The 113,308-nt window shown below is 41.9% G+C and overlaps 8 protein-coding genes across 14 annotated transcripts; 5 read left to right on the forward strand and 3 right to left on the reverse strand.

Moving 5' to 3' along the window:
- Positions 1-2,014: 2,014 nt before the first annotated feature.
- Positions 2,015-11,234, reverse strand: CISD1 (CDGSH iron sulfur domain 1). The gene is made up of 3 exons (XM_048944959.1): positions 11,101-11,234; positions 9,122-9,327; positions 2,015-4,521 (listed from the first exon to the last, which is right to left on the reverse strand). Exons 1-3 carry the CDS (start codon positions 11,129-11,131, stop codon positions 4,432-4,434), a joined length of 327 nt encoding a protein of 108 aa, XP_048800916.1. The 5' UTR covers positions 11,132-11,234; the 3' UTR covers positions 2,015-4,431.
- Positions 11,235-11,359: 125 nt separating this feature from the next.
- Positions 11,360-24,794, forward strand: UBE2D1 (ubiquitin conjugating enzyme E2 D1). Of its 3 annotated transcripts, none has more exons than XM_048944956.1 (7): positions 11,360-11,523; positions 18,071-18,134; positions 18,229-18,260; positions 20,949-21,026; positions 21,324-21,429; positions 22,722-22,815; positions 23,909-24,794. In XM_048944956.1, exons 1-7 carry the CDS (start codon positions 11,500-11,502, stop codon positions 23,952-23,954), a joined length of 444 nt encoding a protein of 147 aa, XP_048800913.1. In that variant the 5' UTR covers positions 11,360-11,499; the 3' UTR covers positions 23,955-24,794. The 3 variants fall into 3 exon arrangements, with proteins under 3 accessions (XP_048800913.1, XP_048800915.1, XP_048800914.1); XM_048944958.1 differs by lacking the exon at positions 11,360-11,523 and adding an exon at positions 20,358-20,475; XM_048944957.1 differs by lacking the exons at positions 11,360-11,523; positions 18,071-18,134; positions 18,229-18,260 and adding an exon at positions 18,267-20,475.
- Positions 24,795-25,782: 988 nt separating this feature from the next.
- On the forward strand, positions 25,783-30,562 carry TFAM (transcription factor A, mitochondrial). The gene is made up of 7 exons (XM_048946615.1): positions 25,783-25,869; positions 25,951-26,087; positions 26,208-26,278; positions 27,094-27,243; positions 27,691-27,786; positions 28,729-28,785; positions 29,825-30,562. Exons 1-7 carry the CDS (start codon positions 25,802-25,804, stop codon positions 30,032-30,034), a joined length of 789 nt encoding a protein of 262 aa, XP_048802572.1. The 5' UTR covers positions 25,783-25,801; the 3' UTR covers positions 30,035-30,562.
- A 407-nt stretch (positions 30,563-30,969) lies between these two features.
- On the forward strand, positions 30,970-33,551 carry DNAJC9 (DnaJ heat shock protein family (Hsp40) member C9). The gene is made up of 5 exons (XM_048944695.1): positions 30,970-31,192; positions 31,283-31,423; positions 31,545-31,799; positions 32,543-32,629; positions 33,430-33,551. The coding sequence occupies exons 1-5, from the start codon at positions 31,013-31,015 to the stop codon at positions 33,547-33,549; spliced, it is 783 nt and encodes a 260-aa protein (XP_048800652.1). The 5' UTR covers positions 30,970-31,012; the 3' UTR covers positions 33,550-33,551.
- Positions 33,552-34,706: 1,155 nt separating this feature from the next.
- On the reverse strand, positions 34,707-49,713 carry FAM149B1 (family with sequence similarity 149 member B1). 3 transcript variants are annotated; one of them, XM_048944673.1, is made up of 15 exons: positions 49,547-49,713; positions 48,948-49,040; positions 48,456-48,588; positions 47,383-47,525; positions 45,392-45,511; positions 44,747-44,914; positions 43,082-43,269; positions 42,706-42,836; positions 42,082-42,135; positions 41,506-41,612; positions 40,387-40,596; positions 38,511-38,637; positions 38,060-38,185; positions 37,558-37,639; positions 34,707-36,756 (listed from the first exon to the last, which is right to left on the reverse strand). In XM_048944673.1, exons 1-15 carry the CDS (start codon positions 49,594-49,596, stop codon positions 36,683-36,685), a joined length of 1,806 nt encoding a protein of 601 aa, XP_048800630.1. In that variant the 5' UTR covers positions 49,597-49,713; the 3' UTR covers positions 34,707-36,682. The 3 variants fall into 3 exon arrangements, with proteins under 3 accessions (XP_048800630.1, XP_048800628.1, XP_048800629.1); XM_048944671.1 differs by lacking the exon at positions 49,547-49,713 and having other exon boundaries at positions 48,948-49,516; XM_048944672.1 differs by lacking the exons at positions 42,082-42,135; positions 49,547-49,713 and having other exon boundaries at positions 48,948-49,515.
- On the forward strand, positions 49,601-58,616 carry ECD (ecdysoneless cell cycle regulator). The gene is made up of 13 exons (XM_048944670.1): positions 49,601-49,886; positions 50,747-50,864; positions 50,967-51,054; positions 51,815-51,996; positions 52,350-52,542; positions 53,022-53,150; positions 53,969-54,094; positions 54,411-54,496; positions 55,530-55,636; positions 56,309-56,486; positions 56,821-56,888; positions 57,011-57,231; positions 57,781-58,616. Exons 1-13 carry the CDS (start codon positions 49,697-49,699, stop codon positions 58,009-58,011), a joined length of 1,917 nt encoding a protein of 638 aa, XP_048800627.1. The 5' UTR covers positions 49,601-49,696; the 3' UTR covers positions 58,012-58,616.
- A 2,361-nt stretch (positions 58,617-60,977) lies between these two features.
- On the forward strand, positions 60,978-92,934 carry ANXA11 (annexin A11). Of its 3 annotated transcripts, XM_048944682.1 has the most exons (18): positions 60,978-61,067; positions 65,487-65,633; positions 67,502-67,561; positions 68,044-68,154; positions 80,639-80,702; positions 80,924-81,036; positions 82,100-82,423; positions 82,819-82,906; positions 83,329-83,423; positions 84,597-84,710; positions 85,465-85,555; positions 85,647-85,726; positions 85,831-85,887; positions 86,664-86,757; positions 87,421-87,516; positions 89,846-89,904; positions 90,418-90,540; positions 92,221-92,934. In XM_048944682.1, the coding sequence occupies exons 4-18, from the start codon at positions 68,089-68,091 to the stop codon at positions 92,278-92,280; spliced, it is 1,524 nt and encodes a 507-aa protein (XP_048800639.1). In that variant the 5' UTR covers positions 60,978-61,067; positions 65,487-65,633; positions 67,502-67,561; positions 68,044-68,088; the 3' UTR covers positions 92,281-92,934. The 3 variants fall into 3 exon arrangements, with proteins under 3 accessions (XP_048800639.1, XP_048800638.1, XP_048800640.1); XM_048944681.1 differs by lacking the exon at positions 65,487-65,633 and having other exon boundaries at positions 61,012-61,067; XM_048944683.1 differs by lacking the exons at positions 60,978-61,067; positions 65,487-65,633; positions 67,502-67,561; positions 68,044-68,154 and adding an exon at positions 73,358-73,451.
- A 959-nt stretch (positions 92,935-93,893) lies between these two features.
- Positions 93,894-104,160, reverse strand: PLAC9 (placenta associated 9). Its single transcript, XM_048944709.1, has 4 exons — positions 103,987-104,160; positions 95,588-95,682; positions 95,178-95,298; positions 93,894-94,087 (listed from the first exon to the last, which is right to left on the reverse strand). The coding sequence occupies exons 1-4, from the start codon at positions 104,102-104,104 to the stop codon at positions 94,077-94,079; spliced, it is 345 nt and encodes a 114-aa protein (XP_048800666.1). The 5' UTR covers positions 104,105-104,160; the 3' UTR covers positions 93,894-94,076.
- Between the last annotated feature and the right edge of the window lie 9,148 nt (positions 104,161-113,308).

Genomic DNA, 113,308 nt, shown 5'->3' on the forward strand with positions numbered 1-113,308 from the left:
TTTGGCTGCTTTGTATCGCCTTGGCGTGCCAAGTACCAAGTCCAGCTTGTGCACTTGGTCTCTCACAGGAAATGGGAACACACCCTTGATTAATCAGTGCAGATGTTAGAATTAAACCATGATTTGTGATGAGCCTGAATTGGTGAAACATGTTTTTGCTGCCTCCAACCCCATAAAACAGCAATGAAAGAGATGTAACATAGACATCCTGGGGCAACAAGTTCCACTTCCTTCTGAAATAGTGGCATTAACTCATGTCTTTAGCACTATCTCCTGATCTCATGGATTACAGGTAGCTAAAGATTACCCCTTTTGCCTTTCTAAACAAATACTTCACAAGTACAGCCTTGTATCTCTATCAGGCTCTTGCTCAGGTTTTACAAATGCATGATGGCATTTTACCAGTCGCATCCTCATGCTTTAGGATAACCTCAGTACTGGATTTAAGATGACTAACATGCCAAGAAGTTTAATTCAAGTGCATCTATGTCTTTCCCTAGAGGCTAGTTACATTGCTTCCATCTGCAGTAAAACTGAACACATCTTTATTGACTACACCCACTGCCAACCTGCATTTAAAAAAAAAACAAAAAAACCCTCTTCTATTAAACAGTATTTTGCTCCTTTGGTTTGTCAACAGATTTCAACCCTTACAAAGTCATTTAACCTGCACAAACGCTGGAGCCAAGAAGGGATTGAAAGATCATGACCACGCTGTTGGAAAAGAGCAACCAGAGATTTAATCATTACTGAAGTGTAAGCCTGCTCTGGCCATTGTCTAGAGCAGGAGCGCCAGCTGCAATCACAGTGTTTTATCTATGTATGGTTACACTTGCCAGCTATAGAAAACTATTTGAGAAAAGTTAAGATTTCACAAACAGTTCAAGAGGAGAAAACACAGTAACTAACAGATGTCTGCTTAAGACATGTAACTCCTTGAGCTCCAAGAGCAAGTTCTTGGCTAACAAAACCACTCCGTCACCAAAGCTAAAAAAGAGGCACTTCTGTAGTTTATGTTTCACTCTAATAAGAAGCATAGTGAAATGCAATACACTGCTTTCATTTTAATTTATTGTCTGTTGCTCCAGGAGTTGAAAGAAAAGCCAAATAAGTTAAGAGATGTGTGTGTTCAGAATGGGAAAAGCCAACTGACACAGTTACTTTGCAATGCCAGTGTTTAGTTTCACATCTATCCTGTTATCCTTCCCGCTGTTATAAAATGTTCCGTTTTTGGAGCAAGTGGTGATGCAGCACTGATGGACATTTCAACGCCTTCACCAGCTGTATTACACTTAAGGAAAATCCCAGTGCAACTGCTACATAACTGAGTGAAAATCAATCTCACAGACCCCTATTTCTGCTGCTGGCTGCCCCATCACCACCAGAAAGAGGTCCGAATCACTAAGGTAGCTCCCAGGTTTTCACCTGCAGAGCAGCATTGCCAACGCCAAGCCCCACCAATTGCACAGCGTTCGGCTCCTCCTAGCGGAGCAGAGTGTCATTGCAATGCTGGCCTCTGAAATCCACCGAGCTTCATGGTGCTCGAATTACAATGTGCAGGAAGTACCTCATAACCTGTAGCTGCCTTCTCTTCAAGAATTCTGATTCTAAAAACACTTCAGTATTCGGCCATCACACTATTTTGATAAGTCAGAATTAACGGCTACAAAAATCAATTCTTGGATTTGTTTACCTTTCTAATAAACATATTGGAAAATAATGATGTGGAGTAGAAATACGCTTTTACTCTTAGACGAGTTCTTTGCTATTTCTAACTGTGAAAGACTGTGACCATATTTTCAAATAAGAGTTGCCATGTGATGTGAAGATGCACATTTGCAGAGCAATTGCTTGATGGTTTAATCTTGGTGAAGGCGTAACCAACAATATTCTCAAGTTTTGTTAAGGAAAGCACTGATTTCAGAGAACACTGGATCAGCCAAGCACTCAGTCTATCATGAGATTATAACCTACTCTGCTAGGAAGGCAAAAAAAAAAAAGTAGTACTTTCTGGTGCTCTTCAAGACTACTGGCAATTTTATTTACTCAAATTCAGGCTTCTCTTTTCATTATTGTGTTCTAACAGCTCACATATACAAGTAGCACAACTTTCAGGTACAGTACAGAAAACTGTATGTGCATCAAAATAAACCATAAACATTTGATGTCAACATTTTTCAATGTGACGCTTCTCCAAAACAAACTCACCAGGATGTAAATCAACAAAGATTCTGCTTCTGCATCTTCTCCTTGCAGGAAAAAGAGCTTCTCACGGAGCCCACTTTCCTGATGCTCAAGCACCACAAAGTGTTTTCCTGTCCAACAGCAGGAAACAGTCTTATGAATCAGAAGATCCATGAGAGATTTCAGGACTTTGTATCTTAAAACACAAATGCAGTTTTCGGTGAACTTTCATTCCTTCCAAAGAAGCCAGGCTTTACTGCTAACAGGAAGTCTCAGAAGGAAAACCCAACCCAGACACAGGTTTATGATTACAGCAGCACTGGATTACAGCACTACTTACAGCACAAATCTTCCTCGGAACAAACAGCACACCTATGAGAACTCAAACATTACCTTGAGATCAAGATGAGCTCAAATGTGTGTATATGAAAAAAATACAGAAATATCCAGTGCCACATTCTAGTAATACAGAGAGAACTTGGTTTTGGATAAACCAAATATATTTGATAATTTGAGATTAAAACAATTTTCCATATGTATCAGTACTTGGGCAAGTTAAAAAAAAAAAAACAACAAAACAGGTACCTTTACAATTCAGGGAGAGAAAGATGAGACTAAATATATTTGACTGCAATTTCTTACAAGAGCAGGTCTCTCAGACAGTAGTTGACTCCACTCAAGTATACATGCAAACCCTCCTTCCTTTAGGTCTGTGCTGCCTACCTACTCTGCTTTCTCTGCCTTCTGCCAAAGTTCAAAGTGCTCAGCTAAGACCTCAGCCTCAGAAATTCTCACACTGAGGATAAGGAAATGATTTTATTTCTTTTTGTCTTAACCAGTTGTAGCAAACATGACCTTAACAAAAATACAATTCCTATAGCCCCAATTATCTGGAAGAATCTTTACGGTTAAGATTTCAACTTCTTGAGAAGACATTTTCTCTAGTTTTGAGGTAGCCTTTCTCTCTGTTTTAAGAGCTCAATCTTACACAAGCTGCAATTATGCTTGCAGACCAGGTTTAATACAGAACTGCCCTCCGCCATCACACTCTTTGGGTTTTGCTTTGTAGCCATTTGTATGTTGATAAATCTAAAGCTAATTAAGGAGATGTGGCCATTAATGCAACTGTTAAATAAGGCAGAGAAATGCCATACAAAAGGAGGACGTGATCCTCCTTCTCATCCTTCCTTTTCTCCATGTTTCTACCTGTCACCAAAGCCTGTCCAAGTTTGTTCCTTTGGGTAAAAATAGCTGATCCACAAGAGCAGTGAGCCCAGGAAGGCAGGAGCCATTTAAGACACGTAGAGCCTAAGGCCACTTAATAAGGAAAGGTGTGCCTGCTCTCTGTGCAACAGCAGGAAGCATCATCTGGAACCAGCCAGAGCAATGAAGAAGTGGGTGGGGTTTTACTTATTCTTTCAGCTTCTGGAATAAATCAGCATAGCCTCCCCGTCCTGTGGCCTGGGGAAGTGAGCTCCACTGTCAGAGACTGCAAAGGAAACTAAGGCTTTCTAGCAGTAAAAACAACCCTGCAACCCCTCACCCATCACTCTGAGCACTTCATATCCTTCCACTTGTTTATTGAGAAAGCTCTCACAGAGATGATCTTCCTAATCCTGCTCTCAATACAGGTCTGCAGTTCTGGTAATACATTCATGATACCACATGGTAATAGGGTCAAGTTTCAACACTGCTGTAAAATCAAAGGCAAAGTTGTCCCTCAGCCCCATCGTGCTATAAGTATTTTACAATGTCTGTTCCTAATTAGCAATTTTAAATGTGTTCTTTTACAGAGCCCACACAAAACTGTAGTGTAATAGGCCAAATGTGGCATCTGCAGAAAATGCAGCATAATTACAAGTTAAGCTGCATTTTGGCACCACGATTTCTTGCTACTGCGGAACTCTATCCAGCCATATAACTTGCAAAGCTCTCAGAAACAAGATCTACCTTCTGAATATGACTTCTGCTGAATGGCCTCATACATTCTGTGCGTCAGTTTAGCTTCATATTCAATGAGAGGGTACACACACATTACAGGACAAAAAATCCCAACTATGACTATTCAGTAAATTATGCACTGTAGTGATTAAAACAAGACAAGCCCCAGAAATAATAAACATGCCTGATGTATAAACTACATGGGAAATTCTTCAGTGACACGACAAAGAATTTGTGGTTTCTCCCCCAATTACAAGCAAGCAGAGGATTTGTCAGACATTCATTTTGCAACTTCTACTGTCCAGCCTACGCCTCCTTCCTCTTGATGATCAGAGGCCCAACGTTGTCGCCAGTTTCGTCGTTGTGCTGTGTGTGAGAGCCATCACACAGCGGGAACTGGAAGAGAAAGAAGAGACACACATTAAGTGCATATAAAGTACAGTCAGAATTAGGAACCTACACTGAAAGTTCAATGGAACGTCTTCTCATTAAATCTGCTGCGATTGTAGACTTGAACTTTCGCACTGGCATTTCAGGTGACCCTGAATTTTGGCTGTACACTTAGTTCTGCCCATGTGAGCTCAGAGTGGACAAGAAGCTTGTCAAAAAACAAAGCAACTCGACTCCACTGCATTTGGTATTCCAGCCTCAGGTCAGCAAAGTGAAAATGCAGGTTACAGTTGAAGGTTAACTCAGACTACGTGAAGTTACTTGCTCCCAACATTGCCCGACACTCTATTTTCCTGAGCCACAGCCAGAACTGAGTGCAGTTACAGAAGTTAAGTGGGGAGAGGAAAAGAAAAAGAACTAGATCCTAAGCTTTTTTCCCCACTCAATTTTCTCAAGTAAAAGGACAGCTTCCCACCTCATCTCTTACTTAAGGGAGACAATGACAGATTAGTCCTGCCACCAGACTAGCTAGAGTGGCAGGCCTTCTTTGCTTCATCTGACGTAGCCAGCTTCTCTCACCAGCACAAATGTCCATTTGCAAGAGCTGGATTCTACATCAGGATTTTGACCTGACAATGGAAATAAAACACACTTCCTGCTGACATGGTTACTCATCAGGGGCTTATGAGGGTAATACTGAGGAAGTAATTCAAAGAAATGTTTGTTCCATCAACAAAACTGGAACTGCCTGGTCAGACCAAGACCCAGAGGGACTCCTTTAACCAGCTGTAACTGCCCAGGTCCTGGACTGCTTAAAACAACTCTGCTCCTGGACAGCTCTTTTCATATGCAAGAGCCAAAGGATATTCTGTGAAGGAAAGAGAGTTAGATCAGACCCCACCACTTCTCAAGGATATGTCTTCAGGGCTGTGCCCTTTCTGCAGAGGAAGTTCTAGATACAATCACATACATCACACCCGTATTTGTATTCAGTTTCTATCGTGTTTGCTTTGGAATAATTGGAATCCAAGTTGGGCATTATTAAGCTCTTGCCCTTAGAACACCAATATTCCCTCACACTAACCACCAAACCAACTCTGACATTCTGGTGATCCCAATATTCATTGCCCAGTCAAAGTCCTTGATTAAAATTGATGCCAAATCACCCATGCTTAAGAGCCTTCCAAGTATCGCATAAAAGCAATATCCCTAAGACAACATACTAGTGAGAAAGAAACATTCTCAGTACTAAAAATAAAGGCCTGCAGGATAGGGTGGAAGCAGAGGGAGTGGTGAAAGTTTTGTTTTACCACAGTTACAAAATGTCAAAAGCCATGCTATAAATGGCAGGTGAATTTTCTAAATTAAGAACCCCCAGATTTTGGAGATCACATAGGCCAATTCACACAGGAACTTCATTGTCAAATCAGTTATTAGTGACTCATTGAGTAGGTACTGACAGACACTTGGCAGAAATTATACCCTAATTCATAGGATATTCATCAGCTTCTCACCCAAATGTTCCTGGGCCAGCTGTTTCTCCATACAGCACCACAGTCTATCTGCCTTTGCAGAAGCACCTACTCAGCTTACAGAACACACATCTCACACGCCCCAAAAAGACAGGCCCACGGTCCAGCTGCAGCAATGTCACTTGAAATCTGCAGGTGACAAAGATGGTAGAATTCATAGTCGTTAGCTAGCATCAAAGTGTCTTCAACAGCTACCAACTTTGACAGCTTTGCATCCTCTGTGCCAGCTGATCTCCAAGCCACTAGCTCCCAGAGGATGGAACACCAGGCACAAAAAAGCAAGCTGCATACAACACAGAGAACACTGCATATTTTTTTTTAGGGCATCTACTTGGTCATCTTCAAGACTGAAGCTGGGCCTAACGCAGCATGTTTATCCTTGTTTAAGATACAGCAGGCTAGCAACAGCGATCAGAGCTCAAGCCCTGAGGGAATTGTGCAGTGGTCTGGACAGCTCAGTTTATTTCCCTTGACACCAAACAAGTTTGTTTCTTCCGACGCTCTGCAGCAGCTCTCAGCCTGCAGCCTGCGGACTAACAGTGCTCTGGAAGACACACAGATTGCAGATAATTACCAAGTACCAATTACAATTACCAATTAAGATGCCCATCCCCCTCTCCTCAATTAAAAAAAGCAGAAGAAAACAGATGTTCTAACTGTAGATGAATTGCTGTCTGGTTTTAAGACAAAACTCTTGCCTCTATACCAATACTTTTTAACAGAGGACTTTTGCATAAAAGTCCAAAAGCAATGCTATGAAGCCCCTGCAAAGCACAATGCCGAATAAGAAAGGGCCATTTAAAAAAAGCCACCTACCACCCACTTTGATAGGCTACTAGAACCCAAAGCAGACTTATCTGAAGGTACCATGTTTCCAATAAATAAATGCTCCCCACAAAGGATCAAGTAAGAAAACCCACACAACTGAGGATTAACTTCCTTTTTTTAAGCTTCCCAAAAACACTCTCCTCATGCAGTCCAACTGTTTCTTCCCAGTACAAAGCCAGCTGGAGTGCACACACACCATCAGCAACTGAAATAACCTGTGGTGCATAATGCTACAGGTTCCATTAACAGACTCGTGCCTCAGATCAGGCTTAGTCTGCTGAGACAAGCTTACACAGTCAAATAATGCATATTCTAAGAACAGACTCGTTATATCATATCCCTCATTTACTTCCTTTTAGCATGAGATTACAGCAGCCTCTGCAGGGCAGTATGTTCCTGAGCTACAACACCCTTCAATGCATGGCAAAATACACTCAATCAGATTCTGATTTCACACAAAAAAAGACAGTATCAGACAATAGCTAGAATAACGGCAAGAGCTGCAACACAAACCCTACATCCAGACATCCCTTCTATTTTCTAGAGGAGGAGACAGTTAAGTATAAATACCATGCATCAAGTTACAATTTCTTTTATCACAATGTATGGGAACTGCTGAGTCACGGCCTGAACCTCTGATTGATCACCTGAGGCGAGCCATGAGCCAGCCAGAGGAGCACAGGTGAAGGCAATTCAGCTGTGCTGCCAGAAGGGGTGGAGCTAGGCTCCTAGGCCTATTTAAGAGCTGGCTACCAGTGGGGAAGGATCTTGTCTGGAGATCCCTCCTTCTGGTGTTTTGCGGTGAGCCCAGGATAAGGGTAAGCCTTCCATTTATTCTCTTTTGTTATCATAGTCCACTTCACCTAACTCTCTTGTTTATATTGTGATTGTAACATCTTGATATCCATTGATTATACACACAAGTACTGAACTCCAGTTCAGATACTACCAATTGCAAATAGTTAGCACAGCTTTTTTTCTCCACCTTTCTCTTTTCTGAAGCTGTAGCATTCAGAGCAGCTTCTACTTCTGGCTCTCAGTTGAGATTTAACCCACACATTAGCACCTCGACTTCAAAACAGCTTTTAAATGCGTGCTAGTTGTAAACAGACTACTCACTCCACTTTCTCTCATTACAGAACCCAGAACTAGCACTATCCATGTATTAAGTCGATCTCAATAGCATCAAAGGTCTCTCATCTAACTCAGATTTAAAGCTGATCTCAACAGCATTTCTGAAAGGTTAGGTATCATGCTTAACACTGATGTTAAGCAACTGAGGCATCTTCATATGCAACCAAATTGGACAAACCCAAATCTAGGTCAGACACTTAATTTTCTAAGTGTGCTAGCATGGTTTCCCTGGCTATTCTGTAAGATTAACCACAAAACTATGGGTTGCAAAGACAAATGCTTTAAGTCCATCCGTTTAGATTCCTCAAAAACTTCTGGATTTGCTTTTGGATTACCTCCACCACCACTGGAAACAAACCTGCTGCTGTACTCATTAATGTGGCAAAAGGCATTGCACACAGCAATAAATGCAGGACAGCACCATGTGCACAAGCAAGGCTCTTTCCAAACCAATTCTGTATTCTCCCCATCCATGTGATTTAGTGGTGAGCTCAAGCATGTCAAGCAACCATTTGACACCAGCTCTGGTATACTAAGAGACTTCTTAATGCCTTGCTTTTCCCTATGCAAACTAGTAGCAAGACATCTTCTGACTGACAAAGTAAGCTTCCAGCTTCACAGAATCACACAGAATGGCCAGGGTTGGAAGGGACCTCAAGGATCATTAACCTCCAACCCCGTCACCACATGCAGGGCCACCAACAGCCCCATTTAATATTAGACCAGGCTGCCCAGGGCCCCATCCAACCTGGCCCTCAGGCTATGGTTCCTGGGTTCTCCTTCATCTACCGAAAGACCAAGAATTTTGGATAAACTTCAGTGGCAAAATAATATCTGATATTTATGATTCATTAGTCTGAAGAGTAGCTGTACTCTTCAGTGAAACTGCTTCTTCACAGCCACGGAAACACTGTTTTCACTATTAGTGCTGATCTGAAGGTTTTGCTCTCCATAAATCTACACAGCTTCAAGGACTGAATTATTTCTACATCTCACTGCAGAATGTGAGCCAATGTGAAAAGAAGCTAGTTTCTGCTAAATGAAGCAGTAAAATGGTTTTACTGAAAAATGAATAAGTTTCCCAATGCTATTGATGTGCATGTTTCTCTTACCTTCTTAGATCTCCAGCAACGACAGTACACAGCCTTGTCTCCCAGATCTTCCATATCAAATGCATGAACTACCTTGGGGTTATCCTTCTGGATATGGAGATTCACCATTGCCTTACAGCATTTGTCTTTAGAGATAAATTTTTTGTAAGCTAGATACCCAACAGCAGCTGCTCCAGCAGCTAAAGAGACTGCAGCAATCCATTCAACTAGAACAAAAAGAAGAAAAAAGACTCAGTTTGCTGACCACAATATTCTATTAAAACTCCTCCCAACAGCGAATGTCTCCATGCTCAAGACAACACCTCTAACATTCAAAGAGATCTTTCTGTTCTCCAGGCAAAACACAGCATTTTTTATTTTGACACACATTGAGTTAATCTGCTCTTTTCCACTGACCAGAGCGTTCTCTCACCTCAGTCCCTTCTGTATAACAGCGAGGATTAAAGTGGGTGGATTGTTTGTTTGGTTTTTGGTTGGTTGGTTTTTAACTTTTTCTTCATCAACCCTTGATATCAACACTAGAAAGTACAGTGTTTCCAAGCTCAACACACTAAACTATAAGCCAAAAAAACCTGTTTATTGTTTCAGTTCTAAGAAGGTCAATAAAGACAAACACATGGCATCAGCAACCCAAACAGACCCCTCCAGAGTACAGGTACTGCGTAAATTTTTTATATAATGCATGCTGCAACCAAAAGAGCTTAATAGGTGTTTGGCAATGGGGAAATTATTTAATTTACTAGCACTCCACAAGGGTAAGAAAAAAATGAGCTTAGATTAAAAGTCTGCTGTGGTGGTATGGAAAAGAACATGGATCCAGAAGAATTATATTTAATGGCACAAATTTAACCATGTTAGGTCCTGGCTCTATGAAAGACAATCGCCATTAAAACCACCACTACCTCCCACCTGCACTTTTTTCCCCTCTTGGAATCTCTGATAACTCTGAGGTTTTGCTCAATTGTTATTGTTTCCTTTTCTACAAGGACCTTCCCTACTTTTTGTGGCCTCATGCCAGCATCCTGGACTTTGGCCTAACAGTTCTGGCTACCCTAACAGCATCTGCTTTTTTTTTTTTTCTCCTCCTTTTTATCCACCATTTCTGTGCGCATGTGTGTTCCTGACATGTATAAAAAGAGTCCAGTTGACTCCATAGACAAAAACATGAGACAGGAATTTAAGTTTTAGCACATTTACACAGCTTAAGAAAACTAGAACAGTCTTCCGCTGGGAATTTCTCTTTTACCCCCCAAAGCCCATACTGCATTCGACAGATACCAAGCCAGAAGGTCTCACCGGAGCAAGAGACACTACTGCATTGGATCTAGGATAAGGAATCAAAAGCATCTGTCAGCTCTCGCTGCTTTCCAAGGGCAGCTCACCATACTGAAGCACAAGGGTCTGGATGTAACACCTAAACGCAACCAGTCAAACGCCTGTATTATGAAAGCAGCCCTGTAAGACTTGGGAAAGGGGACAGGCAACTTTGCTAAGCGTCTCACTAGGACAGAACGAGATACAGAAATCTTCTAAAGTTCATTCTCTTCGTAAGCAGAGCTTAGTAGCAGAGCTGTGCCACGCAGGACAGGAGGCACCCGGCGGCACTACTCCCCACACGCACCGCTAACCGCCCGCCGCCCCGCGCCGTTAGGCGGCAGCCCGCGCCTCAGCCACCAGGCGGAGCCCCGCCCGCCGCTCCCAGCACATCCCGCAGCGCAGAGCAGGCCGCTGCTCCTTCACCGACGCACAGAAGCCACACGAATTGATACCCACGAACCCTCAGAGCCACACCCTGCTCCCACAAACACGACGGTCGTTCACGGAGCCCCCGCGCCACCCCTCGGACCCGCGGACCCCTCTCCTTACAGTCAAACCCCCAGGGGACCCCGCCGCCATTTTGTCGGCTGAGCTCTAACGGGCGGGGCGCCACCCCCTTCTCTCCCGCGCAGCCCCTCAGCCCCGCGCGCACCCGTACCCACCCCGCACGGCGCCATTCTGCCCCAGCCCCATCGCTCCCGCTCCGCAGAGGACGCACGCAGTTCCGCAGCGCGCATGCGCCGCGCCCCGCCCCTTTTGAATGCTTTACGCCCTGAAAGGCGCGAGGGGAGGAGCGATGAGGGCTCGCGGAATCCGCAGGCGTCAAGGCTGATGAGCGGGCAGCGGAGGCGAACACCTCCAGGCCGCAAGGGGGCAGCGGTCGCCGTGCAGTCGTTCTGTTCACCGCCCACGCTACCCAGCGTGCCCCGCGAAAAGCGGACACAAAGAGCCCGGCGCCCCTCCCCGCGCTGTTATTTCCCGTTCCGTCGGTGCGTGCGGATGCCGTTAGCTGCCCGCCCCGCCCCCCGCCGCGTTCCTCGCTGCTGTCGCCTTGCGCTCCCATGGCGCTGAAACGGATACAGAAAGTGAGCGGGGCTGAGGGAGGCTGCCGAGCTGTGCTGCTGCTGGAAGGGCGATTATGTGGTTGTCTCTGGGTGGAGGGGTGGGCTGGGTTTGTCGGAGCGCCGCGGCCCCTCTTCGTGCTCTGAGGGGAGTGGGCGGAGGGGGGAGGGATATTGCGGCCACAGGGCTCCTACCGATATGCCGTTGTATCGCGACAGATGGCAGCAGAGGGGCGGCCTTACGACATGGGGGTCAGTCAGGGGAAGGCTTGTGAGGCGAAGGTGTGTCTCTGAGTTTTTCCATGCGGATAAAATGGCACCCGTTGGCGTTCAGCGATGCTTGCTGAACTTTTATTGAGCCCAGCGGCGTGAGAGCACGGTGCGGCTGTGCGGGTGTACAGGAGCACAGCACGCAGCCTGCTGGTCATCGCTGCTTGAGGTACAAAGCTGGTGGGTGAGCGTGTGGAAAAAAACAGTGTTTCGTAGCTGAGAACGTGCTCTATCAAATAGCGTCTTTGTGCTTCTTGTGTCTGTAGTAGTTTCTGTGGAATTAATAGGAGGTGTTACTTTCGGAGCAACGAAGGTGTCAATGACTGGTTTTTTTTTCCTAGCAGTAAGCTCTGTTGTGCCCCTGTGTGACTTGGGAATGCTTGGCGTTTTCTCAGCTTTTTATTTTCTCACTTTTTCTTCAAGAACTTCTCTAGTTATGTCTTTAGAAAGGGGGATTGTTCTGAATACCTGCTTATTTTTGTTCTGTCAGGATGAGCAGACAAAGCAAATCTTCCAAATGAGACCTTCATACCGTGGGGTTATTTGCTGTATTTTTCTTACACTTTGCCTGTGTAGATTTTCTGTCTGCTTTAATCACCTCCATTTGTACTGGAAAGCCACAACTTTCTTTAGTGTGATGTTTACAAGCTCTGTATTCAACAGCTGTAAAATTTATCCTTGGGAGAGAGCGTTTCATGTACTTTTAGTCTTTCTGCATTGCTTTTCTGTTCTTTGAAAGTGAAGAAGTGCTGACTTCAAGGTTGTGTAAGATTTCCTGGTTATGCAATTGCTTTCATCTGAAATGTGGAGTGGTACTGGAGAAGGAGCTACTGAAAGAGTTGAGCTTAGATCCAAACCTAGCTGCTTCTTGCTTCTAGTTTGCTGCAGGAACGACTACTTCTGGGTTACTTCTCAATGACTCTTCATCCCAGTCTGCTATTATTCCAGGAAAAATAAAAGCCAGTGCTGAACTAATTTGCCAGCAGCCTGACTCCAGAGCAGTTTTGTAAGAAGTCACTTGCTGTGGAAAAGTAAAGTGGCAAAGAAATAGGATTGTTTCCAATGGAAAGTTGTAGTGAGGAGAAAAAAGATAGAAAAGATCAAGTATCTTCATGTCACTGCTGCACATAGAGCAGTCCTAAAAATGGTGGAACTGGGAAAAACTCATACTAGATTAAATGTATTTGTATGACAGTTTGCTGGTTCCTGCTGGTTCATGGGGGAACTCTGTTGAGTACTAAGTGCTGTCAGCACAGTGATACTGCTTGGGAACTTTTTAGTCCAGACATATAATCTCCTTAACCAAGGTTGGGTAGTTTGAGGGTGGTTCATAACTGTGCTTTAACACAGCTGAGAGGCTTTGGGTGCAAGCCTGAGTGTTGGCAGTGTGGTAGTTTGCCTTGTCAGAATGATAGTGCCTATGGAGGAAGCACAACTGCAGGGCACAAGTATCTGTCCTTGCTTTGCACACCGGGGACTGACTGGGATTTGGGACTGATATTTAAACAGTACTGCTGCTGTGGCCTGTGTTGTTTTGTGCCTTCTTTCACTGGTCTGCTTTGAGGGACTCCGTAAAGGACCCCTGTGGACTTGAGGGCTGTACAGCGATAATGGAAGGCTGTGAAAGAACAACCCGCTGCTTGGTGGATGTTAGCAATTATGTAAAAGAAAACCAACACTGTAGGTTTTAGTTGGGAGGGATATTTTTCAAATGAGTCCTTATGGTTACTGCCTCTGCAAAATGGATACAATGCCATTTTTGTGCCAAGGAGGAGATCATTCAGACTGCTGGGTTATGTAAGTTGTATAGGTCAGCTCTGTTATTGGACCTGTATGGAAGCATTTCTCATGATTCCTGCTCTGAGTTCTCTCTTTACTTACCTAGTTGTGAGTTTGTTATCCTGTCAGTTCTGTGTTACAGCTGGTGGGATGGTTTTCATCCTATGTCCTGTAACTCTGGATGCCCCTCTGCTATTAATGAAAAGCTGATTTTTTTTTTTCCCTGTGCTTAATCAAATTGTGAACTGCTTACAAAACCTGTATTCACTTGCTCTTGTTACCAGCATTAAAAAAATTGGGCTTCTTCAGTTAGAGATTTTGAAAGCAGCAACATCTCCTCTGACACATTTGAAGACTGGTTTGAAAATAGCTGTTGTTTTTCATCTTGTCAGCATAGTGCTTGATTGTTTTTCTCCTGCCACTCAGTAAGAATGGAGGCGTTCCAATGTTCAGATATGCTGTTTAACTGAAAGTCTGTTTGTTTCAGTATGTGTTTCGTATGCATAGATGGACAGGACATGCCAGCTTACATCTTTATGTTGAAACTAACTTGGGTTCTGCCCACGAACTGTTGAGCTGCGTGCTTTCTTTGGGTGGTAATAAACACACTAAGAAAACTTTTGAATCCTTAATATGAAATGTTTCTATTTGCTTCCAAAACATCACTTGTGACATCAGAGAATAGATTTTGCCTTACACAGTGTGTAAAAATAGGTTAACTCCTTTGTTACTGGAACGAAGCTTGAAGGATGTTGTGATTAAATATTTGTTTTGTGTTCACTGAACTTAGAAAGAAAAGAGACTCCTTTAACTTGTGTACAATCTGGGCTTTAGTTGCTTTTCTTCAGATAATTCCAATCACTATTAATACAGGAGCAGAGGTGGATGTATGCTCTTAGTAGGAAGTACAGTGCATTTTATGCAAGAGATGAGGAACATAGTTGAGAAACTGAAAAACCTCTGTTTTAAATAATGGTGTGGGAAAAGGCTCTGGATGTGGTTTCATGTAGCTTAAAGAATTAAAATAGCTTTTGGTGATGCTGCTCACAGTCTATTTCTGTCTCCTGATAGCCTGCAGGCTTGTTTAGCAGTAAAAATGAGGCATATTTTTAGGACTCTCTTATTAGTACCCCTGCTTCCTGAGTATCCATAAGTACTGTGCTTAATATGTCCATCTCCCTGTTGTCAAAGTATCTTTTCCAATCTCATTCCAGTGGGTTTGGAGGAGTCAATATCTAACTGTATTTAATGAGGCACACAACTGCTTGAGCAGCTGCTGTCTTCACCAGCTTTACAATTCTGAAGTGCATTCTGTAATACACTTCAGCAGTGAGCCCTTGTCTGTACATTCAGATGTACTTCCACCTTTTACAATTTAATGTAGTTTTACGTCAGTTCAACTTGACTTACAATTTTTTGTCTCACCTTGTCCGCAGATCTACTACAGTGTGTGTGGTGTGATGAATAAAAGATGTTCATTTGGAGGCTTTGCTGCGTCCCTCTTCAGTAGCTGATGGTTAACATCTCTATCATTGTGCTGCTGTTCCCTCATTAGCAGCCCCGGTGCTGGATCCTGCTTACTTTCAGGTTCTATAGTTTGGAACAGGAGAAATAGTTTGTTGCACTTGCTAATTGCAGCCAGTTTGTGGCATAGAATTAGCGATATTTTATTCTGCTTGGTAATTTTTTCAGTGCTTGAGAGGATTAGAAGACTTATTGCCAGCAGTGTTCTCAGCTTAGTTGTCTTCTCTATCCAAGTTGATTATGGCTCTACTGGGATAAAGCACGGTGTGCTGGTTTTAATGGACACTCACTGCTGAAATTGTGTTGCTTTTGTGTACTCACACAGAAGATGTTGCTGTGTTGTGTGCTGTAATTCATGGTGTTGAGTTTGCCTTATAAAAGTGGGATCTGTAAAGCTATGAGTTACAGCTCCTGTTTTTAGCATGCATACATCCAAGTCTTGAACCAGAGTTTATGTAAATCATGAAGCATCTCATGATTCTATGGAGCCATCACAGCTGTTCTGGAGTTCAGCTCTGGACACTGGTGAATTGCTCTGACTTGCAAGGAGGCAGTCAGAATTTCTCTCCCCAGCATTTCAGAAAGTGTATGAAAGCTTGAAGCCTACCCAAGTTGTACAGCTCTCCAGATGATTTGATTGGAATGCAAAGCTTCAGCAGCATAATTAACAGTACAGCACAGAATAGTTCTTTGACTCTCATCTCTACTTGATCTGAGCTGCTTTATGCAAAGTCTCAAACTGCTATGCTGTCAAGTTTAATTTAGTAAGTTTGATCACATTTGTATTCCTAAAGCACATTAGTGTCAGTTTGTCATTTCTCGAATGGAGAATGTGGCGTGAGTTTGGACTGGCTGTTTGGTTGGTTTTTTTTTTGTTGTTGTTGTTTTTTTAAGGTATAAAATCTTTCTTCGTGTCTGAACATGGCTTGTGCTTAACATGTTAGGTTGAAGAGAGATTTTCTTCCTCCCAGTTGGGAAGTAACAGGATTGCATTGACCTAGGTCTCGTCAAGCTGTAATTAAAAACATGTTTTTATTGTGGACAACTATCAGTGTCTTCAGCCTGAAGAAGCTGGAAGCATACACCTTTCTAGTTCCTAGCAGTTTGGAAGTACGAGTGTTGATGTGAATGAAGGAACTAGTGTGATTTTTGGGATGTGTGAAGGTCTTAATGAAAGCATCCAACAAATAGAAGTGGTGTTGTAGACTTGTGGCTCCAAGATGAGGTGCCTGCCTGGCAGCTGTGGTGGTGGGGCACACGCACGAGGAAATGTGTGCATGTATTTTAGAGATGTTGAATTGAACCCTTTTTCCCCATTGTTGCCTTAAGCAGTCAGATATAATTGCTTTAAGATGCGATTTTTAGCTTTTCTCTTGTCCCTTTTGGCCACTTGTCTTGTGCAGATAACTTCCTTGTTCTCGCTTTTTGCATATTAACTCAGTCTTCTCTTGTTGGACCTTGTGTTGCAAGCTGGAGCAGTGGCAGGAGCTGTTCATGGAGTCTCGTGATGCCTGGAAATTTGAGACTGGTTGACTTCTTGTGCAGGCAGTGACTTGGTTACTTTTCTGTGTACTGCTCCTTCATGACATTTGAATCCGCAGATAAAAAGGCAGCTGCACTTGGACAGGATTCTGCTCTCGTCTCTTAGGCTGAGCCTAGGCTGGGTGCTGCTTTGGGTACAGCTTAGGGTTTCCACCCTAGCAATGAAGCTGGGAGCTGGCAGTTCACCCTAGCTAGCCTGAGCTGTGTCACTGCAGCAAAGAACTCTGTTTTCAATCATGTAGTTGAAGGAGTGACTTAGCAAAGCTGTAACTTCGTGCTGGCACTGAAGAGGCTCAGTACACTGCATGTCTGTCTATGTGGGGCCAGAAGTTAGCTGTCAGAAGTGTGCCCGAGTTGTGGCGCTGGGCGCCTTGTCCTTGGTGTTTGAGCTGTCTGGAGAAGGGCACTGTGAGTCATTCACTGGATGTTGTAAAATTATAAATATATCCCAGCAGTTGCAGTCCAGTTTTGACCCTTCACCTTGTGCAGGAGATCTGAGCATAGTGCATACACTGGTTTTACTTGATGTCACCTTGGTGCCTCTTTAAGCCTTGATTTTCATTTTGCAATAGTGTTCTTGAATGATTTTTTGGGAGATGGAAATGCTTCCTGTTATTCCTTCAAATAAACTTGAGGGGGGCATTTTCAGACTTGCTCATGTTTGTTACTGGTTTAAATATGTATGGTCTTGGTTATTGGTTGGGTGACTTAAGAACAGTAATTTAGCGTTCATCTTTTTAGCTTATTGCAATGCAAGTATTTAAATAGGACTGTTAAACTTGCAGCAGAGCAGTTCCTAGCAGCTTGGAGTTGGAGTGTGTAGCTTGTTCTTAGTGTAGTAAAACTTCAGATATCAAAAGTAATATATTGAGTTAAACGAGGAGAATGAGCTGTATTAATGCCTGACCTATTTTACATTTGGTAAAGGTGACTTAGATGAAAAATTGAGCTGCTTCTGTATGATTAAATAAAAATTCTAAATTACATAAGGCAGTGTGAGCTTGTGTAGAAATGAAAGTCAGCTGATGTAGCAAAGCTGCTCTGAGCACTTCTGAAATTCCAGCTTCCTTCAGGATTTTATGTTAGCCACTTGGAAATGAAGCACGTAGGTAATTGCATCAAGGTACATTAAGGTGTATAGCTCCTATTTCTGTTGTTTCTCTAGTTCACTTAGCATCCTTTCATACTTGATAGGCACTCTGCAGTCACTTTATGAGCTGGTTTTACTCAGTGAATGTGCACGGATGAGGTGAATACATGACTATTTTGTCAGATCAAAAGCTAAAGGAACAGTTGGATTTCTATATTGAGCACTGATTTTACAGAGAAATCCATTTCTTTCTTTCCATCAATGCTTCTGTAGATCCACACCTATTATGAGCTTGGTTGCAACGCTTTAATGCTTTAAGGTATTAAATATACCTTATATATCTTGTATATCTTGTGTTTCTTACAGGAACTGAGTGACCTGCAGCGAGACCCCCCAGCCCACTGTTCTGCTGGACCTGTTGGAGATGACTGTAAGCTCCTCCTGGGACATTGCCATGGCTCACCTTATTTCACTTAAGAAAAAGCTTAGAAAAGCTCTCATTATTTTATCTTTTTGACTTGCAGTGTTTCATTGGCAAGCCACTATTATGGGACCTGTAAGTATAATAACTCATTCCCCCTTAAAAAGCAGACTTGTTTTCATTTACATGGTGGAAGTTTTCATTTGGGTTTCTGTTAATGTGGCAGTCAAATTCAGCTGTACTGTGTGCTGGCTGACGATTTGGGGTTTACTTTGTTGGTTTTGGTAGTCTGGTACTACTCTTCTTTTAACTGGTCAAAAAAGTCTATCTTCTGCCTGAAATTAGGGATGCTTAATCAGTCAACTGCAATGCTTGAGTTAGTTGAAAGATCTTTTCAAAGATCATTTCAATTGTGAAAGATATAGACATAGAAACATTATAGAAATAGAAAGATATTCTCTGAAAGGAGAAATAGTTAACATAATCCAAACTCTTAAGTTGATAACTGTAAACAAGATTGGTGTTGTTGATCTGGGGACTTTTAGAATCTAGGCAGTGTGATGTGGCTCTGGCAAAACAGGGTGGTTTTTGGGAACCCGAGGCCAGAGACTGTGAGTACTTCTGGTGTTTGTGTGAGAAAGATGTCGCTCAACCCAAAGGAAACCTCTGAATGATGTGATTTACGATTAATGACCCAAGAAAGGGTAACATAGCTTAAGAACAGAAGTTCTAAAGAAAAATGAGCAAGGCTGTGAGCAAGAAGAATGAATGAAAACATGACCTGAGAGGGTGTTTACAAATACAATGGCAAGAAGCTGGTATTCCTGGTATTTTTCTTATGGATGCAGTAATTTTGGAGGAAAAAGCTTCTGGTTCTGATTGAGAGCTGGGAAATTGAGACAGGACTTAAACCAGTGAGATGCAGTGGTGGAGAAAAGTGAAATTGTGACTCATTTGGGGCTATTTCTGCATTTTCATCACAGTTGTTCTGAAGCAGTGGAAGATCAGTGGGTGTTTTGTCAGTGGCAGGCTGGAATCTGTTGTGATGACACAGCAGGAGCTCTGGTGATCATGAAAAGCTTTTCTATAGATAGTAATGCTTTTGCCATTGTTCTTTTACAACCACACTCCTTCACATACCCAGTCATTCTGCTCTTGACCTACTTGCACTACTGAAAGGTGAATGGCAGAGCAGCAAACAATATCCAAGAACATAGGGTTAAAAAAAAAGCTTTGTCGCCAGTATTTGTATATCTGTCCTGAATGACCCCATTAAGGGAAATACTAGTGTTTAAATTCCAACTAAAATTATTATTCTTTCTATAGTTTTTAGATCACAATTTACTTTTCATGTCCTGTAGTGGAAAATATTGTCTTGGTTTCAAGTTCCTCACATTTCTGTAGCTTAGAATAAGAATGAGCAGCCTTTCTCAGCCACATTTATCAGCATGTTATCCTTTGTCTCAATAATGTAAGGAAAGAGGGGTGCGCATCTGTCCTGCATGTCTTCTGAGGGGCTGAGAGAAGCACAGGACCAAAACTTATTTGAGAACTCACATATGATGTGTGTGACTTCTTCTGTCTATTGGCATCATCCATTTTATATACCTTACCTACTAAGAGTGTGAATCTTGTCTGATATTAGCTTAATTTAACTTTGACAAATGAACTTAGTATGCATGCAAGCAGCCACTTCAAACCTAATTTTAGGTACAGTGACAGTCTCTTCTGATGTTACTTCATGCTGGCTTCTTAACAGTACTATATATAGGTTGCCTTCCATTATGACACTCTGCATTTTGAATGCATAAGGAGACTTTCATAGCGACCATTGTTGTTTTTACATCTTCTATTCATCTCTAGAACTGCAATTTCTGTTGACTTCTAAGGTGTGAACATGATATTCAAAAAAAAAAAAAAAAGCCTGCATTTGTTCCCATAAGACAAACCACAAACTTCTCCCTCAGCTTTGCTGAGGCTGGATTCCTCTCTTGCCGTTTTGAACTTCTCAAGCAATAAGAGATTTTCAGGTATTCTTCTTCCCTTAATTTGAACTTGAAGCACAGCTCTTTGTCATTTAGCAGTGAGACTTCTTTTCCCAACTTTTCTAGAAAATAAGAATGAAAAGTCTCTTCAACAGATGACTGCAACAAAGTTATTTCTATCTATTAACTGTGTGCAGCCTGGCCTTAAACCTGTGCACATGTTCTCTAACAAAATGCATGTTCACAGATTTGTGCAGGTCACAAAGATGTTGTGTGTTTTAAAACTCCCTGATGTCATCATGATCAACTGAATTATGTTGGAAAATCCTACTCTTTGCATCTGCAAAGAGAAACCACTTCTCGAGGTGAGTATATTTGTAGCTTAATGATGGAGGAAGATCCTGAGTATAGCAGAGCGGCTGTGGCGTTGCACGGAGGCGGGATGTAGAAGACCTGCTGTGATCTTTGTGTTCCCCTCAGTGTCGTGGAGCTGAGCTCCAGCAGCGCCTTGCAGCCCAGGCAGTGAGGAGAGAGCTGGTTTGGAGCTGATGGACCGGCGGTTTTGTAGCTCCAGCGGTCGAACGCTGCTCCCTCCTTTAGCCTCCGTGAAAAGGGCAGCACTCAGTAGCGGCATTGGGCTACTGCAGTAGTAGCCATGGCTGACTCTGCTGTAGCTTTGCTTTCCAATGGGAACGTTCAGCATCCTCAGTATGGACTGTGTACTGGGGATAAAAAAGTTGACTGCGATATTCATTGCTTTGGGAGGTTCTCTGCCATCTGAAGAGAAGCTCCAAAATAGCTGAAATGTATTAATGGCTTTTCTTTTGTTTTTTTCCAGCCTGATAGCGCGTATCAAGGGGGAGTGTTCTTCCTCACAGTGCACTTTCCAACAGACTATCCTTTCAAACCCCCAAAGGTAAGTGCTTTCTCTGCAAACTGAAGCAGTTCTTAGGTCAGAGCTTTGTATCTATGTCCTTGCCGTTTGGGGCTCACTTCTCTAAGTAAAAACCAGAAAGATAAGGGGAGAGTACATGTACAATGGATGAACAGATAGGACTGAATCCTAAAACTGAATGATAAAGTGCACGACTTCACAACAGGTTGTGTTGCATATGGAAGATCTAAGATGTCTGGAACTGAAGAGAGTGTCAAGGATTCCAAATGTAATAAACATTTTGATGTTAGCTTCAAATTTTACTTTGTTTAATTTCAGATTGCTTTTACAACAAAAATATACCATCCAAACATAAACAGTAATGGGAGTATTTGTCTTGATATCCTGAGGTCACAATGGTCACCAGCTCTGACTGTATCTAAAGGTAAGCTCACAGATGTGCTAATGGATTTATGTCATTGCACACACTAGTGTTTTTTTCCCTGTGTTGCTGCGCTGTCCTGGGGGCCGATGGGAGCTCATCTATCCTGCCTGTTACAGAAGGGGCTAAGTCTATTGGAATCCTTGTTATGAACCAGTATCTGTTTGGAGTGTCAGATGGTATCACGCATTATGTACATAACAAGGAAATGTTCTGAAGCAAGTTGAGTGAGATCAAGTGCAATTAGCCTGAAGTGCAGCTTCTCTTTTACAGCATGTAAACTGACTGAGCATGCAGAAGGAAGGAGAAATCTGTGAACAGAGCTGTAAAACCAAACAAATTTGAATGTAAATGGGCATGACTAGATACTGCTATGTGGAGGAGCCTCTTTGATTGCTTATTGAGTTTTCAAGGTGGCTTTTGGTTGCTCGAATGTACTTGTGTAGGCAGAGATCTTAATCACAGCGTATTTTAACAGGCACTAAATTGGTCTGATTTGCATTTCTCTAAGATGAATTTTAAGATGTAGCTGTTCTCTCAGTCATCGGTCAGAGCTATATTCTATCTTGTTGTTGAATTTCCTCAAGCTGATACTCTGGATTTTTTTTGGAACGTTGAGGCTATAGCCTTTTTTGTAGGCTTTTTGTGTCACATCAAAAGCTTCTTCAAGTGTGGCTGCTATCACTGTTTTTCTCAGCCACCTCCAAAATTCTTAGCCGTGCTCTTAATAATTTTACACAGAGTGCTAAAAAGAAATGACCTGATGTTCTTGTGTGGAAAGTATTAGAAAAATCAAGTGTCTCTGGTGCAGTAGCAGGAATTGAAATGGAACCATGAGTGAGTAATAGAGTATTTCCCCAAATGAAAGTCGGGCATGTATCAAATAAGTGAAATGTTCATTGAAGGAAAACAATGGTCAGCACAGAAGTGGAGAAGGATTTGCATGATAGCCTAATATTAATGATAATGTTAATTGCAGCTAGAAGGGCTTTCTTGGAAAAACATTTTGTTTCTCAGTCATCTGTAGTATGTTCTGTGTTGATAGGCTATAAAACATGGGGAAAAAATGACTACAAAAAGTACAGGTGTGTAGATTGTGAGTTCTCTGGGCTGTTATCAGATAGTGTGTTAGACCTAGAGAAATGATGCTGTGTAAATATTCCTGAGCAGAACTGCTGTCAGAAATCTTGATATTCGTGCATTTGCTTTCCAATCTTCCTTTCTTCACTTTGTGTACTGGAATATATAAAGGATTATAGAAACCAAGTGAACTAACTTTTGTCTCTTCTATTTAGTTTTATTGTCCATATGCTCCTTGCTTTGTGATCCTAATCCAGATGATCCTTTAGTACCGGATATTGCACAGATCTACAAGTCAGACAAGGAAAAGTGAGTATAACACAGACATATTTGTGTGGTACTTACAGATGGTAGCTTGGATTTTGGCTATGCAACCTGTCCAACTTCCTTGAGAAATCTCTATATAGATATCTATAGTAGAGTATTGGATATTGAAATATTGAAAAAAATCTATTAGTAAAATGACAAGCAGGAACCTGTAGGCATATGCAACTATTAGATATTATTTTGTTCCTATTTGCATAAAACCATCATAATGTTAGGGTCATTTATTTTTTATCACATGAAAAGATTAGTTTTCCATCTAGGAAGTACTTGTTACTGCAGTCTTATAGGTATGAATCCTATGCATGTAGTATGATGTCCAGGTATGAACAGTGAACTTATGTTTTGGACACAGTTTTATAAATGTGGGACAGAATAGTGCTTTGCTTTACTTTGTGATAAGGATTGTTGTCATATTCTACAACACCTTGTGGAGAGAAAGAACCTCTCCTTACTTTCTGGAACACTGTAGAACATAAAGGAAGTTTCTGATCTCGGGAGGGTAACATGGGCAGCAGGTAACTGAAGTGCTACATGCTTGTGGACCACAACTGACTTAGAATTGGGATGTTATGAATCAGTGTAAGCTTTTGCTCTGGGGTCTTCAAGTGCTGAACAGATGAAAGTACAGAATGGAGAATAATGGTAATAATCATGGTGCCTTCCATCCCCACCCTTTCCATTAATTATTCCATTAATTATATTGAATTCTACCCAAATGTGTGAACTTTGTCAGTCTGCTAATGGCATACACATTTGGGATTCCACTTAACGTACAAGTAAGGGAACCAGTTGTGAAATACAAGTTGAGTATGCACAAAGATGGGTTTTTCAGTGCAAACCTGTGAGATTAGTTTTGAGTTTGAGTCTAAGCTACTTAGACTTAGCTTTGATAGCTAGCCTTGAAAACCAAACATAGCCTTTGTGTGCTGCTTTGCTCTTAGAAATGTTAACATCAAGTGAATGTTAAGTGAAAAGTTCAGTGGTATCTGCATGAAGTAAAATGGCCCTTGAGACTTTGTCCATGTCTCACTAACAGCTCTTCACTCACTGTCATGCCTTCTTTCTGCACATACAGATACAACAGACACGCAAGGGAATGGACTCAGAAATATGCAATGTAAACTTGTGAAGACTTTTTCATATACCACAGAGTACTGTAAATTCTAGTTTTTTCAAACTTAGAAGGAAATGGAGCACAGTTTACTGTTTCAACCTACCATTGTGCCCCTTGAATATTTTATTTTTCCACCCATGTAAGTGTGTTTCTGGAGCAGGGGAAAAGTTCCAAAAATAACCTTTGGACTGTGACGAGAATATTTATCCTCTTTGTATGCTTTGCAGAAGACATTTATTATGGTTTTTAAGAGTTGGACATCTGCATCTTCAGACTACAAGATCCTTATTGCAGTTGTAAAGCAGCCAAATTATTTTTGCTGGAGAAAAGTAGCTGTTTTTAAGTGATGAATACTGTATGTGTGTCTTTAAGATATATTGTCTGTTTCATAAGTGTGTTTGGATTTCATTTTGCTAGTTCACTTATATAATTTGTTTTTAATTGTATAGACTAAATATATTTTATTTACGGTGTAAGTCATTTCATTTTAGACTGACTCTCGTGCACAGTATTGACAAGATACAACTGCTAGTAATGAAAGTAATTGGGATATCCTGCCCACTGGGATGCTCTAAAGACTGACTGCAGATTTCTTAAAACCTAAAATGATCTTTGCACTGTAATTCTTTGTATGCTGATTATGGAGAAACACTTGGGTTTGATTCTGTTGCATACTTGACTTAATTTTATTGCAATGTGAACTAATTGCACTGCTAGGTAGAGAAATATGTAACCTTTTTGTTGCGTTTCACGACTGATTTTTGACATGTGGGCAACATAACACTCAGACCTTTTACAGATCTAAATGTAGCCTTTTCCATATAAATAAAATGAATTTTCTACTATCTCTGCTGGCTGTTGTTTGTCTTTTTCAATGCCTGTCCTCAAAATCTTTTCTCATGTTAGAACACGAGAATTTGAAGTGTGTTTACTGTCAACAGAAAAAATCAAACCCTCTGTCAGAAATTCCTTAGACCTGTGTTGCAATTAACTTCCATGCAGGTTCAGCCTAATTTGCTTAGTGTGGTGTACCTGCTCCTTTCTGTAGGATACTAAGAAGTTGACTTGTTTTACATGCATCCTTATGGAGCAAATACCACAATATTTGAAATTCAGTGTGCCAGTTAACAGGGTATATTTGCAATGTCCAAATGTTACAGTGCTCATCTCACAGTTGAAGCTTGCTTATCCATTGATTATTGCTTGAATTGCCACAGATTGTATAAAGCCAGTGGTGTTGGAGAGGGATGTCTGGTTAAATAGATGAAAGAACAACTCCTTTCCTATTGTAGATTGCTCACAAACATCAGCTGTAGAAACAGGCTTAGTTTTCTTCTGTACCTTGCAGCTGAAACTAGAAGTGACTCGAGGCAGCTGACAAAATAAACAAGCTCAGATGATGGAAGCGTATTTCACAGTGATGAATGCTGGGTGGCAGCTTTCACGTGGGAGCTGTGGTTCTGCCGGCAGAGTCCTGCCTGCGCGCGTGTAGGCTTTCAGCTGTGTCCGCATAAGCAGCTGTCGTGCTGGTGTTACATCTGCGCTGTATCAACCAACTCTGAAACGAGCTCTGAAAATAGCGCTGTTCACTTCGGATTGCAAACGGATGGAATGTTTCGCGTTGCTATGAAAGGAGCGCTCCGAGCTCTCCGTGCGGGCAGAAGCCAACTGGCGTCACTTTCTTAGAGCTCGTTCCTTCCGCGAGGCGGAGCGCCGCTCCGAGCGCAGAGCAGCTCCCGCCCCGCGGGGTCACCTTGGCGCGGCGCGAGGCGGCCCCTCCCCTCGCGTAGACACTGCTGGGCGGTGCGGCCGCCGCCATCCCGTGGTGCCCCGCGGCGGCGGGCGGGCTGCGGCATGGCGGCGGCGCTGGCGCTGCTGGGCCGGGCTGTGGGCCTCGCTGACGGAGCGCGGCGGCTGCTCAGGTGCGGGGGGATGGGGCTGGGGACGGAGGGGCGGGCTGGATCGGGTCTCCCCTCGGTGCTGACTGTTGGTGTTGCGCGCAGGGGCTGCGGCGTTGGACGCGCGGCGGAGGCGGGCCGGTGTCGGGCCATGAGCTCGGCCGAGCGCCCGAAGCGGCCCCTCAGCGCCTATTTCCGCTTCCTGAGGGACAACCAGCCCGCCTTCCGCCAGCAGAACCCAGGTAAGGCGGCGAGCGACGGGCGTACGGAAATTGTGCGGGAGAAAGGTGCTGGTGGCAGCTTTTCCTCGAGGCAAGCTAGCTGAAAATACAGCGGTTTCCTTTCTGCTCTCTGACGCGCAGATCTGAACACCTTGGAGCTGGTAAAGAAGCTGGCCGGTGTATGGAGGGAGCTGCCGGCCTCGCAGAAGCAGGTCAGTGCTCATCGGTGTGCGACCCAGCCTTTGGCTGCTTACGTGTTATCGCAGACCTGGCTTCTTGACGCAACTGCCTTTCGGTCTTCTCTGCTTACCTTATTTCTTGTTAGAGGTCGTTAAGTTGCACTGAGAGTTTCAAATAATGATGTGAAACGTCTCCACAAACTCAGCTGCTGTTCGCTGCTGTAAGTGCCAATTATAGCAACTTAGTGTTTTGCCGTGATTCCTGTTAGCAGTGAGTTCCTTTGTCGTGAGCAGCTGAGTGCTGACATCCTTTCTGAACTTGTGGCTATTACTACAAGGTTTGTCTTCTCCTTTGTGTGTCAGAAATGGAGAGAGAGATGGTGCTGGTCCAGAGCTTGGTGCTCTGATAACAAGGCCATGATTTTATGATGCTGCTGTGCTCAGTGCTGGTGGCAGTGAGAGTGCATTTGGGGACCAAAGCACTTGTGTGTTGCCATGGGTGAAAAGGCATTACTTCAACTGAGCTTCAGCTTTCCCTCCATCTGTGGGAGATTACTATTTCATTGAGCTGCATCTGATTTGCCTGATGTCAGATGCTGTGTCATCAGATTAACTAAGGTAATTAATGGGGTGCATCCAGCTTTTAAATCCATTCTTTTGAATTTGTTCTGCTACTCAGACCTAAATGTGATACGGCAGTCTGCAAACTTATGTCGTGCAGTAGTCTGAACTAAACTAGTAGGTTAGAAGTGTTGGCTTTTGATGTTCAAGTGCATGGATTTGAGGATGCAAGGCACTGTGCTTAGCTGAATGAAAGTATGTTGTTAAGGCTGGTAGTTGTACTGTAGGTTTACGAGGAAGCAAGGAAGACAGACTGGCAAAAATACGAAGAGCAGTTGGCTGCATACAAAGCACAGCTAACTCCAGCCCAGGTTGCAGCTTTGAAAGAAGAAAGGAGAAAACGGCTGGCAAAAAGAAGATCCTTCAGGATGAAGAGAGTAAGTGTTTTCAGGTAACCTACAGAACCTTGGGCTGCCATGAGAACATGTTAAGGCTGGAGGAAAAAAAAACAGCAGTAAGTGCTTTGTCTTTGACTTCCCTGTATACAAAGGATTCTCATTGCAGAAATTACCTTTTTTTTTCCCTGGGGATTTGCTCATTCTGTTCAGTCCTGCCTCCCACAAAGTTACCCACCTGCTCTTTTCTCTGCAAGCATACAGTATTTCGCACCATAAACAAAACTGTATGAAAACAATTAAAAAAAAAACCTTACTATCATTACTTTCTTGCAGAGTAGAATTTAATAACAGTCTTGGGTTTCCAGAACCAGACTTAGCTGAAGAATCAGTCTGTATATACCTTTTGGTTGAAATATGAACACTGATGGGAAGTTTTGTGGAAAAAGGTTTTTTGGATGGATTGAATAGCTTTTATTGTTTTTGAAGGAATTGACTGTGCTTGGAAAACCTAAAAGACCTCGAAGTGGCTTCAACATTTTTGTATCAGAAAACTTTCAGCAGAGCAAAGGACTTTCACCTACGGTAAGTAAGCTAAGAAGGGTTTATTTGAATAGTACTTAGGTATAGTAGCGATAGCTGTCATAAAAAAATATGGTGAGTGCAATAACTATGCAGTGTGTCTTGGATTCTGTTGCTTTCGAAGTAGTGCTCTGAACTAACATGGGTATTTTGTGGGTTTTGTTGGAGGTTTTTTTTTTATTATTTTATTTTAATATACCACTGTGGTGATCTGGCACATCCTGTATAAACTCCTGTGTGGAGGTAGAGGTTTAAAATTCTTCCTGTACTTTACACATCAGAGCCAAACATTTCATGCATGCAGTTCTACTTTGCTTTGACCTAGAAATACATGACATGAGTTAATCAGATGGTTACAGTGGTCTGCTACCAGTTTTACCGTGGAAAGATGGAGTTTGTTTGCAGAAACACTTTTCTGTGTTAATTAATGCCAGTTTAATGAGGATGTTGATATCTTTCACAGCAGTTAAATCCGGATGGTAGAAATAATTGTGTTGCTCAGCTTTCTGTTTACAAGACAGGTATCTCCAGTCAGCTGAGGTCCAGTTTGACAAGCATGTAGCTCAGTACTTCTGAAGTGATGCAGAATTTCCTTGGATGTGATTAATTCTTGTGTGGCTTTGTTTGAAATTAAGCCAATAGGAAGGATCAGAAGTAGCCGTGTTAACTAAAGTTACTTAATCTGTTAGGTATGCCTGCTTTTGCTGCACCCTTACTAACTTCAACTATGTATGCCGGTATCATTGTAGAAGTGTCTAAAATGACGCCCAGCAAGCTGTCAAACCACGTCTTCAATTATTTACCTATATCAGAAGTGTGGGGTAATAAGCCTTCATGACTTGACTTGCTTTTTTACACTGTTTTACACCTGGCTTTCAGCTGTAACCCTCTATGATGTCTGGCATTAAAATAATGTTCATGTATTGTGTGTTCAATGTCCCGCAGGCAAAGCTGAAGCAGTTATTTGAAACATGGAAAAATCTATCCAGTTCTCAAAAGCAGGTATGTCTGTGGCCTTTATTTATGCACAGTAAAAGCAATTTTGCACATAATTTTTTAATTTTATCTTGGATACTTTTCTGCCAGCTTTTGAAAGTGTATTTAAGTACGAATTTGCAGATCATTATTTGGAAAGGGAGGAATGCTATTCTGATATTAAATCTTCATATTTTTTCAAGTTTTCATAGAATTACTAAAGTTGGAAAAGACTCCAAAGACCATCTAGTTCAGTTGTCAGCCCACCATGCCCACTATCCTGTGTTCCTCATGGCCACTTCTATCCTTTTCTTCAAAACTTCCAGGGACAGTGATTCCCCCATCTCCCCGAGCAGCCTGTTCTAATACCTCACCACTCTTCTTAATACCCAACCAGAACTTCCCCTGACACAACTTGAGGCTGTAACCTCTTGTCCTATTGCTGGTATTTGGGAGCAGACCCCCACCTCATCACCACCTCCTTTCAGGCAGTTGTAGAGAGCGATAAGGCTTCCCCTGTGCCTCCTGTTCTCCAGCCTGAACCACCCCAGCTCCCTCAGCTGCTCCCTATAAGAAATGTGCTCCAGACCCTTCACAGTTACATTGCCCTTGTCTAAACACGTTCCAGGGCCACTATGTCTTTCTTGTGAGGACCTTTCTGTCCTTTCTCTTGAATGCCTTTTTTCCAGAGTGTTTTGAATGTGTACTGAGAATATGTGTGAAGTTCATATTCCTTCTGTAGAAATAACCAACTTGTGCAGAAATACCTATTTGTGTTCTTTACAGAAGCCTGCTGTCTCAGACCAGCACACAAATAAGATGCCTTAGTTGTTAGTAACAATACTGAATTAGCTTCTTCTTTGGGAGTGATTATTGTTCATTGTTAGCATTTTGTGGTTTTGTTCAAGTTGGAAGTTTTTTCAGTTTGCTGGAGGTTAAAAATGGACACCTGGGATGAGTACTGCACAGGTTTTGTAGTTCCCTTTCTGTCAAAGGGGAGGATGTGGCATGGCACTTACCCAGATACAGCCCCTTAGATGACTGTAGAAATGTGCTTTTCTTTCAGCCATACCTGCAGCTTGCTCAAGATGATAAGGTTCGGTATCAAAATGAAATGAAATCATGGGAAGCAAAAATGCTTGAACTTGGACGTGAAGATTTGATACGTTCCAGAGAACAGCGGCCAAAAAAGAAGACTGACACTGCCCAGGAAGGCTCCAAAGCTTCGCTGCGTGAAAGTCTGGCAAAACTGAAGTTGAAAAAATCTGAAGAATAAAACGGTTATGTATGTAATGTCTCTATCCTGCTGTGCTAATGCTGCAGTCAGGGCTAGGGCTGAAGTTTGGCAAACTCACTGGGGGCCGCTGGAGAGATTGGAAAGGGAAGTGATGGGGAAAGAGAATTTGGTGTCTCTTGGAACTGACTTAATCATGGCAGGTGTAACCTGAGCTGTGCAGCGAGAATCAGTTAATCAGGCTGTGAATGGTGGACTCACTGACATCAGCAGAGCTCTCCTACAATGGTAGATACCAGCTAGCTTTTGTAAGAGATTTTTTTTTTTTTTATGAAAGCAAGAATATTCTACTATGTTACCATTTGAATTCTGTAACTAGGAGCTGAAACCTGCGATACGCTGCTGTGTTTTATTCCCTCCGTGGTAGTGATAGAGAAGGCAAACATTTCAAGGCGCAGGGAATGCCACATGCTAACTTCTGGTTTGTCTTTTTGTATGTATCGGTCTGTGTATACCACTTACCTTGTGTTTCATTAAAGACCATATGAATTTTGTACGAATGTATCTCCATTGGAGTGCTTTTCTCTGCTGGAACACCGACCCTTCTGCTTTCACGTTGGTGTGAAGTCACCTTCAGGGAGAAAGGGAACGTGTGCACGTTGGCTTTATATGCTACGAACACCAATACTGTGAAGGGCTGCTGCTTTATTTATTTTTTCTAGGACCTCTTGCTGCTTTAGTGGAGAATTGTGGAGAATCCGTATATTTTAGCAGGGAGGCAATTTCGAGGGATTGGTTTGGGGGGTTTCACGTCGGGAGCTAATTACGAGTCGCCGCGCGTATTTTGTATACGCAGAGCCGCTCCAGGTTTCCCTGAGGAAGAGGCGGGTACCGCTCCGAGTTACTCGGCGGAGCAGCCGCTTGAGCAGCGCCTCGGTGAGGGTGGGGAGGCGGTGCTTCCCGCGTGCCCCACCTCGCGCATGCGCCGTGCCGCGGGGCGGTTGGCGGGCTGCGGGCGGGATGGGGCTGCTTCAGGACTGCCAGGCCGCCTTCGGTGCCGCCGACCTGTACGGCGCGCTGGGCGTCCGCCGGGAGGCCTCGCCTGAGGAGATCCGCCGCGCCTATCACCGCGCCTCGCTCCGCGTCCACCCCGACCGGGCCGAGCCCGAAGCCAAGGAGGAGGCGACGCGGCGCTTCCAGGTGAGTGCGAGCGGGCGGGCGGCTGACTGACCGACAGAGAGACAGGCAGACAGACTGACGGACCGACTAACTGACCGACCGGCCCCACAGATCCTGGGCAAAGCCTACGCTGTGCTGAGCGATGCGGAACAGCGCGCCGTGTACGACGAGCAGGGCACGGTGGACGAGGAGGGCGAGGCGCTGCGGGCCGAGCGGGACTGGCAGGAATACTGGAGGCTGCTCTTCAAGAAGGTGAGCGCCGCTGTGCTGCGGGCTGGCACGCTGCCTGCTTTTTGCTGCCCGCTTTTTGCTGCCCTCCCTTCGTCTTGAGAACGAACGGCCTAACTCGTGTGGTGTGCTCTCTTGGCTTCAGATCACCGTCAAAGATATTCAAGACTTTGAGAAGAACTACAAAGATTCAGAGCAAGAGCTAGCGGATATTAAATCGGCTTACATGGATTTTGAGGGTGACATGGACAGAATAATGGAGTCAGTGCTGTGTGTAGACTACACGGATGAGCCAAGAGTGAGGAAGATCATAAAAAGAGCCATTGATGCTGGAGAACTCCCATCCTACAAAGCTTTTGTGAAAGAGTCCAAGCAGAAAATGATGGCAAGAAAGAGGCGGGTAGGTACCAACCAGAGACCAAAAGAAAGCTGTGTGTGCACAATGAGCTTCTCATCTCCGTTGGTGGAAGCTTAGGATGTATATTTGCCACAGGGTTGCAGACTTGCTTGGTACCTTCCTCTTCCACACTTCATCGCCTTTATTTTCCACCTCCCTCCTCTCTCCATAACTATTGCTTACACCAATTCCAGTCAAATGGTTGCGAGGGTTCAAGTAGTAACAGGCTGCTGCTGCTTGTACCTTCTTTCTTCTATTTCAGTATTATCCACAGTAACTTATTACAGCTCAGAATGTCCCTTCATTCAGTTACAAAGCTACAGTACGTGGGGGAAATATATAATTTACATGCTTATTGACGACTGTAAAATAACAGCCTGGGCTAAATTCTTTCCAACTTGTGTTTTGTTCTGTTTTTGTTTGATTTTGACGCTTTGTGCCCTGCACGTAACAGTCACCTTTAACTCAAAGAAAATAGAATGGCTGCTAGGACAAAAAAAAAAAAGCGTGGGTACAGGGAACAAGGATGGGAATGGACATCAGGTGATGTTCAGCACTGCCAAACTGCAAGGAGCTACCCCACTCTACCAAACTGTCTCTCTGTGATTATTCATTGGTGGCCAGACTTGGAAACTGCATTTCATTGTGGCTCTTAGTGTATCAATGCAAAAGTTAAGTGTTTAGTAACTATTTTAAGATGTGGATGCATGCAAAATACTTTTCTAAAGGCTAATTTGCTACTTCAGGCTGAAAAAGAAGCTAAGGAGGCAGAAGAGAGCAGAAAAGAACTGGGCCTCGGTGATGGAGAAGATGACTTGAAAGCACTGATTCAAGTAAGGCCTTAAGCATCCATTGAAGATAATTGTTCCTCACTTCAAATTGTGTTATCCCTGAGCATCTTTACATGTAGGATCTTTGCAGCTCTTCTTCCGTAAAAGCATCCTGATGGTAGGGAATCACAGAATCACAGAGTCGTAGGGGTTGGAAGGGACCTCTAGAGGTCGTCGAGACCAACTCCCCTGCCAAAGCAGCTTCTCTACTTAGTTAACATTCAGAGTATAGATTTTATTACCTGTATCTTTTTTAAATGAGTTGTTATAATATGTTCATTTTTACTTCATACACATTTCAACTCTTTAACTTTTCTAGTTTTAGGTGGTTGGACAGGAAGTGTTAATGCTTATTTCTTTCTGAGAGATTCCACAAGAATGTAAAACTTGATCTGTCTTAGTATTCTGCTTTTGTGTTTTGGGCAGTGAGGGAGAAAATAGCCTATCTAGGTTCTGTTTATCAATCTTGCCTTTCTTAATGTCCGGTGGGCTTAAAATGGGATGTTGAAATTAAATGATTCCTCAGATTGTATTAGAGTTTTGGGTCTAAACAATAAATTGGTTGTTTTCATAGCTGTATGTTGTGAATTTTCAATGCCCCTCTTCACCTCTGTCTCAATTCTTCACAGAAGTATGGAGTCTAGGAGTAGAAGGTAGGCTTTGACTTTTCAGAACTCTACCTTCTGTAGCTTGTATTCCCTACTGAATATATTCCAGAGTTAGAATCAGCTACCTAACTTCACTAGAATGTTCCATATTGAGCAGTAAGAAAAGTTGGTTTTGTTTTGTTTTTCCTCCTCCAGAGCAGAAATAAAGACCGAAAAAAGCAGATGGATGACTTTTTGGCCCAAATGGAAGCAAAATACGGGAGTAACGCTAAAAAGGGAGGAAAGAAGACTGCAGCCAAGAAAGGAAAGAAATAAAGGACTGTGTATGCTGAAGTGTCAGGTATCTTTTCAGTTGGGAACACATGGATTGAGGAGTTTGAGAGCGTGTGTGCATCGACTTGATGTGACTGAGGAGCATGGCGCATTGCAAACAAGAAAGACAAAGCATTCTAGTGCTACTGTTTAAAATCTTTTGGGTGGTTTTTAGTTAAGGTCAAACGAATTCTAGTTTAGTAGTTTTGTTATGGTAAGGAAGTGCTGAGACGCCTGGGATTGTGTCAAGTAAGGAGCCTGGGATGGCTGCCCGTTTATTCAACCTGTGCTGATTCACGCTCAGGACTATCAGTACTACTGATGGTGAAAGAATGTGGTCCTGCACCTGAGTCTTTGCCACTTGTTCCTGTGGCTTTTGAGTTAGAAACCTTATCCTTATGTTGTTCACTTTTCTAACCAATCTCGTGCAGTTTTTAGAGATCTCTGCACCACGGGTATTTTTCAGAGATTCCATGGGTTTTATAAAAACTTACGAGAACAGAAGATTTAATAAATGATTTTGCAGAACTTTGTGGTATCTTTCTTCCCCACGTCCTCTATGTTATCTAATCATTCAAAACACACTGATCATGTTGGTACTTATTTTTATTGAAGTAAATACTGCATACTTTTTTAGCAGCTGAGAAGACATTTGCACTGGTAAATGTGCTGGTGTTATGGAGTTACACAAAAGGACCACTTATTATTTATAAACTGATCTTTCACAGTGGCGTGTAAGCAGTTGCCCTAAGAAAATGAGACTGCAGCAAGTAGGTGAGTGACTTGGCAGTAAATCTCCTAACACCTTCTAACGTGCTGATGTGATGCAATAAACTAATAAACCAACAGAACACTGACTCTGTGTGTGTCTAGGATTGGTGATGTCCCATGACGAGGACTTTCAAAGCCTAGCAACACACTTATTTTAGTGGCATCACACTCCTGCTATAGGATGATAGGGATTACTTCTGACTCCTGCTTTAGTGTGCTCCGTGTTTGTCAACAGCTCTGTTATTTCAGAATTGCTCTTCTAATATGTGTAAGTATACATAACTTGGTTTTTTTTTTTTTTATTTCTTCTCTTTTAAAACTGCTTTATGTAGTGTATATTCAGGGTATGAATTTGAAGGGTAACTTGCTGTAGCTGAAAGAAATGAGGCTGGCTTTATTTATGGCTCATTCTTCAAAGGCCACATGACTAACACCTACTTGTGAGTTGAAGGTCCCTACCACTTCCGTGATAGAATTCAGCAACTATTCACTAGAGCTTCCTAAGGGGAAGCCAGAGGTAGAATGGGAAATGAGTTCCCTTTTAGCTGCTTTGAACAGTTATCCTGATTCAGAAAGAGTTCAGTAGGTCACTGTGTTGGTTAACACACGGGACTTGAACATAACTCTTGCTATACAAAACAGGTATCAAACAGTATAGACAAATCTCTCAACCATTTGTATAGAAATCAAAAGTTACCTTATGACCAGATGGCTTTCATTTTTTTTAATGCCTTGTTTCCTCCCCTCGGCTACAAAATACTGCGTTATGGTTCTAGAAAAGCCTGTTCAAGTTTGTGTAGTTTTGTACTCGTAAGTACTGTGTTGGTCCCTGAGGAATGGCACTGGTTTAAAGAGGATGCTTATCTCCAGGCTGCTTGAGATAACTAAATGATACACTGCACGGCGTTCTGCTAGTCTTAACCATTAGAGAAACTGTGTTTTTAAACAGTTTAGTGATCACTGGCTGCTTTTAGGCATCCACTTATCTCTATTCTACCTTAAAGAGATGTTGATTGAGTCCAAAGCTGCTTTTTCCTCTGGAAATGCAAAGGAAGGAGTTAACCTTCCATTTGTACATTTCTGCTTTGCTTTGTTTTCCATTCTTTTTGATCAGAGCATGCTTGAATCAACTGCATGCTTTGATCAGCAGAACTTCAGTCTAGTTCAAAAATCATTAGTTGTTGTGTAGGTACTGCTAACACTTAGTAGATTGCATAGCTTACAGTGGAAAGTACAGGAGCCACTTCATTAAAAAATCCTGACAAGTTGTTTCCATTCTGAATTGTAACTTGGAAAATACTAAGAGTAAGGAAACTTATAAAAAATGTTTTTAAATGGAATTATAAAGGATCAACTGTTTTCTTGCAGGAAAATGCAGGAATGTTGTTATCTTCAGCTTGTCTTTACACTTGCTAGTCATCTGTTGCTTACTGCTTGGGAGCAAGACCTTCAACTAATCATTTATGTTGAAAAGTCTGTATTCTGTGTTTTCATTTCACTGGGAGCCACAAGAGCAGCTAAGCTGGTCCCTCCACCACGTCTCCCACACGATGTGTGTGGGGACCTTCAGGATGGAGTGTAGAAATACCTACAGAATTGCAGTGCGAGTTTCTTGTGCCATTGTTTGGTTTTTGTTTTTGGGAAATGAGACTGACCTGTTCTGTGAAACTACATAAAACATCTTGCCAGGAAGACAACATACTTCCTTGGAATATTCTCTGGAACTGCTTGTAGTAAGAGTCCTTTTTGTCCCTTAAACTTTCTTCAGACACAGAAGGAGGTTTATATGTAAGCATATAACACAGGAGGGTTCAGTGGTATGCTACCCTTAAAGCTGTCAGTTCCCTTCATCTGTTTTGCTACCTTATTTTTACACAACTGTGTTAACATCTGCTGCAACTACTACAGAAACTTCTACAGAGTTGTAGAAGCAGTATCATATACAAAGCTTCCTTTTGATAGTATAATATTGCTTTAAGTGTATAAATAGAGCTTTAAAAGTAATTTTCAAAACTACTGCTACGGAATGTGTGATTAACCTTTTGTAGAGCTGATGGAAAAATCAGCAGGTCCTGCAGTACAAGCCTGTAACATGAACCAGTCACAAAACAGTAATAATTAATAGAAAACAGCAGTGATTTAAAGTACTTGCTAGGTTTTGTAGGCATTGGAGGATAGCCTTTTGTATTGGTAGGAAATGGAATGTGCAAGTATATCCCTCCTAATCTTTGGCAGTTGCTTCTTTGACTGTATAAAAATAAGATTGTTCGTAAGGAAGGGTGCTTGAAGACTCTCTGTAAACAGCCCTGACGTTGCTGAGAGGTCGCCCATGACTTTTCTGGAGGTGGCTGCTTCTCATGACACGTTAGAAGCCCTGTTTGTTTTTTGTGACTGATCCACTTCGACTTTGGCCTTTCACAGAACCGTGTGGCTGCAGACCTGAGAAAGACATTGCAGACAACATTAAGACTTTTAGAAGTTACTGAAGCTAAGTACTTAAATGCAGCTCCTTTCGCTTAATACTAAGATGGTGGGGTTTTCTTGCTTCTTATTCCAGCTGTCAGTCAGTTCATCAGTAACTTGAAAACTATTTCATGTAACTTTCAAGGTAATTTGCTGTTTCTTTCAGCCTGAGGCCTTCTTAAGAGGAAAGTAATCAGTTATCAAACCATGTCATCAGCTGGAACCTTAAGTTTTAGATATGACTGTCCTTCTCGAAGGGGTGAAAGGTAGGACCACTTCATTGCTGGGATCTATTCTGCTTCTTGATCTTCTGTCTATACATCATTTATGTCTACAAAGCTTTTGTAATTTCAATTTTTTTTCTGTCAACACAACAGTCATAAAACTCCTATTTAAATATGCTGGCTGGAGGGGAGAAAGGAGGAGGAACTCAATCCTGCATTAATTGGAAATCCTCCTTTCTTCAATTAAAAAGAAGTTATTTCAATTTAGTACTTTTATTAAATAAAACTCTGGCTGCCTCTTATACATCTCTATTAATATTAATGTAGGTCATTCAGCTGTTAAACAAGCTAGAAGTCCCCTGCAGTCTCCTCATCAGCACTTAAACGCTTGCTACCCCTTATCCTTTGCAGCTGCTGTTATCTTTTGCAGCTTTAATTCCATCTTTTTACTATACATACTCTTCTTATGTGAGAAATCCTCATAACTCAATTGAGGGCCCCAAAACACACTGGTGAAAAGCCTTCTTCTCCCTTGATTTCCTGATGAGCTTACCTGAACCTGTTGATGCTCTGCTTGTCCAAGCATGATTGCCATAATCAATAACAGTGCAAGAACGGCGATGCTGTGGATCTGGCTGAAAAGACAGTTCAAGATCTTTATGTTTGCAAGAAAAAAAAGGCTAACATCAAGACTATAAAGCACCTAAAAACAACTTGATTGTACTTATTTCCTAAAAGAGCAAATTTGCAAGATGCTGTGATGTTCTAAGTAGAGATTTTACATGTTTAAGGAGAGTTAGATCAATTTCAGGAGAAGAAAATACTCTTCTTACACCCTGATAGACTGTGGGACAATTTAGAGGGGTTCTTAACACTTCTGAAAATTGTTCTCTTTCAAAATGGGTTTTTAGAAAGTTTGTCCGTTGGCATCTGGAGAGCCAAGGATGTTGAAGTTTACACGGAAACTAACAAACCAGATGGCCAATCACTATCTGTGATAACTGTCAAAGCCCTCTAGTCAGTAACAGAGGATGAGTTGGTATCATATGCTTTACCAAGAATATGCTGGTTGTTTTAGTCCTGGAGAAATGATCAGGAAAGAAGAGCCTCTCGTGTAGGTGCTGGTGAGTATCTTCGTGTGTTGTTACGCTGTGAGCTCGACTTGAGTTTCCTCGAGATTTCTGCATTAAAGAATAATAGCATTATTACTTTTCCTTATTGCAGCAGTACATTGAATTTAATTACCCTAAGAATTAAAGCTAGTTTTCCAAGACAAAACATTCCACACCTTCTTTCTGGGAGGAAGAAAATTTTGGCACTTATTGGACTTGCAGCATTCAACTCTGGATGATGCTGTTGGTCAAAAATCGTGCAGAATTTTAGCGCATCTATTTCAGCAGCTGTCACAAGATAAACCAACTGCAACTCCTGTGCTTGGTAATTTCATCAGCACTAACTACAATTTTAGCATGTCCAGTAGGAAAATCAAATGGTTCTGCCTGTTACCGTTTGCCTCTGCGATCCTGCCGTGCTCGTGTGTTCTGCCACATCAGTGCTACCAATCGGTGGTAGGAGGTGATTTCGGTTTAGCAGCAGTGGGGAGGGTGAGGTCAGCTGCTCGTGTGCAGTCAGGCTGCAAGGCACAGGGAAGGACAGGAAAACAGAGTTGGTATGCTTTGACAGTGTGTAGACATACAGTATTGTAAGTTTGTTTGGCATTGTGTAAGCTAACAATGTTAAATAAGAGCAATGGGTGCAGAACATCTGCTGTGAAATGCTGGCTTTAGGGCTAACTGTGGAGACTGACTTCAAAAAGTGAGGTGAAGTTTGGCAGAAAACTCTTTAAGACTTTCTACTTGTTAGGGTGTTTAATATTCAGCTTGCGGGTAAAAGCAAGTCTCAGAATGAATACTCTGGTGGTGGGAGTGTACACAGACCAGGTGGTGGATGAACTGCACATCATGTAGCACAGTTTGAAGGGGCGTGTTGTGTGGCTGGTACTGCGGAATGAAAGCTATATAAAGGTGTCTCTATGGACCACTGCTGCACAAAGTTCTAGAAAGCAGACACCATCCATATTATAAAGTCTTTATAGCTAGACTCCTTTCACCTGAAAGTTATCTGTGTATTACTGTGCGTTTTCCATTTGAGAAGTGATGGAAATAATCTAGGTTGTTTTTTGTTTTGTTTTGTTTTAATTTAGGACAAGGGGGAATGGTTTTAAACTGAGACAGGGGAGGTTTAGGTTGGATATTAGGAGGAAGTTTTTCACCCAGAGGGTGGTGAGGCACTGGCACAGGTTGCCCAAGGAGGTTGTGGATGCCCCATCCCTGGAGGCATTCAAGGCCAGGCTGGATGTGGCTCTGGGCAGCCTGGTCTGCTGGTTGGCAACCCTGCACATAGCAGGGTTTGGAACTGGATGATCATTGTGTTCCTTTTCAACTCAGGCCATTCTATGATCAGGAGGCCATAGTTCTATGCACACTGACTGAAGGAAGGCTGTTCTGTAAAAATGTATTAGAAAAGCTTCAAACCACAGTTAGCATTTTAAAAAAGAATTTCCTCATGCTTTCTACATGCATTTAAGCACATTTGCTAGTATGAAGGGGAGATGGTAAGAACTGCTAAATGGATGGAAGTGTAAGGAAAAGGGACAGAAATGTTTATGACAGACTGAACGAACGTAGAAGCATAACTTGTACTGTTTAGACACTTGTTCCTGTCCATTAATGTAACAGACAAGATGAGATTATAGGTAAACTGATAAACTAGAAGGAAATTATGATAGTTTATAAACTAGAAGGAAATGAGATTAGTTTGTAAAGCTTGTGTATTCTACAAGTTCTGTAAAGCCTGTGTTATTTTTCTATACCCACAGTCCCTGTAAGAGACTAAACTCAGACCATTATGCCAAACAAAAAAGTCTTCTGAACACAAGTGAAGGTTCACCCAGGTCAGTCAGAGTCATTTAGTTCTTTTCATGCTATTAACAGGTTACCCAAGATGAACACTCCGTCCATCTAGCCTGAGCAAGAACAGCAAAAGTAAGTTACCATTACAAGCTGTGCTTTTTTAAAGTTTATCTTGAAAATAAGCTATAGAATAAGAAAGCTGTTGTCAAGAGAGAGAGTGCTATCTGCTCTGCTTGGATCAGACAGACTGGAGGATATAATTTTCATTCAAAACTGCGTAACACAATTCATTGAATCACAGATTGTAAGACAGTAAACTAACAACTTCTCTTGATAAGTATAAAAAAATACTATCCATTTTTTCTTAAATGAAAAAATTCACATTCTTTCAATTCAACTGAATGCTCCTTGTGTAAGATGGGTTCTCTAGTTGTGGTAATTTGCCATGAGAAACTGGTTTGGAAACATACAATCGGGTTCCCCTGAAGACATCGTCCACAGAGCGCGGGGTCGCGGTGCGGGACTGACTGGTGCCGATGGGATGCAGGGTACGTGGTGGTGGGTTTCGCCTCTTGGAGTTGTGAGACAGAGTTGATGTGCTGAGCTCCAGAGGAGGACAATTTGGCCGTGCTTTGTTTGAGCGGATGGAACTGGAGCCTGAGCGTTTGTCATCCAGGTCCCTAAGAAAAGAATCACAGAACAAAAGGAGATAATTTTGCCGTGACTGATAACCACCTTGTCACTGCATTATTCATCTGTGTGTGATGTTAGTAACGTAGAGGTGATCTGGGGTCTTTTTCTGGTTCTCAGTACCATACTTTGAAATTAGAAAACGATAATAATTAAGAAAGAAACAAGCCTATTTATAAAGTGCATATGCACATACACACACATATATGTATTTACTGAACTATTAACTTTTTGATTGAACATGTCAGCATGAAAGTTGTAATTCTCCATGGCATATATTTAAAAACACTGCAACCAGCAGTTCTCATAGCCTTTGCCTAGATGTAACAGAAGTCCATTTCTAGGAAGTGAGCAAATGCAGAGTGGGTCTGCATCTCACTCTGAGCTTCAGCTCTTTTCACAACATTACAGAATCATAGAATGGCCTGGGTTGGAAAGGACCACAATGATCATCTGGTTCCAACCCCCTGCTATGTGCAGGGTCGCCAACCAGCAGACCAGGCTGCCCAGAGCCACATCCAGCCTGGCCTTGAATGCCTGCAGGGATGGGGCATCCACAGCCTCCTTGGGCAACCTGTTCCAGTGCCTCACCACCCTCTGGGTGAAAAACTTCCTCCTAATATCCAACCTGAACCTTCCCTGTCTCAGTTTACAACCATTCCCCCTTGTCCTGTCACTGTCCACCCTCGTGCCATTCACTAGAGGGCACATCAGCAGTAATTAAATATAAAGACCACACTAGAAGTATAACATTTGATAAGGGATAATACACAAACAAGCAAGAAAATAAATGAGAATTAATTTCACTGGGGTAGAAAATTATCTCGTACTGTTTTGGATTGAACCCTTTCACTGTGAGAGTGCTCTGCTTTAAAACAGACAGAATCTATAGCCCTTACAGTGTTTTCTCCATTACAGGCAGATTCCTTTGCTGTAAGTGGATCCCGTGTATCACTATCAAGCCATTTAGGTTACGTTGAGACCCACTGTTTGACCCTTGATTTACCTAAAAGATGAATTAAAAAAAAAAAAAAAAAAAAATTACTGTTTGGCAATGACATGCACCCATATTTATACGTTTTGTCCTCTCTAAATCCTTTGAAGGAAAGAAACCTATTTCATCCAAGAAATCCATATACATATATCCTCATTTATACAATTTCCTCCATCTAAGATAGCATTTCATTCTTCTTGCAAATGGTAGTGCTTAGACAATTTCAGATGCTGCTATGTGACCTTTAGTAATTCCTAACTGAGCCTCTTGTTTGCACAACATGATCTTACAACAGCGGCTGTAACTGGGAGTTGTACACAACTATTTTTTCCAGTGTATGTTGGCATTTACTTTATGTCAAGGACAGACCTGGACACTCCTCTCCTGGAATACAGATTGATCTTGAAAAACATGACATTCTTCCCACCGTAACAACAGCAAACAGAAAAGAAAAGAGCTTAAATCTCTCCAGCATACATACTTGAGGTGGTTTTCTCCTCTTTTTGGTTTTGCGGCCACATCTGGGTTTTGGGCACTACACATACAGTAACAGGAATGTGAGGAAGATGCAGGGGGTAGAAATAAAGGAGAAGTAAAAAGAAATAAAAGAGTTGAATTAAAATGGAATGAACAGAGATAACGCTTGGTGCTCACCACTCTAGGAGAATATAATCTAAAGCAGTCAAATTCAGAGTCTGGGGGGAAAAAAAAACAACTGTTGTACAAATTCACCAAGACTTATTCTCTCTTCCCTCATCAGCTATTTACAAATAGGCTAGTGAGAGTGGGATCTCACACACAATCCTGCATCTTACAATTTAGTTCCAAAGCTGCTAAATGTGGAAAGAGCTGCATCATTAATGAGCAGTCACCACGAGGCATCCAATACACATGTAAAACAGTCGATTTTAATATTAAGGAGAAAAGTAAGAAAACTTGCAGCTGAGGATTGCACAGGACTTCAGCGGTTAGCAAGGACAGTCAGCATCCATACACAATCCACACTAGTCATGCAGCTGAAGAGTTTCTGACACTTTTGAATCTTCACTTCTGTAGTTTTGTAGCGACTCAACCCTTCACAAACCAGCTGGCTAGAAGTACTTACCAGATTTGATGTTACTGAGGGCATTTTAGTTTGTGGCACACGAGGTAATAGCACTGGCAGAGGATCAAACTGCTGGGGGCTCCCAGAATCTGCTCGGATTGCTTCTACTTTTATGATATTTTTCTCATCATCTTCATAAAGCAAGAGAGAATCCCTGTCAGTACAGATTACTGACACTCTTATTTGTGCACAGTACTACGAGAATCATCTTAAACGTGAAGCTCTGTTAAATCTTTTAAAGGCACATCTTACACTGTTAGCAAATAACTTTTTTCAGCCCTGAAGAGATTATTCCCAAATGCATCTCTCATTGCATCCTTGCAGAACTCAGTAACTAAAACCCCCTCTGAATCTTCAGTCTAACTGCCATCCTTACCAGAGGCTGACACTTCCCAGTGTCTGCTGATGAGTTCTTCCATGCAGCCTAGCACTTCACTCCACACATCATCAAACACAAATGTGAGCACAGAATCCTTCATGCAGGAATATGGAGAGATAGGCGGAAACCCCAATTTTCGTCTAGCAGAGCAGAGTCCAATTTTCCCCTCATGCATTTCCTCCTCCCTGTAAAAACAGGGGCATTAGATGTATCACAAACACACATTCTTTGTCTCCTGCATTTTTGTTTCACTTCTGCCCTATGTTCTACTAATCTGAAACAAGTCAAGGCAGCAGTTGCAAGTGACTTTTAATAGTCATCTCTTCCAACTCCTCTGCAATGAGCAGGGGCACCCACAACTCCATCAGAGCTCAGAGCCTCATCCAGCCTGACCTTGAATGTCTCCAGGGATGGGGCATCCACCATCACACAGTATCACACAGTACTGTTTTCCAAGAGCTGACAGTGTGATAAATAGCAATATCAAATGATTTAGTCCAACACTGAAAGAAGCAATCTTTTTCCAGTGCTTGGGTACATGAATTTGTATTCCTTCCAGAATTTACTGTTGACTGAAATGTGAAATGAACGAGACAATCACCTTCTCAACTGCACGCCTTAGTTCCCCCATACAGAATCACTATAAATTATATATGCTACTCTTTAATAACAGAGATCAAAGTTGCATTTAGAAATAAATTAGAGTTACGGTAATACTTCTTCACTGCATTGTTGAGTGGAAGGAATGTGAGATGATTGCTTCAAAAAGTGTGTGTTCATCTGCTAAAATACCTTTTGTAAAAGGGAGAAAAAAATACTGATGTGAGCACAGTTGTTAAGGCTTTTGGATCTGTTCCCTGAATGAGTACTTACCATCAAAAAGCTAAAAATGCTGGAAAAAATAAAATAACCTCTATTTTACCACTATTTCACAGATGCAGCAATATTGTTAGCTGCAACAGTATCTTTGACCTGGTCAAAGCGTGCCACCTACTGACTTGAATCTTGTGGTCCAGGCAACTAAGGGGCTTCATTTATTAAAACCAATGAAACAGACAGTAAATGACATTATCACCCAGAGCTCTTAGCCAGGCCATATGTTCATACTGTTCAGTTGAATAAAGCAAAGAGACAAAAGGAATCCTCTTTATGCCACTCTCAATCCCTTGTTCTTAAGATAAAAATAGTGGTTCTATTTATAAGCAAGCACTGATTGTTAACTTACCACTAAAAACCTGGGAAGGCACAATTCTATCCAAGGTGTTTGTCTGTACACTGCAGTACAAAGCAGAAAAGCACTCTGCTAGTGTATAACAAACAACTATGAATTTGACTTAGTGCAACAGATGCATAGCATTTAAATAAGTCTTAAATACACCAGTGTGTAGCAGGATCTTAGTCACAGCACAATTGACTTCATATAAGCCACAAACAAAAAGAGCTATTGTGAGAAATTACTTAAATTCAGAAAAATAGAGCAAAATACATCATTACAAAAGATGGATAAAGAAATATTTCCAATGCCCCACCAAGCCCAAGCTTTTGAAAATTCTTTAGAGGAAAAAGCATTTTAAAAATCAATCAATAGCAAAACCAAATATACCTGTATCTTAAGAAGACAAATAGTGGGATGCTGGTACTATCTTAATGCTCAAGACTTACACATCTCTGCAGTCAAAAGCTAAATATTCCTCCATTATGCCTTCAGAGACAATTACTCCATCTTCTTCTTCGCTGTCTGGAGAACACCAGGTCGGAGACTTGGAACGGTCGGCCTTCTTGAGAACAGGAGACACAGAAAGAGGCACCTTCTTGCCAAAAACACTAAATCTGAACAGGTGACAGTTTTCAGAAAGCAGAAAGAAAAAGAAGTTGTTATTCCACTTCCAATAGCAGCACTGAGTTAGCTGAGGAACAACACTGTAGGTAAGATCAGATATTAGGGAGCCAGTCAATTTGTGTCCAGTTAATAAATGACTAACAATAAAACCAGCCACAATATCTATATGTCCTTTAGAAATCAGCAGTAGCAAGAGTATTTCTACTTACTGATTGGCTTACTGTAGAGAGCAGCAAGGACAGCTGGATGCCCTTGCTATTGTGAATGGAGTTTTCTTTGGTTAAAAATGAAAAAGAAAGAAACAACAACAACAAAATAACATGCTATGTTCAAAACTCAGCCTAACCAAAAAGCTAAACAATAACTCCATATATTGCTCACTGTTTAAGAAGCCAACTACTGCAGTCCACTGAAGGAAAAATCACCTTCCCACCCTGGTACAGTCTGGACCAACTGTTGGTACTTACTCATTAGAGCCTTCTTCCTGTGATGGACTTACATCTGATGAACCTAAACTTGCAGAAGGTGAACTTGAATACCATTCATACCCTTCATCTTTGGGGATCACTATCTGCTTCCCCACAACCCTGCCAGGGCAAAAGCAGAGGATAAATAAATCAAAAAGTGTTCCAAGTGGGATTATGGAAGAATATTAGAACATGCAAAAGCAAATCTTAAAAATTCTATTGGGAAGCTATGCTATTTTCTTAGTAATAGTTAAGCATGGTATTAGTTGTTTACCCTACTATACAGTGCTTTGTGTCAGGTAAATCCATTAAGAAAAATATTGTTGATTTTTGTCAGGCACTGCTAATTCTAAGACTTGAATACAGACAAAACTGTTTGTGTACATGTAATGAAGATTTAAAACATTCAAGCAGTAAGGACTGGTGGAGCTAGGGAGGATTTCTTAAATTATTTTTAAGCTGGATTTTAACTATACTATATATCTTTTCTAAGAAAATTTTGCTATGTTGAAACTAAATCAGTTGCAAATAGCACTAAACCTCAGGCAAGGAATCAAATGTGAGACCATAGAATCATAATCATCAAATGGTTTGGGTTGGAAGGGAGCTTGGTGTCGTCTGCAAACATTCTGAGAGTACATTTGATCCCATTGCTTATGTCACTGACAAAGATGTTAAACACCACTCCCAGCACCAATCCCTAAAGAATGCCACTCATCACCAGTCTCCACTTGGACACTGAGCCATTGACCACTCTGTGATATTGATACTCTGTGAGTGTGACCATCCAGACAGTTCCTTATCCAGTGAGTGCTCCATCCATCAAATCCGTTTTTTTCTCCAGTTTGGCAACCAGGATGTCATGTGGGACAGTGTGAAACACTTTGCACAAGTCCAGGCAGATGATGTCTACCTTTACCCACTCACACTGTAATTCCATCATGAAAGGTCACCAAGTGTGTCAGGCATGACTTGCCTTTGGTGAAGCCATGTTGGTTACCGCCAATCACCTGATCTTTATTTTCCACCTGCCATAGTAGGCCCTTCAGGAGGATCTGCTCCATGATCTTGCCAGGCACAGAGGTGAGACTGACTGGCCTGCAGATCCCTGGGTCTTCTTTTTTTCCCTTGGGGGAAAAAATGGGGGCTGTTTCCTCATTTCCAATCATCAGGAACACCAGACTGCCATGACATTTCAAATATCACAGAATCACAGCCACAGAATTGTAGGGGTTGGAAGGGACTTCCAGAGATCATTGAGTCCAACCCCCCTGCCAAAGCAGGTTCCCTACAGCAGGTCGCACAGGTAGGCATCCAGGCAGGTCTTGAACATCTCCAGAGAAGGAGACTCCACCACCTCCCTGGGCAGCCTGTTCCAGTGATGATGGATATGATGGAGTGCCCTCAGAACTTGTGGATGGATCTCGTCAGGTTTGTGCTCCTTCACGTTCTTTAGATGGTCTTGAGCCTGATCTTCAGGTACAGCAGGCAGATCTACCTTCTCTAAGTTCTCACCTTTGCTTTCTGCTGCCTGGGCAATGCAGCTAGAGCCCACGCTGGTGAAGACTGAGGCAAAGAAGTCATTGAACACTTCAGCTTCCTCCATATCTCTTGTGACAAGGTCTCCATTTTCCTTCCAGAGAGGGCCCACATCCTCCCCAGCCTTCCTTTTATCACTGATACACCTGTAGAACTTCTTCTTGTTCCCTTTTATGACCCTGTCTAGATTTCATGCTGTCTGGGTTTTAGCTTTCCTAACCCATCCTTGGCTGCTGGAACAGCTTCTTTGTAGGCCTCCAGGTAACGCGTTCCTGCTTCCACTCCACCAGCAGCATGTTTTTTAATGACAACAGCAGGCAGACCAACAGAGTCATCTCTTTATTTGCTAAATAATTGCATAAAACCACCCTGCAGTTGTTTTAAAAGCAACTGTTACCATTCCTACCCTTTGTAACTGTGTTGCTATTGACATTAATCTGTTAATGAAATACCTGAGATGAGGAAAGTTGGATGTCCACTGTTGGCATTCCTCCTGCAGTCCCTCAACGTGGACATTTTCTTTTTGTTCATAGAGGAGCTCATCGAGTTGCCTGAACATGTTTTGAACTTGTTGCGTGGCAGCTTTATCAAATTCCTAGAAAGGAAAGCCATCCATCAAATACCTAGTAAAAAGCATTCAAAGATCATTTAAAACTTATTTTTTTCAGTTGTAAAAGATCATCTGTTTGTTGAAAGCTTAGCAGGACTAATTTAAACAATCTTTTGCATGGAAAGACATTATATTTAAATAATCTGTTCCCTGGAGATGATGCAGGCTGCTGTTAGGACTCATGGTAGGACTTAGGCTTACAAAAGAAAAGCTGTTAAAATGTTTTGAAGTGCCTGCATTATTATATAAACATAATGACAGTGATTTATGTAAAATAAACCACAACAGGAATGACAATTCAAAGCAATATTTTTGTGGAACATATTTTAATGGAACGTGTCTTGTTTGCAGTGCCCAACATGAGTCTGGTCTGAAAGACCAGGAAAGTGACCTTCTCACATTGTGAGATAACAAGTTCTCATACAGCTAAAAAATTAGGCTAGTTCTTGGGTATTTTAAATCTAATCAGTTTCCATTTTCACTCCACTGAAAGCAGTAACACACTTGGTTTTGGTAAACAGGAAAAAAGAAACAAAGAAGAAGTGATGGAGAAGCTTACTGCATTTTAGTAACATATTTTCAACAAAGTGCAGTCCAATAAACTCACACCACGTATCTGAAAGTCATCCACTCCTGTTCTGGACTCCAAAACAACAACAGCATTTACTATGTTGTAGTATTTTTACACATTAAGGGATTTGTATTTCCAAAGTTTTAGACCAGAAATGCAATAAGCCTACTGTGTTTTGATATAATGTAAAGATGGGGAAAAGGCCAACAGGATGTTTTTTCTATCCCCAACATCATGATTTGAGCCAGTTCTCCCCTTTATCTTGCAATGTGTTTACAATAGTATTTCAAACATCTTCTGACTCACAGTGGTAGGTTTGTTTGGGGTGATGATGTTCTACTCACATCATAGCCCCAAGAGAAGATAGAGCTGTCCTCAGTGGAGGTGCCTGCGTAACTTGGACTAGCAGACCATGAATTCCCATCGTCAGCTGAAGTAACAGAAGGGTAATCTGATTCCTTTGAGATTCCAGATGCACTGAAACGCACATGTTGCGGGGGGGAGAGGGAACAAAACACAAGCCAACAACAGTCACAGAAAAGCAGATACAGAGGCTGTGTTCTGAAATGATGCCATTCTGCAGTGAAGCCCAAGCTACCGACCGCATGACTGCCATCAGTACAACTCAACACAAAGCTGATGGCTTTTCCCATGGTCTCACACAGAATCACAGAATGGCCCAGGCTGGAAGGGACCTCAAGATCATGAATCTCCAACCCCCCTGTCACAGGCAAGGCCGCCAACCTCCCCATTTAATACCAGACCAGGCTACCCAGAGCCCCATCCAACCCGGCCTGGTCTCCAGAGCGAGATCTGCCTTCTGCAGTGCCACGTACCTGGCAGTCCCTGGGCATCTCTCAGAGGCAGCTGTGACAGGGCTGGGTTCTGGCAGCGGGTGGTGCCGCACGGCGTGCTGCGTCAGCCCTTGTCTGCAAGCAAGAGCAGAGCCTGACGTTACTGCGGGGAGCAGCCGCGTCGCTCCCAAGCTGTATGTGCGTTCTGGTTTTTGAGGAATGCCCCAGCTTGCATAACAGAACTTCTGGGTTTTTTCTGAACTCATTTATTCTTGGTTTTTTTTTTTCCGAACTCATTTATTCCTGTTAGCCTCATTCACGTTCGAATTAAGATACCAGTACAAACTCCAGGCTGGGCTCAGCATTAGAGGCCTCGGTTTGGAAACCAGCATCATCCCGTAAGGCCAAACCCCGCAGCGAGGGGCTGAGCCCCGAGAGCGGCCGTAACACAGCCATACACGGCCGTGACACAGCCGTGCCCCGCGGGGCCTCACGCTCCAACGGGACGAGAGCGGCCTCCAGCCGGAGCTGGCATTTTCTAGCCCTGAGCGCGGCCGCAGAGAGACGGGAAAGCACCCCAGGCCCCGCGCCTCCCTCCCGTCCCGGCCCCACCCGCGTCCCGAGCGGCGGCGGCCACTCACGGCTGCAGAGCGCCGGCGGGCACCGCTTTCCTGGCGTATCGCGAGATCATCCTCCGCCCTCCCGGGCGCCGCTTAGCGCCGCGCCGAACGGCCCGCCGCCATCACGGCGCCCCGGGGAGCGGAGCGCCGTGCGCGGCACCGCACGGCGCGATGCAGAACCGCGGGAAGGCCGCGCCGGCCGAGGACGCCGTGCGCTACCGCCTGTTCGCCGTGCCGGGGGCGGGAGGCGAGGAGCGGCTGCGGCGCTGCGCCGACGGCATCGCAGTGCGCCTGGCGCCGCTGCTGGCCGCTTACATCTGGCAGCGACAGCGCTTCCGGCTGAGATACGTGCCGCCGTGCGGTGAGCGGGACGGGAATGGGGTGGCGTGGGGTGGAATGGGATGGGGTGGGAAGGGATGGGATGGGGTGGGATGGGATGGGATGGGGTGGGGTGGGGTGGGGTGGGGTAGGGTAGGGTGGGATGGGACGGCGTGGCATGGCGTGGCATGGCATGGGGTGGGATGGGATAGGGTGCAGTGGGATGGGATTGACATGCGGAATCAAACTCTATAACCACAAAGCAGTTATAACAGCAGTTATGTTTTAATCAATGCTGCACAGATACCGGGTGCAAGGGGGATCATTCCTCCTAACTTGCTCACCGTCTGGAAAATACTACAGATTTAGGCCATACTACAGATATAGGCCAAACAATAATAACAAAACAATAATCAGTAGTTTTCCTGGAATTCAGATACATATTCATTACATGCCCGAGAGCTCATTCACATGCAGACCCACCCCTCTTGCGCCTGCATAGTGGGTCATGGGATTTGTTGTTTTCCTCATGAAGGCTTCAGACCTTTCGGGGAGCATCCCCCCATACCAGTTTCTTCTTGCCCTGTGGACATCTAATCACCTCCCTGCCAAATGTCCTCAGGCTGTTCTCAAACGCTTATCTTTATGGCCTTCATCCCCCTTGCTATCCCAGACCCAGTGGTCTGCCTTCCCTTATTTTCTAACAAGCTCTACATTCTTGCTTCTGTAAACAATCTCTAACTATTCTCCTTCACCCCCCTTATTCTCAGTCACTGTGAAGCCTTCTTGCCTTTTAACTTTCGCTTATGGGGTCCTTCTCACCTTTCAGGATGGGATGGGATGGGATGGGCAAACTGAAGGACTTTCCCTACCAGGAACAGATGTGCGATTCTGTTCCGGCAGGAGACACTCCGGAGCACATCGGCGGCACCACGTTGTTCGGGGACAACGTGGAGGACGAGTGGTTCATCGTGTACCTCGTGCGGGAGATCAGCCGCGCTTTCCCGGAGCTGGTGGCCAGGTGGGGTCCTGCCTTATCCCACAGTGCCGGGCTGCACCCAGTGGGTGCCTTCAGCAGCTCCCTGCCTTGCGCTGTGTACAAAACTGGCTTTTCCTTGAGCAGGATCGATGACAACGATGGGGAGTTCCTGCTGATCGAGGCAGCCGATTTCCTCCCAAAGTGGCTGAGTCCTGAGAACAGCAAGAACAGGGTGAGCGTGTTGGGCACCACTTTCGATCCCTCTCACAACTCTGGCTGCTGAAAACTGCGCTTCTTTTTGCTGCGTCCTTCAGTGCTCACATGTGGGAGTTTGCAGCCTGCAGCCTTGGGTCTGCTGGAGGCTTCTTCTCAGGCACATCTCCAGCTGAAGGGAAGCTTTCAGTGTTGTCTGGTGTAAAGGAAACATTTGGCCAAACCTGGAAATTCTGGGAAGACCTTATTATGGCCTTCCAATATTTGAAGGGAGTTCGTAAACAGGAAGGGGAACGGCTGTGTACGAGGGTAGATAGTGATAGGACAAGGGGGAATGATCTTAAACTGAGACAGGGGAGGTTTAGGTTAGATTTTAGGAGGTAATTGTTCACACAGAGGGTGGTGAGGCACTGGAACAGGTTGCCCAAGGAGGTTGTGGATGCCCCATCCCTGCAGGCATTCAAGGCTAGGCTGGATGTGGCTCTGGGCAGCCTGGTCTGCTGGTTGGTGACCCTGCACATAGCAGGGGGTTGGAACTAAATGGTGATTGTAGTCCTTTTCAACCCAGGCCATTCTATGATTCTGTTGATGGGCCTCTGGGCAGCCTGAGCTGCTGGGGAGGCAGCCAGTCCACAGCAGGGAGTTGGAACTTACAGGCTTTGAGGTCCCTTCCAACCTAAGCCATTCTGTAGCTATCTGATGTACAAAACAAAACAAAACCTTGCCTTGCTTGTGTGACTGTGCTTTTCCCACCTGATGAAAATGTTACTGTTTGCCAGGTGTTCTTTTACAAGGGAGAGCTGCACATCATTCCGCTGTCAGAGACAGAAGAGCAGCAGTGGGAGGAGCTGCCTGCTGAAAGCCTCACCATCTCAGAAGCATTGGCATTGTTATCTGCCCATTCGGAGAAGTTCCTGGCTGCAGAACCCATTCGAAGAGCTGTGTATAAACGTATCGATGGGTATGTGTGTGGTTTATTTGGTGTTCTGTGACAGAGAGTGCTGATTCTGGGCTGTCTGGGGAATTTCATTGTATTCAGTCATTTTCTTGTTAGCTGCAGTAGAGCTGGTTCTCTTTTAGCTAGAAGTTTTCCTGGGGCATTGTGCAACTGGGGGACCTCTGTCCTGTGAGCTGTTGTGTTATGTGGGGACTCTGGTGGTGGTTCACTGCTGGGATGCTACCCCTACCTATGGCAGGAATCACCTTCCTTCCCGTCCTTCTTTAATACTCTGATGTAGATGACAGCAATAGTTAAAAAGGAGCGTTTGAGGCTTGCAGTGCACTGAACACAGCGTTACAATTGTGTGAACACAGATATCCTGAGAAAATCCAGGCCTCTTATCACCGAGCACACTGCTACCTCCCAGCAGGCATCGTGGCAGTGCTGAAGCAGCGCCCATCGTTGGTGGCTGCAGCAGTCGAGGCCTTCTACCTGCGGGATCCCACCGACCTGAGGGCATGTCGCTCTTTTCACACCTTCCCTCCCGAGGAGCGAGTGATGACTGTGGTAAGTGACCCCTCTAATTTAAGTTCATGTTTGTTTAGAGGTGCTGGGAACTTGGAGTATTCTTTGTGAAATCTGAAAAGTGACCCATCTTCACTCAGAGGGTGGGGGGGAATTTTCACACAGAGGGTGGTGAGGCACTGGAACAGGTTGCCCAAGGAGGCTGTGGATGCCCCATCCCTGCAGGCATTCAAGGCCAGGCTGGATGTGGCTCTGTGCAGCCTGGTCTGCTGGTTGGTGACCCTGCACGTAGCAGGGGGTTGGAACCAGATGATCACTGTGGTCCTTTTCAACCCAGGACATTCCGTGATTCTGTGATCTTAGGCAAATATATATATGTATATCTAAAATACTATCTCAGATAAGGTCAGTAATATTGATGCTTCAAAACCAAATTTGAATGGAATTACGGGAAAGTTGATGCCCATGCAGAGCACAGTTATACCACAATGAGTGTTTTTCTCTTGCTTTGGCCTTTTCAGGTTACATTCACCAAGTGCTTGTATGCACAGCTCGTGCAGCAGAAGTTTGCCCCAGACAGGCGCAGTGGATACACGCTGCCCCCTCCATCCCACCCACAGTACAAAGCCCACGAGCTGGGCATGAAGCTGGTAATTACTTTGTATGGATTTTGTACTCAGACTGTTCTGTTTGGTGTTTGATCTCAGAAGTGACTCTTTGCCTGCAGGTGGCCTGCTTGCACAAAGAAGTGTGAGCAAACAGGCAGCGACTTTTTTGTAAATGCAGTACTGTGGGGGACTACTTACAGAATAGAGCACTCCTGTGCTTCCACCTCTAGAAACCATTTTAACCAGGATTGAAGCCTCAAGGCTGGTACAACAGGTGGTGCTGTCCTGCACCTCAAATTTGGCATGAAACATGTAGAACTTGCAGCACAGAGCAAACACAGGCAAAAGCTGAGATGGGAACAGGGTGGGATTTGTCTTTTGGAAGTACAGAAGGCTCAGTGTGCCCTTGGGTCTCTGCTCCAAGCAGAAATACAGCCACATCTGAGAGCAAGTTTTCTCTTCTGAAATTGCCTGTCCTGAGGTTTGTGCCTCAGTGCAGCATTTTTGTCTGAACTGTACAGCTTTGCAGGTCAGCACAGAATATAAATACAGTTGAAGTATTGGTGCTTATGCGAGCAGGAGTTGGTGAGTTATAGATCTCTCTTATAGTTTGCTTTTCAGCAGCTTTCCCTGTAGACAAACTTTGTATGTCAGACTGCAGTATCTTGCTCTGGAAGTTGCAATCTCTCTTCCTCCAGCAGTAATAAACCATTTTGATCTCACGATCAGCTTTGCTTTCTCTTTCCTAAGTGGCAGAATTGAGTGCTCAGTGATAAGGAGTTGTTGATGCAGTCATTTAGAGCCGTGCTTAAATTTGTCACATCTTGAGAATATCTTCTTGTTGCATCTCTTATTTACAGGCTCATGGCTTTGAAATTTTGTGCTCCAAATGCAGTAAAGTGTCTCCAGATGTGAAGAGAAATGAGTTCAGGGGTCCCCTGTGGGAGAGGTACCTCCGCAGCCTGAAGGAAAAAGATTATTTTAAGGTGAAGTGTTGTGTCTGTGTGTATATTTTACATGATCCAGAAGAAAAAAAAAAAAAAACAGCACATCTTTTAGCTCTTGAACTTGTGTAAGTATTTCTAGCAGGGCATGAAATCTAATGCTTCCACCCATGGAAAATCCATGAATATTTTCAAAGGAGGCATGTGTGGTTTGTCCCCCTTCTAAATTAATCTATTTATTTTTGGAAATTAAAATGGATTTGAGTAATTATTTGAAGTTGTCATTTTGAAACCTGGCTGTGAAAAGCAAGTGGAGGGAGAATTGCTTACATTCCTGCTTGTGTGCTGGATTAAACAGGGAGAAATGGAAGGCTCTGCAAAGTACTTGGAACTGTTGCGTATGGCAGAACATTACTTCCAGCAATCTGTTAACAAGCCAGAAAGGTAAGAACTGTGTATATTTGGTGAATACATAGCACCTGCAAGCATTGCAACTAAGTTTGTGTGTTTGGTTTGGTTTTTAAGACTTTCTCAAAAAAGTCTGAAGCCGTTTTCCTTTGTGCATTTAATATTGGTGCTGTGGCTCTGGCATGTGAGTATTAATTCCCCTAGTATGCTCTCAGTTAGTAAAAGTTATTGCTTGAGTAACTATTTATCTTGGTTTTGTAAAGTATTAAGCTATTTCAAGTGGGTTAAGAGGTGGCTAAAAAGTGTTATTCACTTGGTTGGTTGGCTATGGAGATCATGACAGGACAAGGGGGAATGATTTTAAATTGAGACAGGGGAGGTTTAGGTTAGATATTAGGAGGAAGTTTTTCACACAGAGGGTGGTGAGGCACTGGAACAGGTTGCCCAAGGAGGCTGTGGATGCCCCATCCCTGCAGGCATTCAAGGCCAGGCTGGATGTGGCTCTGGGCAGCCTGGTCTGCTGGTTGGCGACCCTGCACACAGCAGGGGGTTGGAACCAGATGGTTGTTATGGTCCCTTTCAATCCTGGCCATTCTATGATTCAATCTCAGTGAATAGCAAATAAGAAGTAATCTGTCTCCTTTACTCAATGGGACAGCTGGCTATGAATATCTCCATAAGATCCAATCCCAAAAAAACAAATCATTGAAAAATATCTGAGGATTTACGTGTTCAAAATATCTTTTAGTTGCTTGAAGTTCCTGTATGCATTGTTAGGGTCTGCCTATCTGAACATTTACCAAGACAAAATAAGCACTAAGAACAAAGGAAGTAGAAGAGAAATGAGCTTTGGAGACAACAACAAGGAATGTCACTAATTAACTCTGTCTTACTGTGGCTAGTACTGTCTGTGCAGTATGCTTGTAGTTCCCCACACTTTGGTTATCTTTTTACTTATTTGCATGGAAGGAATAATGTGGAATTTCACTGGAAATGTGTATGGAGTGTCAGGTGCCATTAGCATGGCAATGCAAATAAAAATCCATTGCAGTAAATTTTTTCCTTTTAGCTCTGTTGAAATGAGTCCCGGCGATGAAATCTTGACACTGCTACAGACAACAACATTTGATGTGAAAGAGTTTGAGAGAGAAGCAAGTTGTCTTCCTGCAGAGGATGGTGAGCAGGGTGATGGGGGGTGGATTCCAATCACAAACAGTTATTTGTGGTGAGGGAGGGACAACTGTACGATCTCTTTGCCTGCTTCTGTTGTGTCCTGTGGCTGTTAGAGTTGTTACTCACGGGCAGTCATTTCAGATTGGCAAAACCAGTTCATTTATATAAACCACAGAGTCTGATGTTGTTAATTTGCAAGACATGCAATCCAGTTTCTGATTTGATAGCAGTAGGTCAGGAGCACCATACACACACACACCAGGTCAAGTACTTTGTGTCAGCTGTCCACCAGACAGAAAGCTTTGATTATGTCATGAAACCAATTCCAGTACTGACAGTGCAAAGCTTAACCAGTATATGGTCCGTTATAATGGCCTATATGAAACCAGCATAAATTTTGTTCTAATACTTTCTGACTTGTAGCTGTTGCCAGTGTTCAGTATGGGTCACATCTGTATTTCTGGATGATTTTTTAAGCACTAAAACAAAATGTTTTCTGTTTATCTCAGCTCCTCGCCTGCTTTGCACCTTGTGTTATCAAGTATCATCTTGAAAACTTAATTGTGCAAATGAAGTGAGCTACAAAATGCTAACAGTGCTCTCAGCCATCTAGATTGGGACTTGTGGGCTAACAGGCTGGGGCTCAAATAGGAAAAATGTCCTAAATTCTTCTAGATGACAGTTGGCTGGAGATTTCTCCTGATGCTCTGGATCTGATGCTGAAGGAGGCAACAGGTGAATCCCACCGTTCCACAAATGAAGAAGAGCAGAAATATGACTTGGAAGCAGTTGCTGAAAGTATGAAGGCTTTTGTGTCCAAAGTCTCAACGCACAAAGGAGCAGAAATGCCATGGTACTGGTATTTTTTGGAGTCGAGTGTGGAATGTGATTTCATTCACTTACAGCACTCTCAGTGATTCTGTGATCTTTCAAATTTGGGAAGTATTCTCTTTAGTAGAGGCCTGAAGCAAACATCTGTATTAGTAGTGAATAGATTCTAAACTGGCTCTGTGACCACTCATGCTCTGGTGCAGGTAAAAGTGGTGGAGGATGCTTTATCTTCCAGAGCTGCTACTTAGCTTTGTGGCTTGTTTTGTTTCGTTTAGCAGTGTGGCACCCAGTCCTTGTCTGTGTTAGGCTTGTGCAAGCAAAGGAGCTTTGCTTATTGAAAACACTTTTTATTTCAGGTCATCTGATGAAACCAACGTTACCTTTGATGTAGATTCTTTTACAAAAGCGTTAGACAGAATTTTGGGTGAGACTGCTTGCTTTTTTGGTCGGAATTTCTCATGCTTATTTAGTGTCCCTGGGTTTTCTGGTGATCCATGTGCACTGTGCTGATTTCCTTGCTGTCTGTGCTTACATGAAAACACACAGGGGCAGACTCAGAAGAGCTGGATTCTGATGATCTGGATGAAGAGGAGGAGTTTAACTTCTCAGATGAGGATGATGATGACCTAGATGCCGAATATCAAAGGGAAGACGAGGAGGTATCACCTAAGGAACTTATAGGCAGTCTTAAGTCATATATGGATGAAATGGACCGTGAACTGGCACAAACCAATGTTGGGAAAAGTTTTACCACTCAAAAGAAAGGGGTAAGTGTGCCTTGAATATTAGTTTGTGGCATAATCGTTTTGAGAGATTTGTTATGAAAGAAGAAATATGCTAAAAGAAGTCATCCTGAGCAATGTTATCAGCAGTGTTTGTCCTCTAGCCATGTGCTGATTACTAAAAACAACAATCCTGTGTGCAGGCAAAACGTGCTGCAGGTGCACCACTGTGTTTTTTTGAAACCAAAACATAACTCGGGTTTAACGTGCACGTTGATGCCAAGACTTGGTTTCATGTCCTTGCAAGCTGCAGTTTGACTTCTTGTGTTTCGATTGTGGGTCGCTCCTGTAGGAAACTGAGCCAAGACTCACTAACCCTCTGTGTCTTTCTCTTGGAACATCATCTGCATAATGGAAAGTGATGATTTCTAACTGGCATGAGTATTTGGTGACCACATTCCTCTCTCTCAAGGCAGATTAGAACATACTGAACTTTGTTGGTGACAGAATTGTTTTCTTTTTTTCTCTCTTTTTATTTTTTCTTTTTTGTATACGATTTGTCTTGATGAAACTTTTTCCTTGTGCTTACTACAGGCATATTCTGCTAAATCAACTACATCTCAAAATGCTGGCCTGGATTCTGAAGAGGAGGATGCTGAGTTGACACCAGTTGATGTGGATATGAACCTAGTAACTAACCTGCTTGAATCTTACAGTGCTCAAGCTGGACTGGCAGGACCCACCTCTAACATTTTACAGAGCATGGGGGTGTATTTACCTGAAAATACAGATCGTGTTGGTTCTAGTGAGGATGCAGCAGAATAAGAAGAAAAAGAATATTCTTCTTAATTCAGAAGACGTGACTGATTGGGAAAAGAGACACAGAAAGAGTAGCAGCATTTGGAAGAAGAGATGAGATTTGAATTTAAAGCATTTTATACACGTACTTTGTGTGGCTTTAAAGACATAAAGTGAATTTACCTGGAAATGCTGTCTACCTGGAAATCCTGTCTTTGACAGGACTAGGAGTTCTCCAGTTATGTTTTCAGAGAACTGCAAAGGGATGTGATTGAAGACAAAATGTGTCTTTAAAGCTGACATTCCGATTTGCTGTATTTCTAAAATATCCTTTACCCATGGCAAAGTGCTGCCAATATCTGGAAAATGCTGCTGCATTTGGGGAGACAGAGGAATACCATGCTGGAGAGACACTGTTCTCTTGTGTGGATTTGGGAATGCTGATTCGATGTTCATCGGATATTTGAATGCTTTTTCAAATGTAGAAATGCTGCATTGTAAGAACTTTTGATAATTGATACAAGAATATTTTGTTTTTTACTACTTAGAAGTATTTGATGATGAGTAATCTGATAAAATATGTGAATATTGCTATATTTTTTGAATTTATTTAAAATAAAAGCAGAAGTACAACCAGATTGCTGGAGCTGCTTTTTTCTTTGAAGGTGTGCATAACTTCTGTAGCACAGTTCTGTAGAACTGTTGGAAGTTCTTGGAGTCAAAGCATTTTCACAATGGAGCATTTTTTGGGTTCTGTTGTGACTGCGCATTGGTAGTGTGCCATCAGTAGCTGTGTGTGAGCTCAGTCTGAACAGCTGGGTTTCGTTGTTTAGGGAAAATGTGACCTAGAATTGCTTTCACCTAGAAAGCAATCATCAAATCTGGATATGAAGACTTACTTTTAACCAGATAAATAGGAAAGAAAATGCATAGAGAGCAAGAAGGCAGATCTGCTGGATTCATTGGATTTCTGGAAGTCTTTTCTATTCTTCCTTCCACTGAAATTCAAGAGCCTGACACAATTTACACTGAATGCTAAATTGTACTAATGAATTAATCTGTACTATGGTGGATTTTGCAAATTGTTTCTATTTGTTGTTGGGCTGGGTTGTGGTTATTTGTTTGTATTGTAAATGAGGAATTTCTTGTAACATGCTCCAGTACAAATCAAGAACGTGGAGACTGCACACATGAATGAATGAAATGAGTGTGAACAAGGAGCGCTCAAAATGGGAAGACCCAGAATCACAGAATCAAATACTTCTGGATTTGGAATCCAAAGAGGGGCTTGGGTTTTGTTCTGACCTGCTGAAGAGGTATTCATTTCTTTAGAGAAGAATCTGTGTATGCAGGAGAGAGATCCGAAGTTAAACTTGCCAAGAAAATGCATTTTGTATCCTTGAACTTACAGGAAAAGAAAAAAGAACCATTTCTGAGTTACGTAGGCAACTGAGTTCAGAGAAGAAGTGAATCCCACAAATATGTATTCATATCTTAAAACAAGAAAGGGATTTAAATGTGTGCCTGATCTTGAATCCACAGTGAAATCTTCTGTGTTTCTGCAGCCGTAGGTGCCTAAATTCTACTGCTATTATACTGGAGCTCTGGGCCCAAGGACACGATGTGGAAGTAGCCCTGTCCGAATCAGTCTCAGGCAAGGCTCAGTGGCACAGTGAGGCAAAAATGCTCAGTGAAATCAGTCAGCAAACTAATAGCTAGTCCATTACCACAAGGCTGGTTATTGCTGTTGTCACAGCTTTGATTGAACGACCTGACCTTTTAAACTAAAGCAGAAAAATAAGTCAGAAATGTACCAAGATGAGAACCTTACTGGCGTATTCCAGTTGGGCTTTGATTGTTTTTAATGTTTCCCTGTCTCAGTGCATCTCTGCTGGACACCACAATGTATGTAAAAAGATCATCCTTTGCTTTAGAGTGCTTATGTCCATGCCTGGTTTTAAATCTACTAGTTTACTTGGGTTCATCTGTGGGATTTGACGAATGACCTGACTTAAAAGCAGAGACTTCATTAGGCATGCTCAGAAAGGCACGCTCATCTCAGTGACTGCCTCACAAGGCACAGCTTGAAACATATTTTTTCCCCATTGGGATTGCATTCATATTACATGTTTATGCATTGTTTTCAATACGTTTATTTTCTCTATCAGATGGTCACACATGATGACTGCCTTCCTTTGGTGTTTCTGAAGAAATTAATGTGAGTAATAATAAGGGCTGAACTGACCTGGCGTTCCTTTGCGTGCTGCAGGTAAGAAGCTGAGGATCCTAACAACAGAACAGAAGAGCTTTACTAACTGGAAGTCAGATGTTTCACACACAGTGTGAACTAATTCTGTGTCTGTGATGTTGGCCAAAAACCAGAGCTTACTGGGGATTCTCTAAGGTCTCCTTTATGTGGTTTTAAGCAAAATTGTACAACAAGTTGCTAGGCTTCACTTGCATACCAGGTAATCAATACATTGATTTAAATGCACTCTGCTGTGGGTGAGCATGCTGGATTTTGCAGTTGAATGTCACATGGTCTGAAGCAGTGATGTTTGAGATCTTTATCATCCATAGTGAAGATAAAGTTTTCATTGGTCACAGCTGCTGCTAATCCTGGACTATGAGTCCATGTGTGCATTTTTCTGGCTTGAGAATGATGTTAAGACATTGAGGTCCCTTTCTCCCTTTGTTTACTGACTGCTTTCCTTTAGCATCTGTCATCTTGCTTCCATAAACTGTCTGCTTGTGTTGCAGGGAGTGTTAATGATGCTAGAGGCTTCCATGGTTTCCAAAGCTATCCAAGACGTCATGTAGCACATCTGATATTGGTCTAGCATATCATACAGTTACTTGACATAAAAACTGTAGTGGAAATGCTAAGTGAGGGTCTGAAGCAGTGATGGAGCACCTGGGGGGAAGGCAGGGCCAACCCAGAAGAGCCCAGGTGCATACAATCCAGTTGAGTGGCCAGAAGGGCTGGAGCCAGGACCTACCCCTTCCAGACCTCACTTAAGGGTTGACAGGGGAAGGTGAGGAAGTTTTGCTGGAGTTTCCTGCTTATTTTGGGCTTTCTGAAGGTAAGCAGGTCTTTTCTTTTGCTTCTGTATACAAGACTGTTACAATTTGGCTTGCTCTCATATGCTGTAGCCAAAGACTTTGCCACCCTGTTAATATTGCAGTACTTTTCATTCCATTTCAGCATTTCAAAAAATTAACTGGTTTTCACTTTATTTGTTTTCACTTTATTTTATTGGACTATCAATATCACAATTGATAGTCCAGTGTTTACATTCACCTTTGCACTGAATGTCTTGAGTCAACTAGTTACTTAATGTATTGCTTTAAGCTTTCTGTGATCTTTGTCAAATTTTTCACATCACCATGTTAGGTTTCTGTCTTGATTTATCTGATCTTTCTCACAATTTTGCCTGTTTGAACTTAAATAAGTTCTTGTACTTGATGTGAACATCTTAATGGAAGCTGGCCAGTGAGACCACTGCTGGTTTTATCAGGCAGTTAACAGGAAGTCATCAGAACATGGCAGTGGCAAATAGGTAAGTGCAAAGCATGGAGCTACATTCTGTCATAAAAGGTCTGTCATAAAACTGTAGAATGGCTTGGGTTCGAAGCGAACCTGAGGATCATCAAGTTCCATCCCCCACGTGCTGCAGGCAGAACCACCAACCTCCACATCTAATAGTAAACCAGGCTGCCCAGGGCCCCATCCAACCTGGCCTTGAGCACCTCCAGGGGTGGACGGGGCATCCACAGCCTCTCTGTGCAGCTGTTCCAGCATCTCACCACTCTCTCTGTAAAGAACTTCCCCCTGACATTTCATCTAATCTTCTTCTCTTTGAGCTTGGAAGCACTCCCCCTTGTTTTGTAATGGTGTTTTAGAATCTGCCATTCCTCCTCCTTAGTTTGCTGATTTAACTTAAGATTTAAGTGATCATCCATGCTACTGTTATGTCTGTAAACTGAACTGCATTTTTTTCATAGTATTTAGGCTTTTGTGTTGTTGCCTTTCATCATGCTGTTCTTCTGCTGTTCTTTCTGGTCAGTTTATTCTAAGCTTCAGTAACGTGCCATTATAGAGCTTTCTTTCCACTTAAACTGAATAATATCATAAGAAAAAAGAAAAAGAAAAAACTCTCAAGCAGTGTTTAGATTTAAGACCAAGGACAAGTTCTTTTATAAAGGACAGATGAAAGATTTGATCATTATGGAACTCTGTTACTGTCTTGGATTGGGGCGTCCAATTGTGAGATGAAATCTTTGCAAGGAGTTAGACATACCCTACCTGAAGGATTGCATTTGAGCTGCTTCACCCCGCAGTGGTCAAATGATTGTGAATGGAGGGTTAGTAATGAAATCTTTGATACAGATTTGAGTTAACCTTTAGCTTGAAGATACAAAAGGGAGAATACCTCACCACAGGGACAGTGACAGGCTGATGGTTCTTTGTAACAGCAAGTTAATGGTGTGGCCACGCCTTATGAACAGCTCCAGGGGAAAATATTTCTGCTGTGAGGAAATAAAACATATTCATTCAGCCAAGCTTCTATAAGGAAAGACTGAGATGAGTAATAAGATTTGGGTGTTTATCATCTAAGACATGTTTATGATCCAACTACCATTTCAAGGAATGGTTAGCAACCAGCAGTGGTTGTGGTGAAAAGGTTGTTATAAATGTGATTTACATGGTCACTGTAAACATATGCTAATGTGACACTGTATTCATAATGAGATCCATATTTTACTTGTAAAATTAAAAGGTACTTGGAAAAAAACTTCTAAGTATGAAAATATAGTCTGTGTTCATAGTTGTTAGCAACATTTTTACTTAGATGAAATGGGGATTGGGTGACTGCATGCCTATTAGCCTGATCTTGGTATACAAGCCTAAAGAGTGATTTTTAATGGAAAAAAAATAATTAGTAACATGAAGGAAGGAAGATCAGATAACATTGCGTGGGCTGGACTGAATGTATCTACCATCTTGAGAAATTAAAAGGTGACATCAATATAGTTTTGAGTTCTTAATGCTGTTTGGCCATGGAGAAGTTTAATGCTGACCTGGGAAATATTGTTTCCCATTGAAGTCAAGGGATGTTAATGTTAAATTCACAACTTGGTCTCCATTATTGTAATGAGGAAATTTCCACTTGCAGTTTTGAAGTGAAGTACTCAGCATAGGCCCATGTATGCTTAAAAAATAATTGGCAAAAACAAGTACAGAAATCAGTGATCTTAATTATTCTATTATTTCATCTAATAAGGGAGAACATGATAAAAGCTATTTGCTTGATGTAATTGCCAGTCAAAAAGCAGGACCTAAATGTAATTGAAGGTCTAAGGAGATGGGCAGAGTAGATGAAATTGAGTGAAAGGAAACTTAGATGGGGTGTCAGGAATCGATTCTTAATGAAGTTGCAGTATTTTTTTTTGTAGTAGTAGATTGGTATTAAATCTTTCCCTTTTCTAATTCAGAACTAAGAACTTGCATATTTGCTGCATAGAGCAGTTTTGCGTTTTCGGGGTGTTGCACAGTATGATCTAACTAGCTTTTTCTCATTGCTGAATTCATGTTGTGGTATATTAATCTGGTGGCTTAGAAAACTGGAAGTAGAATTGCAAACCAGATTAATACTTGGGTTGGATTTGGGTTTGATGTCTGTGGAACACAGAATCATAGATGGCCGGGGTTGAAAAGGACCACAGTGACCATTTAGTTTCAACCTCCCTGCCATGTATGGTGTCACCAGCCACAAGACCAAGCAGCCCAGAGCCACATCCAGCCTGGATACAGCATGTTTCCAGTCTTGGCTGGACTGTCCTGTTGCACTCACCATGTAGTCTGGATTTGGTGCCTTCTGACTTCCAATTGTTTGTGCTGATGATAGATGGACTGTGTGGACAAGGCTTTCCTAGCAACAATGCCATTGTATGTAGCTGCTATGAAACACTGGGTTCTCTGCTGCTGTAGGTATTTACAAGGTTAGGCTCTTGTTTCTCACTGGTAAAAATGCATAGCAAATGTGGTGACTGTTTTAGAAAAAATGGTGGTCTGTAGCTGAGAATTTCCTTTATGAAACAGTGACATTGTGCTCTTTGTACCTGTTGTAGTTTCTTTGGAAATAAATAGGAGGCGTTACTTTTGGAGAAGCCTATGTCAACACATCTTTGTATTTACAACTCAGTCAATTTACAGCTCACCTGTCCTCATGTGCTTGTGTACACCCACCCAGGACAGAAGGGAAAGGCATTTCTTTTATGATACTAATATTTTTCTTCCATCACTGTAACAGCAATTCCACAGTGAAAAATCTGTGTTTAGGGTGTCCTTGTACCTGTCTCATAAATCCAGTTATTTAGCTGCAGTGGGGGGGTAATCTCCTGTGCAAACTACAGGTCTTAGGAAAGCAACAGGTATTTGGACACTGCTTTCATCATGCCCCATGTCTATCATTGCTGTTTTCAATAATACATAGTGTTAATGGAGGACTGCCCAAATAAAAGTGATTGATTTCACCTCCTGGAACCTGTTTTGATTTGGGGAACTTGTTGTCCAGTGAAACACAAAGTCAGAGGGTCGCACATTTTGTCAGCTTCTGTGGGAGACAAGTCCATCCTTACATCCATTTCTGGTCAAATTATCTGAAGCCGAGTTGACCTTCACAACTCTTTTCCTATCAGGTATGGGCATAGGTTCTACAGAGGGCCTTCTTTGAATCTCTGCATGGTTCCTGTATTTTTAAATGGCTTTAATGATTACAGAGCTTACAGGAAAGAAAAAAAAAAAAAAAAAGAAAAACAAACAGCGGTTGGTTAAAAACATAAAATGCTTCAGTTGGTGTCTGCTCTGATGTGTCTTTAAAAACCTTAATGTCAAGGAGGCTGCCTAATGCTTTGTGGCATTCAAGACTATTGAAAGATTCTCAAATTTGCAACCCATAGAGCTAAATAGTCCTAATCAGCTGTTGTTTTAGGAAATCCTTTTGTATGTGTTATTGGAGGCCCTCAGCGATAAAGAATGCATTTAAATGCTTTCAGCTTGTAGGATAGGCACAGCAATTGTTTTCATGCAGAGACTGTGAAAATACCTTGAGAATATAGATGGCACTATGTGCTCAGAAATAGAAATCTGTGTGTTTGTGTATGTATGCATTTATCTAGGATGAGAGCAGGAAGAAGAGAAAAGCGTGTAATAATCGGGGTGTTATCAAAACATTGCCTGCTAAGCATTTATTCTGATTATTTCCAAGAAGTTATGAGTGTATACTCCATCTCTGGAGATGTCCAAGGCCAGGTTAGATGGTGCTCTGGGCAGCCTGGTCTGGTATTAAATGTGGCGGTTGGTGGTCCTGCATGTGGCGGGGGGGTTGGAGATTCATGAGCCTTGAGGTCCCTTCCAGCCCTGGCCGTTCTGTGATTCACAGATGAACAGTGACATCTGAGGGCCGACAGACTTGAGGAGGCATTCTGTTTTCTCCTAGGGTAAAGCAGCATAAATTATTCCATGGCTTAGAGCAGGTCACGTGCCTTACCTGAGTTCAGAAGTGTTGTGATTCTTCCTTTGTGCTCTCCTGTGCCTTCTGAAGATGGAATGCATGTGCTTCTTCGCAATATTCAGAATACGAAAGGTATTTTAATATGTGAAAGCCAAATACAGGTCTGGAAGATCTGTCTTCAAGGCTAGTTGATAGTTTTGAATGTTTGTGAAGCAATTAAAATCCTGGTAATGTGCTAGAGATTTACATCCCTTAGCTTCTGAGCTTCCAATTTTAACTGCAGTGTATTTTATCCTTGTTCAGAGCTCTCGTAAAAATGGCTCAGTTCAGCAGATGCAATTACTTAAGGATTAAATGTCATAATATGGACTAGCAAGCAAAATTGATGGAATCTATATGAATTCCCTGCTGTCTTAGACTAGAAGTCCTTGTTAGAAATTTCTCAAGCCCTTACTTCAATGCTGCACATAAAAGGGGACTGTGTAGATGTGCAGGGTTCTCAGTCCACTCCTTGGTGTGCTCTTAAATGCTTTTAATATGTTAAAAATGCCTTTCTTGACATCTTTGGTGGTGAAGGTAAGCCAGCCACCCCTCCTGAAGCTATTGAATACTTAAAGGAAAGAAGCCTCTACATTGTGTTCTTGTTAAGCATCTAAACAGCAATTAATACAGGCTCTTACATTGTTTTATATGGCCACTAAGCCTGCTGATTCATTGTGCTGAACTTCCATCAATGTGTTACTATCTGTCATGATTGTGAAGGGAGCCACCAAAGAGATCCAGATTTAAAAGAATGGTGCTGTCTTCCAGCACTTATGAACAGAAGGAAGTAAGCTGTCACAGTACTCTTGTTTGGATAATTTGACTCAGGTTTCCAGTTGGGTTTTATGAATCCCACACTATGCTGATGGAGGTTGGTGCAGTAAAAATGTAGCAGCAATTATTTTGTCTATAAATTAAATATCAACTTCCCCCTCCCCTCAAATATTTGAATCTCAGTGTCTCAGATGGAATTGAATCCTCAGCACAATGTCCTGTTTCATTTCCACAGAAGGATTAAATTTCCTTTGTGCTATTTCCTATATTTTCAAATGCTGGTAAAATGCAGAAACTGTCAGGCAGGTTACACTGGACTGAAGATAGTCAGCAAGTGGGAAGGTGTGGGAAGTATGTTTTTTTTATTCTAGTGTGTATAATTTTACTTTAAGCTTGGTGATGAAAAAAATGATGTATATTTAAGTTTTGTATAGAATTATTTTTTTGTAATACTCAGATCTGGTGTGGTTACTATTCAAGGAAGGCAAAACTGTCAAGAGTAAGTGGATAAAATGAATTAGCTTGCGTAGATTTCAATGGCTGTGTAAATGGCTTTCTGGGTGCATGGAGAGAAGCTTGATGCTATGTATTGAAGTTGATAGAGATTTTACAAGTACCTCCAGAAAGTTCTTCAATAAAGCCTCTGGATAGAAATACTCAAAACAGGCAACAGTTGACTGTGGTTCATTGCAGGTCTCCTGAGAAATTAAGTAAATTGATTTATTTCTTCATCCATTGTAGAAGAGAAGAATAATATTTTATTGTCTTGCCACAGTCTAACAGTGTTCTCATGCATATATTGTGAGCTATGTGATGAGGACACATGAGGACACAAATGCTAGTTCTTAGCTTAATTCATCCTTCAGTTACTCTGTTTGTAAAATCGCAGTGGTGTGCGTGTCAAATGTATTAGTTACTTAATTTTCCTGACTCGTTTTGAAAATCAACTAATTCTTGTTTTTCTGTGCAATATACACCAATACACAGTGCAGCTGAAGTAGTTTTATTATTTGGCCCTTGATTATTTCAGTAGGATTCAGGGGATAAAAGAGTTGTTTCCTAAACTATTTCTTAGACCATGTGGAAATGAGAGTCAGTTAAGAGGATAAAATGTCACTGGTATGACTTCATGAAACATCAACTTTCTTCCTGTAGGTTAAAGATATGAATCTTTTTTCTTTTAGGCCTCTGGAATTTTGGAGCGTGGTGTCTGTGAAGATGGTCAAGTTTTTGATGTCACTGGGGTAGGTACTTGTAACAGCTTATGTTATGTCAGTCAAAATGCAAGTCAGAATGCAAGCATTTTATTTGCTTTTTATTCTGTGTTTCATTATGACAGATCTCAAAGAAATCGGTAGCATGTAAGTAACAGGAAAGGCACTGCAATACTCATCCATTTAAGTAAATTGAGGGTCAGTAGTAAATAGCATGAGTCTAATACAGCCTATAGGGGATCTCAGATGTTATAAGCATTGCAGCTAACCTCTGGCAGCTTAGTACAAATACAGTGCCATGTGTAGCCTATAATGGATTGCAGGGAGACCTAGAAAGACTTAGCTCTTGTTTGACTTCGCAGAAATTTTATTGCCAGGAACATATCCTTCAATTGAAGATGTGAAGGCAATGTTTTGAAATGTGCTGTTGAAATATTGTGTAATAGTTGGGTAAGTTGTTTCAACTTGCTGTGTATTTACCAGAGAGCCTTTCTTTTCCTTTTTTCCAAAAGGAAGAAGTCCTCTGCTCAACTATTGGCCTTATTTGATTACTCTCGATGTTGCTGAGTGTCAGACTGCTCGAGTTGCTTCATTTTTCATTTCCTGGGGACTGTGGAAAAAAGGTGGGTATCTGTCTTTATGTTAATTTCCATCCAGAAACTTTGTGGGGCTGTAAAGTCATAATAATCAAGAGTACAATGTGTTAATGTAACTTGCCTCAGCCAACAGTAGGGGATGAATGGCTGATCTAGAACTTGCCTGGGTGGGTTTCACAGTCTCCCTATTCAATTACGTTTAGAAATGCTTAATTATACCAGCAAATATCTTTGTTTTCCCATACTGGGAGCTTAAGCTGTGCAGGTGTAGGTGGGGTGTGCATGCAGGGGTGGCGTGAACTCCTCCAGTTATCCAACTCTATTACTTGGAGCTACTCTGAATTAAATGTTCATTGGAGTTCTGACTTGAATTTTGCAGAAGATGCAGTCCTAAGTAGAACATATAAGCAAGAGGCATAAAAAGCAGTAATGGGAGGTTACTGAGCAGCTATCAGGAGAAAAATCTCAACTGCAGATGGCTGAACTACTGATCTCTCTGGAAGTGCATTGCAAGGTATCAGCCCAGCTAAGCAAGCCAGGTTATGTGTACCAAGCAGTAAAACACAGCTGTCTAATTGTAATGCTTTACAAGTTTAATGACATGTATAGTAATCTGTTATTCCTTGGGGAATCTAGTTTTTTCAAGACTTCATTCTGCTTCCTGTGAAAGCTAATACTTAATGTATAAATGCACATGTAGAAATCCATAACTTGCATTGCCTGGATGCAGAATTAGCTTTTATCATAATGAATTAGGATAGAATTAACTTAAGAATAAGGTGATAGTCCCAGAGATCAAAGCTCAGGGCATGATTATTTTAGGGAAAAGAAAAATATGCACTAGAAAATAGTTTCAGCAACAATTCTGCATGCTGAAGACCTACATGGATCTATGGTAGACGCCCTTTGGTAACTTGGAGTCCATACATTCCCTTGCAAATTCTGGTTCAGTTTTTGGACGGCTATGATGTTGAATTCCTTACCTTATATCAAGTCATGCTACATACTAAATCACCTGTATTTCAGACCAGGGTCTCTAATAAGTCATTAAACATTGCTGATGTTAATATGTTGAGAAAATGAAGATAGACTAGAAATGATTTTATCTGAGCTTGGCTCCAAGAAATTGATTTTTTAAGCAGTAATTTTTTTTCAGGAGTATAACAGACTAGAGATAACAGTGCCTCTTAAACATTATCAAACCTAAGGTGCTAATGCCCAAAAAGCACTTGCAGGAGACTGAGCAGGAGAAAAGGAATAAATGTGTGTGATGTTGTTTTGTGGAGTTGAGGTTCATCTGAAGGCCCAGCTGTAAGGGAGGGAAATATTAAATAAAGAGTAACAGGCTGCATGCTTTAGCAACTGCGTGTAGAAAAGGTAAGTTTAAAACCAAGGAATGCCTAGGAGAATGAAGAATAAAAATGCTTATTCCTTGGTTCAGATGCATATGTTTCTCTTGGCTAAAAAACAGTGAAAGTATTTGAGAGCCTGTCTTTCCAGAATCTCCATTAACTAAGAGAACCTTGAAGAAGCTCTGAACATCTGTGAAATACCTCTCTTAAGGAAGAGATCTAAAATAATACTTTAGGTCTAAAATCCATGTAGGCTAAACATATATACATTTTCCAAGGACTTGGTCTTCAACAAGCTCACAAAGGAAGCCAGTGGGGCAACCTGGAGCTCTCAAGTTCCAAGCTGGCACTCCCCCAAATAATATCATGGGCTGGCTGGTTCTAAGTTCCTATGCTGCCTGACACAGACAATTTCAAAACAACAACAAACAAAAAAACTTGCAGAGATCTTATGTTGTGGTTTCTGCTTGCTTTTAGTTTGCAAACTCTTGTATCTAATATTAGTATTTTCACCAATGGATTATTTTGGTGATGGAAATACAGTGCTGAGAAATGGAAATAGGAAGAAGACAGCATCTGTTGGAACCAAGGGTGAGGATGCTGTACAGCTGTTAACATAGTAGTTTCCATCACTCCATCCTGATTTGTGTGCTGGTATGGCACAAATCTGCTTGGGAAGATATGAAGTTGGAGTTCAAATTTGTTAGAAGCAGTTGGGAAATGCAGTGTTTGCAGGAGACACTGTTGTGATTTTCGTGAGTTCTCCTTCAATGACTTGGCAATTTTAACTGCTACATATTCAATATCATAACAGTGTCATAATGAAGTATGACTGCACTTGAGATAATATGAAAAAATCTCACCTACCCTGATACCAAGGATTGTAGGCCCCATTTCCTGCTGTCTTACACTGGTTGTGACGCTGTTAGCCATAGACATCTTGTTTGAAATCCTAATACAGAGTGCTAATATGAGCAAAGGTAAGACTGTTCAAGTGGTGCGCGGTATGTGAGAGCTCTATCTTATCTAAATACTAGTTTAGATATTGAAGTTTAGGTTTCCTTCTGAGATGACTGAAGTCCAGACATAAAAGTTCTGTATGAGCACGTATGCTATTTGTCATGTTTCTGCATACTTTTTTAGTTGCAAGCTCTTAGATAAAACTGCTGCAGTTATGTTCTGCTTCAGATAAACAGTCAGTCAAACGATGAAGAAATAATTATTTCACTGGTAAGCTTCCTTAATGTGCTTGTGATACAAAAAAAGTCAGAAATGTAGAGACTCCTGGTAGGAATTCATGGCACAACTTTGTCAATCGTTTGAGCCAATCGCCTATGAAGGGCGAAGTAGAATTTAAAGGAAGAAACAGTGGGCTGAGGAATTACAGAGTAAGTTACTGGAGCTAGATCTTCATGCTTGTGTGGAATACAAGAGAATGACATATTAGTATTTTATGCCCTTTACAAATTCACAAATGGCTTCCAATATACTAGATAGCTCTGATGTGTGTCATGTAAGTATAACCATCTGGTTTTACAAAGTGTTCCTTTAAAGATGGTGTTATGCAACTTAGTTTTTTATTGATATAATGTGTGCTATGGTATCTTTTCTTTTTGTTGACAGGTACATTTGCTGCCCATTAAAGCTCTGGCAGGAAGAAGAGCGTGCTGCAGCCAAAGTTCCCAAAGAGCCTGAACTGAGGCTATCATTGCTGTGGAAAAGTTTCCAGAAATGAAATGTTAAGCAAATGCCTCATTCCCTGTCTGAAAATGGCAGCTAGGGAGGTTTCCACACAATGGTTTCCTTGTCAGAAAAAATATTCCATACGCTGCTGTAGCTAGCTCAGTTTTCTGTTTATGAATGTAGCATCAAAGATGTAGAGCCACAGAAGCAGGATAAATAGAGGGATTCATAGAAGCGAGCCTTAACCTGAACTGTACTTAAAATCCATGGAATACTGCAATCAATTTTAACACAAGCACAGCCAGTTCCAGAATAAATACAGGACTGGTTGCGGTAGTACAAGTTGTCTTATATATCCCTCCTAGCCTAGGCGTGATGCTCAGAGGGCTTTTTGACAACAGAAAATAAAAGGACTGAAACTGTAGAAATGATTTTTCCAAGTTCCTCTTGAAGGAATGACCCTGTGTAGATGTCCTTGTGTTCTCATCTGTTGGGAGTTAGCTACTCCTTGTAATGCATTTCAGTCAAAATGGCTTGTTAGCTTTAACATGAGTTTTGTTAACCTGTCCCCTTTTGGGTGGGGAGGCGAGGCACGAGAGCTCAGTTTTGACTGCCATTCTAGTTGATAGACTGAAGAAATGGAGCTATCAAAGAAAAACTCAGGTGATTTCTCAGGTCTTCTGATCAGCCTGCTTTCCTTCCTTGGCCAGTTCTACAGCCTAAGAGAGATGGAAATGCTTTGACTGCAGTTCCCATCCACAAAACCAGGACACAGGCTTTAAGAAGATTGAACACGTCCATCAAGATGAGTTCTAAATCAAATGGATGTGCATCTGAGGGAATCCAGGCTCAAAAAGGAGGTTCCAAGACCCTGTGCATAAAAATCTGAGATGCAAAAAAGTTTATGCCCTGCTGAAGTTGTAGAACACTGTGATTCAGTGGAAAATGTTATCTTGATGAGTATCTTGGGAAAAAAAAAAAAAAAAATAATAATTGCTAAATGCTAGGCCTTCTATTTTTTTCTTTTTACTTTGTTTTGTCTCTCTAAATGCTTCCATGTGAGTGATTCAGTCATCTTTAAAGAATGCATGTAGGAGAAAACCAGAAACACTTGTACTGAAGGGTTTATCTGGTACTGCTTGTACTAGTAAAGGTCAGTGTGAGAAATCTTGCATCTCAAAACCTCTCATAGAATTTTACTGAAGGAAGTGTATGTTATATACAAGGCAGTCTTTTTTTTTTTTTTTCTCTCCCACCTTTCCTGGAAGTGTTTGGTGGCATTTTCATACAGATGGGAAACACTGTGCTTTGGGTGGGGCTGTTTTGTAGATGTTCTCTGGCAAAAAGCACAGCAGTCTACCCCCACCATGAAGTGGAAGTTGTCATGCTGCCATTGGAGACTGGCTAGGAAGAAGCAGTATGCATGATAGGGTAGCGTGGTTAGCTTGTAGTTGGGCATGATTAACTTGAAGGTCTTTCCCAACCTGAGCAATTCTACAGTTCTGTTCTGTGATGCTTTCCAAAGCAGGTGAAGGGCTGGTAATAGGAAGGGATCTTAGAAGGTTTAAGAGCTGGCCTGTAAAGTCTGTGGTGTTCCCAATTTTGAGTCAGTGTACGGGTGAAGAGTATATTTGAGTAGCTAGTCAAATTTCTGATTGTGTAACTGTCTTTCACCATTTTCTAAGGCGAGTGAACGCTGACAGTCTTTAGAGTGAAGCGGGTGAGCCTGTTACAGCGTGCTGTGGGTGCTGAGATAGGCGTGTTTACTGTCACAAATGCCTGAGCAATTCCTCTCCGAAGCAGCCAGCTTCTCCTTGTGCCCAGGACGAGGGGAGATCGGCTTACTCCGCTGGGTCTGGCAGCCTCTCGGTCACACGGCCCGCCGGGAGGGGACGTGCGTGCTGTGTGACGGGTGGAGCCGGGCGGTTTCTATGAAGCAGACTTTCCACTGGAAGCAGCTTTTCGTTACGCCTGTTTGCTGGATCTCACGACCTTGTTCTCGAGTCAGAAGCTGCCGGGGTTCCCCAGTGAGCGTTTCACGTCATAAACAACCCGTGCTAGCCCTCCTGAAATGAAGGCTGGAAGACGTGCTGGCAGCTCTGTAGCTGTACCCCCGCACACCCCACGCTGGGCGGTCGGAGCGGCGCGCCGCAAGAATGGCCGCGGCTCGGAACTGAAGGAGCCCCGCCCGGCCTCGGCTGCGGGGCGGGCGGGCGGAGCTGTCACGGTGCCGCCTCCCGCCGTGCTCTGTCACCGCCTCGCAGCGCGACCGAGCGGCAGCGGAACGCGGTAGGAGCGGTCGCGGGCTGGGGGCAGCGGGGGGGGGGGGAGCGTCCGTGTGAGACGGGGTCGGGGGGTGACGGTGCGCACGGGGCGCTAAGCGCCGGCCGCTGCCTGGCTGCTGGTTTCGTTCTCGCAGTCGCGCTTGTGTGCTTTACGTGTCCCCTCGGTGCGTACTGAGCTTCTGGTTTTGTTGTGCGTGGTGAGGAGGAAGCTAAGGTGGCACTTGTGAGAACTGTTGTTATGTGCTTTATTTTACTTTTTTTCTTTTTTTTTTTAAGCCAGCTTCCCGCAGGCTGCTTGCAACGCACTTCCCTTTTTCTGGCCCTGTGTGTTCTTAGTGTTAGAACGGAAGCTGTTAAACTCCTGTTACCACTTAATCGTCTGTGAGACAGAGCAGAAGCGTATCTCTGCTCAAAAAGAAGATATTGGATAGTGCTGTATTGCCAGTATAGTCAACTTGATGCCTAAATATATATATATATATATATATACTTATATATATTAGACTGTAATATTAGGAAGCTCAAAATATGTACTATGCTCAGTAAGATAAAGACGAGTTGAGGAGCTGCTCTGCTTCAAAGCCTACAACTGATGGTGCTTACTAGACCTTTAGCACAAGGTGTAGTGTCCAGAGGGTCTGTGCAGTAACACTGCATTGATCAGAGCTGGTGCTGTGTGATAAGGGTAAGGAAGTAAGGTGAAAGTGGATGCTTTAGTGATGGTGACAGGAATAGCAGGGCTTTGAATAAATCGATACTTTCACTTGTATTTTGCCAAGGGTCAGTGCAGTCACCCATAGAAATGTGTGTGAAATGTGTATGACAGCTTCAAATCGTAGTTAAAGGTTTACCTTGAGTGAAGTATGCAGCTAGGTACCAGGATCAATGATGTTTCTTTGGTGTTTGTTTTTAGTGCTTACAATTATATTGCCCTTTGTAATGTAGATTCTTGTTGGATATACAAACTTTGGTTTGTACGGTATGAGCTCAAGGAGGGGGTGGGAAGGAGGCTGGTCAGCTGGATGTGGAAACTTTCTTTGGGTTGCTTTTGTAGAAGGCAGCAAAAGAATGTTTTGTAAACATGTGGCCTTCTGTTTTTTTTTTATGCTGAAGTCAGAGGATCGCTGTTGCTGTGTGGCAAAGCAGAGGTGGTCCCTTTCTTACTGCTACTCATTGGACAGCAGCTTTGTTTGTACAGTCCATTTGAAAGATCCAAATTTAGATGGGGAGAAGGTACAAATTTGATGTCCCCAGGGTGCTCAGAGGCAAGTGGGGGCTGTCAGGATAGGAATGTTTTGTCCTCACCCTATGCAACACAGATGGTACTGTGTCTGCAGATCCTGTGGAACTTCCCTCAGGCAGCTCCCTGGGTGGTGAGAACGTAATGCGGTTCCTCCTGTGGGTAGTAGATAAGTAAACCAAATATTTTCATTGTACCTGTTCTGTTGTTGCTTGCAGTTTGCTCTAGGTTTTATCAATTAGCTACAAGATCTTGTAGATATAGGAAGGTAGATATAGGTAGGAATTTGGGACAAATATTGAGTGGGACAGAGTGGAGACATGCTGAGATGGTTTCAAAAGGCACTTCTATGAAGTGCTTGTGCTAAGCAGGCAGTCTGTCCTGCCTGTGCTTATGAGCTGGTTTGTGTGAAGTGTGTGAAGCTGAACCTGTACTGCTCACCTGTCCCAGATGTGAGCCTGGGCCGGTGCTAATCATTGCATCATAGGAACACAATCCTTTCAATCTATTTTCAGAAACAAAAAATCCCCTCTACGTGGCTGCCCATACTATGGAGCAATGTCTTTGTGCTGTCTAATCATTACCAGCATCTTTTCTAAGAACGAAGAAGCAGACAGGAGGCCTGCCCAGGCATTGCTTCCTGGTCTTTGTGCATTGGCTATTTGAGCAAGCCTTGTTCCTCTGTTGCACAGTGAACTCTTTTGAGCATACTTGGAAAGTGCTGCCGCTCTGTAGCTCTGTTCAGACTTTGTCTTGGCTTTTGGTGGAACTAGGCTCTGGCCCACGGTGGGGGGGGTGGACCTCTACAGACATTTGGGTCCCAGCTTCTGAGAGCCTTAAAAATGGCCAACAAAATTAATGCCATGTTAAAAATCCAAATTAGCTTGAGATTCTCACAAGGCCTCAGTTGATGCTAGTTCTTACAGCATTTAAGTATATCTGATATACGATTGTTTGTATATTCAGCCAATATCTGCATGAAGAGATGTTCACAGTGATTAAGTTAGTTCCCTAATCCACTTTCATAAAGCCATTGGCAAATGTAGTGGTTAAAAAAGGATGCTGGAGATCTAACTTAGCTCTGGCAAGTTCCTTGAACTTGGATGCTTAAGTTGCCTGAAGAAGACAGTGCCAATACCCCTTTTTTGTTATTACTGGAGAGAGCAACTTTATGCTTGGGAAATGGGTTATGTTGTATAAACAGGGCACCTGTACTCCATGTAACTCCTTACTGTTTGCCTCGGGCCGTGGTTTGAAAATAGTTTTCTGTTAGCTGGGATAAATGTATGTTATGAAGCTGTAAGTGCTTAAGTTGGCTGATTCCACACAGACTTGATGACCATGGTCTTGCTTTCTTTAACTTCACTTCTATGGCTGTTGTGAAATACTCACCTTTCTGGTTTATTACACTGAATGGGGAGTTTCCCAGCATTTCTGGACAGCTGTAAGTTTTGAATGCCTAGAAAGTGTAACAGTGGTCACCTTTGAGAAAAACACGATGCGTTTGCCAACTTGTACTTTTCTGCTTTCCCACTGTGGAGTCCTACAGCCAGCAGCCTGGGGCATTGCATGGACACTTGGTATGCAGCACAGGACTCCTGTCTGTGCCGCTGTTAACAAAGGTTCCTGTAGCTCTGATAAGCATCCTTCTCTTTATGGAGTTATCCCCTTTAGAACTCTGTGTTGTTGTTTGGCTTCATTTGCAGTCTGGGCAGAGGTACATGTAGGAAGCGTTGGCAGAAGGCAAAATGGAAAACTTCAGTTCCTGTTGCCTTGAAGGCTATGAGCATGGAGCAGCAGGCTGCTGTAGCAGGGTCTGTCCACTACAGCAGCTGGTTGCAGATGGGTGGCAGGAGATGAGCAGCTGGATGTTTTTCTGGTAATTTCTATGGTGTACTGAGTGCTGCACTCACTTCAGTTGTGTAGGATTCCCCACAGAGGGTGCTTTGTGAAATGGATTATTACTGTTTACCTGTTCTGCTTTTCACAGAGGATGCAGAAATTTGTCTTTTATGGCAGAACTTAAAATAGATTGATATAAATCCTTGAGGCATTAGTCAGCTGAGAACATCATTTGGGCTATTTATAGGCTGGCAGTTCTTGCAACAAGTGATTTTATATGGCAGATGATGACTCTGTAATAGAACCTCATTCTTTATTTTGTACATGATTGGACTCACTGCATGGTAAGTCCTGCAGAGAGAGCATTGGAAGGAAGTGCTACAGAATGAAGAACTTGATTTAGGACAGAGGAGGCCAGAATAAAGCTGACGTCCTGAAACTATCATTGCTGTGACCTCAAGACAAAACTATCACCTGGACCTCAAGAGCCTGTACAGCTTTGTCAGTTTCTTTGGGCTTTGTTGTCTTGAGTATGTTTGTCAGTTATACGCTTCTCATTTTTCTGTTTTTTCCTTTCCTTGAGTTTTGGCTGATGTGAACTCAGCTACATCGACTGTTGTTGGAAGGGGAACAGATGCTGTTAATCTCATTTGTTTTAACAGCTTATGAAGGCTAGTCAAGGAGTCACAGGCAGAAGGCTTTAAAGAAAACCAATTGCAGGGCTCTTTGTTTCACAGGGTGTAGAATGTTATACCTGGTAAAGGAGAGAGCAACTTCTATGCTGCATTGGGCTAAGTAAGTCAAAAATAAATCTTGCTTAGACTGGTACAATAGCAGGTAGCTGATATGATGCTGACTGCGACTTGTCCTTGTCTTGCAAGAGCACAGCTGAGCTGTGATGAAAATCTGCAGCATACTGTAAGGAGACAAATGCTGTTCTGATCTCTGGTGAAATCAGCAGTCTTGGAGCAGGCTCTGCTTTCTGCAGAGAGGAGTTGTGTAATGTATAGCTTTAGGCAGCCTTTTATTACTGCATCCTAGCAATTCACCTGGAAGAGGAGAAGGCCAAGGAGTTAACTTGATTTAGTGTTCCCTGGAAAGCAGTCATGATTAAAAACTTGGAACAGACAAAGGTTGTGATATTTTCATAATTTTTGCCTTCAGATTATTGGAATGTGGTATTGTTGGAGGCTAAATACTGAACAGCAGCCACTAAACAAAGTGCAGGGTTGTCTTTTCAAGCTTTTAGGAGTTACCTCAAGGGTGAGCACTGAGGCTGAGGAGAGGACCTTAGCTGTGTCTGTTCTATATTTAATTCAGGGCACTCCCTGTTTCTGTTTGCTTTTTTTTTTCCCCTCTCACGCACTGCTGCTTTTATGGCTGAGCAAACACAGACCTCAGTGTTCCTGTATCCTCCCACACAGTATTTGTATATCAGGGTGGTGGACTCCTGTATCCTCTCCTCTGTGGCCTTATTGTCAGCAAGCAAGTGTCCCTCTTACAGCTTTATGAAGATGTACCAGAATAAAAGTTGGGGAGATGGGCTTGGAAGATGAGAAAGAGATGAGGTTGTGGGAGTGGTTGAGGGATTGAATGTAGAAGGGTAAATATTTGCTGAGTTAGAGAAATGGCCAACAGGGCTTGATGAAGTGGTGATGGTGGAGGTTTCTGAGCATGAGAAGTTGCTGTGTTTGTGAATCTGGTTTGCCTGGAATTGAACCAATGTGGAAGAAATTCCCTGTGAAAAGGCTTGGATGAGTACAAGCATTCAAAAGAAGCAAGTGGAACTTCTTTATATATAGCAACATTTTTTTCAGATTGCTAATGAAGTTTGCCATTAGTCGTCAACCTCAGCTTTAATTGCTGAAAGACTCTTTTCATTATTTATTATTTTTTTTATCAGAAGGGAACATTCCACATAGGATTAAAAGCATGCAAGCAACCCTTCTAGGACAAAAAGCTCCCATTCTTCTCTGCCCTTCACCACAAAAAGAAAGCCTTCCTGTGTTTAAATTTTACCTAGGGCTGTATTGAAAAGCATCTTGTTATCATTATTGTATGTATACATGATGTGTAAAACCAGGCAAGCAATCCCCCATGATTACTCATAAAGTGTGTGTGGGGGGGGGGGGGGGGGAGGGTTCAATGCTGCAGTAATTGGGATGTCCAAGGTACAGATATTGTGACTAATAAGTATGCTTTTAGGGATCTGACTTGGCTGTGTGCCTTTTAGTTTTGGGTTGTGGTTTTGTTTTGGTTGCTTGTTTTTGTTTGTTTTTTAGTGATATGAGTAGTAACTTTTTGCTTATTATTATTTTACTACCATGTCTATGTTTACACTCTTTTTTCTCATTACGGCAAGTTACATCACCTTATAAGCAGTGGAAATGCATTGGACTAGGCATTAAAGTGGAACACCTTTGTTAAGTGTTTAGGATTGTTTGTTTTCTTCTTTGTCTTTCGTGGTGTTTGTGTGCTTCAGAGGTTTGTGTAGTCAGAAAAGAGGCACCTGCCTGCTCTGCTTAGTTCAGGAGCTGCTGGGGGGAAAAGGCAGCAGAATCTCGGCCTGCTATGTCCTTGAATAGGTCAGATTTTATTACACCGAGTAAATTAATAACATAGCAAGGATACAGAGCTTTTTGCTAGCCGTGACCTGGGGGCACTGGTGCCTGTGGGGCGCTGTGCTGTGCCTACTCCAGGTGGATGGACCCATGGTATGAAGCCGTGTTGGAACAGTGCCTTAATAGCTGTAATCTTTGGTAAGCCCACGTGGGGTGAGCTTAGGGAAAGACCCCATGTGGAGCAGGGGCAGAGTGAGCATGGAGGAGCAGTGGAGACAGCATTAGGGACTGACTGCAGCCCCCATCCCCCTGCACTACTTAGGGGCACAATGTACAAGAGGATGGATAGGAGGAAGGTGGGTTCAAGTAGCTTTTTAGTTTCTTACTGCTCTCATCTGTTAGATGTAGGCAATGAATTATTAAACTCTGTATGCTGAGTCTGATTTGCCTGTGATGGTAACTGGTGAGGGACCTTCCTGCCTTTGTCTCTGCCCATGAGCTTTATTCATCACAATTCCCCCCTCTTCTTTTGAGCGTGAAACCACCATTCATAAGATAGGATTTCAGGATAGCCTTAACTCAGTATCTGTACAAATTTCTGGCAGGGTTTTGCTGGGATGATGGTAGTTCTGACAGCTGCCCCCAAGGAGCAAAAATGTGTGCTTTAATGTCCAGTTTTGTAGCAAACTTAATTCCTGATTATACACTTGTGTGGCATGTACCATAGCCTGTACTCGGTGTGGTGGGAGGTGTTTGAAATACAGATACTTATATCTAGTGGGAAAGAGAAGAAGAAACCTTTTAATTTGATCAAAGGAGGAGGCTAATAAGTATAAAGGAATAGACTAAACAAGTGATGCACAGTGCAGTTACTGACCATGCACTGACTGATGCAGAGCCAGTCACCAAGCAGTGGCACTTCTTAACACTCCACCTCTATTTTGGACAGTAATGGCCTCGTACATTTCTGCATGTTCTGACAGAAGTGCTATCAACTTGTAGAGATCCAGTTAGTTTCAGTGATTTCCTTTTGGTACGCCCTCTATGACAATGCTGTCAGCATGAAGTGTGTCCTTTCAGCTTCATACTCTTGTGCTTCTGCAGATGTCTCCATCTCAATCTCCTCCTCAATCTCTTCCTCCACGCCTCTCATAAAATTAGTCATTCCAAAGTGCAGCTTGGTTGTCAATTGATGTTTCTACTTTTGATAACAGAACTGTTATGTGTAGGTTGCTAACTTGGTGATGCTTCAGTAATGCAGTAACATGTTTGTGAGTGATGCATCCTTAACAACATAATAGACAAAATGAGGAGTAAATATTAACTGAAATGAGTAAGATCTGACTGTATAGCTGGTTAAATATCTGAATATATTTACTGGTCCAAAAAAGGAAGTGGGAAGTGCTTTCCCCAAAAAAGCCTCTTCAACTTATCTGGTTTTTATCCAGTTTTTATTGACTGGCTACTGCAAACGTAGTGCCTATTAATTTCATGTGGTATAATTAGCAAAGTGCTGCAGAAAATGACTGTATCACATCTGCTTTTCAGGTCTTTGCAATGAGTTACCCAGGCTATCCCCCAGCAGGTGGATATCCACCACCACCACCCCCAGGTAAGTCAGTCAGATGAATTTTAACTGTTAAGTGACCAGTGGTCCTCACAAGTGGAAAGGTGGAATAAATGACGCATGAGTCTGTAGGGCTTTCTGGGCATGGAAGCTTTCTGTGGTTTCTTGCTAAATTCAGATGGGAGTTGATGTTGTTTTATCTAGGCTGATAAAGAGGCTTTAAAAGGTGCAGTGTCTTGTTTCAGTACAGCTGTGTTTGATTGCAGGTGGCAGTCCTTGGGGTGGTGCTGCCTATCCACCTTCAAATCCACCTCCTATTGGTCTAGAAAATATGGCTGGCTATGCCAATCAGTTCAACCCAGGCTACATGGCTGGAATGGTGAGTCTGCTTGCTTTCTATGTATCTTGACTTCTTTAAGTGCAAAGTTGTGGTTCTGGTACTGTAGACAAATCTACAGCAGGTTTATTTTGTGCCTTTGTCTAACCTTTGTTTAAATGCTGATCATTAAGTAACATCTCTTGAAGTAAATAATTACCACAAAGTATTCCTTGTGTTAGAAAGGCAGAATCTGTCGATAAAGTTTGACTGAAGAGCCTGACTTCAAAAGCCAAGGACATAAAACTTGACTTTGCCATGCAGAGGAGCAGGGGCACATGTGATTAATACTGACTGTCCATTGTTAATACATTCATATTGGCAAACACAGCTCAGGTTTAGCTTATTACCTGCTTTTTTCCCAGTTGAAAAAAGGAGCAAGGTTCTGTAATTGAGGCAAGTGATTCATCTATGAAGAAAGCATAGGATCAGCTCTGGTAATATTTAACAACTGGCAGTAAAACCCTTTACACTGACTGAAGAAATGCAGACATTTTCTGTGACTTTTTTTTTTTTTTTTCGCTTAGGGTGTAAATGATTTGTATTTCTAACTATTTAGGCTCCAGAAATGTGCTATAAAACACAGCATGCTAAGAAGTTTGCGTCATCAATAACTTAGGTAGCAATTAAATGAGTTCAGCTGTCGGAATGAGCAACAAAATTACCTACAGTGCTCATAGCAATATCCTCAGCGATTGGTTTCTGTGAACATTGCAGTCATCAAATGTCAATTCTTCTGGTCTTTTTTATAAGGGAAAGATGTTAATTAACTCCACAAACAATATCAACATGGCAATTTATGCAGATGTCCTTCCTAATGCAGTCTTAACTCTTGCTGCTTTAAACTACTAATGCATGCATTTCTCCTGTTAAACACCCAGGGTTTGCTTGCAGTAAATACTTCCATGTGAATAATGCCGTAGTCATGTTAACATGGCCATGCAGAGAAGAAATGGCTTTGTGTTTCTGGGGAGGGCGTGGGGAGGTGAACACATTGTGTTAATAATGCTATTGAAATTGAGCTAATTGTACACTTTCTTTCTTCATTTGTTGGCTGTCATTGCAGGCATCCAATATGGCAGGGACGTTTGGAGGGTCAAATGTACCACAAGGCATATATCCTTCAGTACCGGGGGGTTATCCACCAGTACCTCCAGGTGGCTTTGGACAGCCTCCATCAGGACAGCAGCCCTCTTATGGGGGGTATCCTCCACCTGGAGGAAACGTACCAGGCCAGCCCACACTGCCTCCTGATCAGCAGCCTATGGGATTACCTGGACAACCACCAGCACCTTACCCAGGGCAGCAGCCCATGCCAAGTTATCCACCAGTCCCGGCTGTGAATCCATCTTATCCAGGACCTACAGGGCCTGCAGTCTCTCCTGGAGCAGTAAGAGCATTCAGTGCTTTGGTTTTGAAATGTGACCGCATGTGTTTTTCTACATTTTTCTTTGTGTGTCTAAAAATGAAAAGGGAGTCACAAGGAGAATTTTGAACAAAGCAGGAGATAGAAGCAATGTAGGCATCTATGACTTCAAATATATGCTATTATACTGCGTTATCAGAGAAGAAATGTGAGACATAAATTAAAATTCAATTAATTTTGTTTTTCAAACAAAGTATTTACATTTATATATACAGTTTAATCAAACCTTAATTGAGTGTGCATTTTAGCATAATACAGGTATAGAAACAAACATTTAAGGTTATGTTGTCTGCTTCTTAATGAAAAAGTAGTTTTATTCCTATTAATACTAATATACAGTTAAACTTTTATGATTTTAGTATGGAAACAGAGGCACAATCACTGATGCATCAGGATTTGACCCTATGAAGGATGCAGAAGTCTTGAGGAAGGCCATGAAGGGATTGGGTGAGCAGTCTGTGGATTTGATATTTAACTCAAGTAGAATTGCAGCTTTGGTTCAATACTGCCTTACACTGTTGTTAACATGGTTATTGTGTAGGCTGGTTCACACACTCTTGTACTTGGTAATCAGAGGAATTAATGGCAGTGAATGTAGATGAAAACAACATGGTGAATTTGGCATTTGCTAGTTCTTGTGGGGTGTTGTTTTTGGTTGGTTTTCTTTCTGGTTTTTGTTATATTCTCAGTGTATTTTTGATTGGTTTTGACAAGACTTGGGTGTTCTATGGTGATATGCAAGAGGAGATACAGCAGATGAGTTAGAAGCATGTGTGTTGGGCTTGGCAGAAGTGGAGTCTAATGGAAACCAAAAGCTGAATCCTCATGTGACAGGCATCTCATTCTGTGGTGTTTGTGTGCACTTACAGGAACCGATGAGCAGGCTATTATAGATTGCCTTGGAAGTCGCTCAAACAAGCAGCGACAGCAGATCATGCTTTCCTTCAAGACAGCTTATGGAAAGGTAAATACATCACGAGAGAAGAAGAATAAGGGCCTAGGTAGAAGGGACCTTAGAGATCATGCAGTTCCAACCCTTGACTCCGTGCGGCAGGCAGGGTTGTCAGCCACTAAATCAGGCACTAGACCAGGTTGCCCAGGCCCCCATCCAGTCTGGTGTTGGATGTCTCCAAGGATGGGGGATCCACAATCTCTGTGGGCAGCATGTTCTAGAGCCTCACCAGTCTCTCAGTGAAAAATTGCTTCTTCACATGTAATCTAAATCTTTTTATTTAATTAAAACCATTTCTTTGTCCTATCACTATGAGTCAGTCTTCCTTCCTTTTATAAGCTCCCTTCAAGTACTAGAAGACAACAAGGGGTTCTACGTGGAGCTTTCTGTTCTCCAGGTTGAACAGACCCAGCTCCCTCTGCCATCCTTTACTGGAGGAGTACTCCATCCGTCTGAATATCTTCATGGCCCATATCTGGACCTATGCAACACCTGCATGTCTTTCTTGTACTGGGGGCCCCAGGGCTGGACACACTACTCCAGATGGGGCCTCACAAGGGCAGAGCAGAGGGGGACAATCACCTCCCTCTCCTTGCTGGCCACTCTTCTTTTGGTGCAGCTCAGAATACCTGTGGCGTTCCAGGCTGCAAGTACGCATTACAGTCTTGTGTCCAGCTTTTTGTCCATCAGGATTCCCAAGTCCTTCTCTACAGGGCTACTCTCAATGAATTCTTCTCCCAGTCTCTGGACATCTTGCACTTGGTCTTGTTGAACATGATTATGTTAAGCATGTCAAGGTCCCTTTGGATGGCATCCCTTCCCTCTGTTGTATCAGCTGCATGACTTAATTGAAAATTAGGAGACTTAATGTTGGGAAAGAAGATGAGAGGTTGCTTAAGTGGAAGATGATTCATAAGTCTGTAGCCTTCTTATCTACTCTTGATTTCAGTGCAGTATTTCTGATGAGTTATGTAGAGCAGTTTGTCTCTTAGGTACTTCGGCCCTTCAGTACAATCTATTTAATTTGACCTTAATTATATAATATGTACGTTAGTTTTTCCTGTTTAATATTGTTAAGTAGAGGAACTTTACTTTGGTGATACATTACTGATGCTTGCGCGTAAGGACTTTTAATTGAAGTCCAGAATTTGTTTATATTCATCACCTATTTTTAATTCTCTTTAGGATTTGATCAAGGATCTCAAATCTGAACTATCAGGTAACTTTGAGAAGACAATCTTAGCAATGATGAAGACACCCATCATGTTTGATGCTTATGAAATCAAGGAAGCTGTAAAGGTATGTGTAGGATAAACAGCTTCATATTTGGGAATATTTGAGGGAATATATTGAGGGGAATATTTGAGCTGATCAAATTTGTGGCAGTAATTTTAATGCTCTGTATTTAGGTATACTCTCCATTCAGATATTCAGCCCACTCCTCACTCCGTTTCTTGGAGGTTTAGGATAGTAAAACTGAGAGTTCTTATTAATTGTTAGATAAATAACTAATGAAAAGAGCATTTAATAGGCTTGCGTTGTAGAAAGATTTATTAATAAATGGAAAAAATGTCAGAGGCACAGTTCCGTTGAACTTTGCACTTGATTTATTGCATAGTCTTGAGTAAGCCACTGTGGTAACACTCTTCTCAGCCAGTGTGGAGCTGACAGCACTTCTCAGCTCAGAATTTCCAGTGACTTTATGCTCAGCACTCAAAAATAGTTCTAAAACCTAATTTAATTAAGATTTGGAGCAGGATGTACCTTTTGGTTTTGTGTACGTTTCTCCACCTGTAAAGTGTACTCTTAGCCAATGCTGACCATTCTGTGTCTTGGAAATGTGTTGCATGCAAAATTCAAACTACAAGCTTTTGGTTTTTCTGTGTCAGTGTACCACTCTGAATTGTATTTATTCTCTCTATATGTGTATTCTTCCTTAATTCTTTTTTACATTATTTCCATATTAGCTGGTAGAAAAGTGTTTTCTCTTACAGTTTGCTGTTGTGAGGTTTTTTTGCTTTGGGTTTGTTTTTTTTTTTTTTTCTTTTTTTAGGGCATTGGCACAGATGAAAATTGTCTCATTGAAATCTTAGCTTCTCGCGGTAATGAGCATATTCAGGAACTCAACAGGGTCTATAAAGCAGGTTAGATTCGTTACTTTTTTTTCATTGACTGACATTAATTTGGAAAATGAGCAGAGGTGTGTGACTACTCATCGTTGTGTCTCCCTTACAGAATTTAAGAAAACACTGGAGGATGCAATAAGAAGTGACACATCTGGACACTTTCAGAGGCTTTTAATTTCACTTGCTCAGGTACTTCCATGCAGTGTGTAATGTCTGTTGTTGTTTGTTTTTGCTTTTTTTTAAAAAAAAAAAAAACCCACCAGCAAAACTTCTGTATCTTCAAATTCTTCCAGGGAAACAGAGATGAAAGTACAAATGTTGACATGTCTCTTGTCCAAAAAGATGTACAGGTCAGTAAGAAATCTTCATCATTTGTAAGTATGGTCAGTTCATTATACTGACATGTGGTCTCTTAGTTTTGGATATGCTGTGACTTTTTCTGTAGTAGTGCTTGTGTTTCAGTAGGTGGAAGGGTTATGAAGGTTTGTAACAGCATTAAAGCCTTGTGGCTCCATTTCAGAGAGGAGGCTCTAGGGAATGAAGCCCCACTTCCAGTTTGATTGGTTGGATTTGCTTTGCTTTTTAAATCTCCTGCTTTTCCAAGGTTGGTGTGTCGTTCCGTTGTGCTGCTGCTAGTCATTTCAGGAGCTCTGTCTTTTTGCATCAAGTAGGGCAGTTGAACCTAATAACTTTTGCACCTGTTACTTTTTGTGTGTTCTGTTTCACCACACAGCAAACAAAGCCATGGATCGTTTCAGGAATATACTGTCACACAAATAGTAATGCAGTTAGCTTTCAACACGGTTTGCTGTAAGAGATACGAGTGTCCCAAAACATGCCTAGAGGTACAGAAATAAAGGTCGACTCAGGTGCTCCTAGGAAGAGTAATTTTCAGCTACTTTTAAAATGTTTTATTTTTTTTCCTTGGGTAATTCAGAGCTCATATGTTTTAAACAACAGTTTTGGGATTAGTTACTATTTATTGCCTGATCCTGTTTTCCAGTGGTTCTTAAACCAAGAAATTTTTGTAAAGGAAAAGAGGCTGTAAGGAAAGCGATTTGTAACTCATTTTTTCATCCTGATGGCTTTTCTGATTGATAATGTGTGCGTTCTCTTCTGAGTTTAGGAGCTATATGCAGCTGGTGAGAATCGTCTAGGAACTGATGAATCCAAATTCAATGCCATTCTGTGTGCGAGAAGCAGGGCCCACCTCAGAGCAGGTAAGGGTACCCAGACCTCTGCATAAACATTACATTGATTCTGTTGTTTGTAATGATAGAAATGTACAACACTGCCCTCTGCCTGTGTTTTGCCATCAGTAAAATGGGAGTAATGATAACTCAGGGGAAAGCGAGGTGAATTCTGTTGAAGAAAAGGGTATGCAGGAGCTGTGCATTATGATCATCTCTCTTAAATGTCAGAGCTGGTAGAGGTCATATTTGTTCAAATTTTACTCTGATAAAAGGATTGGGAAATTAGAATTAGTTCGATTTTTGCATCCTTTTGTGTATGCAAGACACTTGGCAGTCCTTCTTCCCCTTTGTCTTGCTGGTATGTTAGCTTAATCTGGAGTGGTGAGTGCAGCTGAGTGTTTTCTTAGTTTTACTGATACACAAAGCTTTCCTAGGAGAAATTCAACTCTTCCCCTTACAGGGATATCTTGCTATAGCCCTTCAAAAATAAGCACAGAACTAGACAAGCTAGGAGGAGCACAGTGATGTTTAAATGGAACAAAATGTTTAAAATGATCTTCGAGATTTCAGAACTTCTATGAGCGTGCTGAAGTACCAAGTTGAGAATTGCTTTCACAGTAAAGCAGTACACCATGCACCAGTGCCATCTCTTTGTGAGACTGATTCCTGGAACCTTTCTTCTCTTGACAGTTTTCAGTGAGTACCAGAGGATGTGTAACAGGGACATAGAAAAAAGCATCTGTCGTGAAATGTCTGGAGACCTGGAAAAAGGCATGCTGGCAGTAGGTATGTGCCATCTGTGGAAAGCAGGCCTTAATTCTCCTCAATGGCTGATGAGGCTTCTGCTTTGGGCAAGCTGCTGAATTTAAATCTCACGTGCTAAATTTTCAATGTTAAAATGGGGAGAGAGAATTATTAACTTCATTTTAAGTGATTAAATGTTCTACCAGCCACTGTGAGAATGGAATATCTGAGACAGCTTTGGAAATAAAGGAAAATGCATTAAAATTATTTACTTCTAACTTGTTTTTATTAGAAAGAAAACTTAAATATGGTTCCTCTGTTTCCTTTGCATCTTTGTTTGTAAGTGTTTCTGGTACTTATGAAGGGCAAAGCTCTACCTCAGATTGCCCCTCTATCCTTTGTAAGGTAGCCAGTCATTGGTTTCCACTAAGGGCTATGACAAGCTCTTGAGACCTTGTGCAGCAGTTCTATTTAGGGTGGTTTATTCTAAACAAAGTCACACAGCTCTTTTTCTTTTGTTTTGTCTCTGTCTCGTAGATGAAGATGCTTCTTTACATTTGCATTTATTTTCTGTGTATTATTTTGTATTTACTGTGTTAACTATTTGTGCTTCTTTAAATTTGCTTTTTTTGTTGGTTTTTTTTTTTTTGTTTTTGTTTTTTTTTAGTTATGGTAGTGATAAGGAAAGGGATGTACCTATGAGGAAATGAGAAACAAACAAACTACAGCAACAAAACACAGCTTGTTCTACTCCTATTGAAATAAATAAGGGTATTTATCACTAGGAGTAAGATAAGAGGAAAACATTTGGCTGAACTGCAACAAAGCTGTGCTTTTCTTTCATGGAAGCTTCTAACAGTATCTTGCAAAATAAAGATGATTTTGTAGAGCTTAACTCTTTCACTTCTGTCTTAAGCATATGTGAACTATATAACCATTTATCTTACTTTACTTGACACAGTAGCCCCTTTTTTTTAATGGCATGGGTGTTTTTTAAGACCCAGACTGAGCCTAGCTCTGATGAGTTACATTTGCAGACCTTTTCCAGGGTTCTGAATCTATCATATCAATAAGTATTCATGTTAGAAAACCTAACTTGAAGTATTGTTTGTTTGCAGAAGACCAGCTCAGTAACGAAACTTGACTGTCAGAGTTAATCAGTTGATCTCATGAACCTTTGCAGTCAAGTAGCAGATCTTTCTTCTGGATGCAGATGGAGAATTAGGACTGTAACTTTCAAATAAGTCAACAACCGTTAGAGGATAGACTTTCATTAATATCCACTAAATAACTTTGTTGAATAAGCTTCTGTTTTATTTAGGGGTGTGTGTATGTATATATAGATATATATATATATACATGTCTATGTGTATCTGGCATCATTTGTTCTTTTAATCTTGTTTTCCAGGAAAAAAAAGGTTTTCTAATTGAAAATGTTCAATTTTGCTTTTCTTAAAGCTTTCTGGATTGTACAGCTGGTAATTTACAATGTCATCTTCCAACATTTTAGTGTGATTGTGTTGCTTTAACAACAATCAAGCAACATGCATTTCACTTGTCATTTCTTTGTGAAATGTTGTATGTATCTGACAACTGTGTGTTAAACTGTGTTCTCTCTCATCTACATTTTCCTGTTCAGACAAGTACTTTTTTCCTACATAGAATGTGTGTTGCTGTGAAATATGTATTTAGGTTTATCCCTTTTGTTCTGTCTTGCTTTGATACTTCTTGTGCTGTCAAATAGAAGCTGGTTATGGTTTGTTTTCTGTTCAGTTTGCCACAGATTGCATGGTTATTTACCCAACATAGGATCAGTGTAAAGATCGTAGTTCTAGGGAGCGATGAACAGATTAATATAAAAATAATTTGAATTGGGTTTTGTTCTTTAAGATTTCTAATGAACAATAAAAATGATCACTTGTAAATAAGCACTTCAAGGATTTTTCAAGAATCCTTGTGAACTTAGTGGCTAAAGAAATGGATATCTAGCTGTGAGTCAAGGGTGCAGTTCCTATCATAGGTGGCTTCCTATTGTAGGGCAACTCATCCCAACTTAGAGTAGGTCTTGAATTTGCCATGCCTTGCAGATGGAAGGCCTGGAATTTTGTAAATCCAGGAAAGGCTAGGAACACTTAACTCGGTTCTCCTTCGAGCCTCCTATCCCCTCACCATAACCTACTTTGCTTTCAGAGGTAGCAGTTTGGTTGCTAGAGGTAAAAGGGTACAAACTTGTTTCAGTGACTAACTGAAGGGATGGAAACTGCATTGTATTGTCTGTGAAATTGAAACATAGGACTGAGCTTGAAAAAAGATGGTGAGATTTCATTTGGGTAGGAATACATGACTTCAGTTATACTGTTTCTTTTTGCAGTTAAATGCCTCAAGAACACACCAGCTTTCTTTGCTGAGAGGCTGAGGAATGCTATGAAGGTAAGTGCCTATGTCAAGGTGCATAAACGTAGCATATGTTTTTAAATGATTTTACTGTTCATTGGAGTGAATATTTCAACCACCTTGTACAGATTTAATGGTACTAATTAAAAGATAACTAATGAGCTGGAAGTATGAGTTTTTTCCATGAACACAAGACTTAAAATTTAGTATGATGGAAGGCTGGAAAAACCTGCCTTACTTGATCCACTTAGCAAAGTGTATGTAACTATGCCACTGATTTCTTGTTTTATTATGGAGACTTCTTTCCTTAATAAAACAACTTACATGTGTAGGACTTGTTGATAGGGTTTAAGTATGGAGGGTTACCTGAAGTGCACTACCAGTACGTTTAATTTATTAATGTATATGCTACATTCCTGCTAAGCTTAGTGAAAGCAGTGAGGTTTTGCTAGTAAAGTGCTGGCATTTGGTGAGGTGGTGATCTCTTGATTCATGCTGTATCATCCACAGTTTCCACACATGATTCATGTATGACATTGTTTATTTCAGGGAGCAGGAACAAAGGACAGAACTCTGATTCGAATCATGGTGTCACGCAGTGAGGTTGACCTTCTGGACATACGTGCAGAATACAAGCGGATGTACGGCAAATCCCTCTATTCAGATATCACTGTAAGTCTTAGAGCACTAGTTTGCCCAATTCATTTGCCTGAGGATGCCTGTGGGGACTTAGGAAGCTTCATTCACCATGTAATGAAGGTGCCAAATCTGTTAAGTTCCTGTGCATTCTTCTGGTTTTTCACATGGAGATGCAGCTTAGTGGCGCTCACAAGGAAACCCAGAAAGATAGTGGGGGATACTTTGTGCACCAGCAAATCTTGGCTATTCTGTCAGCAGCTATATTGTCTTTTTGGCCATGTCACCAAGGTTCAACTAGCAGAAGCTTTTTACAAATCAATAACTCTTAGATGAATATGGCACTTCTCACAGTATTACATGAAATTTTGCACATCAGGAATAGGAACAGATAATTCCCATTTACTCGGCAGAACTTGATCATTTCACTAATTGTGGCCATAGGTGTAAACCCTGCCTCTTCTGTAGAGGCAGTAAAAGGAAGTAGAGTTGAAAAAAGTTTTAAAGTAACTCCTTAATTCTTCTGTCGTTGTCCATAAGCGCACAGCAGTTCCTTCAGCACATGAATAAAGTGCTTTATATTTTGCGGATTGTACTTTGTGTAGGGTTTATTCTGATTCTTGAAGCATCTCTTTGTCACTAGAGATTTTTATCCAGAAAATGGTTTTCAGGGGTAATACACTAACTGAAACTGCCTTTTGAAAAGGGTTGACAAACCTCATCAACCAAGTCCAGTTAATGAGCAGCTCCCAGGGAATGCTTTTTAGTCATAAAAGCACCAGGTGACATTTATCTAGCAGAGCTAGCTGAATGGTGATCATATCATCATGGAATGGCCTGGGTTGAAAAGGACCACAATGATCATCTGGTTCCAACCCCCTGCTGTGTGCAGGGTCGCCGACCAGCAGACCAGGCTGCCCAGAGCCACATCCAGCCTGGCCTTGAATGCCTCCAGGGATGGGGCATCCACAACCTCCGTGGGCAACCTGTTCCAGTGCCTCACCACCCTCTGTGTGGAAAAACTTCCTCCCAGTATCTCACCTAAACCTCCCCTGTCTCAGTTTAAAGCCATTCCTCCTTGTTCTATCACTATCCACCCTTCCACCCTTGTAAACAGCTATTTCTCCTCCTGTTTGCTGCTGTTCATGAAATCTTTTCCACACCTTTGCATGTACATTCATTGTGGTTTTTGCGGCCCTCAAATCAAACAGATGCTGTTTGACTGAGGTGTGAGATTGATTTCTTAATGCCAGGGCATCACTTTGAACATTCAAATATAACAAAGAGTAAACTTTCCTTTGCTGCTCCTTGGAAAAAAATCCATGCTGAGTCCAGGGAAAAGGAGTTCAGCAATCTGTATTGCTGTTTCTGTAGTTTCTTTCTTTTGTTGGCCGAAAGACAACTTTTCACTGAAGGTTTTTGCTGAACTTTTCCAGAATGTGCAATTGACCCTGTATACCAAATTCAATTACCTAAAGAAATATATTCCCTTATTGATGTTTTCCATTCCATAAAGGAAAGAGCAGATTTTGCTGTTGCATTGTTGTTTTCAGTAAGAAGTGAACACCTGCTTTCTTTCAGCCCTGTCTTCCTTTCCTTTAGTTAGTAGCTTGGCATTTAAGACAACGTTCTTTCTTCCTTCCCCTTCCAACTCCCACGTCCCCAAAAAAGTAGGATGCAAGCCTTCAACTCTTCTTTTTCTGGGTTTATTTCCAGGGTGATACTTCAGGAGACTACCGGAAAATCCTACTCAAGTTGTGTGGAGGAAATGACTAAAAGGAACATTGGGCTTTCATTTAAAAAAAAAAAAAAAAAAAAACAGAGAGGAGAAAAGAAGAAAATGCAGCTACTATTTCCATGGTGTTGCTTTAAAGCATCTTTTTCCCCAAAAGTAAATATGTTATGAGCTGTCTCTCTTAAAGCGAATTGCTAGATTAAAAAAAAGAAAAAAACACAGAAATCAAGCTTATGTACCATCTGCTTAGGATTCTTTGTTACCTTCTACAGTTCAAGAATGAGAGTTTATTTTTCAGCTTACTTTAATCATCGGAAATAACATGATTGTTTTCTGGAGTGAAAATTGTAGTTGTATGGTTTAAGGCTTTATTTTGTACAAATATCACGTGCCACTTTATTGCTGGTTTTATATCTATTGTAAGCAGAGGTGGTTTCATACTTACACCTCGCATTTTTGTGTCCAACTGAGACTGTTTTAAAGAAGTTTTGTTGAGTTCTGCTTTCTGTACTTGGCTGCATGTTTCTAAGTTGTGTTCCACATTGCTTTTTCATCAGGGCAGCTGTCACAAGGCTATAATAATGTTGATATGAGTAGAAGTTCTTCAGTTAACGTCTTTCAGGTTTTAGATTGTGCCTTAAATATCTAAATATGTCTAGGAAAAGATTATAACATTAAAGCTGCCTATCTTCTAACTCTTAGAAAACTCTGCTTTTTGTTGTTCATGTTGATGTCATCTTTGCTGTTCTCAAAATGAAAATGTAAAAATGTTCAAAAAAAAAAAAGCACCCAAAAAACACCTAAGTTGAAGAAGCATAGAGATAGGTCAGTTAAAAAGGATTGCTTATTAATCAAGAATGTGCACATTTTTCTGTTTGCTGCACACACACCTTTCTGTAAAGGCCAGGTAGGTCTTTTTTACCTAGAAGTTGTGTTGCTCTATGTTTGTCATAGAGGGACTCAGATGTTTTGAATGTAAGTTTAAAACCATTATCAGATTTGGAAAAAATGGAACAGTACAATTAATTAGCGGGGAAGAATGCTTATGTGGGATAAACAGGTAAATAGATAGGGACTTAAAACATTTATCTTCTTTTAAAATATATGCTTTTTCTTTTTGAAACCTTACAGTTTCCCCATCTGTATTCCTTTGCATGTTTTAATGATGCTGTTGTCTTAAAGGTATTTCTTTTTCCTCCTCCATGAAATCAGAAAATAGATTTTTGGAATTAACCTCAAGTTGTGTTGTCATCACAGCCAGGCAGGCTGAAGAGTGTAAACCTAGTGGAAAAATCTAGCAGGCCATGCAACCTATCTACAAGTTTTGACATGGATATGGAACAAGGATTCTTACTTCAGTCAGTGACAGCAATGTGACCAAAGCTAGACCACGCCATACGTCTGTTTTTGTCAGACAATCTAATTATCTCAAGAGGAAATTGCAGCTGAAAGTGTGTCTTCCACAATTTGCACTCATAGCAAGGACTAAGTTCATTGCCAGGGAAGGAAGGTCTTTTTGAATTATGAGAGGTTTCTTAGCTGTCGTTGGTCCAGCACCCTGTCTGATCTTATTTTCTTACTGAGAATGCTGTACTTGAAATGCACTTTTGATTAGGTGTGGCCACTGAAAGATGTAAAATACAGACCTTTGAAATGATATCTAAAAGCCAATAACTTTTTATTGAAAAGCAAAAGAACACAAAATGAAAAGTACTTTCAGGAGTGTAGATCTCTGCTCAAGTTCTGGAAACACCAGGGAGCTTTTTAAATGAACAAATTTGCAACTGTTCATAACAGCCGTCCTGTTACATTCAGCTGTCTTCAGTCTCCGCTGTGCTCAGCTGGCATCTGTATAAAGAAGATGTGATGTAGTTATTCTTGGTTATGAGGTCAGGATCAATTTTTCTGGATAAGCATGATTTAAAACTTGATAACTTCACAAAGAGGAGAATTCTCTATTTGATTCATCAAAGCACAGAAGGAAGGTGCTAGAGCTCTGCAATTCTTGAAATTTGAGCATTACTTACTGTAGTTGTGTTGCAAATAGACAGTGGTTAACTTGGGATTTCCATTTTCAATTTACTGTAACTCTTCACTGGGATACTTTCTTAAATGATCATTGCAGGGATGTAGGTTAATTAACACCTGTTAACTGCCCCTTACAGAGTTGTGGACATCGATTTAAATGTTAGTTTCTCGAGCAGTTATGGTGACTGTTTCTGTACAGCTAACTGCAAGAAGAACTAAAACATACATTGTACTGCTGTCTACTTTCAGCCCACATCATATCACTGAAGTGCACTACAGTATGTGAGTATATGTACATACAGCAGTAACAAAAAATGACAAAACTGACTCCATAACAGTGGCTGGGTGTTGCTCATGGCTTTCTACAAGAGGTATACTCTCTACCAACAGTGTCTCTTTTAAATGAACTACTGATAGGCAGAGACTCAAGAGAACAGAGTGCTGTCTAGCATTTCATTGCTGGGGAAACTACAGACATATCATTGCAGAGGTTCATTGTTCTTGGATCTAAGTTATGTATTGTCTTTTATTTGAGTCTTTTGCTGCATTAGTTCTTGTTTTATCCACTTTTGCAGTGGTGAGGAAGTGGAGCTTTTGACTTTGCAGCAGCCTTACTCAGATGGGCCATTTCAAACTCAATTGGACTATGTTAATATCCCCAGTTGATGAGCCTTTCTTTGTATCTCCTATATCTAGCTCCATGCCTGGTTTGTTCACTTAACTTTGTTCCCCTCTCTTTAGTGCTGGTTGTGGCACTGTCCAAAACTGAACCCTGTGTTTGAACTGAAGCCTTCACTGCACTGAATTGAGTGAATTAGTTATTTCTCATCTAATGTGGAAAGAGGATGGCATTTGGAGTAGCACATGCAACATTCTTGTTGGCTTAGCTTATATCCCACTAGATACTTACCATCAAAAATGTCTATCAGTGGGGTTCCTGCGGCAATGGGGAGGTCTGATGTTGTCTCACTGATGATACTGAGGAGTGATTTGACTTCTGATTCTAGATGCTCCACAGTTTTTATTACCTTCTAATGGAGGAAAAAAAGGATAACAAATGTAGAGGGGGGCAGTCGGAGTCAAATGGAAGGAATTGTGTACCAAATATCTTAGTTCAAGAGATGTCTTGCTGTCCCATGCTACTAACAGCTGATTTTGTTGTTCATTGCAATTCAATGTGTTTTTCCAGTTATACTGGCCTCTAGTGGCACAAGTATTAGAATTGTGTTTGGCAAGACTTAAAATACAGCATTTATATTACAGCATTTTCTTTAGCCAAGAGGTTTAGTGTATTCCTGGAACCAATGCTGCAGCTCTTACCTCTTCAATAATGTCTAAGCGTTCATGCATTGTATCGTGTTCGTGGCACCAGCTTCCCAAACTTCCAGGTAACAGACTGGTAGGATCTGCAGCAGCTGGGAAAAGCAGCCGCAGTTAAATTAGCAGGAGCTTTCTGGTAATAACATTTACCTTTCTGACTTCTGGAATTGTATTTGGCGTGCTCAAGAGTATTCTTTATTAAACAGAGCATATCTTGTCCTAGGTGGAAATAACTCAGTTAAATACAGATATACCCAACTGTTGTGAATGTTTTCTGGCAGCGTACAGATTGTCCAAGTTGTTTGGAACAAGCTGTTTTCTTCTGATTGGCTATTTATTTGTGTTTATTTCACGAAGCCTGTTTTTTCTATGTAGGGCAACGTTATTGTATACTCCAGCTCACATCTGTCTCTACAAGTATAAAACCTAAGCATTGGAAAGATCTGCCTTAATAGAATCTTATCGTAGAATGGCCTGGGTTGAAAAAGACCACAACGACCATCTGGGTCCAACCCCCTGCTGTGTGCAGGGTCGCCAACCAGCAGACCAGGCTGCCCAGAGCCACATCCAGCCTGGCCTTGAATGCCTCCAGGGATGGGGCATCCACAACCTCCTTGGGCAACCTTTATCAGTTCATCTTGGACTCTCATCAGAAGCAACTAGCATGGTAAAGCTTTGAAGAGCAGCTGAGTTTGTCTCCTTAAACCCTGAATGGATGCAAGCTGGTAATTCCATTGTGCCACTAACTTGTGCATAAACATCTAATTTTGCAATGGGAAGAGAAATGGGGAAAATGTGCACAGCCAGTGCCTTTGTTGGCCAAGTTACTCATGATAGTATTATATACAAAATCACTCATCTCTGTCAGTTACCTACGGTTACCTCTCAGTACACATGAGCTCTCTGGCCATCTCATTCTTCTGGCTGTACCCCGTGTAAGAGCAGTGTCTGCTGTTATCTGGTGCTTGAGTGGAGCCAATTAATTTTCCATGACTTTTGCACAGTAACTTTTGGGTTTTAATGTGTGTATGTAGAGCAGTAACTACTTAAAAACTGCTAAATTGATAGACTTAACTTCAAATAAGAATAAGCATATCTGATATATTTAAGACCTTCAGAGGCTGTAATAATGAGAAAGCAGCACTAATTTGTTGTGTTACTGTTTGGTTGTGATGGAGAAAACCAGAGCATGATGTGAGCTTGTGTTATAATGTGTGCTTGAAGGCATAGGAGGAGCAACCATGGCTGTTTCCAATAGAGTTGTGTGAGAGCAGTGATTTGAACCTGGTGCAGTGCTTCGTGTCAAGTCTGTGCCATGAATTTTGGTGTTACGTGGTATAAACTTGTTAGGATTGTAGCAGTTCAATAGTATCAGAAATGTGCTGTGAGCTGGAATGGAATCCTTGAGGCAGGAAGGTGGAGAGGAATAAAACGTGACCTAATGTACTAGATGTGGTATTATTTAAAAATTGCTTTAGCACAGTTTTAGACAGTATGTTTGAATGCGTTTGAGTTGTAGGCTTTGCTGGGGCTTGGGTTCTTGTACGTTCACCACGAGGTGGTGCTGTGAGGACAGGATCCTAAAGATTTATTCTGCCCGTTTGGTACTTAGCAAGACTGGAAATATGGCAGCTATGTAGAAGACAGCTGCTTCACGGTCGTTGTTAATTCGTTGTTGGTATTTTGGGAATGTTGTTACTCTCTAATTTAGTAGTCAGGTTGAACCATGCTCCCAAAAATTCGGCTTATTTACATGTTTTGTTTTGTTTTGTTTTTTATCACAGCTAGAGCAATGTGGAAATGCTGAATTTTTGTATCAGAAATGGAGGCTACAAAGCAATGGCCAGTCTTTCTCTACAAACCTTTTCTGCTCCAACAATAGGGTAGTAACTGTCATATATTAATAGAATTTCCACCTTTCCAGTGTTACCAGCTCTCTGTGTCACGTGTGATTCAGCAGAATGCTGAACTGCTGCCCATCGTGTCACAGGGACAACCTTGAGTCACGAGGTGGAGTTGGAAGGCTGTGGGCCTCCCTTGGGTGAGAGCCAGCACCTGTCGTAAGTGTTTGTTGGTGGAGTTTTGGCCAGCCATAGGCTACGTGCCAGGCCTGTTTAGTTTTGTGCATTTCCTAGAAATGGGAAATGCAGGAGAGCTAATGCTAGTTCAAGTCAGTATTGGCCACTTCTCTTCCTCTGATTGTGCATCTTGTATCACGCTGGTCCATAGAAGACTGAGTTCTGCCTTTGGAGTAGCAGAAGTAACCAATCTAGAGACTGTGACCTTCCCAATCTGTGTAATGCCACAGTGGACACAGCTGCTGGTGCTCTGCAGAGGCTCCTCTCAATTTTTTCCTGATGCAGGAGCTTAAATCCTCTAAGGAACCCTTCAAACAAATGTGATGTGATGAGGTCCTGCTCCAAATGCCACTTCAGTCATTACTTATCTCTTTTGTGTTAAATATGTTTCTTCTCTGCACAAGCCACATTATTTTTGCCTGAGCTGACTGCCACTGTAAGTGGGAGTACACAGATAGGTAGGGGAGGTATAAGAATGACTGTCTTAATACTGCCTTGCATAGGTGTGCACAGCTAAAGGTAGAAGCTATTGTGAATTGCAGGTCTCAGTAGCATTCTGTTCTTTGGGGTGGTTGGTGCTTTTTTTGATGCAGAATCAGACAGCTTTCTTGCAGTGCAGATGCACTGCTAATTTATAGACTGCAGTGGGCTTGTTGGAGGGGGAGGAACTGTCTCACCCAGCTTTATAGGCCTAGAACCACTAAGTGTCTCATAAAACATCTGATAACTCTTGTTAGTAAGTGACAAGAGTTAGGAGAGAGTCTGTTTTAAAAAGCAAAATGGTTTTAGTTCCCAGGTTTCACAGCCTGGATTCTGTGACCCAGAAGAAATGCTGTCAGGCAGGGCCTGTGTCTCTGTGCCTGGTTAGCAGCTTTCTCACTACAGCACAGATGCTCTCATGCTTGTGGTGCCCTTCACCACCATACTAGAATGGGACACTAGTGGGAAAGGACAATGGATCAGGCAGACAGTGCTTTGGTCACTGTAATTGCTTGCATTCTGCAATTAGCAGAGCTCGGGCTTGAGGCTTTGGCTGCTGGACACCTGGTTATTTTGTTAGCCCACAGCCTTCATCTCTGGGATGGGCTGTTCACAGAACACATCCAGTTCCCTGTGCATAAATATGACAGATATCTGAGTCACTAGGCTGACCCATACTTTTATAAGGGCAAGGGTTAAACTCCTAATTTCTTTACTTTGCCTATCATCTAGAAATTCTGACTTGTCTTGTACATTTTGTCTTCCATGTCAGGTTGTTAGTACCATAAAAGCAGTGTGGATCTACTGCCCTGTGCTGTGGTACTGTTAGAAACCAGCAGAAGGAGCAGAGAAACAAAATTTGAGATTTAAGGATGCCAGCAGACACAAGAAGTGCTTCTATGTGAGAAGTTTAAGCAGGACCCTCTCATAAATGAGAAGCTTGCTGTTGGGTTTAAGGAAGTACAGTGGTTGTGTCATTGCCTCTTCTATGTGTGAACTTGTTCACATGATCTTGACGTGTCAGTATCTGAATTCTATATGTATATACATACATCTGCTCTCACACTAAGTATAAAAGTGAGTATATAATTGCTCAACAGCTTTTAAAAAGTATATTAATCTATATAGATATATACCTAGTGTGTGCACATATAATACGTAGACGTAAGTAAATGTGCACCTCATAGTGAAGTTGGTGTCAGAAGTCAGAGGGTAATGTTAACTTACACTTTACCAATAAAAGTTCACAACATAGCATTTCTAGTCCCCTCAGTCTGGTCCCATTAGTTGCACATATAAGCAAACTGTTGTCCACATACCTGTGTCACAAAGGCATCTGATAGGAGAAAAATTGTTTTAAATTAAAGCATCACAGAATTGCAAGCTGGAACACAATAATTCAGGTTAAAACACACATATTTTTTAGGTCAATGAATCAAGTCAGTAACTGAAAGTACCATCTGTATTGCTTGTATTCTTTATAAGGGTAATTCGCAAGGATACATCACGAGTCAAGCTGTAGAAAATACTGGGTTGGGTTCTTTGGGCTGTGTTACAAAAAAGATTGAGCTAAGTGACCATAATGTTTAAAACATTGGTTTTAAAGTTGATTAAAAAGACTTTTTTTGCATCGTTCTGTAACCATTGTGGTTGTGAGAATTGACTGAGAGTTCATGTTGTGCTCAGCAGGGATCATGAGGTAAAGCAAAGCAGACCACAGGCCAAATGAAAGACAATTGAGACTGAAAAAGCAACCAGATGGCTCATAAAGCCTGAAATCATCTGACAGATGATAAAAGGGAACATCTATAGCTTTTGAAGGAGATATGCTACTGTTTGTATTACCTTAGGTTTATCAGTACCGTTTTATTCCTGTAGTATATAGCAAGAAGTGATGTGATAGGTCCTACTGAGAAAACAAAACTTACAGTGATGGGTTTGTGCTGCAACAGAAAAAAAAAACTATGATTTGAGTCCTTTTGGTGACCCCTTCCCAGCTCATTTGAGAATAGCATGATGGATGTCCAAAGGCATTTGCCAATCACTGCTTAAATTGTTTATTATCTAAATATACTGTTGGACTCAATGTTAAAGCACGTAAGGTGACTTCAAAGTGTTAGTTCAAGAAATTGCAGTTTGCAAGTTAAATTCAACTGCTTTTGCAAGTGAGAACAGAAAAGTCTATCAGTATTATCAGTAATACTCATATTAATGCTTTCAGACCTAGGTCCATCTTAAGCCAAGATTGCTAGTCATGTTTAGTTTGGTGAGGTTGTTCTTAAAAACAACCTTAGTTGCCAGTTATGTCAACCCTCCAATCTCCTTTGGATTTACACCCACCTGAGTTTTGTATATGTTTATATAAAGGAAGGAAGATAAGAAAAAGATGTTCCTCTCTTGTTTTGAAATATATTTCCAACGTGCTGATCTTATTGAGCAAGCAGCCAAGGAACTTTGTCTCATGCTTGCTTTTGCAATGGAAAATGGCTACGAAAACTCAGAGGGAAGAGAAGTATGGGCTATGTAGCTTGCAGGTAAGTAGATCTTATTCATTCTGCAAATTAGAAGAGGATATTCTAATGTTTTGAGCTCCAAACTCATGTTTCCCTTTGTGATATATTTATTTCTGTATGTGTATGTATTTGGTTTTGAAACTAAGGTGAAGAGTTAGGATAATTATAGCTAGCAGCTATAAAAGAGATACTTGTGTATGCAGAAGAGAATGAGCCGTTTCAGAAAGGGGAGGAAGTATGTAATGGCATATCTGAAGTATGTAAGTTATGTAGAATGGATGAGCTTAATCTGGTTTTGAGAATGGAGGAGGTCAGAGAGGTGAGTATTTGATGTCACTCATGAATTTGGAGATGACCACTGGTATCTGGGGATAAGGAGTTGTGAGGATGTGGCTTTTGGGCTGTGTTTGGTAACAGGAGCTACAATCACGGGGAGCAGGGTGTGAGGTGAGTCTGTGACTTACGAGTCAACTCTGTGTAGCTTGCATGTGAGTAAGTTCTGCCTGTAGAAAGAAATACAGTAGTACAGGAAAGACAATCTTTACAGTTTTTTCCTAATAGTGAAAAAATTGTAGGAACTTGACTGAAGATGTGCTTTCCTCTGGCAGACAATTTGTGTGTACTGTAACCACTCAGGAAGTGACATGATAAATACACGCACACTACATCCCATGTATTCATGGAGTGACCCACAACTGCCTCACTCAGGACAGATCAGATGAATTTATAAGTACAACTGATGCAGGAGAACAGCAGAGTCCTGTATTTCCAGACCCCTGACTTTCCAGCAGTTTGAGAATGGCATTTGCTTTACCCACAGAGGTTACAACTCCAGGTAACTCAATAACATAGAGGTTTTACAAATGGGTTAAATGTGCTCGCTCCTATGCAAAATCCCTATTTCAGGTGTCTCGTTCTTAAGAAGCACCCCTACATCTGGGTACAAACTTTCATTCATCCTTGTTGGAGTTCAGAGATGAGTGTTTGCAAAGACCTCCCTTGAAATGGGACAGGCTGTAGGCTTCTATAAGAGAAGGAAATACCTATTATGTGGGGTGTAGTTGAAACTACTGTTGGCTTATTAGTAGAAAATTATGACTCAGGCTGGTTTCAGATGGTACCTCTTATGAGTTTTACTGTGGATTTAATTACACCTGTTTGGAGTTCAGTCTTCCGGGAGCAAAATACTGCTTTATGAGAATGCAAGTAGTTGATTTCATGCAAAAATAAGCAGTTTTGAAAGTTTGGTTGTTCTATTTTTCCCCCTTCAGTTTCTAAACAGTACCCTGCCTCTGATTGCTAAATATCACCTTTATTCCCATTCACACCAAGAGCTCGTGAGTCTACACTGCCTTAGGTATAGCATGTGTGTATCGGAAGATCCTAAGAATTCTGAGAAGTCATTCTGTGTTAGGTGAATGAGGGGTAAAAGCATTCCCTTAAACATGATTTGCTTTCTCTTGCAGTTAAAAGCAGCTGAACCACAAAGTGCTGTACTGAGCAGCAGTGGTTCCACTCAGGCTCCCTTGTTGCTCTCTCCTCAGTAGCTCAGTATTTGGATATGCTCATCTAACTGGAGCATGTCATGGGCCCAGCCTGCTTACCCAATTGCCTGATAATTGTTTACCTGCGTATTCCAGGTCACCTCTCTGCCATGCATAAACGCATAGGAGAAACTGTGCTGCTGGGATGTTGCACCCTCAGAACAATTTGCCCAGAGCTTTTTGTGGGAATGTCAATATGTTTAAATGGGGCAGGTATTGAATGGCCCAGTGCACGTGGCTATATTGAACGCTACTCTAGCAGCAGCACCATCTCGCAAAGTAACGCAGCAGTAGCAGCAAGGAATGAAAAGCTGCAGACATCAGGTGGGAGCTTGTAATGAATCCAACTGGGCACCCACACTAACCTCTCACCTTGAGCTGCTTGAAAGCTGACCCTGTGAACATGAAACTGTTCCTGTTAATGGCTGAATAAAAACATACGCTCTACTCGTCCAACCCCGAACCATTTTTAAGAGGAACTGTTGTCAAACAAAACAGGGATAACCAATCGATGAATCATGGGCGTGGAGTGGTCAGGGGAAGGATCTGTAAGAAAATTAGGAGTTGTGTTCCTCATCTCAAAGGTAGAAAAGGGAGAGTAGGAATGACTTTTCTACAGTCTTTCAGTCAGCCAAGATGTGCATCTGGCTGTGACAGGCACAAACTCAAGCCCTTCCTCAGCTTGACTTGAAGAAACCAGCCAGTATGGACCAGGAATTCTCTCCTTACAAAAAATTATTTCTTGCTGCCTCCCTGTGGCAAGAGCTGTTCTGAGATTGAGGTTCTTCGTTTCCTTTTTCCTTATAGATAATATACATAGGGAGCAAATAAACAAAAAGTTTTCCTACAGTACTAATGGGGAGAAAACTAGTCAGAGTGCCCTTGCTAGAACTGATAATTTGTCACAGATAAACAGTGTAAAGCCAGTTGTGTGGGAGGGAGATGGCAAGAAAGAGCGTGTGGGATTTGGGGGCAAAGGGGACAAAACAGTTTTTTGGAAAATGTTTTGAATATAATGGAAATTCACTGCCCTGCCACGAAATACAAACACTGTGTGTTGTCAAGCAGCCGGAGCAGAGGGAGAATGATGCTGGGCCTCAGCTAGCAGAAACAAAACATAATACAAACAGGCTGTGGAGCCAGGTTTGCGGTAGCATGGGGACTATAAATCCTGAGACTAGCTGAACAGAATAGCTCTCAGTTATACCATCAGCTGAGCTACTACTACAGGTTAGGTTAGTGCCAGCCCTGCTCTTAATTAAAGTAGAACTTAGATGCCAGTCTATCAGCTGTTGTGTGTTTCTGCTTCTTCCTCTCAAAGTATTTGAAGAAGGAATTGCGAGCCTCAGGAATTTCAAAAAGTAATCCAAAGCAGAAGAGACAAAAATGCAGTACTGTTAACAGCATATCTAAAAAGCAGGTTTTGAGTAAAGAGAATCTGCATTCACCTTGAACTGGGAGGATTCGTGTATGTGTTGTTACTGCTCCAGTGCAGTAATGATGGAGTTGCAGGGAGCTGGCTGCAGCACATGTCAGCTTCTGGAAATATACTGATCGTGTATTTCCTTGCTCCCATGAGTACAGTAAGATCTCTAAGAAAGCAGTGTGCCTCTAGGACAGATTCAATAGCACAGAACTAGAGATTCTCCTCTGAAGCAGACACAAACCTGTGACGCCTTCATATAAAGCCCATAAAGAAGCAATTCTTTATCTCCCCCGCCTGCCCCCATGCAAAGTTGTAGACCATGCTGTAGTTTCTGCTTTTCATGCTTGGAGTCACTCACCAAAGAGCTCGTGTTCCTGCAGGACTCCAGCAAACACTAGCACCCAAATGAACAGCATGGTCCCACGCTCCCTGTAGTCCTGTGCAGTGCACGGCAGGCTCCCTCCCAGGCTGTGCATAGACTGCTCTGTCTGTCCGTCCAGCAGTGCTGAGGTTTAGCCAGAGCTAGGAGGAAATATGCCCAGGCTGAGCCAAGATTCTGGAGCTGTGCTTTTTTTTTTTTTTTTTTTTTTTTTTTTTTTTCCTCCCTTTAAAAAACACCCTTCCAGCTCCACAAAAAGTCCAGTTATCCAGGCAAGCTGGCAGAGCTCCAAGCTCCCCAAAGTTTTTACCCTGTATTTATTTATGCAGCCTACAACTGGAATGTGCTGGAAAACTCCGAATGCTCTAAGTACAGCAAGGGGGGCAAGAAAAAGAGGAGAGAGGAGAGGGGTGCGGGATGTTTCTTTCCCTGTAGGATTATGTCTAGGGTGTGGAAAGCAGGAACAGTGGAAAACACGGTATCATTAGAGTTGTGCAAAAACAGGGTTCTCATGTTATTTGTTTTTAAGACTGCAGAAAAATGTCTTCTGGGAGGGCAGAAATTCTGCTGGACTGAGTGCAGCAGCCTTGTGTCGGTGGTGCCTTGCCTTTGGAAAGCAACAAAGGCTCCTCTGAGCTCTTCCCAGTTCGAAAGGTGTTAGAAATAAGTTAAATGTGATAACACCATGCGTAAAAATAGCTCTGCTAATGGCATTCTGACTGCGTGCTTGAGTTAAATACTTATCTTGAGAGCTGATGGGTGTCAATTGGGTACGTGTCCATGTAGAACATGAGGAGGTAGGCCTCCAGCCCTGAGCCTGCTGCAGGTTCCTGGCACAACCTTTGTCACGTTCCTTCCAGCTTGCAGGTCTTTCGTTTCCTACCTTTGAAGGAAAATTAATAATCCTTTTACCCAGCTCAAGAAACAACAATAAAAAAATGTTTGCTAAGCATTTTGTGTTGCCTGAGTTTAAAAAAAGAAAAAAAAAAATTCATACAAATTCTTGTGTTTTTATCAAGGAGTAGTTATTACAGAGCAAGTTAGGAATGCACTGCAAAGCTCTTGTACAACTAAGGCTGTACATGCTGTATGAAGGCTATGACTGCTGAAATGAGAGGTTGTCTGTGCTGAGGCTACGGGGGAAGTAGAAGCAAAGCCAACAGACTGAGGACATGCGAGTGCTGTGCTGGTGAGTTCTTTACAACCAGGATGTTGACCTGCAGGAGTGAGAGCCCTGTGCTGCTTAGGAGAGAGAAGTCTCAGGAGCAGGATAAGACTTAAGAATAGTTGGTTTCTTTTTCCTGAGTATGCTTGTCCTGGACCTTTGTCCTTACACTAAGTGCCTTTCTCAAGCAGAATCTCCCTCGTGTTCTCTTTCTAAGGGAGCCAGTTGGTGGATGCTTTTTTGCATGTTTTCTGCTGTACTCTACAATATACTATTAAAAAGCAATGAACATTCATTGCATTGCTTTTTTCCTCTACACCAGAAAAGCTGTAAAAATATATTAAAACTGCTGCTGTGGACCACCACTGGGGAGGTCACTCAGCCCCTTACTGCACGTTTCCTGGAGATTCTGAATGACTTCATCTCAGATTCATGAAACTGCTACATTCTCTCAAGGCAGTTCCTTCTTACTTGTTGAACAGTGTTATGTTTGACTATAGTGAGATCTCATACCCACAGAGAAGTAAACAAAACAGTGAGGTTTTTCTCTAGTTTGGTACTCCGGAGGTTATTTCTATAGGGAGAGAAGATCATTCTGCATGAGGGAAATACAGCCAAAAAAAATCACCTAGGCCAAATAAGATTTTGGTTTTCAGTAGGGCTACTTGTCTAAACCATTTTGGTGATCTTGGATGGCTACCTAAGTTGATTACTGTTGCTGGTAAGCGCTCAGAATGAAGTTGGAAATGAACAAGTCTTTATCAGCGTTGTAAATTATGACATATTTGAGATGCATGTCAGAAATCATTAAACTGCAAAGTAGATTGTTCAGTGCAAGGCAGAAGATCTGGGTATAGTGGAGAGTATGTGATATGTATAAACCTATTTGTCTTCTGGAAAGTTATTCAGTCACTGATTACCATCAGAGAAAGCATTCTCCAGCACATTCATCTTGGAAATGTCCATATATGAGAATATAATGAGATCATATGAATATAGGTTTGCACAAAATCCAGCTGTTGAGATGTTCCCAAGACACCAGCAGCCAAAGAAAGCATACCAGTGAACAGGGATGGGAATTTCTGCCAGCAGGCAATCTGGCGAAAGGGAGAGCAAACACAAGGTTTGAGTCTATTTTGGGAGTGTTGGGGTTTTTTGTGTTATTTTGCTTTTTTTGTTTTCTTACAGCCTTTCTGTATCGCTTTCTTGGATGAACCAAAGGCTTGGCAAAGCAAGAGAGTAGGTCATAGAGATACAACTGAGTGCATAGAGAGGAGGAACAGAATAAACAAAGGCCATGTGTCAGCAGAGGATGTGTGTGCCATGAGAAGGAAGATAATATCATTCTTGAGCATGAAATCCTGCAGCATGGACTGGTGGAGGAGTATGGCAACCTTGGCAAAGGTTGAATTGCAGTCCCTCATGACTGTAAATGAAACAGAGAGAAAATTATTTCTAGGAGATTATTTCTAGGAGCAAAAATACAGTCAAAGACCCATTTGTGTAGGGAAAGGAAAGAGCCTTACATGCAGAGAAGAAAATGGAAGAGAATGATCTCTATCCTGGATTTAGCACAGAGGGACAATGAAATACTGTGGATGTTCCCTTGGGAAAAGGCATTTACCCACCAGAGTCTGGAGATTCCCCATGTGTTTATCTATTAGCTGCCAGCTGCTTGTGACCTGAAGTTTTCAGGCCGCACCTGGAGGCTGCTGAATCCTTTATGTAAAATGAGGCTTGGCTCATGATTCTTCTAGAGAAGGTGAATTATTTTCACCCTCTTAATTAACTCAGTTCTTGACTGCTGAGTTAAAGCAATAATTGAATGTGTGTGGAAGCAGAGCTTATTGCCTGGAGAGACTGATTTCCAAAGAAGAGGTATGCAGAGTTGTCAGCTGCTTCCAGCGGAAGCAGGCATTAGCTTTGGAATGAGTGTATCATTTGATGAGCAAATGGAAGGTATCTTGGCGTGGTGATATCACCAGAATGAAACAGACATGGCCGCTTACAGCTTTCAATTGTGGTAACTCAGCTCCACATCCCCAGTAGAATGCCCTGAGCCTCCTCATCTCTGTTGCTCTGTTGCTCATGGGAGCAGCCTGTGTTGGTGCTGCAGGTCTTGTGGGCTGCTGCCTTCTCTCCCAGCGCAGTCTCTCTTCAATCTGTTAGATAATAACTTGAATTAGTGGTTACTACCTTCAAGGAACATCAAAGAGTGCAATGTTCTCTTGTCATTGTCATAAAGGCCCAGACTTTGGTTCCATTAAAAAAAAAAAAAAAAAACCAAAAAAAAAAACCAAAACCATGCAGTATACGAGGTGCTGATGAGATCAGCTCCAGTTGTACCCTTGGAGAAGGTTAACAAACGTGTGTCATGGAATAGAGCACTCTGGTCCAGCCTTCTCCAAAACAATACATTTTGTACTGTGCCTAAGGCCAGCAGTGAGTCAGCTTCTCTCTTGAGGCAGTTCCTTTGTGTCATCTTGTTGCCAGCATGCTAAGCTGGGTTCTCTTTGCCAGCATTAGGTAAGCAGCTGATGGGTTTAGGCTGTCATGCATCTGTGACTCCAGCTTCCTGAGCAATCATCCACGAGAAATTTGAATCACAAGACTGGAGGTGGGTTGCATGGGGTGTTGGTGAGTGGTGTCTTACTGTTAGTTTTGTGTTTTTAACCAGCCGTTTGATCCTTTCATTTCACAGATCTCACAGATGTTAATAAGCCCAACTGTGCTGCAGGAGCACCTATGGAACAAGCTATGTAACATGCCTGCTCTTTCTAGAGAAAATACAACTTCATCCTGACCAAGCTGATTTAGCTGTATACTCAGCTAAATTAGTGAATCTGAAATGGACCCTTGACTCCTAACTTTATGTCGCACATATGGGGCTCTGGTAATGCACACTGCTTTTTTTTTTAATTATAGAAAACTGCATCCTTTTGCTTGCATCCACCCATTTGAGTCACATTAAAAAAATGTGAAATAACTCCCTGAGTCCACAGCAAATAACACTCTAGAAAATAACACTAATGGGGGAAGTACTTGATTGTTCTCAAATTGGAATGACTCAGCTAGTGACTTTAGCAGGCCAGTGTTGCACACCACACTAATTAAAGGAAATAATGGCTTGAAACTGAATCAACATTTTCACTCTGTGAAGGAGCAATTAATATCTTAGAAGCTATTCATCTGTTGACTAGCACCTTGCTGAGCACAGGTCATGAGAAACAGCAGTGAAACAGAAGTCTGCGTTACTTAATGTCTGCGTACCTTTCTCCATTAGAGAGCTCATCAGCCGTACATGTGAAGCCCTTGAATACAGGCAGTATTTACCATATGAGCTAGCTGTGAGGTACAGATGTTTAATGAAACAGAAACAGCTGGGAATAAATCCGTTTCAGATCAACAGTCAGCCTGTTCTTGTTCCTGCCTTAATTACTGGAAGATCATGGATAGATTCTAAAGAAAGTATGATTTGCCAGAGAGAGGTCAAGCTAATCTCTTTACTGTCACTCCCCTGGAGATTTATAGTACGTGTATTACTTTGCTGCTGATGTAGCACAAATCCCAAGTTAAGGGTCCTTTTGAAATGAATGTGGGTTAGGAAATAGGATACTGTAGCAGGATGTTAGTAGACCTTGTCCCATCTTTAATAGTGATTTTTCTTCAGGCATGCTTCCGACACTTTCTCCAAGGCAGAGAATGAGTAAGAAAATGGTATGATTTTTTTTCTGTCTTGCTGTCTGGTGGATTCTGTTCAGCAAGTATTTGTACAGTGAGCTATTACTGCATGGAGCCAGCATCTTGCCTCTTTAATTCCAGCTGCTAAGCATCGTTAGGAGACAATGTGAATACTTACATAATGTTGCTATTATCAAGAGAATTTGTTGCCAGAGGGAAACTTTGTAATCATGAACAGCAAGAGAGGTGCCCACAAAACAATTTCTGTTAAATGCTCATCCAGGGAATGAAAAACCTTGTGAGACTATGGACAAATAGATTAACAAGATTAGCATTCACCGCAAGCTGTAGAGTCAGGGCATTAACTCATGCTTGTGGAAAACAGATGTGAACTCTGGATTCCTGTCTTTCACCCTTTGTTTTGAATATTTTTCTAATGAAATCCTTGAAGGGTGATCAGTTCCGTATGTTTTTGGGGGAGGGCAATAATGGTTACACCTGTTACTGGTTTGCTGCATCTGCATGGCTATTCTGGTTAGTGCTAAGGACAAAATTAAGGACAAGAATTATCACCTGAAGCTCAGTCCTTCCAGAAAACAAGCATAGCACTGATGCTGCTTCTAATGCCAGATTTTGGGACAGCCTATCTTGCTTCGAGAGATCAGTTGAATGCAGATCTATTAAAATATCTGCAGCAGTGCACTGTCTGGATGTAATATAATGTATAGTTTTGCTTTTAAGTAACCTACTCCAGCTAAACAACCTTATTTAATTCATACCCACCACCAGAACTCACTAGAAGAGTAACAGAAGTGTTATTTCTTAGTTCCCATACTCATCTCTGCCTTTTTAAGAGGAAGTTTTTCACCCAGAGGGTGGTGAGGCACTGGAACAGGTTGCCCAAGGAGGTTGTGGATGCCCCATCCCTGGAGGCATTCAAGGCCAGGCTGGATGTGGCTCTGGGCAGCCTGGTCTGCTGACTGGTGACCCTGCACATAGCAGGGGGTTGGAACCAGATGGTCATTGTGGCCCTTTTCAACCCAGGCCATTCTATGATTTTTTACTTTTATGTAAGTGCTTTCTGGCTTTTCCTGCTTGGGTATTGCTCTTCACCATCTATAGCAGCAACTGCCTTAAGCTTCTTCTAATTAATGCTGAGAAAAGAGAGGAAGCAGCAGATTAGTGGATAAAATACATGAGAAGGGAAGGGAGGGTTTGTTGCATGTGTTTACAGAGTAAGAAGCACCGGAAGTGAGGACAGAGGAGTCATGAGAGTCATCAGGACTCTATAAAAAATTCCAAAGCAATCTGTTCTCTATAGACTTGATCGTCAGGGAGGTAAATGACAAGAAGCTGATAAGACAGGTGGTTTGAATTGAGAAGAGCTGACACTGGTCTAGGGAGCAGAAAGTGGTTTGCTCACATGGGTGAGGAGGTGCTATGCTGAGAGCAGGAAAGAATGGGGCCAGGATGGGACAGAGGGCAGGAAGGAGCTGAGCATGCTGCCCAGCGGCAGTGAGGCAGCATGCAGTGGCAGAGCCCTGCTTGTCCCACTGCCTGACAGGTGTCTGTCCAGGTTATCTCCTGCTGCTCCAGGAGCTGCTCCACTCAATCTTTCTGCTCCCATCTTCTGTTCAGCTTTTGATTTCTTTTGATCTTCCCACAGTTGTACTCAACGAAGCTGAGTTGTGGGCTGGATGAGCTGATTTTGAGCACAGCGTGAGCTGCAACCTAGAGCTTAGTGATTTAATCAGACACAGCGGGAGGAGAGGGAAGAGGATTTCGATCAATGAGAGTCTGGGCTAAAGGAGCTGGCTCTAGGCTGTTATGTACTTGACCTTGGGATTACTTATGCTAACCAGGAGGCAAAGGAGTTCAACCCATCCCATGAGCAGCACAGTAGTGAAACGTTTATTGCCTTGGCAGAAGCATGTGTTCTTTACTGCAGTTGCATGTCCAATGTGCCAAAAACTTTTGAAGGCCTTTTGAGCCTTTGAAAGCATTGTACAGCAGGTAGCTATAGACTGTGGTAGATTTGAACCTGTTTGAGTAATTCTGTAATCAAATAACTTTGTTTCAGGTCACATCACTTGTCTTTTAAATGCTTGGTGATTTCTGTGACCGTACATGCAACTAGTGACTAAAGTAAAGCTTTCAAGTTATATGGTGCTGCTGTTCTATTTTACTGCCCTCTGAAATGGTAGAACGTGTTCCACTGTTTGCCATGCCTGTGCTCTGCATGGGCAAACTGGTACCTCACTTCAGGGCTCACGGTGTGTGTTTTCAGCTGGTGCCTCTTCCAGTAATGTGACCAGATAATCACCCGGACTATTCTTTAGACTCGCACACTACAAACGTGTTCCTTGAGTTGACACCTGTCCATTCTCTCAGCCCCTATAAAATATACCCTGAGAAAGCTAGATCTGTTTCCATTGATTTTGGTCTACCTTAGTCTCTTCTAAATTGCCTGAAGATAATAAGCAGTAATGTAAAATAGTATAGCTCATTTGCTGTTTGAAAAATAAAAGCTGGAAGATGAAAATCTGGACTGTTAATTAGTATTGACTTATGCAGAAATTGAGAAGGAAGTGAAATTATACGCTGAAGAAGAAAACGTCACCTATTCCTTTTCATTATTACTATTGGAAATTCTTTTTCTGGACTTCCTGTATTTCCACACTGATATTCACAGTGGTTTATCACCATGTTCCAGTTGCACCAACGCACTGCATAATCATAAATTGTCATTTCTGTTTTGTGTTGCTACTCTGAACAACTTTTTCGTGTTTCTTTTTGGCGTGAGCGTAGACTGTCTCCACCCTTTTTCCTTCTGTATCTGACAAGTTCTGCAATGAGCTCTCCCCTTGGACAGACTATCGTGTCCCACCCACTGAGGTTGGAAATGTTACTGATTTTATTTCTGTGGGGGGAAAAGCTTGGCTAACCCTGCAAGACTATTTTTCGAGTCCTGTAATTCAATGAAGTCTTTATTTACAGTGCTAATAGCTATTTCTCCTTGTGCTCTCTAAACTGAATTCTTTCTGGTTTCAAGGGAACGAGGCACTGTTTTCCATTTCCAAAGTGGCCAAATAGTCTGTAGCTCAAGTCAAATCTTCTACCATCAATGCAAAAGGCGGAAAAGTCACTGCCTAGGGCAGATACTTTGTTAATTCTTTGGTTAGCCTTCTGATCAATACTTCTAAACCTGAACGGTTACTGGGCCATTCCTTAGACATCTGCCCATTTTTCATGTGTTTCAGTCTGCAGGTAGTGATCATCTTGGTCCTATTAGAGATGAACAAATACAATGAAAGTAAACCATTTCATTCCAGTAGATAAGAGGCATTTGTGTTTTTCAAACTGAGTTAAGACTAAGGTTATGTATCAAAGGTTAGCAGGATCAGACGTTAAAAGATGATATGACAGAGGCGACTTCTGCCAGTGAAGTGCAAAACCAAAATGAAACAAGGTCATCCTGGATGTTTCAAGTGCAATGGGCAACAGCCACATGCAGATAGCTGATCCAGAGATGCTCAGAAGAAGATATTTACAGATAAGTAGATCAGGGAAATGGCTGTGGGGGTATAGCACCTTCCTGGAAATCACCAAGCAGACACAATGCCTTCCTGGCCAACTAGTTCAAAGCCATATCATGATAAACATTGATCAATGTGCTTTGTGACGTAGATGTATTAATCAGCATGGCACATAAAAGGTAGAATTTTCTCCCAGTGACTGAATGCTCTTGGTGGCAGTGGGAAGGAGGCTGTGTGACATCCTATTGCCATGACTTTCACTGTTAGCATCCACGGTTATCAGCTGCAGTCTGAAAAAGGCAATGAAATAAAAAAAGCCCATCATTTTTGTAACTGTTGCTGAACCATCGGTTGCTTTGGTTCACATCTCTTAAGCTTTGAAGCAAAAAGTGTAAAATCTGTACTTGAGGTGATCCTTTGCTACACATGCCTTTAGACATGTGTTTGTGAGCTTTGCAGAAACATCACCCTTCAGCTATATTTGTACAGGATATAGGATATATGATACAGGAGCACAAAATTAGTAAACTCTCCATCTTGGACAACCTACTTTTCTTCCCCTCTTACTATAAAATTAGACAGATTCTCTGCATTCTGTTGAAGAAACAAAAAGAAAAAATAAATACTGAATCTGCTTATATATATATACAAGGGTAAATTTCAGCTCTTCAGGGTGCAGAGAGCTATGGACTAGAATCTTCAAAATTCAGTAGAAATTAGTCTCAAGAATTAGGCATCTCCTTTCCAACAATACATTAATGCCTGAGGTTTGTCTTTTGCCTGATTTCTGCTTACAATTCTTTACTGAGTGTTTGCCTTTCGCTGTTTGCTGGTGCTTTAGAAGTTAAGATCAAATTCTGTATAAAAAGACCCAAAGAATATTAAGATGTAGACAGACAGATGTTTCTCTCTCTTTATG

This window comes from Lagopus muta, chromosome 5, assembly GCF_023343835.1.
Source record: "Lagopus muta isolate bLagMut1 chromosome 5, bLagMut1 primary, whole genome shotgun sequence".
NCBI lineage: Eukaryota > Metazoa > Chordata > Aves > Galliformes > Phasianidae > Lagopus > Lagopus muta.

Coding starts and splice junctions, on each gene's coding strand:
- UBE2D1 (XM_048944956.1), top strand. CDS start 11,500: ATGGCGCTGAAACGGATACAGAAA. Junction 11,524..18,070: donor CGCTGAAACGGATACAGAAA/GTGAGCGGGGCT, acceptor TGTTTCTTACAG/GAACTGAGTGACCTGCAGCG. Junction 21,027..21,323: donor ATCCTTTCAAACCCCCAAAG/GTAAGTGCTTTC, acceptor GTTTAATTTCAG/ATTGCTTTTACAACAAAAAT.
- FAM149B1 (XM_048944671.1), bottom strand. CDS start 49,171: ATGAGTTCAGAAAAAACCCAGAAGTTCTGTTATGCAAGCTGGGGCATT. Junction 42,837..43,081: donor CTGGGAAGTGTCAGCCTCTG/GTAAGGATGGCA, acceptor TGCTTTATGAAG/ATGATGAGAAAAATATCATA. Junction 38,638..40,386: donor GTCTTCAGGGGAACCCGATT/GTATGTTTCCAA, acceptor TGTGCCTTGCAG/CCTGACTGCACACGAGCAGC.
- TFAM (XM_048946615.1), top strand. CDS start 25,802: ATGGCGGCGGCGCTGGCGCTGCTGGGCCGGGCTGTGGGCCTCGCTGAC. Junction 26,088..26,207: donor CTTCCGCCAGCAGAACCCAG/GTAAGGCGGCGA, acceptor TCTGACGCGCAG/ATCTGAACACCTTGGAGCTG. Junction 26,279..27,093: donor TGCCGGCCTCGCAGAAGCAG/GTCAGTGCTCAT, acceptor GTTGTACTGTAG/GTTTACGAGGAAGCAAGGAA.
- DNAJC9 (XM_048944695.1), top strand. CDS start 31,013: ATGGGGCTGCTTCAGGACTGCCAGGCCGCCTTCGGTGCCGCCGACCTG. Junction 31,193..31,282: donor AGGCGACGCGGCGCTTCCAG/GTGAGTGCGAGC, acceptor CCGGCCCCACAG/ATCCTGGGCAAAGCCTACGC. Junction 31,424..31,544: donor GGAGGCTGCTCTTCAAGAAG/GTGAGCGCCGCT, acceptor TCTTGGCTTCAG/ATCACCGTCAAAGATATTCA.
- ANXA11 (XM_048944682.1), top strand. CDS start 68,089: ATGTTGCTGAGTGTCAGACTGCTCGAGTTGCTTCATTTTTCATTTCCT. Junction 82,424..82,818: donor CTGCAGTCTCTCCTGGAGCA/GTAAGAGCATTC, acceptor TTATGATTTTAG/TATGGAAACAGAGGCACAAT. Junction 90,541..92,220: donor CCCTCTATTCAGATATCACT/GTAAGTCTTAGA, acceptor GTTTATTTCCAG/GGTGATACTTCAGGAGACTA.
- CISD1 (XM_048944959.1), bottom strand. CDS start 11,131: ATGGGGCTGGGGCAGAATGGCGCCGTGCGGG. Junction 9,328..11,100: donor GCAGAATGGCGCCGTGCGGG/GTGGGTACGGGT, acceptor TTTTTGTTCTAG/TTGAATGGATTGCTGCAGTC. Junction 4,522..9,121: donor GTTGCTGGAGATCTAAGAAG/GTAAGAGAAACA, acceptor TTTCTCTTCCAG/TTCCCGCTGTGTGATGGCTC.
- PLAC9 (XM_048944709.1), bottom strand. CDS start 104,104: ATGCACAGCCTGGGAGGGAGCCTGCCGTGCACTGCACAGGACTACAGG. Junction 95,683..103,986: donor GCAGGAACACGAGCTCTTTG/GTGAGTGACTCC, acceptor TGCTTTTCCCAG/CTGCTGCAGATCCTACCAGT. Junction 95,299..95,587: donor GCTTAGACATTATTGAAGAG/GTAAGAGCTGCA, acceptor TTCCTCCATTAG/AAGGTAATAAAAACTGTGGA.
- ECD (XM_048944670.1), top strand. CDS start 49,697: ATGCAGAACCGCGGGAAGGCCGCGCCGGCCGAGGACGCCGTGCGCTAC. Junction 51,055..51,814: donor CTGAGAACAGCAAGAACAGG/GTGAGCGTGTTG, acceptor ACTGTTTGCCAG/GTGTTCTTTTACAAGGGAGA. Junction 55,637..56,308: donor TTGTCTTCCTGCAGAGGATG/GTGAGCAGGGTG, acceptor AAATTCTTCTAG/ATGACAGTTGGCTGGAGATT.